Source organism: Eleutherodactylus coqui, chromosome 5 (assembly GCF_035609145.1).
Source record: "Eleutherodactylus coqui strain aEleCoq1 chromosome 5, aEleCoq1.hap1, whole genome shotgun sequence".
Classification (NCBI taxonomy): Eukaryota; Metazoa; Chordata; class Amphibia; order Anura; family Eleutherodactylidae; genus Eleutherodactylus; species Eleutherodactylus coqui.
The window spans coordinates 195,125,337-195,269,515 of NC_089841.1; the positions used below are offsets into that span (position 1 = coordinate 195,125,337).

Sequence of the window (144,179 nt, forward strand, 5' to 3'; positions counted from 1 at the left end):
CTTTTTTAATTGCCTAAAGTTTCAATAAAACCTGTAACAGTTTAACAGACAATAGTTGATAAAAGCAATTCAGTCTCTCAGGAATATCAGAAGCTGCTTTACACTGTACCATTTGGATCTGGGAATGTTTCTCAATTTTTGGTGACAACCCAGGAGGGAATGGGAATTTGCTCTCAAAAGTCCGCTACTTAAAAGTCCATGGATAATGGTTGTAAGTAATTGGTAAGCAGTAAAGGCAATGACAATCTTTCAAACGATTGAAAAATTGAAAGTTTCAGCGATCTTTTTGCATAAACTGTTAATGGATACTAATTCATTTTATCATCTTCAATTGCATGTAAATGAGCCTCCAGGAGCTGATTGCAGAGTCCAGAGTGTGATTTGTCACACACACAGCTGTATTCTTCTCCTCGGGGCTGCTGGCAGTAAACAATGTTATCTCCAGGCTCCTGTGGAGAACACAGCATGCGGGCTGTTGAGAGATACTTTATCTCTCTGCAGCTGAAGGATGGATTTTAAGTTCACGTAAAGTGCACGATGCCTGTGTTTACATGTAAAGATTATCGCTCATTTTCAGTTGTTTGAACAAATTTTGAGTGATAATCGTTGCATGTAAATGGGGCTTAAGGGCCCTCTTACACATAACGATTCTCATTTAGATTCTCTTGATTGATTATCATTCAGATTCTTCCAATCAGTGTAAATGCTGCCAGCGACGGAGCAGCGAACGATACACTGTTCTACAAAAGTGATGCAGATGAACCAAGCATGAACGAATTGGCGTGACCACCAACAATTGATCATGAAATTAATGTTGAACGTTTTTGAGGAGTGGCACAATCAGGGATCTGGAATTGCCCCCAAAAAATCAGAACTACAGTTTTGGCTTCCAGCTTGAAATAATGGAATCGCCTCACAAAAAATGTGAAAGTAACTTAATTTTGCTGCCGGCAGCAATACTTCGTGCAGGCCTATTCTGACGAATGTGATTTCACTTTTTGCAATGTCAGTCCTGTTATGGCAGCTTTGGGCATCACATACAATCACAATGCATGGCATTAAAAAACAATCTAAAGGTGGTGCTTTTCCAACCCAAACTAAAGAAACCTATAGAATCAAGGAAAACCTTCTCTTACACAGTACAAGAATCATGAGTAGCATATGTGTTGTGATTTTAAAGTTATCGCTATTTCTCTGGGACTGCAGCAGGGCTATACAATTCTTTTGTTATCTCTGTGAATGGGACAGTCGTGACAGATTAAATCATTACAAGAAGAAGGACTGGCCTCCTCGATCATCACTTACACAAGGCCAGAAGAATGTAGTGTATCAGCTGCTTGTCACTCCAGATAAAATCATCCTGCCACCCCTAAATATTAAACTCGGACTGATGACACAGTTTGTAACGGCTCTCGATAGGAACGCTGATGCATTTACCTATTTGTGTCCAAGGATCACCACAGAGAAATTCAAGGAGGGAATATTTATTGGTCCCCAGATCAGACAACTTAAGAAGAATGAGGAATTTGAGAGTCTGTTGAAGGACAGCGGAAGAGAAGCGTGGAAGGTTTGCAAAATTGGGCCAACTCGCTTGTCAGCGCCGAAAATTTTAATCAGCTTGTGGACGAACCTCTAACGGCATATGACAAAATCGTCTGCAGCATGTCCCTGAAGATGCATTTCCTCTATTCCCATTTAAGTGTCTTCCCCATTACTTGCGGTGCACCCAGTGATGAACATGGGGAGCGTTTTCATCCAGATATCGCTGTCATTGAGGAGCGGCGGGTGAGAGCGGGGAGGAACAAAGGGGGGGATTTCTCTCTCCCTCTCTCCCCCCTGCTCCCCGCCGCAACTCACCTGTCACCGGCGCCGGCCCCGAATCTTTAGAGACGAGCGGGGAGATACTCGGCTAAGGCACTACTCGCTCGAGTAATGTGCCTTAGCGAGTATACTCGCTCATCTCTACTAGCATGACATTTTTACTGTATCATGTACACTGTAAAAACAATCCCCAAAATGTTGCAGTTATGTTTTCCCTTCCATATTACTCCACTTAGAAATGTTTTAAAGTTTTCCAATACATTATATGGTACATGAAATAGTGCCATTAAAAAATACAACTCATCCCACAAAAAACAAGCCCTTAAATAGCTATTTTGATGGAAAAATAAAACGTATATTTATTAATTCATTTTTTTAAAGTGCAAGGGTGAATGCCCACAAACGGATTTCTACCGCGTTTCCCGCGGCGGAAATCTGTGCGTGAATTCCGCTGCTATCAGGTTCAATTCCGCAATCACCAGCAGGCACTCTTGCGCCATAAATCTGTGAGAATATCCCGCAACACTCGTGGGCATGAACCCTTAGGGCGCCCACCCACTGGCGATTTTTTTTCCTTTGCGTTTTGCGTTTTTTCTCAAGAGCAATTAGTTTTGAATGTACTCCTGTCCACTGGCATTTTTTTTTTTCAGTCCGTTGCAATTTTTAACATAGGAACTGTCAGTTGCATATGTGTCCTTATTTTTCTCTTAATGCACCCATGAATGTCAATGTAAATTAACGGAAAAAGCCGCGAAAATGCCGCGAAAAAGCCGCGAAACACGGCGCGAAAAATGCGCGGAAAGCGCGCCAAAAACGCACCGAAAACGCGCGATCGCGATTTTAACATTACAAGTCCCATAGACCCCCAGGAGAAAAAAAATGCTGCGAATTTCGCAGGGAATAAAAAAACGCCAGTGGGTGGGCGCCCTTAAGGTGAGGAAATACTATGTTTACTCTCTGATCATTGCCTTTGGTTTACACTGTTTATACTACATTTAAAGAGGTTGTGCAAAATAAGAAAAAATATAGCTGCTCTGTTCCAAAAACAGCAGCACTCCTGTCCGTGAGTTGTGTACCGTATTGGAATGAAGCTGCGCTGCAATACCAGAAACAACCCATTATATGAAAAATACACTACTAATTTAATGAAGGTGCCCATCCAGCACAGAAACATGTAACTGACCCTGAATAAGCAGAAATATTCCTCTTCATCTCTCTGGACCTCTCCTTCCTTCTGTATCAACAGCAGCAGCCAGGATCCCTGGTTGTTTAACCCTTAAAAGGAATCTGTCATCTACCAAAAGCACCATAAACTAACTTATTTTGCTATTCGGACAGAGACAGGCTGCTTGGTGCTGTATTATTTATACTCACCGACTTCCTTTGGTGCCCGACACTGAAGTCCACGTGCCAGCCAAAAATCCAACTCTTTTCATAGTTCCGTGCATACACTCTCCTACTGACTTGTTTATGGTGCTTGGTCCTCAAGGGGTTAATGCTTCTTATTTTTCCAAGTGATGCCCGATTACGAATGCAGCATGTTGCATTATTGGTGCTGAGTTTTTTCATTGGTATTAGGCCATGTATTAGCGCTAGGAAAAGGAGAAAACCTGGAAACTTTGTTAGTTGCCTTGTATAACCCACTTTTTACAACTGAACAACTTTTGCATAGAAACCAACTGCCTGAAGATGCCATCCTGGGCTGTCAGGCGAAGAGGATATGCAAATTGGATGTGTGAGCATTAGGTATAAAGGAGAGTATCACAAGGCATATCCCAATACAGAAACCATCAGAACGCCAGCAGGTGTAGAGTTGACAGACCTCCAACAGGGATGTCACCTGAGCAACCAATCAGTACATCATTTGCGAGTCCAAAGTTCAGATCTCAATCCCATCAAGCTCTTTGGGATGAACTAGAATGCTGTAGCCGTGCATGCCCAACACACCCATCATCCCACGCATTACTATCTTAAGGTCTCTTAGAGGAATGGAAGCAAATCCCTCCACACATCAAATTGGAATTTTATAGAAAGCATTCCTAGAAGGGTTACTGCACTCATTGAGGCCATCATTACAGAATGGGGGCAACAAAGGGGCATTATCGTTGTGTTTCCGCTGTGTTGTGTTGACGATTTACAACTCTTCATGGACTTCATTAAGTCCCACAATGACGAGATATTCCAGCATGAAAATGCACCATACCATCAGGCCTGAGTTGTCCAGAATTGGTTTGAGGAGCATTCCGGAGAGTTCCTACAAATGGTGAAGCCTGTACATTTGCCCAAAATAAGTCCAATTAAACATTTATGGGATATGATGGAGAGGTCCATTCACACTCGAGTCAGATCCTGCACTTACAGATACCATGGAGCTGTGGGTGACTATCCAGATGGCATGGCTCAACATCCCTCTAGATATCTTTTGTCTACTTGTGAGATCGATGCCACGTTAAATTGCTGCACTTTGCAGGGCTAGAGGGGGTTCTACATGATATAAGTTCCCTTGACTTTTGACACATCAGTGTACAAACGGTAGGTATATAATTTTTTCGAGAAGGGGGCACAACCAGAGGCGTAACTTGAAGCTCCCGGGCCCCGATGCAAAACTTGTAACAGGGCTCACAATTATAATGCTTTACTCATAGTACTGGGTTCCCTATATGGAGAAGAGAGGCCTTATGGGCCCCCAAGGCTCCTGGGCCCGGGTGCAACTGCATCCCCTGCATCCTCTATAGTTACGCCCCTGGGCACAACATATATCTTGGAGCTTGTGCCCTTGATCTTTTAAGATCCTAGCAACACCCCTGATCATAAGGGTCTGTAAAATAAATATACTGGGCAGGGAAGCAGCTGATAGTGGGCTATCTGATAACAGCTGCCACCAGTGACTAAGTGCAATAGAGCTCCAGAAAAGAAAGCATTGGGACTGTGTAAGTAATGATGAATTACATACTGCGCACAGTTTGCTTGTAGAACAGCTACAACACAGGCTTGGAATGAAGAGTGCCGGTACTTATGCAGTATTGTGTCACACACTGTGGCTTTGGTCTGAAGTGGGTGGGATGTTCTGGAAAGCGATTCATCAAAGGGAGGGCCTCCCCCATCCACACATACACGTGAGGGAGAAACTTCTGCAGGGGCACATAAAAGGTATGACACACAGGGCCATGTGCAGTGACACATACAGGGTACAAAGCATCCTTACCCGTATAAACTGCCTACTACATCTTGACATTCTGGTCTTAGCTTTGGTTGTAGCACCAGATAAACAAGGACTTTTCTATTGTTCTTAATTGAAATACAAATGAACAATATAGTTCATTGCTATTATTGGTGAAAAAAAATAATAAAAATTTCTGTGCCTGATGTAATTTTTGTTTTCATTTTTCCTCATTTCGGGAATTAGATTTTTGTGTCTCAAATTGCAGCAGTCATACAGACAGCTGCAATAAAGGGGTTTTCCCCATTAAAGAAATGTATCCTATATCCACAGGATAGAATGAGACCACCGCACCCTTCACTTCTATGGAGGGAGATTGACGTGTTCAGCTATCTTCCTCTATCCCATAGAAGTGAATGGAACGGTAGTGATGCATGAACATCGCCATTCCATTCATAAGGGGCATTTGTAGTGCGCCGTTCTTGGAGGTCCTGTGAAAAAGAAATAAATGTCTTAAGTCTGGATACCCTTTCCAGCAGTTATTTTCATACCACTCATTGTTAACATTAGCTACACATGGGTCAGTTTGCAGCGTCCAAGACCTAGTAGACAGCGGGGTAGAGTTTGGGCCTTATCACAGAGCCCTACCGTCTCCCACCCGGAGGGTAACCAGGGACATGCCCAAGGGCCGAGAACAGGCTATTAAATGGGTAACCCGAACTGTGGTTTACCTTAGTTTCTTGTCACATGTGACGCCACCGTTCCATCCTCTGCTGTGAATTCTAGACAATGTTATAAAGAGTCCATGCACACAGAGTTGATCTTTAACCCCTTCATGACATGGCCTATTTTGGGATTAAGGACGCAACAATTTTTGGCGGATTTTCTTCTCCATTTATCAAAAGTCATAACTTTTTTATTTTTCCGTTGACGTGGCCGTATGAGGGCTTGTTTTTTGCGTGGCGAACTGTAGTTTTTATCGGTGCCACTTTGGGGTACATAGACTATATTGTAAAACTTTTTTTTTTTTTTAATGATAGCAGGGAGAGAAAATGCATCAATTCTGCCGTAGATTTTTTTTTTTTTTTTTTTAACAGCGGTACTCATGCAGCATAAATGAGACATTCCATTTTTTTCTGCGGACCGGTACGGTTACAACGATACCAAAATTCTTACATTTTTTTTAGGTTTTCCCACTTTTCTGCAATAAAAACCCTTTTTCTGGGTAATCTTTTTTTTTTTTCTAAATTGCTGCATTCAAAGTCCTGTAACTTTTTTATTTTTTGATGTACGGCACTCTATGAGGGCTTATTTTTTGCGAAACGAGCTGTAGATTTTATTGGTACCATTTTGGGGTACATACGGCTTTTTTGATCACTTTTATTGCGTTTTTAGTGAGGCAAAATGCTAAAAATTAGCATTTTGCCTCAGTTTTTTAGCGTTTTTTTTAGCGTTTTTTTCCGTGCACAGTCAAAAGCATGTGCAACTTATTGTACACGTCGTTACGGACGCGACAATACCAAATATGTGGGATTTTATTTTTTTTTTACCTTTTTTTATGCTAATCTGAGAAAAAGCATTAAAAAATTGTTTTTTTAACTTTTTTTATATTTTTTTAAATTCTTTTTTTAATCTTTGTTTTTTTTACACTGTTTGTGTCCCTCTGAGGGACTTTAACCACTGCCCTGATGATCGCTGGTATAAGGCATGACAATCGCTTGTACAGCGATTATAGGCATAGGCAATACAGGACGCCAGTGTCTGGCGTCCTGTTGCCATGGTGACAGGCCGGGCTCTCGCGATGACATCGCGAGTTCCGGCCGGAGACGCAGAGGGAGCCGTGCTCCCTCTGTGAACTCTTTCCCTGCCGCGATCTACTTAGATCGCGGCAGGGAAGGGGTTAACAGCGGGGGGAGCATCTCCGATGTGCCCCCGCTGTTGCAGCAGGACGCTGGCTGTGAGTGACAGCCGGCTCCCACTGCGGGATAGCGCGGGATCTTATGTGATCCCGTGCTATCTCCAGGACGTAAGTTTACGCCCTGTTGCGGGAAGTACCAGGCTGCCGGGACGTAAACTTACGCCCTGCAGCGGGAAGGGGTTAAAGTCTAAACCGGGAACGGACGGTAAAGCTGTTTACTTGCAAAATAACTTGAGTAAATGTGGAGAACAGTCCATACAATTTACATCCCCCGGTCAAGGCAATGATGCAGGAGGACTTGTGGTGTGACAGGGAAGAATCACGGAAGGACAGAGGGATTACACAGGCCTAGTTATCTGTGATGCTCTAGTCCCGGCCACTCTTCTTCTTGCACTCTCCAAGTCTCTACCGGTACACACTCACGGAGTAGAACATTCACTCAGCGCTGCATGGTGGGGTCTTACAGACTTGCAGCTCCTCTCTTGTTCTTCAGTGACAGAACTTGGCTAGAAGGAACTCAAGACACACATATGCCATCAGCTCAGCTTCCTCCATCTTCCCTGCACACAGACTAAAGGTGTTTGTGTGCTGACAGACTCCTGACTTGGGTATAAAAAGCAGAAGGCTGATGCAAAGACCACACTCATGCACCTTGCAACCACATATATAAAACAAGGTCACATGACACACAAATGATACATTTCCAGACATAACCCATATAGTAACTCATTCAGTGCTGCGGCTATGCAATACACATCAAATTCACTCACATAGAAGACACTGACAATACACATAAGTGCAAAACATACATAGACCATTCAAAAACGTCCAGAATGTTCTGCACATCAACGTCTGTACACTATATCTATATGTGGGCTCACGTATTTTGGCCAAAATATCAGCTAATACCTCATACTTATCAGTATTTACTAGTAATTATTAGGAAATTAAAGTACTAGTGTTTCCGGTGGCGCAATGCACCACACAGCTCTGCTGCATGCTCATCACACAGCTGTGATACATAGGCATGTGACAGACACACACAGCTGTGCTACATGCCATGCGCCTTACAGACACAGCTCTGCTATATGGCATGTGCGTCACAGAAACAGCTCTGCTACATGATATGCACATCACAGAAACAGCTTTGGTACATGACATACACCTGACATACATGACATGCACATGTTACAAACTCAGCTCTACTACATGACATGCACGTCACAGACACAGCTTTGGTACATGAAATGCGCCTGACAGACATGACACGCGCATGGTACAAACACAGCTTTGCTACATTACATGCGCGTGACAGAAACAGCTGTGCCACAGTACATGAGCATGTTACAAACTCAGCTCTGCTACATGATGTGCATCACAGACACAGCTTTCGTACATGACATGCACCTGACAGACATGACATGCACATGGTACAAACACAGCTCTGCTACATTATATGAACGTGACAGACACAGCTGTGCCACAGTACATGCACTTGTTACAAACTCAGCTCTGCTACATGGCATGCGTGTCACGGATACAACTTTGGTACATGACATGTTCCTGACAGACATGACATGCGCATGGTAAAACACAGCTCTGCTACATTACGTGCGTGTTGAAGACACAACTGTGCCACAGTACATGCGCATGTTACAAACTCAGCTCTGCTACATGATATGTGCATCACAAACACAACTGTGCTACATGATATGCTCATGTTACAGACACAGTTCTGCCACATGACATGCGCATCACAAACACAGCTGTGCTACATGACATATATCCATGCTGACTATATACATTACATGCACAGCACATTAGACAAACAGCCACTCGCAGCTCTACTACATTTAAGCTGACTGCACACAGGACACACACAGCTCCTGGATACAGTGATGAGCCCCTGGTCATGTGATCCCTGACTCCACCCACACAGGTGATCATATGACAGTGATTGCATTATACGTCCTGTTATTGTGCTTCCAGACAGTAGTTAAGCTCCACCACCTGCCTGCTCCTCCATACTGTCAACTGATACTGCATATGTACCGACTTCTCACTTCCACTGACTACACCACCTGCCTGCTCCTCCATACTGCAAACTGATACTACCCATGTACTCACCTCTAGCTTCCACTGACTACGCTACCTGCATGCACCTCTTGTACTGAGAACTGATACTACCCATGTACTGACCTCTAGCTTCCACTGACTACGCTACCTGCCTGCTCTTCTTGTACTGCAAACTGATACTACCCATGTACTGACCTCTAGCTTCCACTGACTATGCTACCTGCCTTCTCCTCTTGTATTGCAAACCAATATTACCTGTGTACCGACTTCTGGCTTTCCCTGACTACACTACCGATCCGTGCTGGTTACGACAAGAGACTCTTACTCAGAACCAGATCATTACAGAATAATCACTCCCAAAATGGAGTCTGTTATGACCACCTTGAGGAAACATGTTACTGAGCTCCAAGAGTTTTGTGCCACCTACCAGGGAAAGGTTTCTGATCTAGAAAGGGAGATAGATGGTTTATAGAGGCAACTTCTGGAGTTGTGCATTTCAGGTTCTAATGTCTGCATGCCACTGCCAGCAAAGTTTGGTGGGAATCGTCAACAGTACAGAGGGTTCCTTAACCAGTGCCATATCTACTTCCAGATGCAACCTACTCCATTTACCAGTAACAGAAAAAGGGTATTGTTTATTATCAACTTTCTCACAGATGAGATGCTTGCATGGGCCTTGCCGTATATGGAAACAAAGAATAATCCCCTCGACAATCTCAATGCCTTCACTACTGCTATAGATCAAGTCTTTGATGACCCAAAATCGCTGTGCCACAGCAGAGGGTAGGTTACATAACCTACGACACGGGCAATGCTCCGTTGCCGAATATACTGTTCGCAAGAATTTTGCCGCTGGGTGACTGATATCACAAGGAATCTAGCCACCCAGAAGAGTCAATGCTGACAAGGATTATCTGAGCCAATGAAAGATGAGCTTGCCAGAGTAGAGACCCCTGACAATTTGGAGGACTTTATTCGGTTATGTATTCAAATTGATCAGAGACTTTTCTAAACGTAAAAAGGAGAAGCTGTGGGTATTTGGGAACCACTCTGCCTATTATTTCAGCCAACCAGCATTTAACACCCAACAAAAGAAGTCGTACCTGAACCTGATTGATGTCATCTGCACACTGCTTTCCCTAGCAGAGAAGGAAAGCTCCATATGGAGAATCTATGTCTCTATTGTGGGGACCGGGACATTATGCTATTAATTGCCCCAATAAGTTCTAAAAGACTGTTGCCTTTACCAGTGCTAAGACCATAGGCAAATCCCATCGATAACTGATAAAGATGAGGTATGTCCCCTATCTTTTCACTTTGTCATTCCCATACAAGTCCTAATTTGGGGAAACAACTACAATGTTCCACTATGTTAGCTTCTGGAGCTGGAGGGAACTTCATGGACTTTAAATACGCTCTTACCTGTTACCTTCGGGGCCTGTAACTCAAGAGACAATCAACCGTGGAATCATTATTGAACTTGACTACCATGAAACGATTAGTTTCCATCTCCCCCCCCACCCCCCCATTTCCAGTTATCCCAGGAATCTCTTGGTTTTCTACCCACAACCCTTCCATCAACTAGGGCTTAAAGACCATTACCTTCTCCTCTCAGTACTGCAAAGAAAGATACCAGATGTCACTATCCACCTTCGAACATACCCAAACCTTTGAGGACAGTCAGCAGAATTCTGATAAGTTGCCACCTCAGTATCAACAATTCAATGATGTCTGCAGCAAGAAAAAAATCTGACCAACTTTCCCCTCATTGATCATATGATTGTCTAATCGAATTGCTCCTTGGAACAACCATCCCTTTTGGGTTAATTTACTATCTTTCCGAACCAGAGTTTAAGGTGCTCAGAGAATACCTGGCCGAAAATCTAAGACAAGGCTTTATTTGACCTTCATCCCCAGCTGGGGCACCTCTGTTCTTTGTAGAAAAGAAAGACTCAACCTTGCAGCTATGCATTCATTATAAGGAACTAAATAAAATTACTGTCAAAAATCGCTACCCTCTCCCCGTAATCCCTAAATTGCTGGAAAGACTCAGTTCTACTAAGATTTTTACCAAACTAGACCTGAGAGGGGCCTATAACCTCATACAGATCCATCCAGGGGATGAGTGGAAGACCGCCTTTAGAATGAGATATGGACATTTTGAATACCTGCTTGTCTTTTAGCCTTTGCAATGCCCCTGGCACCTTTCAGCATTTTATTAATGATGTGTTTCGAGATTTTTTGGCTCAATTTGTTGTTGCTTACCTTGATGAAATTCTTATATTTTCTGACCGCTTGAAGGAACATAGCAGGAATGTCCAGCTAGTCTTGGAACGTCTCCAAAGAATCATCTTTATATCGAAATGGAAAAATGTGAGTTTGAACAAACTAGGATCCAATTCCTTGGATATATCATCTCTCCAGATGGTCTGAGTATGGACCTTAACAAAATTAGGTGTTTTGTTTTTAGCAACAGGTTAAAATCCAGTTTTAAGCACACTCCATTAAATGAAACACATGAGCAGATCGGCTTGACCAATTAATTATTTTCTGCTGTCAGTTTGCATGTGTTCTGCACATGATCAAACAAGGATGACAGTGTGAGCTATTCTCAAAGATTATACAAAGTAGAGTAAACAACATCCCAGGCACAGAGAAATACATAGTTCAGATGTGGGAAGCTTTAGAAGGTAAAATACAAAGTAATGTAGACTGACTAACAGCACTGTTAATGATGTGTGTGCGTGGCTTCTCTCCAGGATCAAGTACCAGAGATGTATATTCTGTTGCTGTTTCACTCTAGATTGGATTCTGTGTTTCTCCCAGATAGCATACTAAATATTACAAATCCAATCCTTATGGGCAAGATTTATTATACTGGTAGCTAAAAAGGTAAAGTCCCTGGGTGCAAGCACTGAGTCATGTCGCAACGTGACGTTTTCTGAACAGACTGTTTTTGTGGGGTGGTTTGCCATCTTTTTACCCATCTTTTTACTTATTTTACCGACTTCAGAGGGATGGAGGGCTGAGTCAACCTTGAGCTGGCTACTCGAATCACGCGGGGATTGAACCTCCAACCTTCAGGTCATGAGCAAGAGCTTTGGACTGCATTTCTGCTCTTTACACGAGCATGTAATGTGTGCTAGATTCAGCAACAGGACACAAACTGGCATAGGCTATAAACACCAGGTTACACATTAATAAATGATAATATCGGATGCATTATTCTATATCGAGGCATCCTCCAAAAAATGTATATCTAAGGGAGCCTGCACACGAGCGGAAATTCCGCGGCTGGATTTCCGCCGCTGGAAGCCTGCATAGCATTGCGTTAACAAACGCAATCCTATGGAGACGGCCACGGTTTGGCCGCGCGAGATCTCGCGCGGCAAACGAACTGCGACATGTTCTAGTTCTGTGCGGGGCTCGCACATAAACGTCACTCACCCGCCGCCGGCAAGCCGGCACATCAAACAGCCGGAGCTGCGGGCGTGGGTAACTACGCGCCGCTCTCTGCAGACGCTTGGGTCGGGTCCCGTGGCGAGAATCTAGTATACCTTGGGAGCTTGTGGGCAATGTATGCCACTGAATTGCATAAGTTGGAGGCATCTGTCAGAGATATATGTTGCAAAATCCTCCTGATGTATACCCTCTGTGCAAACAGTGTGGATAGGCCCTAAAGGTCCCTTTACATGGGACAACTGTCAGGCATATAAGCGTAAACAGTAAACAGGTAGTCACTCAAAGATTGATGGACTCCTATTTACACGGCTGACAGTTGCTTGGTTTTTAGATGAGCTAAAAGGCATATGACTCCTACAAATGAGCGATTTGACCTGTCGGCGGCTGCTTGTAATCGGGGATGAATGTTGCCCGAATTAGCTGTCTCCAGATTGCTGAGCTCTGTTATAGGCTGCAGTCCCTGCAATGTCTAAACCAGGTGTGACTGCAGCTGTAAACAGGGATCAGAGGACCCAGCTCATCAGGGGGAAGAGTAGAGAGGTGAGTATATCACCAGTTGTTATTTTAATGCAAGGGGAAGGAGTTGTCCAGAATTCGTACAACTGGGATAACCCCTTAAACCACTTCCTGCTATAGGACGAACAGTTATATCCTGCTTGGTTGGAGTATGTATAAAGAGAGATTGCGGAACGACCTCTCTTCATACAGCACGGGCATCGGCTGTTTATTACAGTTGACACCAGCCGGCAATAGCTGCAATCAGCCGCGCTATTAACCCTTTAAATGCCCTGAATGATATTCGGAGGTCCTGTACGGCTTCCCCGCGATGAGATCGCAGGGTGCCGTGCATGTATCATGGCAGCCGGCGCCATCTTAGCAGACTGCCTATCAAGCTATCACTATGGGGTGGCTTGATAGACTGCCTGCCTGATAGCAGTATGATATAATACCATAGCATTACATCATACTGCAGGAGCGATCAAAGCAACACAAGCTGTTGTGCCCTGTGGGGACTAAAAAAAAAATAAAAAGCAGAAAAATAAAGTTTTACTAAATATTAAATTTAAAAAAAGTAATAAAAGTTAAAAAAAATACTTTTGCTAGATTTGTAATAAAAGAATCTAAATAATAGAACAAAAATACATATTTGGTATCGCTATGTCCGTAAAAGTCCGATCTATCAAAGTAGCGCATTATTTACCCCGCACGGTGAACGCCATCTGAAAAGAAAAAAAATAGAGAACGCCAGAAATGCACCTTTTTGGTCGCACTCTATCCTAGAAAAAATGCAATAAAAAGCGATCAAAAAGTCATAGGTAATCAAAAGTGGTACCAACACAAACTGCAGGATGTTCCGCACAAAATGAGCCCTTGCACCACTATGTCAATGGAAAAATTAAAAAGTTATTATGCGCAAAAGATGGAGAGAGAAAATAATTTGAAAAAATTAAATGTCTGTGAAAAAACTAAAAGTAGTGCAGCAAAAACAAAACTACATAAGTTTGGTTTCGTAGTATTCGTACTGAGCCATAGAATAAAGTTATCATGTCATTTGTGTTGCAGTTTGTGCGCCAGAGAAACAAGACGCACTGAAAGATAGCGGTATGTCATTTTGTTTTTTCCATCTTACTCCACTTACAATTTTTTTAAAAGTTTTTCAGTACATTATATGGTGCATTAAATAGTACTATTGAAAAATACAACTCGTCCCGCAAAAAACAAGCCCCTGTACAGCGACGTCGATGGATAAATCAAGAAGTTACAATTTTTAAAAAGGGGAAGGAAAAAACGAAAAATGGAAAAAAAAAAGGGCCTTGTCATTAGGGGATTAAAATCCAAATCACCTTAACTTCTCACATGCAAAGACATGTCAGATGTTAGACCCGTCCTTCTTCATTGTATGGTTCATTTAATGCAATGAAGAAGGATGTCTCTAATGTCTGATGCATTTGCATGTGGGGAGTCAGTTGGCTTTGGTTTTCACATGTCTTCAGTAAAGACCTTTTCATTCAGTAATCATGGAGCTAGACAGCTGTCTTTCCTATGTGATGGCTGCCGGGCTATGCAGGACCCGGGCTCCAGAGCAGTAGAATTTGCGCAGAGGTGGTGAGCTGGTTATCTTTTTGCTTCTGAAATCCAGCATGCCTAGAGCCTTTTTTACACGGAACGATTATTGTGCAACAAATTAAGTTCAGTCTAAACACCGCCAATAACCGAATGATAAATCACTTCATTCAACGTTCATTTTAGGCTAGACTAAAAATCATCGTTGGCTTGTTCACTTATTCTTCAGTTTTCATATTGTTTTTTCAGTCGTTCTCACTCACGAATACAGTGAATGAGAACGACTGAGCAATTTCTCGTTTGAAGGAGCCAACGATGTATCTGCCTGTATTATCAGGCTGCCTGAGTGAACGATGTCAGAGTTCGCTCGCTCAAACGAGAAATTGGTTAAACGGATCCTAATCTGTCTATGGGGACTGTCACCCTGCTCTATAGCTATTAGATTGTTGGCCAATCCCACCATAAGCATCTGGTTTGCTCAACTTTCATTTAATGTCTACAGCCGGCTTAATTATATCTAGACGTACATACGAGTAGATGCAGATATAGTGGATGTCTCGTATAGTAGATGCGGGTGGATGGAGAATAATCAGATGGTTTTAACATTCACACTGATTTAAGCTTAATCAGCCACACTATAAATGTTAGTTCTAATAGATGAGGCAATGCTTTTTCCCCAAACTTTAGTCTCATTCCTAACTTTTAGTTTCATGCTCTGTGCCTCTTTCATGCTTCCTCACCAGATCCCCTCCTCTTTCACGCTTTCTGCCCCTCGCACCGCCTGTCGATTATTAACATCCTGAGCTACAAAAACCAGTTCCACAACTTTCGGTCTGGCATTGTTCATTCAAAGCCTGCGGATGATACAAGATAGAGGAGACAGTCAGGAGTCAGGCAGACAGGAAGGACAGCTGAGTGGATCTCCTTTATTATTCTAGTGTACTTGGATGTGTGGATAGTGAGCGAGTATTGGTCCCATAGATGAAACTATGTCTCAGGATGCTCTAGTTAGAATGCATGTATATATCTTTACGTTTCTAGTCTATCCTAATATCTAGGCCTCTCCATGCCTACTGCCATCATCAGCACCTTTTGCTTATCTTTAATGGTAAAACTATGTTCTTCAGTCTGCCTCCATGACTCTGTACAGCAAGATACTCACGTAGTGTCTCCCCCAAATGTTATTCCCCATACTACTCGAATAATTAGACGTAGTACAACCTGGACACCTCAGTTGCCACTCAGGGTGACCCCTTGGTATCTACCAGGAGAGAGCGCTCTACTCAAACCATCGCAGAACACACAACTACAGTCAGCCATGAGGGAAGTAATCAAGATCATCTCCAACATGTTATCAGGTGAGACTATAGTGTAAACTATTAATATACATTTGTTGCGGTAGCATCATTAAGGCTCATTTAGACGCATTACATCATACTGCAGGAGCGATCAAACCATCGCATGTTCTTGTTCCCTCTGGGAACTAAAACAAAAAGGAAAAATACGTTTAAAAAAGTTTTAAGACCCAAGCGGCTAGACACGCCTTAGACATGGCAGCGGCGGAGAGGTGAGTATATATATATTTTTTATTTTTTACACAAGCTAGGAATGATTTTTAGGAAAGGGATTATATTTAAAGACCTTCCCCAAAAATCACTGCGGGGTGCCGGCATCCAATTGCTTTCAATGCGTCCACCGACAGCAGCGGCAGCCCGATTGAAAGCAATGGCAGAACATCGCGATCCTCAGCCACAGCTGTCACATATGTGGCAGGGGATTTTTTTTTACTTCCAATGAGGAGTCCCCTTGTCACTGAACACAGTGACAGTGCTGTCACAGTGTTCAGCGACAAGGGGACTCCCGCGAGGAATATTGACACGCACCATGGACTTATGCGTGCACCACGCATGTCCTATGTTTTGCAGGTGCGTGCGTTTGCACACCTGTAAAACACGGACATGTGAACACACCATAGAGAACCAATGGTTCTAATAGACGCGTGGTTTTGCGCGGACATATGTACGCACATAAACACGTTCATCTGAATGAGCCCTTATATGGTCAATTAAATAGCATCATCAAAAAAAATACAAATCGTCCCACAAAAAACAAACCCTCAGACAGCGACAACGATGGGTAGATAAGAGTTATGATTTCTTAAAAGGGGGGAGGAAAAATGAAAATGGGAAAAAAAAGAGCCATGTCCTTAAGGGGTTAATGTTACTTAACTCCCTCCCCCCTCACTTCTCCGGCCGCTGTCATTGACTCCCATAGGAGTTTTATAGAAGTAAATGGGAGTTATGGAAATCGCATAGCATAGCAACCTACAATGTTTCTATGGCTCCCAGGCTCCAGAACCCCCATTCACTTCTATGGAAATTACGGAAACAGTGTAGCACAGCCCACTTCACTGTTTCCATGCTCCCAGCCACCCTGGCCATGGTATACAAAGGAGTATTTCCATCTCAGCCCATCAATACCCTTTTAAGGCAAATGTTTTGGAAGAATGAACTTTTCCTTATAAATACTAATTCAGGCCACTCGTTAGATTGGGGTATTATCTTCACGTTTGTGTTCAACCTAAGAAAATATAAACTGCGGAGCATAACTTGGGACATTTCTTCTTGCAGTACATAGATCTGAGGGGCCGCTACTTCTGAATCGTGATATGAATAAGTATTGTCACTTTGTCTGGGGAGACCCTTCCCTTCTTAATTATAGAAGGTAAGATTTAAAGTATCCTCTCTAGTTAAATAAACAGCGTTGCTGCCAGTTTTACTGCGGTAGTTAGGACACTGAGTCTTGCTGTCCTCCTTTCTTCAGGTGTGGGTCTCAAGACGCCTCCTACCATGGAGAACGCTGTCTAGATGTTGTGGTAAGTTGACTGTGGCTGTAATGTCCTTTTACAGGAGCTGACTATTATTATCAATACTTTAATTTAATATATCTCTCTTACAGATCCCAGATTCTCATCTCTATGGATATGAAGTGTGGCCAATGAATGGGACAGAACCTGATCATATAATACCAGATGGCACTGGTGTTCCTAGTACTGACTTCCTGTTATATGTCAGGGTAGCACAGACAGAGAAATGTGCATTACAGGTGAGTGATAAACACTAAATAAAACAGGTATAACAAGTATAAGCTGCAGAAAACAATTCATTGACATTTAAAGGGTATGTCTACATATGAAATGATTTAAAGAGGTCCTCCTCTGATCATAGTTTCATAGCTCTGCTGACTCTATTGCAGCTCTTCTTGTATTTGTACAACTCCCTGTTCCCCTGCACCGTCCTCCATTAGATTTAAAGGGGTTATCCAGGCAGCAGCCGGCGGGATACACCGGGGTCGATGGATTATGAGTGGCTGGTGCTTGTAATTACAAGTCCAACGCCCATTGATTTCAATAAGAGCTGTGTTTGCAATTATGAGCACGGGCTGTTACACAGGGGTCGGAGCAGTGCTTCTGCTCCGACCCCGATGTATCCCGGTGGTCTCTGCCTGAATAACCCGTTTAGCTCCCGACACTTTGAATCTGTCCATTAGGCAATCTCCACCACTCACTGTCAAAAAGTGACATCAGTGGGCAAAGCAAACCTGATGTATGTCACCCATTGAAGAAGAGCAGAGGACAGTGCTCACTTGACATATTCAAAGTGTACTGAGCCGAATCTAACGGGGGTTGGTGTGGGGGAACGGAGAAGGAGGTATGATAGAGTGTTTGGTCACTGCTGCAAAGCTATAGCTGTGCTTTTAGATGGCCACTAGAGATGAGCGAGCATACTCGCTAAGGCAAACTACTCGAGCGAGTATTGCCTTATTCGAGTACCTGCCCGCTCTTCTCTAAAGATTCGGCTGCCGGCAGGGGGCAGGGAGCGGCGGGGGAGAGCGGGGAGGAACGGAGGGGAGATCTTTCTATCACACTCTCCCCCCCCCCCCCCCCGCTCACCGCCGCAACTCACCTGTCACCTGCGTCGGCAGCCGAATCTTTAGAGACGAGCAGGCAGGTACTCGAATAAGGCACTACTCGCTCGAGTAGTTTGCCTTATCGAGTATGCTCGCTCATCTCTAATGGCCACCATGTGGGCAACTTTTTAGCTTAAAAATTATGTCTGAAAGGCCAAAATTCCCTGCGCTTCAACTGATCTTAACATACATTACCATGGAAACCTATGGGGATGTTGGTTGGGCTCACTTGTCAGAGTTTTCCCACATAATAGGCATCTGAAAATGCTGTTAATTGAATTAATAAAAATTGTTGTGAAAAATTAGATAACGGGATGGTGCTTGATGTGTAAATTGTATGAATGTAAATGTATACAGTTTCAATTCACATCACAGACCTCTGTATCATGACCTTAACAACAGTTTGGTGAGATATAATGACAAATATAGCTATAGAAGGGTCTTTATTCAAATTTTCAGTCCTGGGACCATGAATAATATATTTAGAAGATTTTTATTAAATGGATGTACTACTTATTCATCATCGTAATGTTACACCTAAATAGTGTTTGGGCTGATATGTTAGTGGTCCACTACATACAGGCCACTATGTAAACTAATGTCTCCTCCCTACTTCCCCAAACTGATCAGTAATACTCTTGTATGTCGCCCTCTAGAGTATATGTGGGTTCACTGCCTCCACTGGTGCTCTCCGTACTTCTTCTGTGTCATGTGTGCTGTAAATGCACTCTAGTTTTTGTAGTAATACATTTCTCTGTATGTTTGTTACCAGGGTCGTGTTTGGGGGGCTACTTATCAGACATCTTACTATGATGTATGAGATGTAAATACTTATGGATCACTTATAGCTCTATCTACTGTCTCATCACCTTGTTTCACCTTTTGAGCCCTCAGTTATTGCTTATGCATCCTACTGTCAGTTGGACCACCTGGGTCGCCCCATTGCTGGAGTTATTGTGTTCTGCCCAAATCGCCTTAGAGATGGAGTATACCAACATCAGCATCTCGTACAGGTATCTAAATATCTGCATTTCATAGTAAGTTTATCAAATTCATTATGAGGCGTTCACAGATCCCTTAGTGTATTGGATTTGCTTTGAATACGACGCATTGTGCAAAAATAACCAAAACTGCAGGCGCACCAGATTCTTGATGTTGTCCTGTAATATGTTGGTATATGCAAGGAGGCATCTTCCTGAGATGTAGTGCAACTTAGAGGTCAAAGACCATCTTTTGGTCAGGCACCTACTTGTTCTCCATCCTGTGCACAAGGACAGGAGATCCTGTCTATAGTTGATTGCTAATTGCAGGCAGCGACTTCCCTGCAGGTCTCTGGAAGAAAGCAATGTAACCTACACAGTAGTATGAATATACGATGATATTGTGTCTGTTCATCATAAAGCTTAAACCATACCTCACTTTTTATAATAAGGTCCCTTTCATGTCTGCAATTAGATTTTCCTTATTTGGGTCCACCCCAGTAACTGAACAAGGTGAAAACTGAAGTTCCAAAACTGACATATGCCGCTCTGGATGAAAACCATTCACTATAATTGGCTCTATCTGGCTTCCAGCATGCCAGGCTGCATTTTTCCAGACTAAGTAGTGCGGTATACTGCGCTTTTTGGTCGAGGTTTTTATGCTGAATCTGCGGCAGAGCCTCCGAATGGAGCCTCCAACACAGATGTGAACGTGGCCTAAGCTGACGTTTGTATGTACATGAGGAATAACACTATTTCTGGCTGTTATGACTTATCCTACATTTTTCACCTTTTTTACCCTCAGCAGGCTGTACATATAATTTTCAGTTCTCTCTGAGCTGCTGGGAGGAGACTGCTGCACCTAGAGAAAACAGCAGATTCTGATCTTTGTAACACACATGCACACACATACTAACACACATATAAATAAATGCATCATGCAGGATATTATACAGCAGGACTGAGTAGTGTTGATATGAATAAAATAAATCACTCACCATTAGCTAGAGCAATTATATCTGTGTGGCGCTCTACTTCTCTCCCTCCCACGCTCCGCTGTCCATAGACTTCTGTAGGCAGCATGAGACATTAACCCATTCCCACTTGCTGTCATCTGTCTTGCTGTCTGTTATTCGAAACTGGCTTCACTTGACAACAGGGAGGGAGACACTTAGTGGTAAGCACTTTAAAGGTATTTTTTTCAACACAAAAACATTAAGTAAATAATTTGCACTTTTGGTAATTATTACATTGGCTCTCATATTACTACACATTGTTTAAAAAATTAGTGACTGTTTTTGAACTACTGTACTTGTCATAATTCCAGGTATGTCTACACGAGATACTTCATGCCCTAGGATTCTCTAGCAGTCTTTTTGAACATTGGATAGACTGCAGCTTTGAAGGTGATTTCATAAAGTTATTTGGACATAATGCTCAAAATTTGTTACTAAAGTGTTTCTAAATCTATTTTCCTAAAAATTTGTGATTAAGACTACATTCGAACTGCCATATTCTGGCTGCAATACCCAGATCTCCGCTGCTCAATTGAACTGAATTTAGATCACCATAGAACACTGTGATGATCTAAGTTCAATTTACTTGGATTGAAGAATTTTGGATCCTATGACTGCTATGTGGATGATTAAAATCGGCATCACTCTGGCCATCTGAACACGGCCTATTAGCGCATACTGAGTTGCTGAATGGTATATCTTAAGGCAAATTGATTAAGGGCAGTAGCTAAATCATTTTAAATGGAATGTATTGTCAGGAAATTACACTTTGAACTCAAGTTTTTATGTTTAATATATATATATATTAAATTGGTGACATTTTCTACACTAGCCCATAAGGCTGATACTTTCTGTTCTGTAGAGAAAACTTTTCAGCAGTCATCTCATTATTATCACAGGCAGGATTACAATGAAAGGTAACACCTATATAATATAGATAACAAAGGATCAACCATTCACAATAAGTGATGGCCACAGCTCGCCGCCTCTCCCTCCTTACATAAGGACCTCTGCCCTGGTCACAGAATATGCTTCGAAGACTCTCCCATAGACGCCAATGAGCCCCCTCCTGTCTATTGTTTGCATGGTCCATGAGTATGTAGTAAAGCACATACCTAATGTGCTCAAGCAAGATGGACATAGTCATACAAAGAAAATTAAGAAAATCTACAACAAGAAAATAAAAACAGCTTAAAAGCTAATATTTCCTTTCTTGAGTTTTTTTTAGGGTTGGGTGAAGGAGAGCTGGGTGAGGATTGTCATCAAGATGTAATGTTAACCCTTTCCAATCCAATTTGTATCCTGTTTTTTCTAGGGGGATTACTCTTTTTCTGCTGTTATACAACAGCGCTATATGCTGGCTAAAGCCAGTACTGCATGAGGCTGGCAATATACAGTAAGAGAACACCGACAGGCGTCTTACAACATCAGAGCTGTACAGCCTTACATCATAATGTTTTTAGACGTCAGACAGTGGATTGGAAAGGGTTAATGGTATATCTGGTAATTGGTTGTATTTCTTTTCCTTTTTTCCAAAATAAAAAGGATCTGTATATAAGAAAAACTGATTATAAGAAAGTACTATGTTTCCCTATCGGGTTCTGATTACTTAAAAATATCTAGGCAATTCATTCCCCTTGAACGGGTTTTTAGGCAGCATGCTCCTAGGAAGCAGTGTGTCCAATTACTCTTGCAGCATGTAGCAGAAGATATGGTTTTCCTTTATCTTTTAATTAGATGGTTGTAAGAAACAAAATAAGGGAGATGACCTCCAGAACATACCGGAATTCTAGATCACAATAATAATAAAATATAATGAGTTACATCTATGTTCTTTCATCTCAATGGTAAAATATTGTGTTTGCCATCCTTTCATACCACTTAGAGCCGTTCAGGTTTACTTCCATATTCTATAGTTCAATGTTTAAAAATAACCATTTTTATTTGTGTCCCCAGGACATGTGTGTTCTTCGCGATCCCGTGTCACAAACACAGATGAAAGAGGTCAGCTGCGCATTTACACCCCAAAAGTTATGCAAAGAATGGGGGAGCACTTAGGAGTAGGTAGTATTGGAGCTCCTCTTGAAAACCAGGTAGCTATGTTCTCCAATAGTTTTACTCTACTATGGAATTTGTTGTGATTATACAAAATGATTTTGAAGACAGTTCTGGAGGAAAAGTCAGAGAATCAAAAGACTATGTACTGATTAAAGGGGTATTCTGGTAAGATTACAGGGCCACTTTGGTGATTTTTTTCCCCTTCATTTATAATGTAACTATCCCCCCAGTATAAATAAGTGAGCTAGTATTACCTTGGTTAGTTATAGTTATTACTTTCTATCCTGGCTTCCTTCTCCTCAGATGGTCATGTGATCTCAATTCTGACCAGCTAAGATTTACTTGGGGTTATGCTGTCTGAAACTAGTCAATTTCACAGTGTGTGTGATGCTATTACATAGAACACACCACAGAAACTGATTAGAGGGGGGTCACCGTTACTGGTGATGATCGCACAGCTCCTGTCACACAGTTATAATTGAGGAGATCATAGCTCATCCTCCTGACTTATAGTCTGTAGCTTATTTAGAAGACTATAGAAGGGAATGATAATTAAAACCCTTCCCCTAGCAGGCAGAAAAAATATAGCCTCTACCTAATGCTGTGCTGATGCATCATGGGATTGATTAAAACTGAAAGTAAAAAAAGCTCACCATCAAGATGATGCCTGTACTGCATGGAAGTGGCTGCAATACAGAGGAAACCTCCAGACTGTAATAGGCAATCAGATGAGGAGGAACGGTATAGTGGACAACTAGGTGATTGGTGAGGGTCCAACTGCAGGGATCCCCACTGATCCAGAGAGTGGGGGTCCAGTTAGCCACCAAATGATTGGAGACTAGGTCGCTCATGAGTGGTGCCTCTCAATTCATTTCAAGGACAGCGCCGGAAACTGCTCAGTTCAAGCACTTGGCAATCTCCAGTGCTGTCCTTGAAATGACTAGAGCAGAGGCACACATGTGCAACCCACACTCCATACATTCGGGAAACGACCGGACCTCCGCTCTTGGGATTAGTGGAGGTGCCAGTGGTTGGACTCCCATCGATCAACTAGTTATCCACTATCCCATGCATAAGGGATAAACTACAGGGAATCTTTCAGCTGGAACATGCTGTCTAAACTACCAGCATGATGTTATAGAGCAGGAGGAGCTGAGAAGATTGATGTATAGTTTAAAGCGGAAAGATTCAGTATAAGGGTGCATGCACAGAGGATCCAAAAATTGGATGGAAATAGCAGCCAATAACTTAATTGGGTGTAAGCAGATGGACTTGTTTTACTTGGACAAATAGTAAATTGCAGCATATCCTATTCTTGCGCGATTTTTGGAGGAGTATAGCACGTACCAAAGTGCGGTGTTCAGCACATTGGGCAGCACACAGATGGGGTGTCCAAGTGCTGTCCAATGCGAGTTGCGCCAAAGAATCTCAGGCACAACAGGCCGCGGCAGAGGATCGCTATTTCTCCGAAGTGATGCAAAGCGGTTTTGATATAACGATGCCTCACATCCACAGGAAAATCGCTTGTTGTGGAGCCTGATATCGGGCCGTGATTCACAGCCTGATATCGCACTCGCCCATGTGAAGTTAGCCCAACACAATTGCCATTAAGTGTATTTCTGTGTCAGACTATAATCTACATGCCAGACTAAGGCCATATTCAGATGGCCAAATGGGAGTTGTGCCCGAGATCCTCAAGTGCAACGTGCATCAGACAGCATATATTGCATGTCCGATTCTGGTCCGTCACACAGTGTCCGTGTGCTATTAGCCGCCTCTGAGAATTTTCAACTTTTTTGGGTGGGGGTCAATAACCATTTTATATCATCTGAGACTGATATGCCCATCACAGTTATGCTGAAACATTATTTTCACTTCTATATACCAAGGAAGCACCTTTTTAGATTCTTCTCTTGACTTTAATAGGAAAGTCCAACTTCATCCCACTGGGAAGCAAGAATCATGCAGGGATCCATCCTAACGGCATCACTTAGTCCTCCACATCTAACATCACTGGATCCAATTACTTTGGCCGCCTTTCAGGATATGGGCTGGTATGGGGTTAATACAAGTATCATCAATCATCTAGTGTGGGGAAAAGGTACGATAATTCTACACTTTACCTATTCCTTCCTAATAGTCTCAATGTTACTAATTTCACGCTATTGCTGCAATGTAGGGATTATTACAGCCAAGCACTCTAACCCCCCAGTTTCTTCTCAGGAGCCGGGGTTCACTTTGGTTTACCTTCCACATGTCAAGTAAGATTATCCGGTTTCTTCTGTAGAGATGAAGGGTGAGTGCTGCCATTCCTGATATATATGCTTGGAAATAATACCATTTCTATGCTGTATTTCTAATAGCCCCTTTCTCTACAGTGATATTGGCTGTCACCATCTTCATTTAGACAAAGGCAACTGCTCAACAGATGAATTCATGGATGGTTGCCACATTTATAAGCCGCTCCTTCATGGGGTATGTTGTAAAGTATACATTGATTCTTGTTAACATAATACACTGTTTCCACCTGGTTACAAAATGTAGATTTGTTTTTATAGGGGGAGTGTTGGCTAAAACAAGAAACCCCTGGATTGGATGAAGTATACCACCCCCAGAGTCGCTGCTTCTTCTCTAACCTTACAAAGGTAACAATTACATCCATTCTGCTACAGAAAGTTTTGGCTCACTTTTGCTAATCTGTTGTATATAATTAAATAGTTCTCAGTTGCTTGTTGGCAACCTGCTGAAACAATGACATTAATCAGTAATCGCACATGTTACCTCAGTATCCGTTTGGAGATATTGTGACGAGTAAATCGAGAAAATAACATGAATTCTAAGTGTTTTACCAAAAGTGAACCGGCCCTTTAAAGTAGTAAGCTAGGTGTGTAAAGTCAGGCAGTCAACACACATAAAAATACCAGTGTAACTTACCTTATAAAGTAATATAAATCACTTGTACAACTTAATTGTTCAAAGGCTTGCATGCAATGGCCACAATACAATCACTTAATTGCAACTTGAGACAATTTGTGTTAATATGATAATGTGATAACTAGCAAAAAATGCATATCACTTCATTGACCCAAAATGATCTTTTTGTACTGAAAAATCATCCAAAAGTGCTGGCCACTAGGGGTCTCACTTTTTAATAATTTGCTGCCCATTGCCTGTTGTCAAGTGAAGTCTGGCTCTAGTGACAGAGATAGTAAAATGGAAAACAGGCAGTCAAGTAGAAGGATAAGTCATGCTGCCTATATATGTCTATGGAGAGAAGAGGGGAGCAGAAGAAGAAAATTACTTGCACAGATGCTTCAACAGCTGAGTTCAGTAACTGTGAATCACATCTACACTGCTCAGTCCTGCTGTACACTGTCATACAGGCTGATGTTATTTCTCGGTGACTGCTATAGAGAGTTAGAAAGCAGAATCTGCTATTTTGTCAATGTACAGTCTATAGGAGCCATCAGAACAGCAATCTCCTCCCAGTGGCCAACTGAAAGTTACATATATAGCCTGAAGAAGACAAAAAACTGGTGAAAATGCAGGATACAAGTCAAATATCTGCCAGAAATAGTGTTATTTCTCACGTTCAGGCATGGCAGTTTATTTTGAAAAGTCATTTAAAAGTGCAAGAGAACTCTCAATACAAATCTTGTTAATGAGCAAAAATTCTGTGCATTCTCTGGACTGCTGGCAAGTAAAACTATTGAAATTGGATTACAATATAAAAACATTCCTTTCTATATGTACGTAATAGGAAATGAAGCGCGAAAAGGTTAAAGGACGCTGCTATCTGCATCGCTGCTTAGCCCCAAACAATTTCCAGATTAAAGTTCAAGGTTCAGAATGGACAGACTGCCCAGCTGGAGAATGGATAGAGGTAAGCGATGGATCATTCTGTCACGCACAGTGGCACGGAGGTTGTCCGGTTCCTTTCGGACAGTCCTCATTGGACTCTATGAAGCACATTTACTAATACTGTCGGAAGGTCAGACATTGCACACTAGATCAGACAATATTAAAATATAGCAGATTTATCACAGCTGGATGGCAAATCTGTAGAATTTTAAGACCTTTTAGTCTAAATTTATACCTTCTAATAATTGGATTAGTTTAGACCAAAAACTGTAGTGGAATTTAGGCCACTGAATCAGAAAAAAGTGTCCATAAGGCCCCATTCAGATGACAGTATTTGTAAGCCAAAACCAGGAGTGGATACAAACTATGGAGGAAGTGAAAACTTTCTGTTATACTTTCTCTCTGGGTATTATTGTATCTTGACGCCACCGGAAGCTAGGGGTTTGACAGGGCTTCCATGGTGTAACGCCCTTGGCACATCCCTAGTTCCCGATTGGCTGAATAGCTGCAGGTTCTGGAAGGTGCTTGGAAGGCCATGATTTCCCCGATTCTGGCTCATTTCACTGAGCCCTCCTTGGACGCTTGCCCTGGCCTTGGTGCCCTTGGTGCTGTCCTGGTGTGAGTAGTATGCTACTACTCCCCCACCCCACTTGCCTGTGTTCACCCATGCCCCGCTCTGTCACTCATGGGGTCCGCTGCCCTTCTGCCTGAGTCACTGCCGCCTTAGCCGACGGTGCTGCTCACGCTGGTTGCGGGCGCCTGGGCTGGCGGTGCGGCTCCCACTGTTTGCCGGCGGTGCTGCTCCCGCTCTTTGGATGGTCCTGCTGCCGTCTCCCAATGGCACTTGGAGGATTGTAGAGGGCGGCGTTGTCAGGCTCGCTGCTGTCCTCCGGCCCCTGTGGCGTTGCTGACCCCGCTATGTGCTTTAACACAGAGGGCGGGGTGCCACCTTCTGAGCCGCCGGCGGGGAAGGCCCTTGCATCTGCGTCTGCAGTGGGGGACGCTGTCTGCTATTAAAATCCATTGTACTGGAGGCTAACCTTACTGGCCTGCCAGGACCTGCAGCCCAGCCACCTCTCCAGCCAATCATATACAGGGGGCGTCAGCCCCCTGTCAATCTTGACTCCACCTGTACTTGTTGGTGACGTCAAGACACAATAATACCTTCTCTCTGTAGGTTCCAGTTATGGTTTTAGCTCACAAAGACTGAACAGAATATTGCTGTGTGAATGAGGCCTAAATGTCTGAAAACACATAGTAAATGTAGCGCAAGGCATGTAATTTGTGCCTGAAAACTGCTGTATCTTAAATAGTAAGTCTGCGGGTGTATGTGTGCCTCTTTCATGGAGGGTAACGCTTTTGAGGCTTAGGCTGTATTTACACAGGCGAGCGTCCCGCACAAGTTCCATCTGAGCAATGTAGCAATTAGAGATGAGCGAGCACCCAAATGCTGGAGTCCGCTTTATTCGAGTCGTGCTTTTCGTAGCATTTTTGTATGTGGGACGCCGGGTCTCTCTCACTCAGACGCGGCATGGTGAGTGCTGCGTAGCGGCAGGGAGGGGCCAAAACTGGGGCGGGGTCGAACACTGCCTGATGCTCGTTCGAGTAACGAGAACCATCGTTAGAAAGAAGCCTGTGCCAAAGCATCGGGAAAAGAAAAAAAATCCCAAAAAACGTGACGGGTCCTTTTTAAGCGCAGTTATCGGAAATATTTTACAGAAAAATACACTTCTAAAACTGTACAATTTTATTCAAACTTTTCTCAGCTATTATACAGTAGGATAACTGTTAGGCCTATTTCACACAAGCGTAAGCGTATTTGCACACATTTTTGCAGAATAGATGTTGCGTATTTGGGCGGGTCGGCGTATTTTACTTTACTTTTTGTGTGCATAGATAAAAAAAACAAAAAACACACACACACCGATGCCCTCATTAATTAATTTTAATGAGTTCAAGATGCACAGAAAAATAGTGTGTTGTATATTTTTTGCATGACCGACTTGCGCACACGAAAGACGTGCATGTGAGCGAACCGATTGAAATCAATGGGTTCTATTTTCTGCATATTGCAAATATGCTCATGTGAATATGACCTTATTCTAAAGATCTACCCCAAAACATCATTTGTGTAATTCCTTCTCTTGCAGGTAAAAGGCTTTGAAGGCCTTTTACTGTGTCCCGATGGAAGACTCTGTTTGGGGTTTGATCGGCCTCCTGTCCCTACCTCTGTTTCCACCGTGACCCCCTTCTTCAGCACATTTCCTCAAACAACAAGCCCAGGAATAAGAGTGCAGTTGTCAACGCTAGTGAACGTAAAATGGTCTACAGATAAGAAGAACCTTCTAGCAGAAGAAGTCCTAGGAGTCATCGCTCAACATGCTGGAGTCCAAAGGTGATGAGGGATGATATGGGGTATATCCTGGTAAAACTAGATGCCACCAGCTCTACCATACATTTGTGGTCATCCCACCACTTACATTCAATGCCACAAGCCCTACTGGCAAATGTACAAAGATGTTGTGCAATACCAGGAATTCATTGCTGGTATATTGCGGTTTATTAGTATCACTTCTTTGTCAGAGGAAACAACCTATAATTATATCCTTCAATTACAATGCCTTGTTCTTGGCAGATGCCTTCTACAGGCTTCCACGCAGTTGGACAAGGAGTTATCATTTGTTCTCATGGTTGGAGAACCTAATAATTGTCGTCCACATCCCACTGGATCTTCACCGCATTCAACCATTCTGAAGCTCATCGATCATCCCATTACATACGAGTCTCCTCACTTTTCCACCATCACTATAAGGTAAAGGTTAGGAGATTTGGAATAGGTTAGCTAAACTTTGGAATTTCCTAAAGGTAAAGGTTAGCTAAACTTTGGAATTTCCTATTTGTGTTCTGACCTATAAGCATGAAGCCTTTATAGGAATTCCATTTATAAAATAACTGGTCCATTGAATGGCGAAAATCAACGATAGTACCGGTGACAACCATTAGTGTTCTGTAGTTACCGCATCTCCTCCAAGTGGCTACATGTTGATTATATAACTTTATTGCTGTAAGGCTGGCACATGCTTGGCACAGGGCATAGTCTACAATCCTGTGCCTTAGACTTGTATGTGCGGCTCTCCAGCTCCAAAGAGGTTTATTATCCCGTCCCTAGTTGATGGCATCTGGCCACACTTCCCAAGCAAAGCACCATTACATGTGCCGTTCCAAGAGCTGGTGCCTGCAGACCGCCACTACTAGAGTCAGGGGGGCAGACCGCACCCGTTGTATGTTCTTCTGGAAAGTACAGTCAAGCCTCCTTGAAGATATATAGAAGAACAAGAAGTTATAATGTGGCCTAGATTAGGGAGTCACGGGTATTCTGTATGGTCTCCGCTGAAGTTCCCCTACCTCATAGTACCAGGATGGTCATGTCATCGACATTCATTGCCCATTTTCATCTCCACAGGTTCTTGTCCCTTGACTCTCATAACAAGAGTCTCAGTCAACTTGGACTCATTATTGGCAGCTTTGGGGTCCTGTGTTGTGCATTGCTGATTCTTGCTGTCTGCTGGTGTAAGCACAGGGCTAGGCTCCTGCAAGTAAGAGACACTAACCCTGCACAGCCCTGACATAAAGGAGCTGTGCAACGACTGACTAATCTACAAGTGGGATTTCACGCCTCACATATTTGTTGCGGACCTTCAGGTGTGGATTTTGCACTAAAATGCTACAATAAAGTACAGAACAACATCAGTTAAAGAAGCATGAACAAGCCCCATTACCGCACAGTGTAATAAAATCCACCATGGATTCTCGCTATGTTACAGACAGTCTCATCAGTTTCTACAGTGCCTTGGATTTTATCCATTCCGGTACAATAAGTGCGATCCATAGCGTGATGGGCACCAAAATCATCTACAAAATTCAATGGGGATTGTTTACTGGAGAAATGAGTCCTTGTGAAGTCCCTCGAAAGGGGATGAAGAACTGACTTGCCTACGGCTGAAGGAAGACTGATCATTTTCTGGTGTTTTTGTATAAACAAAAAAATTGCATGCGGATTTTGCTAATGCATTAAGGCATCTTTATTGTCGCATTGTCTCGTCGTGCATAGCTTTTCTGTTTGCCATTTTTCTCCTATAGAAGAGGTAGTAGAGATAAGCGAGCGCACTCGCTAAGGCAAACTACTCGAGCGAGTAGTGCCTTATGCGAGTACCTGCCCGCTCGTCTCTAAAGATTCTGGGGAAGAGCGGGGAGAAAAGGGGGGGGGGGGAGAGAGAGGGGGAGATCCAGATCCCCCCCCCCACAACTCACCGCTCACCCGCGCCGGCAGCTGAATCTTTAGAGACGAGTGGGCAGGTACTCAAATAAGGCACTACTCGCTCGAGTAGTTTGCCTTAGCGAGTACGCTCGCTCATCTCTAGTATAAAGAGATCTCCCATTGCCCTACAGCTCACATCTGGACGCAGCTTTCACAAAAAGTTGCCTGCTACAAAATAGTATTTAAAAAAAAAAAAGACTGAGCCTTATGGGACTGAACAAAGGATACAATTTCATCCTTTTTGGGTTAACAGAAAAGAATCAAAGCTCCTTCAGATGAGGATTTTACTAGAAAGAACCACAAAATGCCAAAGTGTTTATTATCTAAACCATTTCCACAGAACTGCTATAATATACTGTATAACCTCTCATCCGCTCAATGATTTTTCTTTCTAAAATGTTTTTCAAAATAAACATGTAATCAAAAAGAGTGATCCTCCCCTGTAGTGAAGGAGAATCTGGCAGCACTCTAGTTTTGGTCTCCCTACTTATAACCCCCCTCCTCTATTCTGGCTAGGCCTGGCCTGCAGTTCCTGCCACCTCCTTGTAAAACTGAGCCACAAAGTTAGGGTCCTGCTGCTCCAGTTGTCGTAAAAATTCATTTCTTTCATCCTCGTCCCAACTTTGGAACCACTGATCCCAAAGTCTCATCTGACATTGAAAGAGACTTGGTGGGGGTGCTGAGAGCTGCAGGGAGCCCAGTCCATCCAGGAGCAAACACAGTTTTCCAGGGACGGCTTTGCAGAGAAGATCTTGCAAAAAGCGGTTTCGTTGGTGATCTGTCCACTCGGAAAACCAGTGGAGGACAGATCGCATCTCTTGTGTCTGGACGTACGAGATAGGAATGGCCTCCTGTGTCATAACCTGAAAGACAAGGGCCCGTAGTCAATATAAAGCAAGAGTAACATACATAGAAAATGATATCATTAAGAGGCTTAGACGAGGCAACAAGAAGAGATGTGAAAACCATCTATGCAAAAATATGCAAGCCTGCCCCTGTGTGTCTACAGAACTACAATGGGAAAAATAGAAGATTAATACGTAGGTTCTTTTGCAGCGCCCAATAGCATAGCTATTCAGTACTTGGGCTGGGGTGGGGTGTGGGAGTCAGAATACTATTATATATAAAATCATATATAATAGTGCATGTGCATTATGGTAATGACCTCTGAATAGTCATCCGGAGTGTGCTGTACCATGAATAGTCATCCGGAGTGTGCTGTACCATGAATAGTCATCCGGAGTGTGCTGTACCATGAATAGTCATGGAGTCCAAGTTCTAATCACAACCAATGAGGCTCCACAGAGCACCCTATGTTATAAGAAGCCAAACTGATGTCGCTTGAGTTCCTCAATGTGCGCAATCAAGTGATACGTTCTGGTCTCAGCTTCATCTACGCATCGGGTGAAGGGCATTGTGCTGAGGAAGCCAAGGCAAATACAGTTCACTTCACTGCAAAGAACCTGAAAGACAGATTGTGGCTCGGCTTTTAATGATGCAGGACACTAAAAGATGGCGTTTATAAGAGCATTATAAAAATGACTAGACAATTACATTGTGAAGTCCCTCGTAGTGCTTAAAAAAAACTTTTTTTTTTTTTACTTGCTCACATTAAAAAATAAAACCATTTAATCCATTAAAAATAATGTTGCAAAAAGGTTTTTTAAAACAAAGATACAAAAAAATATAAAATATTATTTAAAGCACAATAAATGAACCAACAAAACGTAGCTGCTTTGTTTACCCCCAACGCAGAAATAAATAACAGCTAACCAATAAATAAGGTGTGCTCCGAGATGTCTGCTGCTACAAAACAGGACTGTGCTTGTAAAAAAAATAAATAAAAAAGAAAGGCGACAAACGGCTACATTGATGGAAAAATAGAAAAGTTCTATTAGAACTTTCAGAATGCAGCAACTTTTTCCATGAAGTGTGTAAAAGTAGTAAAACATAAAGTGCACTTATGTGATATTGCCGTATTCATACACACAGAATTTGGGTTTCACGTTATTTATGTCTTAGGCCGCCTGCAGACGGGCGGGTCGGATCCGGCAGTGAGAATTCTCGCCGCGGGACCCGACCCAAGCGCCTGCAGGGAGGAGCGCGTACTCACCCGCGCCCGGCGAGCCCCGCACAGAAATAGAGCATGCCGCGGTTTGTTTGCCGCGTGACATTTCGCGTGGCCAAACCGCGGCCGTCTGCATAGGAGTGCGTATTGTAATGCACTCTTATGCAGGCTTTAAGTGGCGGAAATCCCGCGGATAATTCCGCCACGGGATTTCCGCCCGTGTGCAGGCGGCCTTACAGTGAGAAATATAAATTTAAAAACTCTCAGAGGTCTACAGACTCCTTGTAAAACACATAATCCCTCCCCTGGAAGTTGTCGGAGCCAAAGGAAAGGTCTGTGTGTGATTGTAAGGTTCATATCAGAGCAAAAGGAGAACTAACTGTGGAGAACTGAGCCCCTTGTATGGAGGCTCTAGTACCCTGTTGTACCGCCTCTAGCTTGGATACAAGATGAGATACAGGTGGGCATGGAGGCTCTAGTACCCTGTTGTACCACCTCTAGCTTGGATACAAGATGTGATACGGGGGGCATGGAGGCTCTAGTACCCTGTTGTATCGCCTCTAGCTTGGATACAAGATGTGATACGGGGGGCATGGAGGCTCTAGTATCCTGTTGTACCGCCTCTAGCTTGGATACAAGATGTGATACAGACAGGCATGGAGGCTCTAGTACCCTGTTGTACTGCCTCTAGCTTGGATACAAGATGTGATACAGGTGGACATGGCGGCTCTAGTACCCTGTTGGGCCACTTCTAGCTTGGATACAAGATGTGATACGGGGGGGGGGGGTGCATGGCGGCTCTAGTACCCTATAGTACTGCCTCTAGCTTGGATACAAGATGTGATATGGGGTGGTGGTGGTGGTGGGGGGGTGCATGGAGGCATACACGTTCTGTATGGTATCCTGCAGCATATCGATCCACCTTTACTGTAACTGAGCCTCTAGATTGTACAAACTTGTAGGTGGTCGTAGTTCATGTTCCAGTTGGTCCCATATAGGTTCTATTGATGATAAATCTGGTGAGCAGGCAGCCACAGAAGTGTGACAATGTTGTAGAGACATTCCTGTGACCCCCTTGTGTGTGCGGCCAAGCATTATCCTGCTGGGAAATGCCTCTTGGAAGCCGCCATGAGAGGAACACATGTGGCTGCAGGATGTCCTGAATATTGTCCCTCATACCACTACTAGGGGTGACCAACTGTTGTATGCGATGGCCCCCCTCAGACCATCACACCAGCAGAGGCCAGTATGCTGCTGCACAGTAAAGGCAGGATTGAGGCGTTCGGTCTCCAGACACAAACATGGTTATCAGTGCCCAAACCAAACCTAGATACGTTGCTGAAGACAACCCAGTTCACCTCCATAGCAGTACAATTTCATCATTCACAACCCAACTGCAAACGGAGAGGATGGTGGGTGTCAAAGACAGTACAAGTAATGGGAGCCATGAGACCAAATGTCCTTCAGCATGGAAATGGCTGTGACAGACACAGCGGCCTGTAATGATGGTACTACCCGTCTCTGGATGGCAGACAATGAAACAGTTGGAGCTGCTGGTGCTCGTCTGATGATCAGACAATCCACTCTACTGATGGTCTGTTGGGGGCCCAGGTTGGGGGCAATTTGTAGATATGACCATCCAGCCTCTCACATTCCAATAATGCGTCCCGAGCCCGGTTGCCTTCTGTGCATATTCTCACACATCCACTGGTCCCAACACCTCCTAACAGTCTGGTCAGAACGGCTCGGTGGCGGCAATTAGTAGATACGACCATCCAGCCTCTCACATTCCAATCTCTATGATTGTGTCGTAGAGGCGTCTAGTGATCCATAAGCTCTACACAAGCGGAAGAAGAGGTCACTACACACAAGGAGCCTCCGAGAACCTTTTATAGGCCTGGGAGGACTTAAGGGAACTTGTAGAGTATTTTGTAACATTAGTAGATGAAATAACCTTTCCCGGCCATGCTGACATTTGTATGAGAGGCTGTTAGACTAAGGCCGCCTGCACACGGGCGGGTCGGACCCGGTGCCCCCAGCTTACCTCTCCACCGTCTTCTCCTCTGCCACTGATGGCAGAGGACGCCGCGCCGCCGCTATGGCGATGACGCAGCTGCTGCGACCATTCTACAATGATGATTGCAGAATGGCCACGGGACGGACGGCTTCCATTGAGTTCAATGGAAGCCATCTGTGCGTTGCCCGCAAAAAAAACCGCAGCATGCTGCGAATTCTCCCCCGAGAGCAGAAAATCGCAAACGATTTCTGCTTCTGGGCAGGAAATCACGTTTTCTCATAGCATGCTATGGGCTGGATTTGCTGCAGAATCCAGAGGCGGAAATCCCACTTCGGATTTCGCAATGCAAACCCGCCCGTGTGCAGGAGGCCTTACGTTTGCAGTGGGTTTTTTTCCTCCACTCAAAACGATGGACACCGTAGCATTATCCAAATTATAAGTCACTTGGGTCTGGTGTCAACTAGAGATGAGCGAGCACGCTCGGATAATGCAGTTACTCGAGCGAGCATCGCTCTTCTCGAGTAACTGCATTCTTGCATGAGCAGGCTCGGGGGTGGGGGGGGGGGGGGTGGAGGAGAGAGTGAGAAAGATCTTCCCCCCCCCCCATCTGCTCAGACAAGATTGCAGTTACTCTAGAAGAGTGATGCTCGCTCGAGTAACTGCATTATCCGAGCGTGTTCGCTCATCTTTAGTGTCCACCGCTAATGTGTGTTGTATGATGGATTGTGGTTTGGTCTTATAACGCAGAGGTGAACAGACGCTAAAGCGAGCGGAATAAAAATCAGGTAAGAAAACTGTCGCCCTTCAAACTTTACATAGTAGTAGATCCAAAGGTAACCCCTGGACACAGCCAAAAGTCACCGTGTAGCCCTGCAACCTTGAACTCAAGGTGAAGTGAATGGGGTCATAGTATGTCACAAATAAAGCCAATCTCATATTTTTCTGACCTATGATTGCAGCAAGCTTCCACTCACACTGCCGCCCCTTTAACTTCAACATGAACACGACAGTTATTTTTAGTGGCACCCCCCTACGGCCAAAAGTTGTCGCAGAACTAATAAAATGCAACCATTAGTTGCTGGTAAGATCTCACGTGTCAGTGTGCAGCGCAGAAATACAAACAGTACCCCGAAGTGACCACGAGATGTCGCTGTCGTACTATGAAAGGTCCGTAACGTCCCGACTTACCACGGCTATTACAGTAGATGGAGGCGGGGCCTATTAAGCCTGAGCGGTGTGACGTAACAGGAAGGGGGAGAAGCGGTTCTCCGACCAGAGCCGAGCTCGGAGGCGGAAGTGCCCGAGGCTGACGTCACGCAGCGGGATCGGCCGAAGTCGGTCGTATAGCGCCCCGCAGCCGGTGCTCCGTTTTCTAACTGGGTTGGCGCTGCACTAAGGCGCAGAAAATGGCAGAACTAGAGGATGTGACGCTAGACGGGAGGCCGCTGGACAGCCTTCGGGTCACCGACTTACGGGCGGCGCTTGAGGAACGGGGATTAGCTAAAAGCGGTCAAAAGAGCGCCCTTATGAAGCGGCTTAAAGGGGTGAGTGTGTCTGCGAGCTCTGCTTTCTACAGCGGTATAACGGCACATCCCGCGGAAGCGCGCACTCCCCACAACAATCTTCCTGCGCGTTCCCGACACCCCCCTCCTCTTCCTATTCGGGAGCGTTGTGCGCCTGCGCAGAGTCTAAGCTCCGTCTGGCGCAGACGTACATTGGGTGATGGCAAAGCGTGACGCATGCGCGTTAGCGCTGACGAGGCCGCCTTCCCGCCCTTTCCCACTTAGCGTCCTGTACGGGCGCGCGCCCACGGCCTGAGCCGTGTCCCGCCCCCTTGTGCGCGCTCCCGCCCAATTATGGGATCTAAAAACAAATCTGTAAACCCGGGCGGTGCGGGATGTTGTGTGGCGGCCTGCCGCGGCAGTGTGGGGGCGCTCTCTCCCGCCAGTACAGCGGGGTAATGGCTTCTGGCGGGAAGAGCGCAGCCTGGAAGTGACCTGTTAGTCGCCTGGTGACATATGGCGGTTATATGCCGGCCGGCTGTCACGTCTTGTATAGTCCTCAAGCACAAAGTAATAAAGGCAGATACACTGTAGTTCGTCTTCTCTGTCCGAGTAGTCCTCATGTAACCAGACAACAGCCTGTGGGTTGATGTTTGCTGTCCCAGTAGTTGTCCTACAAGTAGCCACCTGTTACCTCAGGATATGCCGCTCATGGCGGCTGCAGGGTACACTAGTGCTGTCATCAGGCGCTCCTGCAGGAGGTCCTAGTAGTCCTAATAGTCCTAATACAACCAGACAACAGCCTGTAGTTAGTGTTTGTTGTCCCAGTAGTTGTCCTACAAGTAGCAACCTGTTACCTCAGGATGTCCTGGTCATGGCGGCTGCAGGGTGCACTAGTGCTGCCCTCAGGTGCTCCTGCAGGAAGTCCCAGTAGTCCTCATACAACAGCCTGTAGTTAGTGTTTGCTGTCCCAGTAGTTGTCCTACAAGTAGCCACCTGTTACCTCAGGACGGTCCAGTAATGGCGGCTGCAGGGTGCACTAGTGCTGCCCTCAGGCTGTACTGCGGGAAGTCCCAGTAGTCCTCATACAACAGCCTGTAGTTGGTGTTTGCTGTCCCAGTAGTCGTCCTACAAGCAGTCACCTGTTACCTCAGGACGGACCAGTAATGGCGGCTGCAGGGTACACTAGTACTAGCGCTGCCCTCAGGCGCTCCTGCTGGAAGTGCCATTACTTTTGTTTACTCCGCATGCAGAGATTTGGCCTGTAGACAAGCTCCATGTTTTGCGCAGCGTTCCACGCGCCCGCAGTACGGCGTCATCCAGCGGTATAACTACTGCCAGACTCCACACACCGTCCGTGCAGAGGCCGCCGCCGCTCGCGCCATTCTGGTCCGTCTTCACAGTCCTAAATTGCCCATTCCACAGAAGAGATCCTGGAAAACCGTCTAGCAGGCGAGCGGCATCTGCACGCTGCCCGACGTATTCTCGTGGGCGGACCGCAGTGCGTTATCCTCGCAAAGCGCCTCACGCTGGCATAGCCTGGTTTGCAAGCGCAGTATCGTTCCCAGTTTTTCTGACCAATATCGCGCTTGCCCGTGTGAATGCGCCCCGGGGCGGGCTCACAGGCGTGATTTCATCGCGGTGAATGGTGTCCATGAAGGTGCGCTGATTTTTCAGTGCCCGATTCACGCTAGTGGTTTTATTGCGTATTATAAAGCACGCAGCATGCTCTATTTTACCGCGTATTACACGCTATATTGTTCTCTATGGGTGTGTAATAAACGCTGTACTAGGCAATGACGTTATATATGGGCGGTGTTTATACGCAATATCGCTAAGCAACAGAGCGGGAAATAAGAAAAAAAACCTTTTTAGACAGCGTGCGTGAGATACTGCCCTGCGCAGCGCTATGCCCGCTCGCTGCATTATACACGTACGCTTGTGAGCCGCCATGACGCAGATAGTCTGTACAGCCCGTTCGTAAGTGCGCCAGGAGTTGTGTTCGTGCCTCCAGCGCCGAGCTGACAGACAACCCTGGAGAAAATGGCGCAGCAAGCTCTATTTCTTCCTGCAAGATGCTAGACGGACGCCGTTGTAGTCGGTGGGGTGCATGCGGCGCCAGATCCGACGGCTCCGGTATTTGTGCAGTTCTGAAGCTGGAACTCCGCATGCAGATGTGAACGGCGCCGAGGCTCCTGGGCCGCACTCACACGGGCATTCAGCTAAACCCCGCCCCAAAACTGCGCCATTTTATCGTGTTTTCAGGCGTCGTTTTTGAACACAGTGCAGCGCCTGATAGAGCTTGTTAACGCACGCCATCATTGCGTTAAAAATGAAAACCCTGAAAAATAGCGCAGACTATGCTTGAAAACTGCGCCGTCACAAACGTCTTCCTCCAGCGCTGGTCTGCGAGGCCCCATTAAAAAATAAATGGCGGCGTTGTCCCACAATTAGCGCAGCACGTTAATGTGGGAGCGGCCTTATTGGACCAACAGCATGACTTCCATTTCTACGTGAAGCACGATGGAGCCTTCTGCTTCCTCCACGGTCGGTCCGGCTTCGGTTTGCCACATGCAGCACTGCAGCGATAGTGGCTGCGAGTGATCGCGCAATTCCACGGTCTCCATTTATATGCTATATTAATGGAGATCTCTCGCAGCGTAAATCCACGGCAAACGGAACATGCCGGAATTTATTTCCCGCAGCAGAATTCCGCATGTGAGCATTGGCCGGCAGAAAGGTATCGGGTGCAGTAGAACCGAATGGCTGCGGAATTCACGCATGGATTTCCGCCACAGGAAACGCGGTAGAAATCCGTCCGTGGGCGGTCACCCTAATCTGCAGTAGGTGGTCTTAATGTGTGGGATAGTAGTCAGCGCTGTTCTGTCTGACCACAATGCTGGCTATGAGTGGAAGCCTTCTGAAGCAGAGGCCGTTCACTAAGCTGCGTCTGGAGGCCATTTTTGGCCCTCCGTATGGAGCCTCGGACTGAAGCCATAAATGGGATTTTGAACACAATGTGTATGTAGCCTCATGTCCCCGGCAGACATGGATTTACCAGATCCGCGCCCATAGGGAACCATTGGGCAGGTAATTAAATACCTTTGGATGTCATTTTTCCCCGGCGTGTGGATCACACGTGCAGGAAAACAACCGCAGCATGCTCCATTTTTATGTGTTTTTTTTCCGCTGTCGCTGCGTCTGTACCGCGGACCTTGGGAAAGCAGGAGTTTAAAAAAAAAAAAAAAATAGCGGCGCGCCGCTAGCGTCCCAAGCGCATCCGGCCTGCATGGAGGAGAGCCCCGCAGCGTCCGGACAGATGAGTATAATGTATTTTCTAGGCTCTTGTCTGCGGGTCGGGTGGAATCCGCTGTAGGTCAGTAGAAAATAAGAAATGCGCTAGATGGTTTTTTTTTTTTTTCATGTTTATGATGTTTCTCACTTCTTTTGTATTTCTCGGAGAAGGGGGGGGGGGGGTGTATTTTTATTTTTTTTCCAAATGCAGCATGTTTTAGTGTTGTCTTTTCCATAGACTCCCCTAAGGCCTCATGTCCACGGGTGGATCGGATACCGCATGCGGGAACTTGCAGCGGAATCCGACCCTGCCCTTGGCAGAGGGCATCCTCTACTTACTGCCCGGGTCTTCATTTTCTCCTCTGCGGATGTGTGCGGGCGCGCCACAGAAGATCTGCAAAACAAATCCGCATGCTTTACTTAAGCTGCAGACGCCCATGTCTCCCTATGGGCGGCTGGAATAGCAGATCATCTGCATGGGTTATGCAATTTAAATCCGCCTGTTGACATGAGGCCTAAAGGGGACAGAAGGATAGGCCACAGTCTCCTCCCTCGCTGCCACGTTTCTGATGTGCTGGTCCCTTGCTGCTCAGCGACGCAGGGAACCGCTGAAGTGAGTGGTGATTGGCTGCAGCAGTGGCAGTTCCCGGTGTTGGTGATGTCATCGCTGGCTTGCTGCAGCCAAGAGTGCAGACCAGCGGGTGATTGGCATGGGTGGAATGGAAGACGTAGGGATCGGGTGAGGCCAGATTGACATTATCTTTTTTACAATGGGCCGAGCAGCTGTGAAATCAAATAATCTGCATCAAAAACCACAGCAGCCGTGCAAATTTTGTCTACCGTTGTGATGCGGAATTTGGTTGGGATTGCCCGTCGCAGACCATTTGCCCCGTTTTTTGCTAAATGGGAAAATCCCTTTAAGGATATGTTCACACGCTGTGGATTTCACCCCCTCTTTTGAAGGAGTGAACTCCGCAGCATGATGCAGGTTTAGAATCCGAGCCCGCCAGTTTACACTGCGGATTTTGTCTTCTTGTTGATGAGATTTCTTACAATCCCATCCATGGTGCTTGTAGGACTTAAGGAGGGGGAGGTCTTACGAAACGTCTTGGTGCGACGATACGCTTGTCTCCAGGATCAGCCGGGCTGTAATCCTCCACGGTTCACAAACTGCCCCGGGTGATTCTATCCATATGAGATCTGTGAGGACCGGGATCAGGAGCCAATCACTCCATGCACAGCGGGTACCAACTGTCTGACAGCCGCCATCAGCATTCACACTGATTGTGGCTGTTAACCCTCCAAATGCCAAAGTTAATTTTGACAGCGGCATTTATATGCCCCGATTGGCGTTTGGGGGTTCCTCTCCGCCCCCCCTCCCCAATTAGATTGTGGGGTGCCGTTCGGGTGCAATGGCAGCCTGCAGCCTCCCAACGCCCCAGGGCTTCCATGACTATTGCCTGTGGCACATCTTAATAGATTCCCGCCTGTCAGAACACTGTGTAATGCAATACTATGGTTTGAGCCATCAAATGATCGTAAGTTCAAGGCCTCTTTAATTTTTAATTATTAGAAAAAATAAAAGGTAATAATAATAAAAGTTAACAAAAAAAACTTTCCATATTTAGAATAAAAAAATTAAAAAAATCTAAGCAAAACCATATTTGGCATTGCTGTGTCTATAAGTTCGATCTATCCAAGTAACACCTTATTTATCCCGCCGCACCGTCTACGCAGTCAGAAAAAAATATGCTGACACTAGAATTGGCTAGGGTGACAAAAAAAAACTATAGAAACTATTGGACTTCCTCTAAAAAGTGAGCCCGCACACGACCGTCAGCAGAAAATAAAAAAAATATGGCGGCAGAAAAGAATTTTATTTCCAGAGAGATTTAATTTTTTAAAAGTAGCGCAGCAAAAAAAAGCACAAATTTGGTCTTGTAGTAATCGTGCAGAGAATAGTTATCAAACAGGCGTTGTACCAGAGTGGGATACAAAATGAAAGCTGCGCTGTGATTGGTTACTAAGGGTACATTTGCATGTAAGGGACGTACTGTGGACTTTCGACAACAGAGAATTCTGTAGTATTTCCCGCAAAAGACAGAGTCAAAATGTGCGCTCCCCCTCACCTCTATAGCGCCCCCCCCCCTCACTTCCAAACTCTTTGTGCTGTCAGCGCTTCCTTCAGGTGGCGGCCTATAATGAGCATGGCGCCGCTTGTCAGGTTATACCACTCTCGCATCACCTGACAAGCAGCGCTGCACTCGCTGGAGGCCGCCACCTGAAAGAGGCGCTGACAGCACGAAGAGTTTGCACTGCGGAAATGCAGCTGATTTCCTGTCTAGGCTGGGTTCACACAGGGCGGTTTTGCTGCGGTTTTTCCATTGCGGTTTTGCCGCAGAAAAACTGCTTCTGTGGTAAAACCGCTTCAAAGGTTAATTTTGGCTTGCGGATTTTCGTGCGGAAAAATCCGCACGCGGTTTTTTCCGCAGCGCTTTTTTACTTTTTGTCGCGTATTTGGTGCGGTTTTGGCTGCGTCCATAGAGGTCTATGGACAAAAAAGCGCCGTGGAAAAGACCAAAGAATGAACATGCTGCATCTTTTAAAACCGTGCCGCAGTTGCATTTCCGCACTGCGGCTGTGCGGAAAAAATCCGTCCTGTGAGAACAGCTTTTTGGCAAATCTCATTTGTGCTGCATTGCACTGCAAACGCAGCCGTTTTGCCGCAGTGCGGATATGCAGCGGCAAAACCGCCCTGTGTGAGCCCAGCCTAATTCCCCACCGATGGTGCGGATTTTGACTTTGTGTCTTTTGCGGATATGCTGCAAAAAATCCGGAGCATTTCCACAAGATGTGAACGTACCCCAAGACAGTTTTTCTCTGAGGCCGGGCTCACACAAACATATTGTTACTGCATATTCGGCGCACGGAATATACTGTACCAATCTCCCATAGGCCGCCATGTTGCTGTTAACACAAATTGCACGAAAAATGTGTGCAAGAAAAATCCAAGCATGTTGTGCCTTGGCGTGTATTACATGCATACATGTCAGGATGGTACATGACGATTGGCAGCACTCAGCATATACGCTTACCGCAGGCGTTTACAGCTGTGGGAACGGCGATGACCCGGCGTACTGCCGCATATGGCGGAGAAATTTTACTACACATGAGCGTGTATCTCACGCACGCTGTCATGGGCAGGCCGCTTGGATCTCTCGTTTATATTTCCCGTTATTGTGTATGGGCGACGGATATACACGCCCATAGTGAACAATGGGTGATATTGTGCGTATATACGTGGTAACATAGAACATGCTGTCTCCTTTTTTGTGCTCACATATTACATAATATTACCGCGTATCTTGGACCGTTTGTCTCCTGCGGCTTCTATCTTTTCCAATCCCATTCCAGGCGCAGACTGCAGACTTTCCTGATTGTTCGTGTCGCTGACATCGCTTCTGATTGAAGGGCCGGTCTGAGATCTGGTTATTTAAACAAAACAAAATAACGTTCCCCGCAGCCCTGAATGCGCCCGCGAGCGGCACGGATCCGTGTAGCAGGTGTTTCTTCATACTTACCTGTACCTGTGAAACTTGCAGCCAATGCTTGGGGGTTCGCGGGTCCCACCTGCCCTCCGGTTGACTGATGGGTCTCCCCTCATGTAAGGGGGAGCGTCTCAGCAGCTAATGCTATGGCAGCGCCACATGGACGGTCAATCTGTGCTTTATGGTGCAAAATAGTTCTCAGTTTAGACTTTTTTCTTTGCTTGCACCTTTTGTATAGTCTTGTTTTGAATGCCAAGTTTTACCATATAAAATCAAAAAGTTGAAAGATAAAAAATCTGTGCGGCGCTTATAAAGGGTCATCCCACTAAAAATGGGTATGATCAAGTATGATGAAGTCAGTGGAAGCCGTCCAGCCTGCCCGCAACTGACATTGTGCACAGGTCATGGATTCTGCGTCATCGCCTAGCAACGGCGTGGGAAAAATAAACATAAGCCGTTTGTGTCCAGCTGGCCTAGGGGTCCGGACAGGTTCCCATTTAGGTAAATGTGTTGTGTGTGAGCATGTATGAGGTGTGCAGTTGAGTCTACATATACGGGGCGTCCTCCGAGGGCAGGCGTGGGGCGATGTGTGCGGAGCCTCCAGCTAGTTACACTCATTATGCACAACACTAGGTTTACTCATTGGTGGCAGCTGAAAGATGTAACAAATGAATTAATGCAGTCAGTAAATAAAATGGAAATGTGTCTTTTGCCCCTGGATAGTAGATCTGTGGGCGCTCCGCATATGGAGGTCTTGGGGAAAGAATTAAGGTCCACTTTTAAGGAAAATCAATCATTTTTAAGGTGAAGGCTTCCCAACTCGCCCCCACATGTACCGTCTGACTTGTAAAGCGCTGCAGAGTATGTCGGCGCTATGTAAATAATGCTAATCATTGACTCGTCAGGCCTGAGGCCTCATGTCCACGGCACACAAGTCAAATCCGCATAACCCATTTGCGGACGGCCATGCATCTCTATGGGCGGCTTGATTTGCGGATCTCTCGTGCTGCAAATCACATTTGCTCGTGGACATTGGGCCTTAAGTGTGCAATGAAATTGTGTTTCGAGCGCTGTAATACGAGCAGGGAGCATTTCTGACATTGAATTGAAACTTTTTTTTTGCAGTCATGTTACTGGACTTTAATTGCTCTTGCTGCAGGTGCCGCGGACTGTGATTGTCAAGCAACCGCGTTTTCTTAGTTTTTTTGTTTTTTTCTTTTTTCATCTGCGGTCACCAATGCATTTCACAGCATTAGGCCTCATGTCCACGGGGAAAATCAGATCCGCTGCAGATTCTACATGTAGAATCTGCAGCGGGTCCCTCCTGCCCCGCGGACATGAGCGCTGAAAATAGCAATTTAAAAGCATTTACCTTTCCGTAGCGGACGGCGAAGATCAGCTGTTCCTCACGGCCGGATCTTCATTTTCGGCCGGCGGATGAATTCCTGACGCCGGCGGCACATCGCCGGCACGTCGTCGACGTGCCGCGCGCATGCGCCGGGCACATCCGCCGAGCCGAAGCAAGGGAGATGCAGCCGTGAGGAAGAGCAGAGCTTCGCGGCCCGCTGCGGGTGAGTAAATGCTTTAAATTCCTATTTTAGGTCTCCCGCGGATCCGGACGGCTTCCATAGGCTTCAATAGAAGCCCGCGGGAGCCGTCCCCGCGGGAGACCCGCATGAAAATGGAGCATGGTCCAGATTTTTTCATGCTCCATTTTTTTTAAATCACTTTTATTGACGATCCGCGGGTATTTATGTACCCGCGGGTGGTCAATGCATCCCTATGGGGTGCGGATCCGCGCGCGGGAGATCCGCTGCGGATTTTAAATGTCATTTTGCCCGTGGACATGAGCCCTTAACCTACAACACGGCGGGTTCTGTTTAAAAACACAAAGTGAACTCTGTTCTTTCCCCGAGCCCCCTGTATGATCCTTTTTCTAGGTTTAAAGTGCACTTTGATTTATTATAAAGGTACAGAATGCCCCCTACTGGCCAACAGGTTCCGTTACAGGAGGCTGTCCGTAAGTGCAAATGTCTGGACAAATGCTTGCATGGAGGGAGATTGCAGGTGGATCCCGCTCCTTACAACGTCGGGTGCCGGCTGATTCTTACAGCCTGCACCCAACGTTCAGGGGTCCCGTACGGTCTCCCACGATAAGATCACAGGACTGCTTGTGCATTGTGCCTATGGCATGGCTTGGTAGAATGCCTGTCCAATCACTGCACAGTACGATGTAATGCCATAGCATTACATCATGCTTACAGACAGGCTTGTTCGTATCTAGCGAAGTCGGTAATTCGAACGTCCGCAAGTAGGGGAGTATCTGCAGTGTCTTATCACATGTTGCATATTCTATAGAGGTATTTACATCTTTCAGTGGCATTGTGGGTTCTTTTGCTGGCAAAAGCTGCGGGTCTTCCCCGGCTTGTGAATACAAGCTATGTCTGCCTTTTACTGCTTTAATGTCATTGTGGGTAATGTATATACTCTCCACGGCCTAATGGCTCTAATTTAGAAGATTGTAGCAGCCAACTAGACATTGATATGTGCCTCACTGCCCTGCATGTGTGTCCCACAATTTGTGACTAACTATCCAAGCCCCTGAAACATTTTAGGAGGTTGGGCAATGCACTGAATTGGACACCTCCACCGTCCGTGTTAGCGGCCCTCTGGTCAGCATTGCAGGGAGCGGTCTGCGTCGCCCCCTATGGGCAGCTTATAGATGCCGCATTTTAGGCCAGTTTCACGCAAGCATATTATGGCTACAGATGTATGTCCCAGCCCGATGCGAAATGTTACCATCCTAGGAATACTTAAACCCCCCGGTTGGGCCAGCATACACGTCCGTATTATGGACACAGTAATGCGGCACTGATGGGCTCATGTGATCTGGCCTTAAGGTGCATGTAAACATGCTCAACGGTAATCTTGGTGAAGGGTGACCTCCCAGTCTCAGGACTCCATAATGAATCATTGCCATTGCAAACCATGTATACATTGTGCAGTTTTTGCCCTGAGACGACCTTCTCTTTAGAGGCTTGTATATCGCTCTATCAGCAACATCTGTTTCAGACGAGCCTATTCTAAGTGCATCCTTGCGCCCTTATTACAGACCATTGCCCTGGCCCAACCATGGGTCTGCTGGCCTGAGCCCGGTGTCATAGAGATGCAGGGTGATGCACATTTGGGTCAGTAGACCCACAGTTGGGTTGGGACATTTGTCTGGGATAGGGGTGCAAAAAATGTGCCCAGAACACAATCCTCTAAAACTGGTCTAAGCCGAGAAACCTACATATGGTTGACGGGGCAGTTTTTTGATGTGGTTTGTTAAAGGGGTTGTCCCGCGGCAGCAAGTGGGTCTATACACTTCTGTATGGCCATAATAATGCACTTTGTAATATACATTGTGCATTAATTATGAGCCATACAGAAGTTATAAAAAGTTTTATACTTACCTGCTCCGTTGCTGGCGTCCTCGTCTCCATGGTGCCGACTAATTTTCGCCCTCCGATGGCCAAATTAGCCGCGCTTGCGCAGTCCGGGTCTTCTGCTTTCTTCTATGGAGCCGCTCGTGCCAGAGAGCGGCTCCGTGTAGCTCGGCTCCGTGTAGCTCCGCCCCGTCACGTGCCGATTCCAGCCAATCAGGAGGCTGGAATCGGCAGTGGACCGCACAGAAGAGCTGCGGTCCACGAAGACAGAGGATCCCGGCGGCCATCTTCAGCGGTAAGTATTGAAGTCACCGGAGCGCGGGGATTAAGGTAAGCGCTCCGGTAAGCTTCCTTTACTTCCCTGCATCGGGGTTGTCTCGCGCCGAACGGGGGGGGGGTTGAAAAAAAAAAAAACCCGTTTCGGCGCGGGACATCTCCTTTAAGCTTAAGTCAGAAGTGTAACTTTTTCATTTATATTTCTTTTGATGCCACTTTTTCCTGCCATGGGTGAAGGGGCAGCACCTGCGGGCATGAGATGTCCTTATTGCCCATAGCAACCAACCAATTGGCTTTAATTTTACAAGGTTTCAGAACTTAAAGCTGAGCTCTGATTGGTTGCTGTGGGCAGTAAATATGGTTGTACTGTTAGGATAGTGTAAGCGCAGCGCAAATGGTGGGGATTTGCTGCAGCGGAAAGTCCTTGTCTATAGCAGCGGTGCAGATTTTGTTTTTTGTGGATCCGCAGTAGATTTCGCCCTTTCAATTGAAGGGGTTAAATCTGCTGCAGATCCGCATCAAAATCCTCCCCAGTGATGGTTTTGATGTAGATCTTGGCATGGGTTTTCTTCTGCGGAAATTCCACATAATTCCCGCTACATGTGAGCGTTCCCTGACCGTGTTTTGATAGGTGAGGCCCGCTGTCGTCCGTCAGGTTTCTCACCGCTGAGTATGGGTTACTCTCAGGATTCTATAAAATAATGTCTTTTACTTGGTGATTGGTTCATTCGTGGAGTATCGGCAGCAAACGTGTGACGGTCACACTGTACCCAACAAGGCAACCGTCCGATGACTAGCAAACAAAAGGAACTTGGTTGGAGGGACACTGGGGAGGGTGGCCGAAGAGGATTAGTAATGGGCATGCTTCACTGAAGGGCATTGTTAGGGAGTCGCTATGGGCCTGCTTTGGTTTAGGGCTAGACCTCGGGCACCCTGGTATTCACCCTTTACCCCTCCCACATGGAATCTAGTCTTAGCTGCAGGGAATGGGGGAGACGACCAACTGCAGAAGTGGTAGCGGCATGTGGAAACTAGTGATGTAGAAATTCAGGGAATAATTGAAGTCTCGCCTACAGCGCAATTTTCTTACAATTGGTTGTTCGCTACAGTGTTGCGCCGGGGTAATGTACACCTCTGCGGGCGTGCCTACTGTTTTGTAATGTATTCTTTTCCAATTTTTCAGGCTTTAATGTTGGAAAACCTGCAGAAACACTCAACTCCTCACACTGGTTTCCAGCCCAACTCGCAGGTATGTATGTAGTGCTGTCTTATTCTTTTCCACCCTGAGCCAATATTGGGTGTCTTTGCTGACACAAAAGATCAAGACAACCCATGTAAAAAAAATGATGGAGCAACTGCTGCAGGGAAAATATAGCATTACGTGGGGGTCATGAAGAGGAATGGCCAACCATGTGACGCTGGAACAGGTTGGCTCTGCTAGAGCGGCTTTCTGTTTTGGTTGGCGTAGAAAAGTTTAAAGGTGTATTCTCCTCATAGCAAATTGGCTGCCAGCTCAGGCAGCAGAAGTGACCCGGGTCGGGGTATGTGGCAGTTTCTTGGGATGGATGGGAGTTCCACCTCTGGGACTTGCACATAACAGACATTCATAGCAGATCCTGTGGATATACCATAAATGTCAGAGATGGGAATACTAAAGGTGTCTTTAGAGAATATATTGATGGCCTAATCCTAGTTGATTGGCTGGGGTTTGCTGATCGGGCACCGCATATACTCGGGACAGAACGGAAGCTGCTGCTCCAACCCCTGTGTGGCGCCCGAAGCTTTTAACTGCAGGTGCAGCTCTCATTAAAATCAGGTGGGAGGTGCACTTGCAATTACAAGCGTTGGCCACTACACGGGGGGTTGGAGTGGCAGCAAACCCCTTTTAAAGGGAGTCTGTCAGCTTGAACATGCTGTCCAGCAGCAGGCAGCTTGTTTATACAATCTGGAGGCGATGAGCAGATTGATATTTAGTCTTATGGGAAAAGATTCAGTCTAAGGCCGGGCTCACATTATCGTAATTGCATTGCGTATTCTGTACACAATGTACGTACGCATAATACACAGTGAATGGAGTCAAAGGAAGTACATTGATTTTCATTGACTCCATTCACACTTGTGTTTATTCATTGCATATAAAACACGTGTAAAAAAGAACACCTACTATTTTACTACGTATTACGCACAATGGAGCCCTATTCTGTATGGGTGCGTATGATAACGCTGAACATACGCAATTCCATTATGTATGTGCAGCGTTTTATAGATATGATGCTAGGAAACAATACAAGGAAAGTTTAAAAAAAAAAAAAAGCAGTGGCCAGTGCAGGACATCATGTGTGAGAAACACACTCATACGCGGGCATATACAATCACGGTGATCGCGGCTCCACACTGCGTTTTACCTTACGCTCGTGAGTCCGGTGATACTTATATTCATTTATATCTCTGCTTATTCTGAGCTGAACAGTCCATTAGGCGGTCCGATCAGTGATTGACAGCCTTCCCTGTATGTACAGTCATTCACAGATAGCTGTCAATCACTGATAGCCCCGCCCATTGGACTGTTCAGCTCAGAATGTGCAGAGATGTATAAACCTATATATCACTCTGCTCCGCTCCTCCTGCTCTATAACATCATGTCAGCAGTTCGGAAGGCATGTTCAAGCAGACAGGTTCTCTTTAACTTTATTATCACTGAAATAAGGTTTTTCTTAATTAAATTAAAGCCATAAGACAATTTTTTTTCATTCCCACTTAAAAAATAATAGCTGCGTTAATTTTTTTTGTTCAGGGTGACTTATATCTTTCAATGCTACAATTTATGTATCAGACAATGAATTGGAAAATTTCTATGATATGGGAGAGCGGCCGTAAGGGTTTTAATGGGTTACTCTCACAAAGAGCAAGTGTGTCAGGGGCCTTACTTTGCTTTTATGTGTCCGAGTTGCGCCCTAGAGGTTCGGGCCCAGCTTTGCTCTGATACCACTCGATCACTTATCTGTGTGCTGCCCAATTTACCAGCGGCCCACACGATCACTTGGCCTTCACATGTCCTAACTCTTGTCCGTGATGTGGACAGGAATAGGACATGCAATGCGTCATGGGCTATAATGGATGTGTGTGCTGTCCGTGATATAACTAGTGTGCTGCAGGCCGAATCTGGTAGTGATTTATACCTTTTAATGACTATCAGAAAGGAAGGATGTTACAGCAAGCTTTTGTATCTAGTTAAGATTCTTCATCAGACTTAATGCCTGTAACACATTGTGAATTAGATTTTTTACTAATCCCTTTAATTGTGGAGGCTGTAAGACAACCTGGATGTGGCCTAATGCTGCTTGTACAGTTTAGCGTAGGAATGTAAATATTGCTCTAGATGTCGGCCAGCAGACGGACCTCTCCTGGTGGCAGTATTTGGGCTTCTTCTGTTCCCTTCATTTAAAAAAAGTCATAAAAATTCCCAAAATTTAGGAGCGAGCAGCAAGGTACATTGGCAGCTTGGCTCTGTGCAGTCCTGCTCATCGCGGGGAGGCTGCAGGAGATTTCTCTCCTCGCTCTCCCCCACCCCTCTCCATTCACTAACACAGCAGCTGTTTACACTGAACGATCATCGTTCAGAATTTTGAGGTGCATAATGGAGAGGGGCGGGGGAGAGCGAGGAGAGAAATCTCCTGCAGCCGCCCTGCTGCGAGCCAACAATACTCTCTCCTCTGCAGCAGCACGGGAGCGAGTACATGCGGGAACAAGTGTCTGCCATCGTTTGCCCGACATTCGTCCCATGTAAATGGGCCTTTGGACTAATAATAGTCTGAAACCTGATCTGCAGAGAGAACTTTTCAGCTGTCATTTCAGTATCATCACAGGCAGGATTACAATGAGGGGTGACATCTGTATATAGATATGGTGCTCACCTCCTTTCCCTCCCAACGGTAATGACTATCAATGCGGTGAGGTCTCTGAACCTTCACCTCTCTTGGACATTTTCATTCAGTTTGTATTTGTTTTCAAGTGTTTGTTGTTTATTATTATAAGTAACATAGTTATCATGTGATCTATAAACCATCATACTGTTCAATTTGTACATTGTGCCCAAATGTAAGGCCTTTAGACCCACAGTATTGTCACAGTAAACAAATCCTGGTGTTGGGGTTTCTGAGGACTTTGTGTGAGTTCTGAGTCGTGTAGATATATTTTTAGTTGGACGATTTGTGGCACCTGTGGAGTAATTTGAGCTGCCCACACGTGAAGCAGGATGGGGGGTTTGCTTAGGGCTCTCTTCGAATGGCGCTAACCAGTGCTAATCGACAAGCATGTTGTTCAGCGCTCGCGGGTATTTATTTATACTGGACGCAGATCAATTCCTGGAGACATCCGATTATTTGTCCCTGTATATCTGACAGTTCACATAAGGAAATGTACCGCCGATCACTGAGCATTCTTATGCTTGCTAAGACTGAACTATCATGCTGCCACTTGTTCATAAGCTGATCGTCGGTCTCTTTACATGGCCGGATGGTAGGGGAAGGAAGAGGAATGTTCAAGCCCAATAATCGGCCTGTGTAAAAAGACCTCCGCTCCAGATTCCCTGGGGTCTGCTGGTTGGAAGCTGTCTCGTATCAAGGCTCCTCAGATCTGTCACTCATCTCTCGTTGGGTGTATTAGCTGGAGAGGCTTGAACAAAGCTGATACTCAACCAAAACTAAGCCTGTGAGTGACCAATAACGAAAACCTCCATTCTATGGATGCCGGGGTCCTTCTTTGATTCTAATTGTCTTGTACAGTGTATACAATGAAAACATAATACATACTGCAGAGTTTCATAATCTGTTTTCCTCCTTCATATGAGCACAAAATCTAAGTATATATTTTCCTGCAGATGGGAGAAGAAATGGGTCAAAACAGTTTCATAAAGCAGTACTTGGAGAAACAGCAGGAGCTGCTCAGGCAACGTCTCCAGAAAGAAGCAAGGGAGGCCCAAGAGTCAGAAGGTACACTTCTAGAATGGTCTTATTACTGACCTCCATGAAGAGAGGCGACCTTGTACACGGCTTCTAAATTGTGTGGCTCCATTAATTTTTTTTTTTTAATTCATTTTTTTATACCAAGAGTAAAATATGTAGGGCTGTTAATGCAGCTAAGTCATGAACTGTAGGGGACACTTAACCCTTTAAAGACCAGAGAATTTATTTTTTTAGTTTTTTTTTCATTTCTGTTTTTTCTTCCATGCCTTCCAAAAAGCATTACTCTTTTTTTTAAATATTTTTCGGCTTGTTTTTTTGCGCGACGAGTTGTATTTTTAATGGCACCATTTAATTCACCACATAATATATTGCAAAAAATAAGAGGGGTGGGGTGGGAGTGAAAAATACAATACATAGAATAAGCAAACAAACAAAGTGGCACAATCGCCAGTGTGCAACGTCCAGAGTAATTTAACCCCTTGTTGATCAGATGCATTTTTTTTCTCTGACTTTCTGCATCTCAGCAGCCATAACATTTTATTTTCCAATTGCTTGGCTGAATGAGGGCTAGGTTTATGTGGGAGAAATTGTTGGGGTTTTCCACTGCTGTTTTTGGGGTACATATAAAGCACTTTTTTAAATTTGGGATAACAATTTTGCTGCATCAATCCCTTAGAAAATAAGCGTATTTTTTTTTTTTTTTGCTTTTGTTGCATAGTTTGTAAGGCCTCCTGTCCATAGGCGTTTTTTTTTTTTTTTTCACTGAGTTTCCCGCAGTGATAATCCGGCTGCAGGAAACGCAGTGAACGCTTTCAATAGACTTACTATGGAAAGCGCAGCCCCGCTGTCCACAAGCGGAGAGTCCTAGCGATTCTCCGTTGTGAGCCTGTCTGTCAGATGGGCTCAGCGCGGAGATCTGCCACGGGATATCGCTACGTCTGTGGACAGGAGGCCTTAGGCTGAAATAAGACATGGGTTCATCCTCTTCAGCCCATTATTTGGTGATGTTGATCCACAAGAAGGCAAAAACAACCAACTAAAGCCAAAGGGGCACATTTACTTAGGCTGAGTGCCCACGGGCGGAAATTCCACGGCAGATCCAACCCGGCCGTCTGCAGGAGGTCTTGGATATTTTATACTCCAGTATAACTAAACTGTGCGCCAGCATTTCTGTGGCAAACATGTAAAGAGGTGCAAAATAAAATAGGACTTTAAACTATGTATTTTGTGAAACAGACTAACAAGCACCTAAAGAAAGTCAATAAACCAAATATATAATGTAGAAAAATAACTTCTTTCATTGACCCATTCTTAGAAAACTATAGACTGATGCATAGGCATAATGACAGCCAATGAGAGGGCATTTAATTTTACATGAATGTCACATATTTAAAATGCCAGGAAACAAAGGTACCCAATAAATCATCTTCTGGTAAGAAGGATATGTATATGTAAACATGAATTCATAATACCCCAAATCAAGAAAAGAGAAAGAAAATTAAGGGGGCTGGAAGGATATCAGCAGCAATGAATCAATGTAAAGTGCATACAGACCCCTGAAGCGTGTGAGTGCGGTGTCAAGGAGATCACAAAATTAATGTGCAGCCACGCCCTCTAATGACAGGCCCTGCCCATTATTTAAAAGGACGTAAAGGTCCAAAAAGTTGCAATTTTGCTGTGTGCACCAAAAATTGCGACTTCTGTAAGCCAAAAAAACTGGTGTACAAACAATCCATGTGACCCATTATTTCTTAAGAAAATAAAAATCCTAGAATCCAGATTTAACAATTGGAATAACTCCGTCAACAAACCTCCAGTAATCTACTGACCATAACTTGTAGCATTTGCACTAAAACAGTAACAAACACCAAGACCCCTTTTTAAACCCTAGATAGCACACCTTTTTAGTGTGAAATGATTACATATAGGGGTTATTTGCTCTGCTCACGGATGTAAGAGTAAGCCAGGAGTAAGAACATTCTATCCAGTTACAGAAAAAACACATAAAACTGATGGTTGCATTAAAAACTAATTAAGGGGTAACTTATGAATCCTAAGAGATCCGCTCTGTTTATCCTGGATCCTGAAAAAGTAGCCTAAGCAGCGCTGCCCGTTTCAATAGGGACTGCACAATTTCTTTGGATTATGTGCAAAAATATCTGTTTTTGCTTTTCAGAACCTTTTGCAGAGTCGGAGGATGAAAATTTGAACCCTGACATAGTGCCAGAACCTCCTAATATTATCTGTTCTGTTCTGAAAATGCCAGAAGTAGAATTTGGGAAACATACTCCTAGTATGTATATAACTGTAGTCATGTAAACATACTAACAGTATCTGTATGTAGCGCCCCAAAATAATGCCTACATTATTTTGTGTCTGCTTCTACGTAGATGAAAAGCTCTGTATTCCTACACCTTACAAAGGCTGATAACATTACTTGAGGGAACAGTATTAAGTTTATTGCAACCAGTCTGCCCTAAGAGGGGGGGGGGATTTGTATAGCGCTAACATATTCTGCAGCGCTTTCAGGTAATTTATTTATTACCCCCCCAGCAAGCTGGGTACTTATTTTACCGACCTCAGAAGGATGGAAAGCTGAGTTAACCTTGAACCATACGGGGATTGAACTCCGAACCTTCAGGTCGTGAGTGAGAGCTTAGGACTGCATACTTCGCCACACGAGGCCATAAAATCTGATTTAGTTCAGAAAGATGTACACCCTTCAATACAGTTTAGAAATATCCATCCACATACTTTTTTTTTTTAATGTTTAATATGATCTTATTAATCCAATTAACATTTGACACATTTTCAGACCAAATGCTGAGTAGTTTATTATAAATTATTTTTAGATGATCCCTGTAAACGGCTTTATCGGAGCTTGCATCATAGCTTGTCAAAGAAAGTATGATCTTTGCATCATTTTAATAAAATGACTTTAAGCTTGGAAACTAAATCTTAAATGCTTTGTTACAGAAAAAAGTCGCAGCGTTTTGGAGGACCCAGAAGAATCTGAAGAAGATTTGCCCAAGAAGCGGGAGAGGAGGTCATCTCGAGTTAAACAGGTGCTATACATTTTCCTCCTTCCTTCCACTACTTGCTTCTATTCTTAAACAGCATTAAAGGCAATTGCATTTATCTTTATTGGGCAGGCCAAAGTTACCAAGCCAAGTGTAATTGCACAACCAGTGCAAGAACAAGAACCACGCAGGTCATCCGCACGTGCACGTAAATCTGCTTCACGAGAAGACGTAGAAGAGGTGGGTGAAGAAGAGGAGGAAGAAATGGAAGAAGAAAAGGAGCTAGCCGTTGAGAAGGATGAGGAAGAAACTCCTAAAAGAAGAAGATCTTCACGAACATCTGTTACTCTTCAGCACAAAAAGTCACCAAAATTGAAGCGGTCACCTTCTCCACCCGAGTTATTAGAAACTGTTTCTAAATCGGCATCTCTTGAGGGAGAAGAGACTTTAGAAGAGCGTGTTCCTCCAATGCTGTCTCTTGAGCAGTTTTCTGAGAAACCAGTGTCTGAGAAAATGAGCTCTCCAAGGCTGCTCATCAAAGAGAGCCCAAAGAGTCATAGATCACCACAGAAATGGAGACGCCAGACGAGAGAACGGATTGAGACTGGTGCAGATGAAGCAGTACAGCAGGCACCAGTATCAACAAATATTATTCAACAGACTGCACCCAGTGAATGGGAGGCTGAAAAAATGGAGACTATGCCAGAGGATTCACAAACATGTGAAGACACTAAAACTGCCACCACAGTGCGAACAGGAGTTTCTACTGCAAAGGATGCAAAAGTTAGGTCACCTCTAGTTTTGATGAAGTCTCCTGTTCGGTCAAAAGAAGGGACAACATCTGTGTGTATGCAAAGTCTTCAAATAGTGGAGAAGTTATCATCAAGGGGTGTTCAGGCTATGTCCATATTAAAAAAGCAAGACCCCGAGCCTTGTTCTGATGTCAAAGAAAGCTCTCCTGAATTGGTAAAATCAGGTGTGAAGTCCAAATCTTTCCATGAGAAATCGGATGCAAGTTCATTGCTTGTTATTGGTCCAAATGAATCAGCAAAACCCAACATTTCACCGGCTTATTCTCCTAGCTTAACTAGGACAAGAAAGTTACGGGTGAGAACGCCAAGTGCACATCAAGACCAACCAGAAAATGTAATAACTAAAGAAGTATTGGATGTTCAGGAGAAAGGGAAAGCACCAGTTAAACTCTCTGAACCTCCCAATAATGAGCAAGAAAGTGATCTAAAAGTATCTGAGTGCAAACGCACCGAAGTAAAACCAGAGGAACAAGCTAAAATAGAGCCACCCGACTTGGTCAAAACACCTAAAACCGAAATGGCAGTTAACCTAGAAGAGATTGCTGACAAGCCACAGTTAGATGATACTTTAGCATCAGAGACAGAAGCAAAGGAAACCACCAGCACCAACCTCTTCCTTGATGACTCTGTAACAGAAAATCTATGTTCTGGCCCATCAGAAATGAAAGAGTCCTCCTTAGATATTACCACTCCACATACTGAGGAAATGTCTTTGATAAAGGAGGCCCCTGAAATGACTCAAGAAAACAAGGGACCATTGATTACAAAAGAAACTCTGCAAATAACAGAAAATAGCACACAAATACAAGACTCTGTAAATGTGACATTAGCAGAAGCCATTGTTCCTGAAACCACTCCAGACACACAACAGTCCTCTTGTGCCCTAGAGGAGACTCCCGTGAAGCTGCATACAGAACCACAAATAGTTGCTGAACCCGAGGCAGAACCAGTGAAAGAGGATTGTCCCATGATTGTGGATGAAACACCTGAAAACGCAGAAGATATTTCCATATCTCCAATGCCCTTATTACCAGCTAAACTGCAACCTATACCTATAGATGAAACTACACAGGGGGCTGTAAATGTAGAAGAAGCCCCTAAACTTTTGACAACTGAAGATTCGAGAATGGAAGCCAACCAAGAAGATACTGGACTGTTGACTGAAGCTGAAACAACTCCATCCTCTTCTGGTATTTCCGCATTATCATCATGTTCTACAGAATATTCTAATGCTGCATCTGAATCACTACAGCAATCAGATAATGTCTCTGTGGAACAAAGCCAAGAAGCAACAGTCACCAATATGATTTTACATGAATCCGAAGTATCACAGCAGGACAGTGCTGTGGGCCTAGAAGCCCCTGAAGATAGTGTGGTTGACAAGGATTCGCCAATTAATTCAGAAAGAGAAGAACTTACCAGCCCCATGACACTGGTTATGAAAGATAACGCTATGGATGAACCTGGAACAATGCCTGCAGCTGAAACACAGGACCTTACTGTAAAGGCTACTGAAGACCTTACTGTAAAGGCTACTGAAGACCTTACTGTAAAGGCTACTGAAGACCTTACTGTAAAGGCTACTGAAGACCTTACTGTAAAGGCTACTGAAGACCTTACTGTAAAGGCTACTGAAGACCTCAATCAGGAAGATTTTGAATCAAAACCATGTGTAGATGATAGTGTGGATGCTGAGGAAGTTGGGGTCCAACCTTCAGAGATTGCCAGTGATACTCCGCAATCTGATGTAAAAATAGTGGAGTTTGTTCCAGTTATTGTACAGGAAGAGCATGAATTGAGGAAAGAATTACCTTCTGAAGATCGTGAAGAAACATCGGTGGAAGAAAACTCAAAACAAGTTCTTTTTATTGGACCACCTGAACATGATGTGGAAGAACCTGAAATATCCCACTCACCCTCACTAACACAGACTGAGGGCGATAACAAATCTGTTATGCAATCTACAAAAGAAGATGAAGGTGAAAGCTCACAAACTAACGAGGGTGAGATACAAAATGTTCTGGCACCATCAGAGCTAAAGCAGCCAGAGGCAGGATGCCCTACCGATGTAACAATTATTTCAGAACCGATGTCCCCTGGGATGAAAAACTCTGAGAGTACTGAAGTTATTGATATATCGATAAAAACAGAACCACAAGGGAGAGCTGAACCAGAGAAACCAGATAGTCATGCATCACCTTTACATGATACTACAGAGGATTTACTGCCCAGTGAAGACCAGTCCCATGAAATAGAAGATACTCAAGAAGCACTAGAAGTTGTAAAGGAGGCCCCTATGGTAGAATTCCAGCGAAGTAGGACCTCCTCCTCTTCCTCCTCCACTTCTTCCTCCTCTTCCTCCTCATCATCATCATCTTCCTCATCTCGCTCATCACGTTCTTCAACGGAGAGGTCATCCCATTCTAGACGTAGTTCCCGTTCTAAGTCCTCCTCACCGGAAAGGCAGGACCGGAAGTCACAGTCCTCAAGGTCATCATCTCCTCACAGTGAAAAGGTGAGGTTGTGTTAATTTCACTTCAGTATGGAGAATGTATTATTCAGATTGATGATCCTATTGTAATTGGATAGTATAGTGAATCCAAACACTAACCAGTCTATATCCTTCGTTCGTCCGATTTTTCAAAAATCTGGCACAGCAGTGATCTACTTGGAAAACTGTCGAGTGCAGCACCCAGTGTGTGGGAAGCTTTGATATCCAGCTTAGATTCTGTTAGTTCCTAAGTAGGTACTGGCTCTCCTGCAAAAAGAGCGAGTAACCCGATTGAGCTGTGCCAAGAAATCTCACCTAGCCAACCAGTGCCCTAATCTGTACTGATAACGAACTATAACTGTGAAACCTTCATCTACAGTTGGGTGTCACTGGTTTTCCTTGTATCCCTAGTCATGTTTCAGGGCTCTTTAATGTGCCAGATATTGACGCAAAGGGTAGCCATCTATAGATAACAGTAGAGGGGCAGTTTTTTACCTTCTGGAGGAGAGCTAATTATAATTTGCTGTTAATATTCATACCATGGGTCAGGAACGCTATCTTTTCTCCTTTGGGAGAGCACTTAGAAGGTGAGTGAGTGAGGAGACTTATAAGGCCATTCATGCTCCCCTGGGTAATATGTAAATAAGAGAGATGGAACAATACCTCTGCTGCACCACCTATTGGAAGGCATCATTCCTGAAAGTCAATGTTAGACTCTTTATACAAGCCTTGTAACAATGATGATATTCACAGTCATTGTTACAAGGCTTGTATAAAGAGTCTAACATTGACTTGCAGGAATGCTGCCTTCCAATAAGTGGGGCTGCAGAGGTATTGTTCCATCTCCCTTATTAGCATAGTCATACCATCACGTGATATAAAACCTTTTACTTTCTTCTTTTTAAGGATCAGTTGTGTAGTGAAAGATCTGAGACAGAATACCCTCCAATCCGGTCTTCTGAAGTCTTGCCTTTGGAAACCCCACAGCCCCTGCCCAGCAGCTCTCCACTTCCTCCACAAACCACAATGCGGCTGCAAAGAAACTCTTTTAACCAAGAGCACAGTCCTTCCCATCCGGGCCAAGGAGAACGGCGTAGACAGCGGACAGCATTCGATGCAGAAGAGCAAGTGAGTGAGATACGCTACCACTCTGCTTACTTGTCCTTATTAATTGTAAGATTTTAATGAATTATTGGACTGCAGTAAATTATAATAATGACCCGCTATCTTTCTTTCTCTCTGCTTCCTCCTTTTTTGTTTCCATTATTGTCTCTTCTACCTATTTCTGCTCATATCCATTTTAATGCTTTACCTTTTGTTCCTATGTCTTTCCCCTTTTTCTTCTGTCAGGAACAGAGTAAGAGAATAAGATTAGAGCCACAGTCTGAGGATCAGGACCAAAAATGTCCTGTCCACGCGGAGCAGGAGGTGGAAGAGAAACCCAGCCCAGGAGACAACAATGTGTAAGTCTCAAAACTGATCAGCATAGAGGATCTGGGTGGTATCCACAGCATGATGCATATCTCACATTTGTCATATCAAGCTGGGAACACGTACACATAGCTTTGAGAGCCTGGTATGGCTGCTACATGTACTTCGGAAACCTTTGTCAATGCAATTCATAAAGCTGTACTTTCTGCCTAAGGCCAGCTTCACGCAGCAATAATGTGGCCGAGTTTTAGTGTCTTATTTCTGCTTCAACATCTGGACCCCGTGCAGTTTTACGGAATTCAAGCTTAGATCACCACAAGGCTCTATGGTGATCTAAGATCATTTCAGTAGAACTGTGGTTAGTCCAGATGTTGCAGCGATAGCATTGATGCTAAAATACCGTCATATGAAAACTAGCCTTAGGTAATATTGCTGTTAGAATACAGCTCTTAGATTGGATACAGCAGGAATTTCTATTGACTATAATTAAGTTTACATTAGACCAAAAATTGTACAAAACACACAAGAGAAGGGCAGAAAAGAGAAAAAGAACACTGGCTCTAATGTATAGCCTCTGAAAAGGGCATCTTCATTTATCCAGATGTTCCATCTTTGGTGAAAGGTACTTCTTTTTGTTTGATTCTCATTGTTTATCCAATACTTGTGTCTGAAGTATACGTTAATGTTTTATATATAACATATCCTAGAGGATTTTCAGTTTGCCAGTATCTGGCTACACACAGCATCTGAAACACAATATGCCACCCATCTTACTTTTAATTGTATTTGTACCATCTTCATATTTAAAGGGGTTTTCCAGGACTCCGATATTGATGACCTATGCTCGGATAGGTCACCAGTATCAGATGGGTGGATGTCTGCCAATCAGTTGATTAAATTGGCCGCAGCCTTGTCTTATGCCTGTGACGTCACGTTTATTATTCACATGGCCTAAGAACAGCTTCGTCCCTTTCAAGTGAATGGGATAGCTGTTTTACCAGGCCGGTTTCTATAAAATATACGGTGCTGTACTTGGTATGGAGTGAAGTGGCTGCGGCCACTTCAGACAGCTGAGGAAGGGGGCCAATCGGGAGACCCCAAACCTTCTATCCTTAGGATAGGTCATCAATATCTTGGACCTGGAAAACCCCTCTTAAGGACAGTGTCAGTCAAGCTATAGTCACATGTCCCTAATATGGACCTGTTACAGATAACATTGCAACCTTATGTCATTAGTATTTGCTGTCATTGGTGTTATTTTCTACTGGGCAAAAATGGATCCCTATGTGCCTGATAGCTAGTAATACCAATGACAGCAAAAACGGACAAAAGTTGTGCATGCTTTCTGAAACTCGGACAGGGGAAAATACGGTCATGGGGATGGATTTATAGTCTTACATTAGCTCTTTATTACGGTCCGCAGAACATGGACAAAATATGGAGTAAATATGAACTAAGAGAGAGTGCTATTTCGGAGATTGGTGTCATGGCATAACCTGCAATCTTTGATAACAGATCAAATATTTTGCACAAAAATGAGTTAACTTCCACCAAACATTGAATAAATCTACTGCACTGCGCAATCCACCACCCTCCAGGCTAGAGCTGCATGCAGAAGATATGCAGACTTTAGAGGACCGTATCACGCACACACTTGAATCTTTTCACTTCTTTCAATCTGACTGATGCGGGATGAATAATTAGGTGATCTTGCTGCACTGCCACATGCTGTCATGGTAAATAACTGTTGTACATTTATTTCCTCTATATACTCGTATGTATTTCAGTTAACCCTTACATTTCTTGTGATCACCTCACCATATATCATACTCATTATGCTTACATAGGTTTCCATTTTGGAAGTTTCACCCTCCTATTTTAGAGCTTTAGTTGTTCTACTTACACACTAGACTTTCTATCAAATTTACCTTTAAAGATCTCAAAGGATGTGAACCTTGAGTTAGAACAAACGTCTAGTGAGAGAATCCACTTCCTTGTCCAGGTCCTCTGTTTCCAATATGGGACCAACATTTCCAGATGTAAGACCCTAAAATCCAACAGCTTAATGGGCCTTTTACCCAAGACTAGAATCGTCCAGGCACCTGCTGGAATTTGTACTGTAATCGTCCTATGTAAACGCCTGCAGTAACTGAAGGACCTAGTCCTTGTAAACAGCAGTCTTTCACTTTTGAATGACTGTCTACTTACTGTAAATGGAGGCAGGGGTAGAGCGGGGGTCCCAGGCCATGACGCTTCCATTCCAGCAGCGCTGTGAGCGATGTCATACTCCTCTGTAGCAGCACAGGAGCGAGCATCACTGGGACGAGTGTCAGCATAGTAAAAGGTACATTATCCATAGGTGGGCTTTTTTGTGATTTTTCTACAGTCCCCTCTAGATCTGAACGTATCAAGTACAAATGGGTTCTTAATATTGGGAACAGGAAGATCTAGCAGTGAGAAGATCAGGATCTGTCTGGGGCCACTATCACACGGCAGGGTATTGGTTAACACTCAAAGCAGGAGTGGGTGCAGAACATGATAAAGGTGCAGATCTTTCCTTTATAGTTTTTCTTTGTGTCAGCGGCTTTCCTGGTTTTGCTTTACAAATACTGATGTGCATCACTTGCTGCGTGAATGAGGCCTTTCATTCTTTTTGTGGATGAAAAATGCCCATGGGAGTGATTGAAATCCAGATGCATCTTTGTTGCATCCGTTCATCAAGGTGGCTGTCTTATGTAGATCAGTTTCCTGCCTAGGAGACGGCCGATCAGTAATATTGATGGCCTACTGATGCAATTTCATCTGTAATATGTCCATATTGCACATCCGTATTACAGATGTTTACTAATATGCTGTCCAGGTTTCATTTTTGCAATTGCGCTCAACAATTTTGTAATTCATCTGACCAGCAATCTGGGATATAATAATTAGTTATTGGACATCACCTTAACTCCATTTAGAAAACAATGTGAAGTTAAAAACCCCTTTTCCCAGAATATGCATAAAAAATGAACACAATTGGTATCACTGCATCCGTAAAAGACCGATCCATTTAAATATTGCATTCTTTATTCCATATGGTTAATGCTATTGGAAAATACACAATGCCAGAATTGCTCACCTCATCACACCCCAAAAATTGAGCAAAAGCGATCAAAGTTGTCTGTGCCCCAAAGAGGTTCCAATAGAAACAACAGCTTACCTTACAAAAAAAAACAAGCCCTCACAGCAGCCCATCACTTGAAAAATGAAAACGTTATGGGGGCTAGGATAGGGCGACAGAAGGCTTTTAAAAATTTTAAATAGTACATCATGAAGGTAGCGATATTCTGTCGGACAGGTCGGTATTCTGTCAGTATCGCCGTGGACAGGTGGCCTTACGGCTCTGTCGGCAGAAAAATAAATTCTAGACCTTGAACTGCAGGGACAAAAAATGCAGTTGCACTATCTTTGGGAGAGGGGTGGGTCTTGTTTTCATGGTGGACACTCTGGAGCAAAAATGACAACTTTATTCTGTGGGTCAGTACAGTAACAACTAGATCTTTATTTTTATTTTTTTCCCCCCCGTACTCAAAGAACTTAAATCTTAAAAAAAACCCAAAACTAATCTGTTGCCATCTACGGACAGTCATAACATTTTTTTCTTTTCGGCGATTGGATTGTGTGGTACCATTTTGGAGTACATAAAACTTTTTGTTTGAAATTCAGACGTTATGCTTTTTAAAAATTTTTTTAATAGATTGGACTTTTACGGATGCAACAGTGCCAAATATGTTTGATATTTTATTGTAAATACTGGAAAAAGAGGTTTTTAAACTTTGTTTAAAGTTCTTTATTTTTTACAACAATAAACCTTTTTTTTTCCCCTCACATTTTTGTTTTTTTTAGTTCCCTAAGGGGGGTCTTGATCTTGCAATGATTTGATTGCTGATACCACATGTGTCAAACTCAAGACTCACGGGTCAAATCTGGCCCGCAACATCATTTTTATGTAGCTCACAACAGGGTCTGGACGTAGAAGGCCTGGCTTTCCTCTATCACTGGAGAAAACAGCCAGCGCCTGGCAGAGGGGGCAGCGGCAGCACAGGGAGCAGATGCTATCTTGGGTCCTAAGCTGCGGCGAGCACCTCCACACCGCTCTGCAACAGCTCACCGGTGGAAGCACCGTTCTGACAGCCCTACTCAAGCAACCTAGCCACCCTCCAAGGTTACATAGAGCTGCATAGCCATGTTGAGCAGTAGTTACTTTCAGGGCTCATTCATAAAGGTATTTGTATATTCACTGCATATTTACACTATCCAATTGACTTTAATGGGCTATCTTGGTCATAGGACATGCTGTAAAAAACGTATGTCTAAATACCCCAATGCAAATCAGTGGTGTTGTAGCTGTCCCTATTCCACACGTTAAAAATATGTTTGCAATATGAAGCACAACTACTCCCATGGGAATGAGCCCTCATACATGGCCCTTTAAAGGCAGCCATAATGCTGATTTGGCCCCTGGTGAAAATGAGTTTGATATCCCTGGCTTATACCATATACTGCAATACTGGTTTTTCAAGTGGCATTGTATTAAGATGTGCCGCAGGCAGTATATTATCTGATTACTGAGGACCCTAAGAGCATGGATGGGGGTACTTTTATGCTTGGCTTCCTTCCCTCTATCTAGTGCTGTCGGCCTTGTAACCATTAGCATCTATCCAATGAATATGTTAGAGATGATTTTTAACTGGAATCTGAGAAACTGGAGGTTTAGTAGAAGTAGAACATAAGGCACGGATGGAGAAAGAAGAGACGATTTACTCTGTACGCTTTAAATGTAAAGTCTGGTGCTGTAGAACTGGAAAGCCTAAGCACCAATATCTCACGCTAATCTTTCATTTAGCTGTATAATCAGGCCGGATCATTGAATATAGCGGAATGTTTGGGATCATAGAGAATATAGTATTAAAATAATTTACCTGCCGCATCAGCCGCATTCAGGAGGTGGAGTCAGGATGGCGCTGTCGGCAGCCTCAATCAGCCACGTTCAGGAGGTGGAGTCAGGATGGCGCTTTGTCGGCAGCCTCGGGCCACATGACTGAGCCTTCGGTACCTGTGCCATGTCTTTCTTGGGCGCTGATGATTGCCACCTTCCTGTAACTGCAGAAGTTCCCTGAGGTGTCAGCTGTTGGAAATCCCTCAGTGGGCCCTTCTTCATAACCCTGCTACATCTTCTGTGGTGTAATTGGCCAACAGGGAGGTGTTTTCCCTAGAGGGCCAGCAGCCATATTGGAAGTGTATTTTTCCTCGGGTCTGCCTCTACAGAAGTGCTGGTTATTTTAGTGTTTGGTGAAGCAGCGGACTCTTGTCAGTTAAGTACTTGTGGCCATTTATGCTGTTCTATACATTGATCTTTCTTCTTCTGCATTTAACCACTTCCCTTTCCCCCATCTAGGAACAGTCTAGGCTCCTTAGGTTCATTACCTCGGGGCATCCTTATTGGGGTGATTGCCTTGCTTCTAGGCAGGGTCTGCCACACCCAAGTTTAGTTAGGGATGGCTATCCCATTCCCATATTTACCAGTATTTGCCCTATCTGGTTTTCCTTGTGTTCTAGTGATATAATATGTCTGCATTGGACCTTTTTGGACATTTACTACGTCTTGGTTTGACATGTTGCTGGTATCCATGAGGGGCGCCATACGTGCGCCCTGCACAAATATAACTTTACCCCTGTACAGAATGAAAGAAGGAACATGGCTGTCAGATGCAGAATTGTTGTAGTAAATCCTGTTTGTCAGATTTAGGATCATTTTGCTTCAGTAGTCTCAGTAAAACTGTTGTATGTAACATGAATCCGTTGCCAGACAGACACTATAATGAAGGGATCAGTCCCTTCAACGGGCCAGCAGTTACGCTCATTTACACTAAGGCCACTTTCACACAGGCTTTGTTTTTATAAGTATTTTGCACCATTATTTATAAAGCATTTCTGAATTTTCAGATGACTTTTAGAATAAGCTGCCTTGTGTGTACATGAGAAATAACACTATGGCCATTGTATGACTTGCATGTTTTTTATTTTTTACCAGTTTTCTGCTCTGCAGGCTGAACATCTAATTTTCAGTTCCCTCTGAGCTGGTGAAAGGAAACTGATGTGCTGTATACACTGCACATGGAGAAAACTGATTCTTTTTCTTAGCGCTCTGTGGCACACACAGACAGCGGAATAGTATCAGGTTGTAGGACATTATGCAGCAGTATTAAGCAGTGTAGATGTGATTTTATAGTGGCTGAAACATGGTTAATAACTGACCATTAGCTCCAGCAGCATCCCTGTGCGCAGGACTCTTATTCTCTCCCTCTGCAGCAGCTCTTTCTTTTCCCCCTCCTCTCCATAGACTTTTCTAAGAGACAACACGCTCCCTCACTTCCTATCAGTCGTCTTGGTCCTGGAAACTTACTTCACTTGACAACAGGCAGTGGACAGCAAGTTGGAAGGAAGGTGGACCCCTACTGGTCAGCAATTTAGATGAATTTTTCAACACTAAAACAGCATTTTAGATAAAGAGGTTTGCACGTTTGTCACTTACAAATCACAGAAGAGGGATATATCAATAAAAAGGAAGAAAAATAAATCATAGAATGCGGCCATACTAAGGGCTCCTGCAAACTAGCAGGGGCGATATCGACTGTGATTCGCAACCTGATATCGCCCTTGCAATTCTGAAAACCCCTGGGTGGGAGACATTTTCACTCGCATCCCTGTGGGGGTTGCCTTCATGCCTGTCGCGGCCGCGGCAGGAGATCACAATATTCTCCCATTGTTTCCAATTGCTGATATCGCAAAAAAAAAAAAAAGATGCTGCATTTATTTTTTTTTCTCCCGCAGCATCGCAGGAGTGAAACCATTGAAAAGCATTGATTCATAGTAAAACGTTTTCACTCACGTGGTTCATAATCTCATGATTTTCTCCCCAGTGTGAAGGAGCCCTTAATATAGTGATACAAAATAGAAAGGCAAGTATAATCCCACATCCTTCAGCATGCAGACAGCCAAATTGTTATATGGACGGAGATTGCACAGGTGCAATATACTGCTGAATATACCTACCGTATATTGGGGGAGGGGCTTTCACATTGGATAGGCAAAGAAAAGATTTGCACTTTTGCTAGATACCACCTTGGCTGTCGTATAATCACAACCTGTTTTAAAAGACCCGGACTATTTAAAATCCGGAGTGGAGTGTAAACAAGGAAAAGTATAATGAAAAGATTTGCTCATGTTCAGCGCCTCGCCCCCTACCAGTTTGGCTTTCAAATCCTCCCCAAAATACTCCCGCGTGAACGTGACCTCAGGGTAGATTTGTCAGAGGTGCAAACTTTCTCAATTTTACATTCTGTTATCGCTCCTAGAAGTGCAGATCAGGCTGATGGCGAGAAGAAGACGGGTAGGGAGGAGTAGTGCAAGAAATACTCGTCAATTAACATCGCCTGTCATTTGTTTTATGTTTAGTTAAATGTTCTGTCTCATTCCAATGGTGCTTGTCCAGCGGTGGGGTATATAGGGTAGTAAGGGAAAAGTCCGTTTTTTAAAGTTGATGTGTCGAAGGAAGAAAATGGGGCGAGTGTAAGGATCTCAGCAACTTTGACAAGGGCCAAAATATGATTGCTAGCATCTCCAAAATGACAGATCTTATGGGGGGTTTTTGGTGTGCAGTATAAGTACCTACAAAAAGGGATCCACAGCAGGACAATTGGTGAACCAGCGCCAGGATCAGGGAGCGCCCAATGCTTATTGATGCCCATGGGGAATAAAGGCTAGCCTGTCTGATCCAATCCCACACAAGACCAACTGTAGAACAAATTTCTAGAAAAGCTAATGTTGTTTATGATAAAAGGGTGTCTGCTTACACAGTGCATTGTAACATGCTGCATAGTCCACAATATTAGTGGTTTAAGGTTATCGCTGTAAGTACTTTAGATTACAGCAGTACTTTACCCTTTCCCAAAGTGTAGATTGTGAAACTGCTACCGACCAGTGTAATGCCATCTGGGACAGTAGTCTTAAGATCTATAGGCCTGTCTTTATACAAACACTAAAAAAAGGATAATTTCACATATTTCTTCTTTAAAATTCTACAAAATTGTACTGTAACATATCTATGGTCATCCACTTCCTCCAAGTATATATGGCGGACTTATGACTACGGCAATCAGGTTGGAGGCTTTGATGTTATAAGATGAAACTCTGTACTTTTAAAGAGCCACTTCGGTGATTTTTTTTTTTTTTTTTTCATTCATTAAGTAGTCCTTAGTATTTAGAAGTCCTCTAGTATTACCTTAGTTAGTTACTCCTTTCTGTCTGAATCTTCCTGGAATCCTTCTCTTCAGGTGAGTCATGTGTTCTCATTGTGACCTCCTGGGAATTCAAAAAGGCAGTGTTTTTTTTTTTGTTTTGTTTTTTTTTATAGTCAGCCTAATTTCTGTATGATATTACATGGACTCTACCACACAAGCTCTTTAAAGGGGGGCAGAAACTCCTATCACACTTACTGATGATGCCATGCAGTTCTAATGGAGATGACAGTTCAGCCTGCTGACTGAATACTTATGGTATGGAACTTATGTAGGTGACTATACAGAGTAGTGATAACCACAGTGACCTCGCAGCAGGCAGAGATGGTACTGGGGTCTAACTGCTCATGTGATGATGTGCTGATGCATCATGGGATGGATGGCACAGAATAGTGTAAGAGAAAGCGGTGACAAATCTAAAGATCAAGATGGTGCCTGATAAGTATCAGACAGGAGGCTGCACTGTGTGGAAATGACTGTAATATACATAGGAGACCTCCAGAGTGTGACAGGCAATCGAGTCAAGGGGGCAGGGATGGGAAAAAAAATTAACCAGAGTGACCCTTTAATGTACTTGGCACCATTCATTGTAAAGGTAAGTGACTAAATATTGAGGAACTGTTGTTTTCAGTATACTATATAAGGCTTATGAATACAGTGGCCTCACAGAGATCCCCACTTATATTCAGCGCTGTCGCACCATTGTGCATTATGGTAAAACATGGGCGCAAGGATTGTTCTCTGGTGGCAAGAACACATTCTGCACACTTTATCCTTGCGCAATTTCAGCTGGACTTTCTGCTCTTCCCTGCTTGTCAACAAGGAAGACGCCATCATCCTGCAAAATAACCTCACGCTACAGCTGGGGGACCGCGGCTATACGATGTAGAGAAACGGTGTGGTTATGGCGTATTTCTAGAATAGTGACAACCAGTCACTGTTTCCCAATAATTGGTATAACTTCCATACAGTATATGGCGTATAGGGTGACTGTAAGCTCACGGTGAATTCCAAGAGGACTACCATACTGGCATCTCAGTTCTGGCGGTGATTACTAGAATTATTGTTTTATGTACTCTGTTTCTTGTAAACTACAAATTAGTTAGTGAAAAGGTTGTGCAGAGAAACCCTCCCTGTTTATTGTATCTTTAATACAGAAGTGTCTGATATGGGCCAACATTTCCCCCGTGGCTGCAGTTTTAAAGAAGCACTTCGTTTTTTTTCTTTCTGAGGCTACATTTACACAGGTGAGGGCGATATCGGGCCAAGAAACTGCCGATATCACGCTTGCCAACTTGCGTTCTTCAGTCAAAAATGCCTTGCATTGCTTCTGTGAAATTCAGATCCTCTTGTGCGTGTTTCATGTGTGAGAGGCGCGGAAGTAGAGTTTGATCGAACATACTCTGCTGAGCTTGATGCTCGTTCGAATATTAGCTTACTGGATGGTGCTCGCTACTCGAACAAGCATCAAGCCGTGTTCGACTCCACCCCAGTTTTTGACTCCTCCCTGCTGTGACGTGCCTGTTTTTGCCCCTCCCCGAGAGAGAGAGACTGACTCAGCACCCGGCGTCTCACATACAAATATGCTTGAGTCTCCCATTGTAGTCAATGAGGTTCGTTACTCAAGTAGAGCTCTCGAATTTTACGAAAAGCTCGACTTGAATAACGCGGACCCGAGCATTTGGGTGCTCGCTCATCTCTAATCAGAAGTGTTTGTCATTGATTTCAGTAGGAAACCTTGCATCTACATCACACGGCCTGCAAGGTCTTTAATGCCCCGCTGAAAACAATGGGCTATATGGCCTGAGGAACGTGAACAATTGGACATGCAGCGATTTCCCCCCTTACAGTTTTGCGCTCGTGTGTATGTAGCCTGATAGATCATCACACTATCAGGAAGAATCCAGTTCTGTAGCTCATCCTCTCCAAGATGTGTATTCTGCATTTTCCTTCTGGCCTCCAGCACTCCTGATCACCTTCTGTGTTCTGCAGTTAAGGGGGCAGATTTATGACAATCTGCCTTTTTAGCCCATAGTAACCAATCACAGAGCAGCATTCATTTTGTATTCTACTCTTCAAAGGAAAGCATTTAGGAGAGGAAACTGTCCCATGTCAGCGGCACCCTGATGTCTGGAGGTAGCACTATTTACACTTAGGCCTCCCTCACACAGGGCGTTTTATACAGCGTTTAACGCTGCCTTTTCAGCCCAGCGCTAAACGCTGTACAACACTCCCATTCATTTCAGCCCTGTGTCGCCCATTGAAATGAATGGGCAGCGGTTTTAGCACTGCTGAAAACGCAGCAACACTTGGTGCCGCGTTTTTGCCAGCGTTAACCGCTCGCTGATTTTCGGGGTGAGGGCTTGCAAATAGACGCCCTACCCCGAAAATCAGTCCCAGCTAGGTAGAGGGGAAAAAAAAAGCAATACTCACCTAGCCGCTGCAGTCCGGGTCGCGGCTGCTGGTCTCTGCCACTGATCCGGGCTTCCTCTGCAGTCACAAGTCTATTGCCGTAGGCCAGGTTTGAGAACCTCGCCTCCAGCAATAGAGTGCTGTGATTGGGCATCGAGCAAGCGCCGACAACCAATCACAGCACTCTATTGCTGGAGGCGAGGTTCTCAAACCTGGCCTACGGCAATAGACTTGTGAGTGCAGAGGAAGCCCGGATCAGCGGCCGCGACCCGGACTGCAGCAGCTAGGTGAGTATTGCTTTTTTTTCTTCTTTTCAGCATCCTTGACTGCGTTTTCAGCTGAAAACGCAGCCAAAACACTGGCATAAAGTATGCCAGCGCTGCTGAAACGGGGCGGAATCGGCAGTAAACGCAGCATTGAAAACGCTGTGTTTCTGCAAACGCCCTGTGTGAGGGAGGCCTAAGGCCACTCATGCGGTCAGAAAATGCTGTTTAAAATTGCGTCATTTTTACGGCGTTTTCTCGCAGCGTATTTGACTTGTGTTACAGCGGTTTCCTCCCTTACTGGCTGGGTTTACAGAAAAAAAAGTTTAACCTGCTGCCACGGCCAGATGGTACCTGAAAGTCAATAGGGGAATACTGAGCAATACCAACCTGGTTTTTCTTTTTCCCTTGTGTGTTTTTTCATTCAGTGCCCAATCCCATGAGGGTAAAGGGTTGGCAGCTGCAGTCTGTTCTCTCACCTGTACCAGCATCCCCGGCATCGACTAAAGCCCATGTTGTGTATATAGCCTGCGTGGCGCGGTCCTCGGACTCGGCTCTGAGACGTCAGCAGTGGAAAATGACATGACTCGCTCTCAATTTTTTTTGTGTCGCCCTATGGGGGAAAAAGTGAATCGAGGCATGGCTCCCCCTCCCCTGCAGAGAGCAACATGTTACGGCAACTAGCGGTCACCCTAGAGCCTTGGTCATGCACACGTCATTACGCATGCGCAGGACTGACTTGTTCCTATAGGAAACCCTCGGGTTGCGGTAATCTGTTGCTCTGATGCGCCCCCCGAGCCTGAAGGCTTATAGCGGTGATGACTCTTTCCATTACATCCTGAAGTACCAATGATTGCACCTTATTTCACTTGGGGTGAATGCACACAGGTGGATTTGAATTGCGTAATCCAGAGCGGGTGTCCGCCTCCCGATTCTGCAGCAGAAACCCCCCATGGCATGCTATGCAAAAGCGATTCTTCCTGCACACGAGCGGACACCAACTGCAGGTTCCACTTGTGGATGAAGAATCGCAGCATGCTCCATTGTCCTGTGGGATCCGCACGGAAGGCTTTCATCAAAGTCGGCTGACCCACAGCCATTTGGGAATGTCCATTCTAGAATGGCCGTGGGACCCGCATCATCGCCTAGCAATGGCCAAACCATCTCTAGTACCGATCTCAGAAGAAGGTACGAGGGCTGGAGGGTTGCCCCGGCTCCGGTGAGGGCCGGATTCCGCTGCCGTGTGCATGCGGCCTAAATGTCCCCCATCTCCATAAGGCCTCCTAGACATGGCCGGCACCTGGTCGGTATCTGTACGTCACAGCATGCCAGCTCCTCTCCGGTGGTTCGGCCTACAGATACTGATCAAAATATTGTCATGTGGCCTAAGGGCAATGGCTGCCTGTGCGTTGTCACTAGTGTCTGAGGAAGGGGCACCTGGTACACGGTGACATCTATGTAGATGGGAGCCACTGAGCTACTACACTGTCATAGGGCGCGGAGGCTGCTTCCACATCTGGGCTGGGGATTCCTCTTTCCAGGAGGGGAATCCCTGTGGCTGACTGGATCTGTCTCTGGAGGGGCCCGATGGCCTATAATGGGGTCCGCCTGCTTTTGGGTAGAAGCAAAAACACGGCAGGCAACCCTTTTTCTTCTAGTACTTTCTGTTGTATCTGTGAGGGAACCTCCGGTCGGGGGATCCGCCGCAGACATGAGCGCTCTGAGCCCCCTGCACCCAGCTCTGTGGGTACAATGCTGGCCGGGTAAGGGCACTGCCTGATGGCACCTAGTCCTACACTGGATGGCCACTTTATTAGACACCAGCCTTGTCATGATTGGCGGTTTCCATGGATACGTGTTGCCGGGGATCCAAGTTACAACGGGGAAACCAAGCAATCTGCGCTACTATCACCGAGAGTGCGGTCATCATTAAGACTCAAGGACAAGGATGTCCCTGCCAGCCTTGTGGGCATCTTGTGCCACAGTATTCAATGGCATTAAGGAAAACCAGCCAGCGGAAGGGAATGATGATGACGATGGCGACGATGATGGCGGCGGCTGAAGAAAAGGTTCAGAGATGGACGACAAGACTTTTACTGACGCACCGTCAAGCCCAATCCAACGCTGGAGCTGCGACGTGTCTGAACGCACAACACGGCGGTCCTTGGGGTGGATCGGCAGAGGACCATGGCTGCTACGAGGAACCAACAGGATGGAGTGCGAAACGGCGCAAGACATTTGATCATCGAGTAAGAGAGAAACACTGGGGGTGCGAAAGCGCAAGCGAGACGTCACCCCAGATTGTGGTTGCATCCTGGAGATGGAAGCATCAGGCTGCATGGACGGCTGACCCCTCCTGCCCGCAACAGGGACCTGTACTCCTGCAGAACCATCCACCGTGGCCGGCTGCCGCGTGCTCTACCGCCGTCTAATAAAGTGGCCGTTCGGGGTATAATGGGATGCAGGCAGCGTGTAACGTAAGCGGCCCCACCCCCTCCACAGCCGCCCCGCCCCCTCTCCTCCCCGCACACAGGACTGCTGGGTAATCAGCAAGATGGCCGCAGAGCATGTCTGAGTGTGGCTCCCCTGCCGGACACCGAGCACGCACAGGCACCGCCGAGGGGAGACCGGGCTCCTGCTCCGACCTCCCCGCACACGCCGTTTTCTCTCCCCTCTTTCTCCTTCCCGCCTCCCCCTCTCCTCATCCCCCCTCCGTACGACCTCCAGAGCCTCCTTTCCGCCCACCTCCCCCCCTCCCCCTTTCCTTTTCAGCCGGCTTCCAGGGAAATGTTATCAGAAAACAAAGACGGGTAAGGGGCTTCCGGACGGCCGGAGCGGCGGCGGGCGGGGAGCGCTGCCCTTTGTTGGCGCCGCCGCCGCCATGTGATGCGCTGCCGCAGTATGTGCGTGTGTCCTGCTGGGAGTGGCGGCACGTAGGTGCGCTCACAGGCCGGGGCTGGGGGGCGCCGAGGGGGGCTCCCTGCACAGGCCTCTTAAAGGAGCCGTGCCTGCAGCCCTTAGTAGGATGCTGCTGCTGCTCTTCCTGCCCCTGCAGTAACTACATCCATCTATTGCAGTGCACCAGAGAGAGAGGTGATGGACACCAGCGAGAGTCACCCCGAGGGTGAGGTCCAGGAGCCTGCGCCGCCCCAGGAGGAGAACTGCGAGAAGAAAGAGGTAAGAGGGGGCCCTGAGAATAAGGGGAGCACACCTAGGGGATCCCCCACCTCAGGCAGGGGCATTCTCCCTAGATATAGCTATGTAGTCCAGCATGCGTGGCCCGGGGGGTGAGCGCCATAACTATGTGGGAGAGGAGTTAGTAGTGGACAGCCCAAGTTGTACTCCGCGCAGTGGTGAACTTCCCACTTGTGCCTCACCGGGTGGGCGGGGGGTTCCCATGCAGGGGGCTCCGGGGGCGGGGGGAGATGGTGTTATAAGGTGCTCCCTGCTCTCTCCCACCTCCCTTATCCATCAGCGAAGCCTGTATAAGTGTGTGTGCCGTTCCTTCCTCCGTAAAGACACCTGTCCAATTGCCCCAGCGCTGCCACCAATACCCTGCCGGACCTCCAGCAGCACCCAGTCAGAGCCCAGCTATACCCAGGCAGCCCCGGGGTGCCGAACAGACGCTGAGCCTAAAGACAGGAGGGCTGGGTGAGGGGCTTCTACAGTCCAGCGCTTCCCCTGGAAATGTGACATTCAAAGTGGAGAATTGTCTCATCCAAGTGACTTGTACTCATCCAGGCGGAAAGACTTGTCCTTTATGGCACCTAGATGGGGACCCCTGTGAGATATTACGTGTGTGTGTGGGGTCCCCAATCACCGAGCTGCTGCAACATGAAAGACTCTTCTCCAAATCTGAAGGACTTCTTGTAAAGTGAATGAAAAGTTCTGTCTTCACAACCCGCATACAGTCGGGAGGCGATACTTCTTCTAACGCTAGTTCTTGTCGCCTGCCCATGCCGAGGGGTCACCAGCCGCACCAAAACACCCGCAAAGGCTTTCTGCACTAAGTTTTCTATACAAGTTGACTTTCACCAAAAAAAAGGGGGACATTGCAAAAACCCACTTGTGAGCTTCCCCTCAGGCCTTTGGAACCGTGATCAGACTATGTAATGACTGTTCTATATACATCCTGACTCCAATGGACACTTGTGACCCTGAGCAAAGCTGGCAAACAAGGTCACATCCCCCAACCTGCACCCGTTTGCAAACAGACCCCGGACTCCAGCCTGATAAGGGGTCCCTCTACGAGTCCATGCTCATTTTGTGAACTCTTGACCAAAACCAGACTTTTACCGCTGTGGATTTAAGGGGACAGGCCCCCTTCTCGCCCACCCTCCTCACCGTTCTCCTTCCCATCTCACCCTCCAAAAATACACGACCAAACCAATTCCAAAATAAGCGGAGGGGCACCGGCTGGCCACTCCTGAGCCACGTGGGAGAGACACACGGGGTACCAGGACACTTCATCACTCCTCTGATTAATCGTTGGTTTCTTTTTATCTATTTCAATTTCTCTCCTTAGTCTGTTGGGGGCTTTTATTTATTTTTATTCCTTTCTCCCTTTTATTATAAGGCCAAATTAAATTTAAGACTTTTTTTTTTTTTTTTCCTTTGACTTTGCTGATTTCGAAAGCTGGTACCCTGCAGTGCATCAGTTGGGATGGAGTTACTGAAGGCGCGTCTAATGCAGTTTAGTATTATGTACCATGATTCCAAATGGTTTTCACTTAGTGATCTGCCTTGTAATGAAGCCTCGTGTACAAACAAGCAGCCATACGTTTGTATCGGCCAGCAGCATAGGGAAAGGTGAGGTCACATGTAACAAGGGTTGTCCCACCAAACGAACGGTCCATTTACACAGGATGAGCTGTTGGGTAACCGATGTCCTGGTGATGCCGTGCAGGAGCGAGCGTTCTCACCCCACATTACCAGTAAGCAGACAGTCGTTCAAAGGTGAACAACTGCTGTTTACACTGAATGGCGCGGCCTTCAGTTTTCTGCATGCAGACACTAATAATAATCTTTATATAGCGCCAATATATTCTGCAGCGCTAAACGAATCTCATTCAGTCGCTGCATGCGTTTACACAGGGCATTTGGGGTTCAGATTCTCATAGGAGCCTGAACGATTATCGTCCCGTGTACAGGGGGTCCTAATGTATCTATTCAGCAGAGGTCAGGCTGCTAGGACCCCCTACTGATCAGGAGAATGAGGGTCCAGAGCAACCCTGAATGAATAGTGTGGTGGTCACGTGTTTGCACTGCCACTCCACTCATTTCTGGGGGACTTTTGGAGATAGCGGAGTGTAGCAAGTACTTGGATTCCCCATGGGATAATTCTGGAGCTGCTTTTCTTCGCGTGGATTTATGAAATGGGATATTTATGCCATGAAGTAATCCAACACGCTTGTCGCCAGCGCCTGACGGCTGCTCCAGCTACTGTCGCTTCCGTGGTTTCACAAAGCGGCGGTAGTCATTCAGAGAATGCAGGAGGAGCGGCTGGAGATCTTGTCCGGCCGCCCGCCTCCATTCACTGCAAATGGGCAGTCGCTCAGAGGATGGAGGAGGAGCGGCTGGAGATCTCTTCCGGCCGCCCGCCTCCATTCACTGCAAACGGGCAGTTGCTGAGAGGATGGAGGAGGAGCGTCTGGAGATCTCTTCCGGCCACCCGCCTCCATTCACTGCAAACGAGCAGTCGCTCAGAGGATGGAGGAGGAGCGGCTGGAGATCTCTTCCGGCCACCCGCCTCCATTCACTGCAAACGGGCAGTCGCTCAGAGGATGGAGGAGCAGCAGCTGGAGATCTCTTCCGGCCACCCGCCTCCATTCACTGCAAACGGGCAGTCGCTCAGAGGATGGAGGAGGAGCGGCTGGAGATCTCTACCGTCCACCCGCCTCCATTCACTGCAAACGGGCAGTTGCTGAGAGGATGGAGGAGGAGCGGCTGGCGATCTCTTCCGGCCGCCCGCCTCCGTTCACTGCAAACGGGCAGTTGCTCAGAGGGTAGAGAAGGAGCGGTTGGAGATCTCTACCGGCCACCTGCCTTCAGTCACTGAAAGCGGGTAGTTGCTCAGCGATTTGAATGTCTCTCGCTTACCTGTAGAAGCCGCTCAGTATTGTTCCATCTCGGTGAGCTGTAACGGAACGACCAGCAGCTGACTTGTCGCTCAGTGCCCTGTAATTCTGTAGTGGATTTTTCTGTGCCGTAAAATTAGTTCCTTCTGAATATTTCTAGGTGACAATGGGGCATCACCATTCCCCTCGTCCTGCGTAGTCTCATACGAGTGTTACTGGACGGTGTCTGTAGGGACAGACGCCTGACTGCTGACACCCAGCTGACAATCTAGTCCTACATTATCAGGAGGGACAGCAGCACAATGTGCAGTTAGAAGATAAGAGGCTCCAGAATTATTTCCTGGGAAATCCAAGTATTCCCGAAGATAAGAGGGGTGTATATATAATTGTACTTCAGTTACCTGGATGAAGTCATTTGGGGAAATATTGTAGGGTATGAAATCTGCCATTCTGGGGCCTTAGAGCAGGCTGTGTATACAATGTCAGTATGCATGCTGCTGTACAGAGACCGATCAGCTCTTCCCATTCATAGAGTGCAAAGGGCAAAACGTGGTGTCTATTGGCTGCTGGGAGTTGCCATCTTTTGCAGTTGCCCTCAGGAAGGGCGGTGATGGCGCTCACACGTAGCGGATGTAGTCCAACATGTTACTTAGCAGAGGATCCTCCAGCAGACATCCAAGGTCGGCGCTCATGTGTCAGCCACCGATCCGCAGTCTGAACTTGCATCTAAACGAGTTCAGTGCAGTGGCTGCAGAAATACGTAACCTGCTGCTACTTTCCATGGCACACGCAAGAATGCACACGGCAACTTTTCCATAGCATGTAAACAGGGTTGCAGAAATGCACCAGATGCAGATTTCATAGAGAAATCTGAGTCAAAATCCATGACACGTGTACGGGGCCGAGCTGTTCCTGGTTTCATCCCCATGCCCCGCCGCGACAGGTCCGCCTAATGAATCTGCTGTAGGTTTAAAAACGTGCCAGGTTTCGCCTACCATTGTTTTCTGCTAAGATGAAACGGCACTCGTTTATCAAGGATTTGCCAGGCCTACTCTTCCAAAACTATTAATATGTGGCGTAAGGTTTCCTAAATGTGGCATTTAACCTGAATACCATAATATTTAACCTGAATACCATAATATTTCACTGCACTTTTTTGCCAGGAGGTATGAATAAGGCCGCAGGAGGGAGACGGAAATGCGTCAGGATCCTGCAGTCATTGTGTGCCCCATTTTCGTTTTTGATCACATGGAATACAGTTCAAAAAGTTTATTCTTTGACTGCTGAACCGTCTCCTACTGTCATGTAATACACTTATGCCGGCACCAGCATAAACAGTCTAATAAGTTTTCCAATTGCTACCCCAACTTAACACATAACCGGCACTATGGAAGCTGGTAACCGCGCTCACTTCCTAACTCCTATTCCTTTCAGTGGCAATAGACTGTTCTGCAAACAGGCCTAAGGCTACCCTGTTCTAGGGTCCAGCGGGACCCCCACCTATCCATGTTCTATGACCTTGCCTATATTGGTAGGTCGTTTGACATGGAAGCGGGTAAAGAACAGGACTTTTTTTAGCATTACTTGGAGGTCCCTTCCTTTTGTGTATAGATCTGGTCCCAGTGAATCCTTTTAATTAGAAAACCTACCAGGCAAGAGGCTATAAGCTCTTGGGTTACATTCACATCCTGCAGATTTGTCGTGGAAAGTTCTGCAACTGAAGATCTATTTCGGCAACCTGAATGCGGTTGTTTGGCAAGTGCACGATTTCTGCACCTCCGTCCATATGAATGGGAGTTTCAGAACTTTCCGTGACAAATCTGCATGCGACCATATCCTACTTTGCTGGACACCTATAATTGAGTCACGGAAGGATCAAGCAAGTTGAATTTCGACGTCCGATCCTTTTGTTCGTCTGGCTGCAGTCTTCTCCACTGTCCCTATGTAAAATATGTGAATGCTCAGTTGAACCAGCGCTCCTGCTTGAGGTTGTTGAGGAAGATTGCTGTCGTGTGCCTTAAAGGGGTTTTCCGGACAAAAACTATTGATGACCTCCTTGGGCTAGGTCATAAATAATCGCCAAGGACCCACCACTCAGGATCCCCAACGATCAGCTTGTTGCTCAGCTCACTGTCAATGCAGAGGGCTGGATCTCGTCATAGGAGTCAGGACAGAAAGTGACATCGCTGAGCTTCATCTCCATTGAAATCAGTGGGAGCTGAAAACCTGTTGTCACACTTACGGCATGTCTGCCTAAGACACCGGGGTCAGACACAGAAGTGTAAAGGTATGTTCACACTGAGGAATTCATCACTGAGTTTCACATGAATTCCGCCTTTAAACCTGTGTCCTGATGCAGATCCGCTTGCAGAATTTGCCCTGTCAGTGTGCAAAATCCACATTGGAATTCCAAGTGGAGATTTTGCCCATTGATGGGGCAAACCCCGTCTGCGGTTCTGCGCCAAAAAAACGAATCAGAAGAATGTGTATTTTAGAGGCAGAATTCACACGAAAAAAATTCCACCGTGTGAACAAACCTTCATAGCCACTTCAGCTCCCCTTTATTCCAATGGCAGGCTGAGTGATCAGCTGATCGCCGGGAATTCTGACCGGCGGGTCCTTGCAATTTAAAGGGTTTGTACCAGAATAGCAAGTTATTCCCTATCCACAGGATAGGGGATAACTTGCTGATTAATGGGGGGCCTCACCGCTGAGACTTTTACTGATTTGAAGAATGATGGTCCCGTGTGCCACATCCTCCTCACTATGGGGTTACTGCACCCCCTTCAGTAAGGAGGAGACTGAATGGGGTGCTGGTTGCAGAAGCGTGCCAGCTCTACATTCACTTTCAATGGAACTGCCAAGTACCTAAGTGGCAACTCACTCTGGTATTTCAGTCACTTCCATTGAAATGAATGGAGCGCTGACCATGCATTCTCGGCCCGAGCTCCTTGCAGAGTGACATCGCTGTGGGGTGAGAAGTGACCCCCCCACAGTGACCGGAGAGTGGGACACAGGAGTCCTATTCTCCAGACTCACCGATGAGACCCCCACGATCAGTGGGGTATGGGGAATAACTTGATATTCTGGTATAACCCCTATTTAACTATTGGTGACCTATCCCAAGACCATGGCGCGTGACGTTTCACTAACTCCATCCCACCTTGTGTTCTGTAGTCTACTGTCTTTACAGAGTGTGGAGGGATTGTTTCCATTTATCTGCAAGTTTTTCTTTCTCTACTTTTATTTATTTTTTTCTACCCTTTTGCTTATGATTTTATTCTCTAATTGTTTGTTTTTAATTAACTAACAATTTATCTTTCTCCCTGGGGTGCCATATTGCCTCCATCCCCGTCTTCCTTTTTTTTTCTACCCTTTGTCCCTTTCCTTTAGAGTACACCGCCGAAAACCTTTAAGAGGAAGATCTCTGTTATATGTAAGTAGTCCTGTATTACTGCTTAGGTTTTTTCTTCTTTTATTTAGGGTATGTGGCTTTCACTATGGTCTTTGGTATAGACCTATGTAATAGAAAACATGCAAATAAGGATTTTTGCATGCTAATATGTAATACTTCTTAAAGGGGTATAGCAGATTTTCAAGTTAAGCCCTTTCCACAGGATAGGGTATGACTTGCTGATCAGTGGGGGTCTCACTGCTCAGATCCCCACCAGTCTTCTTATGTCCTCCTTACTGCGGGGTCACTGCACTCGCCGCAGTGAGGAGGAGACTGACGTGCTGGTTGTATAAGCGCACCAGAGCTCTATTCACTTTTAGTGGGACTCCTAAGATACGCGAGCGTCACCCACTAGGGTATTTCCATCAGCCCCATTGAAACGAATGAAGCTCTGACTGTATGTGCGGCTAGTTCTGCATTCAGAAAGACCTCACAGCGTTGGGACAAGTGACCCCCTCCATTGACGAGAACGGGATATGGGAGTCCCGTTCTCGAGATCGGTGAGACCCACGGATCAGCAGATTATCCCCTATCCTGTGGATAGGAGAGAACTTGAAATTCTGGTATAAACCCAATTACACATTAAAAGGGGTTATCGAAAAAATGTATTGACTGATATGTAGGGATTCTCTACTGGTGAGGGTAAATTGGGCCTATAAAGCAGAGTATAATGCAATGCTTGGTTTTATGAGTCACTGAGACATGGCACCAAGAATTCTAGAAAGCATAAGATAGAAAATCTCAAGAACGCGATTTAAAAAATGTGATCCTCTACTTTAGAAAGTATATAACGGAGACTTAGAAAATAATCGGCTCTACTTATGATTTTCACATCGTGTGTGGGTTCTTTTTTTTCCTCTTGTAAAAGCGGCTACAAAGTGTTCCAGTCAGCCTTCTCCAGCTTCTACTACAAACAGTGACAGCGAGGGAGCACACCCCGCACGGCGACGGCGATGGGGCGCCAGCACTGCTACCACACAGAAAAAGCCCTCAATCAGTATCTCTACAGATTCACTGAAGGTATGTCTATCCAAGGTGTATTATCATGCACATGTAGCATGTTATGTTTCTATGCTGTCATCGCATTGTACAGGGTTATTACAAATGATCTTCCCAATTTTGAAACTCTTTTATAAGTCACGTTTAATGACTCGGATACAGAAATTTGATATCAGCAGAAACTCAGTTTTGTTGTGCAACATAAACAACTGTTTTCCACATCAGAGGGGTCAATGTGGCCTCCTTTGTCACTCCACATACATTGAGCCTGTAATCAAGTCCCTGTCATACATGCTGTAGCGGATCACGATTGACTGATGCGATTGGCTTCTGTGATGCATCCTCACAGATCTTATATGGTGGGTGGTAAGGGGGGGGCATGTAGACTCTATCTTTAACACTCCCCGAGAGAAAAAAAAATCACAAGGTCTGGGGAACATGAAGGCCAAGAAGTTGTTCACTATGGTCACGACCTCCATGACCGATCCATCTGATACTCTATTGAGCTCACTTTTGACTTCACTGTGAAAATGGGGGTAACGTGTCCTGTTTAAAGGGAAAACCTGGGATTTCCTGTTCCAGCTGCGGCAGAAGCCATAACTTTAGCGTGTCTAGGTATGAAATCTTCGTGGCCGCAATGGAAAAAGGGGCTGTACACTTTCCTATAGGTTACAGAGTGTAAAGCATGTTCACTTTGGGGACGTTGCGCCTATGTTCCATGTAGACATGCGGGTTTTCCCTCCCCCAGATTCTGACACAATGTTTAGTGCCCGAAAGATGGGAGGCGGCTTCATCACTAAAGATTCCATGAAACCATTAGTTTGCATACTCTCACAGAACGTCTCCTCGCTTTGCCATCCGGTTGTAACCATTGCATTCGGTAGGCATAACATTGCAAACGTTTGAGCAGAGTCTTCCACGAAGTCGGCTGCAGGATGTCCAATTGTCTACTTGATCTAACTGGTTTCTGAGGACTTTGTGTGAAACTTGCACGAACACGCTGTACTGTTTCGACACTTACTGGCCCGATGGTTTTCGCTTACAGATGCAACCTTTCTCCTAAAAATTAGAGAACCACTTGTAAACTATGTGCTCCCTGGGTGGATCTTCACCAAACGCACTAATGACAGACTGCTAGACGTGAAAATCGAGGACACAAACCGCTCTAACATCGTCTTTGCAGCCGTTTTATCTCATGTCCCCCTAGTGACGAGTACTTCTGAATAAAACTTTTAAGCCTCATTCAGCAAAACTGTCTACCAGTAAGGGCCCATTTACACGGAAAGATGATTGCTCAAATGGCAGTATGAGTGACAGTTTTGAGCGATCACTTTGCATAAGCTCCTAAGTAGCTAATTAGCTATTTAAGAGTTTATTAGCGTGTAAATGAAAGCAGCCACTGTATGCAGAAAGACAGCGGGGGGCGCTGTCATCTGCATACAACTGCTTTGTTCTCAGAGCTATCGGCTGGTATCCCGCTAAGCTGATGGCTCTGAGAACAGCAGGAGGTCTGACAGCTGCTTTCTTCTCGGAGCTATCGCTGAGGGCTCTGGGTGGGATACCAGCTTAAAGAATAGTATCAGCGGTATCCCGCTGAGAATTCGGCGTTCGGCGAGTTGTAGCTTGCTAAAAGTTAGCGATGAACAAAAAGCGCACGATGGCGCGCGTTTAGACACAACGATTATCGCTCAAAAGATGGCTTTCGAGCGATAACCATTGTCTAAAGGTGCCTTAAGACTCTCCTTGTTGCCCAAAACAATCAGTCAGCGCAGTTTGAGAAATGGAAGTTGCACTGATTGGTTGCTATAGTCAACAAGGACGGTCCTGCTAAATGAAAATGTTTTAGTTTCCATTGATATCAAACTTAGGTCTCTGAGTGTCATTTAACATGAATTATGAGTGTGTCAAATCGGGAAGATCATTTATAATAACCCTGTAAATATACTAACGGCATAAGTATTGGTTTGTTCTGGTCTGGTTCCACTGAGGTCATGTTTGTAGTACTGCAGTAGCTCCAGATTTAGTTATGTACATCTGAATGGTAGGTGAATTAATATCTGGAATTCGGCTATAGGTTGGGAAAAATGAATTGGGATTGTGTGCTGCGCATTTACTGCTATACTTTAAAAAAAAAACTCACACTTTGATTATTCTCTCAGAGTTTAATCCCTGAGATTAAAGAAATCAAGCAGGAGGCAGTGGTGGATCTCCATGCTGAGGATGCCCGTATTTCGGAAGATGAAAGCGAACGCAATGGAGATGACAACTCCCATGACAAGGGGCTGAAAATATGCAGAACTGTCACACAGGTGACAATGCGTTTTCTTCAATGTTGTGTTTAAATTCTGGCTGTAATGTTTAAATCAATTTTAACTACTTTCACTATGCATCCAGGTTGTACCTGCTGAGGTTCATGAAAATGGGCAAGAAGAGGATGAGGTGACATATCAAAATCAGTCTGAGGAAGCAACTACTGCTGCACTGGAAGCGGCACCTATGGAGGTAGAACCTCCTCCTCCCAGCGAACAAGAGGTAAAGAAGCCACTACCGGAAAGCCCAGCTCCAGCGGAAGTCAGAGGTAAGGTCCTAGAAGTCTCTAGGAGGCTAATGACTCGAGTGCAGAGTTTCCTGTCTTTTAGGAAGAGGAAAAAAGTTTGACAATATTTCAGTTTTATTTTTCACTTTTCCTTTCCAGTCACGCTGGGAGATACTTTATTAAGGCGATCTATCAGTCAGCAAAAGACTGGCGTTTCTATCACAATTGACGACCCAGTGCGCACTGCATCTCAGCAGCCCTCACCTTCTCGACGGAAACCAACCTGGATTCTACATATATGTAATTTGGTAAGTTTGTAGTTAAACTAAAAACTCTGTCCAGTATGGGAACCAATATGGTAGCCTGTTTGGTTTTTTTCTTCTATTAACTCTTCTTTCACTTTAATTTACTGGTGTGTTCGTATTAGAACGTATTCGATGCTGTCAGCAATTTTAAATTGTTTTAAATGTGTAAATTATTTCATCTACAGGTCCGACCTTTCACTTTAGGACAACTTAAAGAACTGCTGTCTCGTACTGGTACTATTGTAGAAGAACATTTCTGGATAGACAAGATCAAATCTCATTGCTACGTCACGGTGAGGCTTGCATATATTTATATCATCTGTTTATGCCACTCAGTCACTATTGTATAAAATTTTTTTCTGCCTGTTTTTGGTGCTGTAGTTGGTCATATTAAAAAGCAGTGTTTGAGGCTTTATTATAAAATTGTCATTCAACTTTAGCACATTTATTCATTTTTTTTTGTCATGTTAAAGGCTACAATTGATTTCAATTAACATAATATGCCAAATTGGTGCATAAATCCTCATCTGTTGCATTGGGAGACCTAGCTAAAGACCGTGGCTATAGCTACTGCCACTAGGAGGCAGGAGCCAAGCAGAAAGTGTTAGCTCCTCCTTCTAGCTATAGCCCTCCTGCAGACACCAAGCTAATCTTTTTTTAGCTTAGTGTCTGTAGGAAGCAGAACTCTTCAATTTAGCAGTCTTCAGCTGCTATCCTGGATCTGGGAATACATGGCTGGCACTAGACTCTCCCTGTTTGCCCTGCCGAGGATAGCAAACAGACTGAAGTTAACCAGTGTGTTGCTGGCCAAACCCTCAGAAGGTAAGGAGGCATGGTCAGTGTCAGTTTGACCCTGATCAACCACCCTCATCAAGATGACATCTTGGTCAAGGCCCTGACTCGGTCAGACAATCTGAGGAGTCTGCACATCACCCTACAAACAATCTGTGCTCAGGTGGCAATTTTTAGTTAGGAAAAAAAAATAATTAAACAAAATAAATCTTTTGCAAAAACTAGGTATCACTGTAATCATACTAAGCCTTAGAACAAAGTTCGCATGTCAGTTGTACTGCACTGTAAAAACTATCATATTTTTAGCTTTTATTTGGCAGTCTTTTTTTTTTTTTTTTCTGATATGCGTTAGAAGGAGCTATGCACCTGATCTTTAGGGCTTATTTACACGAGCGTATATCGGCTGGTGTTTTCACAGCTGGCCGATATACGCTTCCATCTAGGCAGTTCTCCCCACCCCCTTTCTTTCCTCTCCCTCCCCCTTACCGACTCTCTGCGCCTCTCCTCCACTCCAGCATTTGCAATGGAAGGGGGCGGGGCTAAACTCCAATCTGCACCGCCCACTCCTGGCTATGGACAAGGGGCGGGAGCTTAGCTCCGCCCCGTCCCACCCACTCCCATTGCAAACCATTCAGCGAATAGGGGAGAGGCAGAGAGCCAGTGAGGGAAGAGGGAAACTGCTTAGATGGAAGCGTATATCGGCCGGCGTTTTCTTGGCAGGCCGATATACGCTCGTGAAAATAAGCCCTTAGATTGTAGTATTCTGCTGTTTGTATGTCTTGTTTCAAAATTTCTCTCTTGCTTCTGTAGTATTCTACAGTAGAAGAAGCTGTTTCTACGAGGAACTCCCTACATGGAGTAAGATGGCCGCAATCCAATCCTAAATTCTTATCTGCAGACTTTGCTGAACAAGATGAGGTAAAGCTTCTAGAATCATACATGTACATACTGAACTATTAAAGGGGTTTTCCAGGGAAATACAATTTGTAACCTATCCGCAAGATAAGTCATGAGTAGTTGATTCAGCCAATCTGCTGACCAGGCGCCTGCTGTCGGCGCAGCTGCACACGGGTGTGGACTGGAAGCTTCTGCTCCTACCCCAGTGTAATTTCTGACACTTTTAACCACAGGCGCAGATTTCAATGAAATTAGTGGGAGCTATACCTGTGATTACAAGCTGTGACCACTATGTGGGTTGGAGCAGCAGTTTTCACTTTGTACCCCTGTGCGTAGCGACATAAGTTGGTTAGCTGGGATCCTGAGTGGCTGCCCCCTAATCAACTATTGATGTCTTACCCTGAGGATAGCTCATCAATAGTATTTTTTTTTAGCCTGGGGAAACCCCTTTAAACGGGTTAGTCACCATGTTTTGGCTTGTCTTATCTTCCCTTTTTCTTTCTGTATACATCTTGTAATTTTAATGTATATTCCTTTTGTAGCTGGATTTCCACAGAGGTCTTCTTCCAGAAAGACCCCCAGAGCCGAAACCAGAAGAGCCCCCACACCAACATTCTCACTCTCACACACACGGCCCTCCATTACGAGGTGAACACCGGGAACATGAGCGGGGTGTGCGAGAACAGTGGGCAGAGAGGGAGCGCGAGATGGAGAGGCGGGAACGTACTCGATCAGAACGAGAATGGGATAGAGATAAAATTCGAGAAGGTCCCAGGTCGCGTTCCAGAGACCGACGTCGTAAAGAGCATGCCAAGTCTAAAGAGAAAAAGAATGAAAAGAAAGGTAGAGGCACCAGTGTTCTGCTTTATGTATTGAAGTGTGAGACAAACGCTGCAACTGTCCTCTTATATTTCAACTATTCGCTTATTGGCATTTTTTTATATTTTCTGTTTACAGAGAAAGTTCAAGAGGAACCTCCCGCTAAACTTTTAGACGACTTATTCCACAAAACCAAAGCTGCCCCTTGTATATATTGGCTGCCCCTTACAGATGATCAGGTAGGAATTGTTCAAATTTAAGAATGGCGGACTAGTTAATTTTGGGAAGATGCATAAACTTACCATAAACTCTTCTTGCAGATTGTAAAGAAAGTAGCAGATAGGGAGGAGCGAGCAAAGGAAAGAGAAAAGCGCCGAAAAGAACAGGAAGAGCAAGAAGAGGAAGAAAGGAAGGAGAGGGCAAAGGAAAGGGAGAAAGAGGCAGAGCGAAACAGAGAGCGAGCGCGTGAAGCCGAACGAGAAAAAAGGAGAGAGCACAGCAGGGAGCACCCTCGTGAGAGAGAACGGAGAGAGCCTAAAAGACACAGCAGAAGTCGCAGCAGGAGTACGCCAGTGAGAGATAGGGGAGGACGACGTTGACTTTAGTCTGACTCTTTTCATGACTGTCGACTCAGCTGCTATACCCCTAATCCAGGGCAGGTGGCGCTAAAGGTTTTTTAACTGTGCAGGTGTGTAAAGGAGCATAGCTCACCAGACCCCTTCACAAGAGAATTGTTTCTTTTTGAAAGAAACTCAGGCAAGGAGACTGCGTCCTTCTACAGGATCACTGATGCTTTCTCCATGTATTCAAACTCCCATCCTCAGAACCTTCCCTTCTCTCTCCTTCTGTTTCTTTTTTTTTTTTTTCCCCCAAATTCTTTCATTTGAACTCTGCATTCTGGATTGTCATTCAGATTGCCAGTTGCTCATCATTGGACTCTCCTGAAAAGTTTGTGCAATGAGGCTCCTCCCTGCGGTAACCTTCCACCTGTCAGAATGTCAGGCAGTTGGTTACTTTAGTCTCCTTTTTGCCACATGTGGCATCTTACCCAATTTATTATTTTTTTTAATTGTGTTCCTTTTATTTTTTATTATAAATGAAGTGGATTATCAGAAAATAAAATTCTGCATTAGTTTTATATCTCCGATGTCTTACCTGTCTGAGACACCACATGCAATGTATAATAGATGGTTTGTTGGGTTGTTTTTACCACTAATCATGTGTTCTAAACCTGAATGCAAACTTCTTTTTTTTGGTTTATTCTCTCCTCAATCGCCCAATATAAATGTACGTACTAATATGAGACAAAAATTGTAGTACCGGCTGCTCAGGAGTATGCTGGTGGCTGTTACTGTATTTGTTTTGTCATATTTTCAAATGTCGTTATACATATAAAGTATTCCCTTTTTTTTTTTGCTTTTCCCACTTTTGCGTTTTAGTGGCTTATGCACCAAGTAGCTGAGGTTTTGCCCATCGGTTTAAAGACTGCTCTAGCGTTCTCGACTTGTGTAAAAGAATAGTTTTTGGTTTTTTTCCTTTTTATGGAACGACAAGACCTTTATAGGAGCAAAAGAAAACTTTTTTGCTAAACCTGAATACCGTTTTAAACTAGAATCTGAAAGGTTACACACTTCAGACTTTCTATATTAGAGCATATATACTTGTACATAAGATAGAAAGTTTTTGGTGGCAGCAACATATAAGAAAATTTAGTGATACTGTCTAAGTTATTGATTTCTACCATATTGATTTTATATTGATGCACATTTGTTTTATATTGTAAATAACACTATCGGCATTGATTTGAGGTTGGTTAACATAAGGAATAGAGAGGGCACAGTTTTTCAGTTGCTTTCGATACAAACCATTCTAAAGAAGTCTTAGTTAATGTGCATATTGCAATGATTCCCTATTTCGTGCAAGGAGTCCTGGTCCAAGACATTTGTGACTTAATTGAGACATACAAGGGCCTTGGGTATGATGTGTAAAAGCCTGCTGGGAAAGATGAGAATGCAGAATTTTGTAAGTATAGCACAATACTACATTGGCATTTAAATACAATATCCCTACATGGACTAGATGAGATATGCAATCCTTGAGCGTTGGATTTTTGTACTGTTATACACTTGCCTAGAGTATACCATAAAAAGTAATGTAAATACGCAATAAATTCTATTACTTTCTTCCCACCGAATGTTGCATATTCTCTACAAGCACAGAAGCGGAAAACCGGTATTATAAAATACTGCATAATCTGAGCAGCTTGGAAGAATTCTTGGTGTTGGCAGTATAATCAGCTGCTGTTCCCTGGAACATCCTATAAAAGGCGATCACAATTTTGGCATTGCTGCTTTTTCTTCTATGTTGGAGATGGGCTCGCACCTTGGCGGTTGAGATATTCTACTGCCCATTTATTTACTTCAGCTGGGTACCTTAGTAGAGGTAATATGATCACATTAAAGTGATATTCCAAGAAACTGCTAGTATTGGCATGTTTTATTTCTTGTCCGTGAAATAGGAATAGCGCATGCCATGAGTTTATTTTTACACGGTATGGAAAAATAGTCTGTGTATTGCCTGATATCCTATAATCGGGCCGCATTTTGTCCATGGAATTACACAGCCCCAAAATATGCTAGTGGGCACCAGACCTGAAGGAGGGAAGTTGATAACTTTTCTAAAGTATGGCAGATCTGGTGAAAAGTTGGCGGTTCATTTTAACCAGATATAGTTTTTATTAAAGTGCTGTAGAAATTAATAATCTTATAGCTCCTTGTTTGAAGTCTGCCTTGGTGATGAAACAGGTAACAGATACAGCAAAACAATTAGATGCCAGCCGAAGTGAGCAGATGGCATTCCTTCTTCTTGAAAGTACTGTAGATTACAAGAACCCAAATGAGGTATCATCAAACATAACATTTATTAAATGTGCTGTGAAATTGCATCGGTATGTAATGGCGAGAAAACCTATAATTCATATCTAAAATGGCTCAATCCCTCAGGAGAAAATAGTCTTACCAGATCTGCAGGGCATGGAGTAAGGGCAGGTTTTATACCTGTGTGATGATGGTCTCAGGTAGCCGTGTCATGGAGCAGATTCTTGTGTTGGATACAGGGAAGGTGTCATCTGATACTAGTATGCCCTAAGTACAAAAACTTTTACTACTACAGAGTACCCTCCCTGACAAGGGTGACTGGTCTGATTCCTGTTTCTCAGTTTAGATGCACCCTGCAGTGACCTTGTTTAGTATATCTTTAAAGGTCCATTTACACGGGATGAATGTCGGGCAAACGATGCCTGACACTCGTCCCCGGTGTCTCCGTGCTCCTGCACGGGAGCTAGGAGAGCTGTCTCGCTCACGGAGTGGCCAGCAGGGGGGCGGGACAGTGCAGGAGATTTCGCTCCTCTTGCTACCCCGCCCCCCCTCCATTCACATAACACAGGTGCCGCTACATAACACTACTGAAGGGCTGCTGTTTAAACTGCAGGATGAGCGATGAGCTTTATCTCTGATCTTTTATGCAGCATGCACGATGAGCTGAACGGCCATCGTTTATGCTGCATAAAAGATCAGCGATGTAGTGAACGGCCACTGTTATGTGAATGGAGAGGGGCGGGGGAGGCATATTTTGTATTTCAGCCGCACTTCAGTAGCGGTGGGCGATTCCAGCGACCTCATTGGTTGTTGGGTACACACCCCTCTTTGGAGATGTGCACAAGTGGGCGGCCCGTTAAATAAGCAGCAGCAGGGCCGCAGGAGGGTCAGCAACTAACCCTAAGCCCTAACACCCCCCCCCCCCCCCCCCGCACTCCTGCACATCTCCAAAGGGGGGCGGGGGTACCCAACAACCAATGAGGTCGCTGGAATCGCTCACCACTACTGAAGTGCAGCTGAAATACAATATATGCATGGGGGAGCGAGAGGAGAGAAATCTCCTGCACTGCCCCACCCCCTGCTGGCCGCTCTGTGAACCAGCCTGCTCTGCTAGCTCCTGTGCAAGAGCACAAGAGTGAGGACGCACAGGGACGAGTGTCTGGCATCTTTTGCCCGACAGTCCTCCCGTGTAAAAAGACCTTTAGAGACGCCTCAGGAAACTAATATATCTAGGCTAAAAAAAACTACCGGAAACACATTCCCCAACCAGTTAATGGTACTCCAAAATTATATCCCTGAAGTGTTGGAAGGTGAACAGCTGAGCTCCAAACTGTCAGCAGCAAAGCTGAATAGTATGTGTTGTGTAGCGCTCTTAAAGCGGCCTCTGGTCCTGGGCAAGTGGAGATGGTCGCATTGCTTTTCTGACTACCTGATGCACATTGTGCGTTGGTATTACATCAGTAGTCTTAAACTACACAATGCTCTGTGTGACCAACACTGCTCGTGATCAAACACACAAAAGAAATACCACTTCTCACATGGCCCACGCACATTTATATCTACTGACCCCCATAACATAATACAAGAGATGGCAAATCCAAATATACATAATACAAGAGACACGGCACCATCACATTTCATAAATTACTGTTAGATAAGAAGCATGAACCAGGACTTCCAAAAAAAGAGTGCCACACAAACCCATAAGGGGGTTAAGGAAAACGTGTACAAAAGCAGCTGATAAATCAATTGAATAAGAAGGTTCTAATAGCATTAATATTGTGCACTAGTCATCGGAGCCATATTATAGTCATCAACTGTTGGAACAATACCCTACCCAGCCATTGGTAGGTTCTCTGGGATTGCTTGGTAGTTATTAATTTACTTTATTGGTCCAGTAGTTGGAGTATAATATGGCTATAATTGTGGTATACTATTTCAATGCTATGAGGACCACCTTATAATATTGGTTTATCGCCGCTCTTGTGCACATTCAGAACTTTAGCTCTTTTCATGCTGTCTTTTACTATCTAATAAAGTAATTTTATAAAGTTATGGTTCCATGTTCTGTGTTTTTCGTTGCATTAGGTATAGCTGGAGCAGCATGTAGTGTCCTAGACTACCAATACACTGCATAGCAGGTAGTCGGAGAAGCAATGCGGCTATCTCCAGTTTGTTCTGAACTGGAAGGTCGCTTTTAAGTTAAGGATTAGATGAGCGAGCGTACTCGCTAAGGCAAACTACTCGAGCGAGTAGTGCCTTATTCGAGTACCTGCCCGCTCGTCTCTAAAGATTCGGAGGGGAGATCTGTCTCACCCTACCCCCCCACCCCCGCTCACCGCCGCAACTCACCTCTCACGCACGCCGGCAGCCGAATCTTTAGAGACGAGCGGGCAGGTACTCGAATAAGGCACTGCTCACTCGAGTAGTTTGCCTTAGTGAGTATGCTCGCTCATCTCTATTAAGGATGTCATACGATCCAAATCCAACCATCAACCTGCCAGACTAAACAGCATGATTATTGTGCAAACTGCTCATTGGATCGAGGGGTTTGCGCAATAATTGTACAGTGTTAAACGTATGCAGTGAGATAACGGCAATAATTCACTGATCAGATCTTTCACGCAGGCCATAAAATCGCTGGTGTGCATCTGCCTCTGTAAACAGGCAGTTATTCCTCTATGATGGACTGCCTGTTTACTGTGAATGGAGACAGGTGGGTCTGAAAGCTCTCCAGCCCGCTCCGTCTCTATTAACTGAGCGATGGTTGCTCCTCTGAAAGCACAGGAGCGGTCAGCGTTGGGACGTTTTAGCACCTGAAAGTTCTGTGTAAAAGAGGCTTAAGGCTTTGTTTACTTGTGTATTAAAGGCTTCATTTAGAGCTTTCGGGACAAAAAGGCACAGCATGCCGTGCTATTTTATCTGTTACTTTGGCACTCTGGAAACCCTATAGTCACCGGGGATCGTCAGGTGTTCCTGTTTTGTACCGGATTCATTTTGTGTGGCTCACATGATTGTGTCCCGAAAAGTGGAAGCATAGTGCATGTGTGAACAAAATCTAAACTTAACGGGGTTGTCCAGGGTTAGAAAAAACATCGCTGCTTTTTTCCAAACACAGTGCCATCTTTGTGCATGGGTTGTGTGTGGTATCGCAGCTCGGTTTCCATGCACTACATTGGAGCTTAGCTGCAATACCACACACAACCCATGGACAGGAGTGGTGCTGTTTTTTAAAGAGTGCAACCCCTTTAAATTGGTAAATCAGGTAGTTTAAAAGAAAAAAAATGTTGAAAAAGTGGGCTTGCCCAAGATGGCTAATGATCAGTCTGTTCTGCCATGGCTACTTTCTGCTGATTGGATTGGACAGACTTGTCTGCCATCACAAATTCTGGCATATAATTTTAAAATGCTGAAATGGTCAACTTTCAGAGGCTTTTCATTTTGCATGGAGGCCTAGTTTTTAATGTGGACACCTTTCAGGGCTGCTAGTCAATAGGTCTGCCTTATTAAAGCTCCATAGGCCGCCCCCCTACAGATCAGAACTTGTCACCTCGATTTGTTTTTAAATGTCTTACTGGGTATTGGCATTTCCTTTTCTTTTAGACCAGGGCTACACAGACCTTGTTTTCTTTAAAAGGATAATGCAAACCTTAATGAGATTTCCAAGCAATTTCCGTAGTACTGTGTAGAGCATTAAAAGAAGCTACTTAGGTGAATAGATACGTCCTGCTGTTATCACACATCCGGGAGGTAGTGTTCAAGTCTGCCAAGGTGTCCTATTTAAATCCACTAGTTCTTGGGAAGGTGGTGCTGCTCCTAGCCTACAACTTGTTTTCAGTAAGGCTATTCTACCTCGAAAAGCACCATGGATGATCGTGAAGGTGATGCAGAAACCCAGCAAACCGTGAGTGGTCTTTCTGGGCAGATGTCTAGAATGTATCTGTTGATATAGCAATACATGAGTTTTTTTGTCATTTCAAGGTGACAAGTTCTGAGGTCCAGTCCTGATATCAAGAGGAAGGCTAGAAAATGCGCTCTATGTGCCCAAAAAACCTGAGGAAAGCTATTAAATAACTGCACTGCTAAGATGGTAAAAGAACAGGCTCCCATGCATTTCCTCTATTCCCTAACCAGGTACTTCCAGGCCAACTAAAAGTACTCCCTGTGTACTAGAACATCATCTAGTTCACATTTGGAGAATTCCTTTCAACGTTTGTCGGATGGGGACCTAGCAGACAGAGAGGGTCCTCTAATTATGGGCAAGACCTATTTTTCCTCAGCTGAGAACTCAAGGTGGTGAGACACCATGCGAGTGGAAGCGGTTCAAAGACTTAATGTGTTCTGGGGTCTAAGAGCCCATTGCAAAATGGTGTTTCCTGTGAATGAAGCATTGAAAGAGCTGATTATGGATGAGTGGGGTGAGGTAGAGAAAAGACTGGCTATCTCTTGGGAGTTTAAAGATGGTCTTTTTTTTTTTCTCCTCTGGAGGATGTCAAGATATTGGAGGAGAGCCCTAAAATCGATATTCAAGTGGCAAAGCTCATTAAGTAAAGCTTCCTGCCATTTGAAGACTTTTCACAACTTAGCCCATGGATAGGAAGGTTGATACCTTATTAAGCCCTTGTTGAGCAAGCCCGTTTGCGCCTTAATGACCAGGCCAAATTTTGGAAATCTGACGTGTCCCTTTAAGGGTGCATTCAGACGACCGATATACGGCGTCTCTCTGCAGGGGGAGGAGGCTGGAAGAGTCGGGAACAGTGCTCTGAGCTCCTGCCTCCTCTCCACCCACCTGCACTATTTTCAAGGAGGAGAGGTGGGACGGGGGCAGAGCTAATTCCCAAGACTTAGCCCTGCCCCCGTCCCGCCTCCTCTCATTGCAAATAGTGCAGAGGGGCGGAGAAGAGGCAGAGCGGAGGCGGGAGCTCAGAGCACTGCTCCTGGATCTTCCAGCCTCCTCCCCCTGCAGAGAGAGACGCTGTATATCGGCCGGCGTGAATACCCGGCCGATATACGGTCGTCTGAATGCACCCTAACAAAGATTAACTCTGTAAAGATTTTGCATATCCAAGTTATTCTGACATTGTTTTTTCACCACATATTGTACTTCATTTAGGTGGTAAAAATAGACTGATTAGAATGTGTATAGTTATTAAAAGCGCCAAAAATTAGAAAATTCTGAAAAAATTGTTTTTCACAATTTCAACTGCAATGTCTCAAATATGCGCAAACATACTGTACACATTTTTGATGACCTATATTTCCATCTGTTTATTTTGGACCCGCATTGGAAAAACTTTCATTTATGTTTTTTAGACTATTTTTTCCCTTACCATTCAAAAGATGTAAAAATTTAACAATTATTAATATTTTGAGGAACATTTTGTTTTTCTACACCAAGCCAATATTGCAAAGGCGTATATGTGTCAGAATGATAGATACACCCACAAATGACCCCATTTAAAAAAATACACATTTTAATGTATTCCCTGTGGGGTGTCATTATTTACCCCACAGTTTCTTTTCAGGAATTAACGCAATTAAATAAAATTTCATGTTTTTGCAAATATGTCATTTAAAAGACAGCTTTTTTTTTTCTATAGTGCACATGATAATGAGGATTTGCACCCAAAACGGATACCCCTGTTTGTCCTGTGTTGAGAAACATACTTATTATGGCTCTAATCTTGTATCTCTATGCACAATGGGGCCCAAACCGAAAGGAGCAGCCAGTGGCTTTCAGAACAGAAATTTTGCTTGAAAGTGTTTTAAGTCCCATAGCGGCCAAAACAATGGAGGACCCCATTTTAAAAACTATACCACTTAACGAATTCATCTAGGAGTTTATTGCATATTTTCCCAGTCTTCACGACAGCACCACCTGAGATGGCCTCCTCCTGGTTGCACAGGAACACACCGAGAGGTTAAAAGCCCCCCCCCCCCTTCCTCAGTGTTTTCCTAGGGCCGGGTGTGGAGCTCTCTGAGTCCCCTTGGCGCATGCCGGACGGAGCGGGGGCTGCGGCACGTGACCGACGCAATGATGTCATCACGTCGCTGGTTGCATGGAGGGGGCGGGGCTTGGCGTGGAGGCAACAAATTTAAAAACAGAACCAGGAATCTGAGAGAAAATCTACAAGGAACAGGTAAGCCATTGCTATAAGCTGGCTTGTATTGCTTCAGAGTGACTGCAGCACCTTTTGCTAGATGAGTGTTCCAGCACTGGACATCGCTGAGTCGTCAGCTACAGCAGGGGCCGTAAGTAGCCCATGCGGCAAAAGATCATGCAAAGATCCATTGTATTGTATCTGGTATATTGCATTCTTATCCGCAAAATTTTGTTTGTCTGCCAGGGGGATAAAAAAAGACGCCCCTCCCAGAACAAAACGTAAAAAATGTGCAGAGTGCGGAACAAGACTGCCAGCCACTTATGATAGGCCTCTATGCAAGGCATCCGTAGCCAGGCTTGTTAAAGAGAAATCAGGGGGTTTCCTAGAAGACGTCAGAAAGCTGGTTAAGGAGGGGTTTGCGGTCAGCCCTGACATCGCAAATAGTGCCTCCGGGGCATCCAGGGTCAAGTGCCAGAAAAGGTTGTATAGCCCGGAAAGATATTCAGACTCCGAAAGAAGCTCGGTCAGGACAGAGCTGGAAGAACCCGTGCCTGAAGAATCCTCGGATGAAGAAGATTACAAAAAATATCTATTTCATCAGGAGGAATTGGCAGAGCTCATTAAATCGGTGAGGGCCACCCTCAAAATGGAGGAACCCAGAGAGCGTACAATCCAGGATGAGATTTTCGGTGGATTAGGGGAAAGGTGCAGACACACTTTCCCGGTACACAGCAATATTTCCAAACTAATCCAAAAGGAATGGAAAAAACCCGATGTGGGATCCTTCTCCTCTAGGGGAGTTAAGAGATGATACCCATTTGAGGAGGAGGTGTGCGCAAGCTGGGAAGACCCTAGGAGTATGGCTGGAGCAACTGAAGCTCCATATATCTAACAAGACCCCAAGGGAGCAAATTATAAATTCTCTCCCGATTCTGAAAATTGCCACAAATTTTCTGGCAGACGCGTCAGCGGAGACGGTGAAGCTCTCAGCAAAGGCGACAGCCCTGTCCAATTCAGCCAGAAGAGTTCTATGGCTAATATCCTGGTCGGGCGGTCTAGCCTCAAAAAACAAGTTGGGCTCGCTATCATTCTACGGTCAATTCCGCTTCGTCTCAGACCTCGACAAAATTCTCGAGAAGGCATCTGACAGGAAGAGGGGGTTTCCGGAAGAGAAACAAGAAAAGGAAGACCTTTTTTCGGGCCCCAACACAACAGTCCGAGTCATATAGGGGCAAGGGCAAGACGGGCCGATGGAGTTACCCCCCTAAGGGGGATAGAGGGAAAAACTTCAACCCCCATCAGGGGGACCCAACCAAGCAGAAACCCTGACGCCATCCCAGTGGGGGCGAGGCTGGGAAACTTTGCGGATCGATGGGCCTCAATCTGCGAGGGCTCATGGATCCCAGAGGTCCTACAGCAGGGATACCAAATAGAACTGGTGTCCCTCGCCAAAAGAAAATTCATAACCACAAGGTGCTCAGCACAACAACTGCGTCTACTCCAACAGGGCGTCTGGGACTTGCTACATTTAAATGCAGTATCTTCGGTACCTCCGAACGAAGAAACCCGGGGTCACTACTCCAGACTCTTCCTGATCAGGAAATCATGCAGAAAGTCACACATGATAATCAACTTAAAATCCCTAAACACCTTTATCAGGTATCGGAGGTTCAGGATGGAGTCAATCTCCTCAACAGTGAAGCTGATACCAAAGGGAGCATATATGGTGTCTATAGACCTAAAGGATGCGTACTTTCATGTGCCGATCCACAAGGACTCTCAGAAGTACCTGAGATTCGCACCAGACATGGGCAGAAGAACAAGTCATCTTCAGTTCAGATGCCTTCCCTTTGGGATTTCCTCGGCCCCCCGAATTTTTACAAATATCATGGCAGAGGTAGCAGGCTACCTAAGATCAATCCTGATAGTACCTTATCTAGACGACATTCTGATCCTAGCTGGTTCCAGAGTACTCTTAGCGGAACACCTAGTGATGGTCCTCGACCTGCTCCAATTCCTGGGGTGGATAGTAAACTGGGAGAAATCCAGCTTAGATCCCAGCAAAGAAAAGGTATTCCAGGGCATAACGCTCGACTCGGAGACTCAATGCTCCTTTCTTCCCGAGACAAAAGTACAGAAAATCCTTCAGCTAGTCAAGACGTTTTTACGGTGGCAGTCATGTACAGTCCGGGAGGCCATGTCCTTCTTAGGGAGCCTGACATCTTGCATCCCAGGGGTAGCATGGGCCCAAGTGCATACCAGACCCCTGCAGATCGCATTTCTTTCAGCCTGGGACAGAAGGCAGTCCTCACTGGGAACAAAGATGCGCATCGGGAATTCAGTGAAAATATCTTTGCGCTGGTGGACGTCCCCAGTAAACCTGCGAAGGGGAGTCCACTGGATTCAGAACCCAACCATGTATATCACGACAGTCGCAAGTGCCTGGGGGTGGGGGGCGCACGTAGGAGATTAACTCCTACAAGGTCCCTGGCCGCAGGAAATAAGAAATCAGTCGTCGAACTACAGAGAACTCCAGGCAGTCTGGAAGGCCCTCCAACAGCTGGGGGATTCAGTAATCAATCAACACATAAAGATCCTGTCGGACAATACCATGGCGGTTGCCCACATTTGGCGCCAAGGGGGAACAAGGTCACCAGCCCTACAGGGCATCTCGCAAAAGATCTTCCACTGGGCAGAGGGCCGAGTCCTCTCAGTCTCGGCAACACATCTAAAAGGATCGCTGAACCTGAGGATGGATTTCCTCAGCAGAAAGCGTATAGACCCAGGAGAGTGGTCTCTATCTCAGGAGGCATTCAGGGTCCTGACGGGCAGGTGGCGACCCCCACAACTAGATCTGTTCGCAACCAAAGAGAACGCCAAGGTGAAAAACTTCTCCCTCAGACCAGGGGACCAGCCAAAAGCAGTAGACTCTCTGAATCAGAATTGGGGCAGAAAACTTGTTTATGCCTTTCCTCCAATAATGTTAATCCCAAGAGTATTGCAATGCTTCAGGTCCCAGAGATGCACGCTTATTCTAGTGGCCCCCTTCTGGCCGAGGAGGAGCTGTTTCACGCTTAAAAAACATTAAGCATCCAGGACCCAGTTATCTTCCCTGCTCAGGCGGATCTACTGATGCAGGGACCTCTGAGCTACCTGAACATAGGCAAGCTCCACCTAGCTGCATGGATCTTGAAGAATACACACTAAGGGGAAAAGGGTTCTCTGAAAAAGTAATCCAGACCTTAATGTCGTGTAGAAAAAGAACAACTAAAATTATCTACCAAAAAGTCTGGAGGAGGTTTACCTCATGGAGGCAGGAAAGAGAATCTCGGGGTTCTTCTCCGGACATCCCCTTAATCCTAGAGTTCTTGCAGGAGGGCCTGGATATGGGCCTCTCCCCACGTACCTTAAGAGTTCAAGTCGTGGCCCTTAGTGCCCTATTCGACTCCAAGTTATCAGAGATTAGGTGGATTAGCAGATTCCTGACAGCAGTACATAGGTTACGACCTAGGCCCACAAATATATTTCCGGACTGGAACCTAAATTGGGTCCTGAAAGCTATGTCAGCAGAACCCTTCGAACCAATCGAATTGCTTTCAAAAAAATTGCTCACGATCAAAACACTTCTATAAAGCTCAGAATATAGTGATCCCCTTGTTCTTTGATAAACCCAAGGATGAGGGGGGGGGGAAGTCCTAAATTGTCTGGACGTCAAGAGAGCGGTCCTGAGTTATATTAACACCACAAGTCACTGGAGACTAGATAACAATTTGTTCGTGCAGTTCTTTGGCTCAAATAAAGGGAACAAAGCAGCAAAGAGCTCCATAGCCAGATGGATTCGCCTGGCCATTGCAGAAGCCTAAAGAGCCCTAGGGAAAGAAGTCCCCTCTGTTCTTAAAGCCCACTCCACAAGGGCAGTAGCGTCTTCATGGGCCGAGAATAGTTCAGCGTCTGTTGAACAGATATGCAAGGCCGCAGTTTGGAAGAAACTGCACATTTTTGTTAAACATTATAGGATAAAGGTGCAGCTGGATGAGGACATGGCCTTTGGCTGCAAGGTCCTCTTGGCAGCAATCCCACCCTAGAAAATTTAGTTGGTACGTCCCAGCACCCGTATACCACCCCCCCCCCCAAAAAAAAAAAAAAAATTTAAAAAAAAATATATATATATAGAAGTACTAGGGAAACAATTTGTTTGAAATATAATTTCCATTAGAGAATGAAGAGGATAAAATACCAGTCCTGTAAAGATTTTTTAGTTTAAGCTCCTACCCCCAGCAATTAGTTAGAAGCCACTGAGGAAGGTGGGAGAAGGGGGAGCTTTTAACCTCTCAGTGTATTCCTGTCCAACCAGGAGGAGGCTATCTCAGGTGGTGCTATGGTGGAGACTCCTGAAAACCTGATTATCAGGTAGGTATAATCACCTTTTTGAGCCCACAGTTTTTGAATGAATCTAAGCAAAGCAGAAGGAAAAAAATACAATTTTAATTTTCTTGGCAATCATGTCCTTTTAAAAACAAGGCTTTTTTTTGTACAGCATACATATGAATGAAGACTTACTCCTTAAAATGGATACCAATGTTTATACCGTATTCAAAGACTTACCCATTGTGGCCCTAATATTATGTCTGTATGTACAACAGGGTCCAAATCGGAAGGAGCAGCTGATGGTTTTCAGAACAGACATTTTGCTTGAAGGTGTTTTAGGCTCCGTTGCCCACTTGCAGAGCCCTTGAGTGGCCAAAACAATGTAGAACCCCCCACAAATGACCCTATTTTGAAAACTAGACCCCCTTAACGCATTCATCTAGTGGGGGAAACTGTGTATTTTTACACCACAGTTTTTGAATGAATCTGAGCAAAGCAGAAGGAAAAAATTGTGATTTTTATTTTTTTGGGCAATTGTGTTATTTATAAAACATTTTTTCGTACAGCACACACATATGAATGAAGACTTTCACCCCAAAATGGATACCCCCGTTTGTCCTGTGTTCAGAAACATACCCATTGTGGCCTTAATAATCCAATAGTCCATATGCACAAGGGGAAGGAGCCTTAAACTTCAACTGTGTTTTAACTTTGACATAATTGCCATTATCAATTGGATAACGGCGATTACGTGACTGGGGACAACTCACCACGGCCCCGGCCAGTGTTCCAGGCTTTCAGCTACCTATAGTACCAAGAAGCAAGGAGACTCGGTACTACAGGTAGCCTAGAGCTGCGGTGAGTGGTCCCCAGTCAGTACCCAGGAGCAAGAAGACTCAAGAGCCGGGCCCTGCCCAGCTTCTACGCTTGCGTCCACCATTTTGCAGATGGGCGCATGCGTCGAAGTTGGGGAAAGGTCTGCGGATAAGGATCCCGTCAGGGGATATCGCTGGAGGCCTTAGGGTAAGTAAGTTCACCGCCCCTCATGGATCGGATCCATGACGGTAAGTTAAACCTTTTAACTTTTTTTTACTTTTTATGTGATCGCTGTTTTGCATTGGATAGCGGCGACCGTATGACCAGAGACCGCTTACTGCGCGGCCCCTTCCCTGTGAAATATCCAGGGTCATGGCTACGTTTGTTAGCCAAGAGCAGGGAGATTTTAAATTACTCTGCTAATCCGCAACTTTTGCACATGTGTCCGCCATTTAGGGAATGGGAGCGTGCGCAGAAGCCATGGTGAAGTCTGCAGATAAATCTGGGGGCCTTAAGTAAGTAATTTTATTTCCCCTTACAGATATGATCCGTGAGGGAAGATAAAACTTACATGTTTTAAAATTTTATTTTAACTTTACATGATCATTGTTATCCAGTGCTCAGAAGTGCGCGGCCCGGGAAATGTAAAATCTCTCTGGCTCCCAGCTAACGTGTAGCCCAGAGCAGAGAGATATCACTGGGAGCCGCTGTATGTGGTTCCCGGTGATATATCTCTGCTCTGTGCTACACATGTTAGCCGGGAGGCAGAGAGATTTTACATTTGAAAACCCAGATTTCAAACTAAGGAACAGAAAGGAAAAGGTAAATTGGGGAGATGGTCCTATCCTAAAGGAAGAAGAGTAGCAACTTCCTCCTCATTCCTAAACCAGAATCCAGACAATCACTCGGAGCCAGTGGGGGGAAGACTATCCTGATTCCAGAATTGCTGGAGACAGGTAATGAACAATCCTTGGGTGTTACAAACAATATCTTCGGGATACTAGATAGAATTTACAACTCTTCCTCCCAGAAAATTTCAAACAACTCCCCTTCGATAGCCACTGCTCCAGGAAATATTGGAGAATGGTGTCCAGGATCTATTGTCAATGGCTCAGTTATCCCAGTAGCCAGAGAGGAGTGAGGAAAGTGCTTCTATTCCCCATTTGTTATGGATTGTGGATCCACTGGAACAACCAACCAGGTTGAGACCTGTCCTGGAGTGGTTGGCAGCTGACTCCTCAAATAGAGGGACAGATCTCAGGAACGGGAGACTGGCCCTTGGCTGCAGGGTGAATGGCAGACCCCTACCTACCAGCAAGGCAATCGCCCCCGTAAGGGCGGCTCTGTGTTGGAACCTCAGGTCTGACTATCCATGATAGGAAAGCAATAATTGGAACTGGCAGCAGACAGAGGAGGACACAGATGCAGGACAGAGCAAGGGCAAACCATAACCAGGAATGGGAACTGACAGAAAACAAACATACAGACAAATCAGATATGCAAGAAGCCTCAAACAGAACAGAAGGCCTGAAACAGATCCAACACAGTGAGGCTGACAAGACACAGATCAGAGTGACTAAAGAAAGCAAAGTGTCAGAACCTAAGATGCACTAATTCTGGGGAAACCAGAAAGTGCATCAGCTCAGTTTAACCCCTTGAGTGACACGCCCGGAAATTTTCCGGGACGAGCTCCACTGCTCATAGCAACATAGCCCGGAAGATTTCCGTGCTATGTATCACTATGGGAGCTGCAGAGCACAATGCCACAAGCTGTGACAGTGTGCTCTGCCTGCACAGACCCACAGAGAACAAAGCAAGGGCTTTGAAAAACCAGCAGAAGATATTGCCGATATGTCGGCAACCTCCTGCTTTGTTTACAGGTTGCCATAGAGACCATCGGCTTGTCAGAAGCAAGCCAATGGTCTCTGTGGCAGAGAGAGCTTGGTGCTTGGCTGTGAGAGGACAGCTAGGTACCTGCTCTTACAGCAGAGATCAGAGAAAACCTCCGATCTCTGCTGTGTTAACCCTTTACATGCTGCAGTCTATGTGGAAGTCCCCTAAAGGGACAAAAAAAAAAAATTTAAAAAAAAAGGTCAAAAATTATTTAAAAAAATTATAAAAACACTTGTCTCCCTTTACTTTGTAAAAAATCAAAAATACAATCACATGTGGTATCCATGCGTCGTAATGACCCAGAGAAGGAAGTTAATACATTATTTAACCCCTTAATGACATGGCCCCTTTTTTTCTTTTTTCCCCATTTCTTTTTTTCCTCCCCCCTGTTTAAAAAAATCACAACTTGTCCCGCAAAAAACAAGCCCTCACATGGCCATGTCAATGGAAAAATGAAAAAGTTATGGCTCTTGAGACACAACTGCAAAATTAGTTGAAATTCAATGATTAGACCATTTTAAAAAACCTGCCCTGGTGGGCACGACAGGGTGGTAGGAAACCCGCCACTCAAGGGGTTAAATAGGGAAGAGATTGTCCATTAGTCCTACAGCTGATCTGAGAGACAGAGTACTGGTTAACCCTCTCAGGGCTGGATGAAAACATGCAGAGGATCCATATGCACAAAAATAGCAGAACGATGCTTGCGTCAGCCAGGAATCCAATGAGACACGAGTAGCCACCTTGCACCAGTATTCCTAGCGAGCAAATCGGGCTGTTGGGGGTTTATTGACGGTACACAGCACCGCTGTCGGCCACTCACCCCGTTAGTGGTGAATACCGGCAGGGTACGCGGCTCCCCTGCCAGTATTCACTAAGCAGTGCTACTAGCGGCACTGATCCCGGTGCACACTGTGACGCTAGTGTGCTGCCGGGATCCTCCTCCCCCCTTCCCCGACGTCTCCTACTACTTGGTTCCACGAGAGCAGGGGAGGTGGCCGGCAGCACACTAGCGTCACAGTGTGCACCGGGATCAGCGTTGCTAGCGGTGTGCCAGGCAGAGAAGCAGCGGCGCTGCCATGAGGTGGAGGGGATAAGTATATGGGTCTTGGGGGGGCAGTGTCACTGCTGGGGGCCACTGTGGGATGTGACTATTATACTGGGGGCTGCTGTGGGATGTCACTCTTACTACTGGGGGCCGCTTTGGGATGTCACTATTACTACTGGGGCCGCTGTTGGGTGTCACCATTACTACTGGGGCCACTGTGGGATGTCACCATTACTACTGGGGGCCACTGTAGGATGTCACCATTACTACTGGGGGCAGCTGTGGGATGTCACTATTACTACTGGGGGCCGCTATGGGATGTCACTATTTTTACTGGAGGCCGCTGTGGGATGTCACTATCACTACTGGGGGTCACGGGGGGGCGTGGCCTGTGACCAGCATGAGCAGTCGCACATAAGAGGTGCTCCCCAGGGGGAACAATAAAATCCTTTAAAATCCTGGCCTAACCGACTCCAGAACGACCCAACCAAGACCAGCGGGCTCCTAAACCCCCAGAGACGGTTTGGACCGCGACTGAAGACAGGTGCGGACCTCTGATCCCGGCAACAGAGCCGCAGGAGAGAAAGGAGGCCAACGCCCGCCATTTTTCCCGCGCTTCGCACACGGACTGCCTCCCCACCCTGCCCTGTTGCCCAGCTGCGGTGGAGCCCTGGTGAGCTATACTCCCCTACCCACCACCTAGCGGAGGACCCCCCTGGCGATCGGGACCGGCTCACCCACACCGAGGTCCCGCTGCGCTGCTTCCGGGCCGCGGGAGCCGACGCCGAGTGTGAACCAGGTAGGCGTGACCCCCCCTGCCGAAACTGCCGAGCCTGCACGTGAGGTGAAGGGCACCCCGCTCCCTGTGCACCCGCGCCGGAGCCGCTGCCGTGGGAGCCGCGGACCGGCTGCCGACTCTGACCCCCCTGGCATTACTCACCGGCGCCCGGCTTCGTGATCCGAGGCTCACCGCCCGCTCCTTGTCGGCGAACGCCCGCTCCCGGCCGGACCCGAGACGGGGCCGCGCGCTTCTCCTGCCCTGCTCTGGAGCACCGCCGCCGGGTTCCTGGCTCCTGAGGGGGCAGCGCAGGGCACCTCCGGACCGGCGTGACTGCCGTAGGACCCGCCGGGGGCTGCACTCGGCAGGACCCACCGCATGAGAACTTTGCTGCCGCTATATAGCGGAACACCTTGCGCCCCGGGGCGCACCGAACGCGGACCTGCGTGCTGGCCCGCTCCCGTTTTAGAGGGCCGACAAAGCCATTTTGTCAGCATCTACAGCGGACCCGGCTGCCCCTGACGAGTCTCTCGCGGCGACCCGCTCCATCTCCGGACCGCCTTGCTGCTGCCGGATCACACTGCACAAGACACTATCTCGGAAAAGACCATCCCTCGAAACCGGCCCTGCGGAGCCGGCGACGTTGAAACCGTAAGTCTTTCTGCGGGGGGCCAGGGGACAACACGCGGGACTGTACAAACCCCTCACAGTCGCAGACCCTGAATAGGGGGTATACGACACAACAAGACCACCCTGCCCCCCCCAAAAAATAACCAAGGGACCAACCACCCTACAGCTCTCCTGCAAACGGACTTTACTGCACCGGGACTACAAATAAAAGTCCCCGTAGCAAACAACGTCCTACCCCCGTCTTTGAGCCGCAGTGGCGGAGGCGGTCTGTTATTCCCCGCGCAACCCGCACACCGTTACAGCCCACAATAATACAAAGATATAAACTTCTGATCTCTACAAGCAAGCATTGAAACCGTCTATACTACAACAATAACCCGTCATACCAACCCAACGAATTCTAACATGAGCTCCGCCGCCGAAAAATTAAAAGACTTTTCTCGCTCTGAAACCCCTGAGCACACCCTGCGTGCAACACGACCCACAAAAGCGAAAGAGTCCGAAAGTGAAACGGGGCAAAACCCAGAACCCACTATGCGTCAGCTCCTAGACGCGATTAACGCCTGCAAATCTTCTCTCACCAACAAAATAGAGGAGATCAAATCCGACGTCTCCCTATTAAGACATGACCTACACAACATGCGCGACAGAATGCGGGAAATGGAGGACCGCATCTCTAACGCAGAAGACTCACTGCGTCCGTTAACCACAGCGGTCAAAAAAGCAACAAGAGCAATTGAATTCTGTCAATCAAAAACAGACGATTTGGAAAATCGCTCGCGCCGTAACAACCTGCGCATAATAGGCCTGCCCGAAAAATCAGAAGGCTCCCATCTAGAAACATTTGCAGAAACCTGGTTCAAAACGCTACTGGGAGAAGACACCTTTTCTACCCACTTCACAGTAGAAAGAGCCCACCGAGTCCCCGCAAAACCACCGCAGTCGGGAGCCCCCCCACGCCCCTTCCTAATAAGGATTCTAAATTGCAGGGATCGGGATGCAGCACTACGTCAGGCCAGACTAAAAGGCCCGTTAAAGCATAACAACACAACGGTCTCCATATTTCCCGATTTCTCGGCCGAGCTACAAAAACAAAGAGCCACCTTCACAGAGGCGAAAAAGAAACTTAAAGAAAGACAGATCCCCTACTCAATGGCATACCCTGCACGCCTACGAATAATGGCCCAGGGAAAGGTGGTCTTCCTCCAATCCCCTACGGAGGCCATGGAGTGGCTGGAGATGCACGCCGAAACTTCCAAGGGATGACCCCCCCCCCCCCACACACACACACACACACTCGCTAGAAAGACTCTAAGCCTTGTCGCGATCTGGACCCTCAACATCCCTTGATGCATAGACGATGCGCAGTATGACCGGGACACCTTTAAAGTTATTACTGGAGCCCAGCGGTCAATCTTAAACCTCTAAAGGCCGTCTAGAATCCCCCCCCCCAACAACACAACAACCGCTACTTCTAACCAGAGTGTAGCTAAATTGTTTTTTCATTCCGATCTTCCTTTTCCCTAATATTTCCCTGTTTTTTCCCCCTGTCTTCCCTCCTCTTCCTCCCCTCTCCACAACTTTTCTATTTTTGTTGAATTTTTGATATCTGCGGTATAAGTTTAGCAAGATGTCAATGATTATTGATTTGAATTGTTATGCTCTGCTCTCCACCAGAACCCTTCACAAACAGGCGCCCACACAACCCCTCTCCTTACTTCCACCAACACCCTCCCCCTCCCCCCGACCCCAAAATCACAGACATGGGAGCTAAAATCTATACCCACGCAAACAAAGATGTCTCTAAAATGTCTTAGCTGGAACGTCCGAGGACTCGGCACAGCACTCAAACGCAGGATAGTATTTTCATATATCAAACAACTGAGTCCACACGTCATTAGCCTGCAGGAGACTCATCTCATCAGAGAAAAGGCCGACACCCTTTCAAAACCATGGATCCAATGGGCCTCCCACTCCTTTCATACCTCTTCCTCTAGGGGCATCTCCGTCCTAATTCATTAGTCGGTGCGCTGGAACCCAATCGTCACCCGCAGAGACCCGGAAGGAAGGTTTATATTCATATACGGAGAAATAGACTCCAAACCATACATCATCCTATCTATATATAACCCACCTCATAATAATCTCCACCTCCTGCAAACTGCTATTGCGTTTGCACACCACTACCCATTGGCGGAGGTAATCTGCCTAGGTGACTTCAATATGACAATGGATCCTATGAAAGACAAATTTCACATACCCTCTAACCCCACCCCTACTTCAAACTCCCCCCTGAAACAACTAATTGAGAGTGTCGGATGGGTTGACCTCTGGCGACACCACCACCCCGAAAAACGAGAATACACCTGCCACTCACCGGGTCACAACGCACTGACAAGAATTGACTATATATTCAGCTCCATAGAATTGGCGATTTACCTCACAAACATAACACACTGCCCGAGAGGCATCTCAGACCACAGCCCCATTCTATTAACCCTAAAATTTCCCCAAATTAAAATAAGGCCCACCTGGAAGCTACACCCATTCTGGCTCAAACTTATCGGAACGGATGACCAGATGCCATTCCACATCTCCCTATTTTTGGATGCCCACCAAGATAACACTCACCCGGCCCTGAAATGGGACACCCTCAAGGCCTATATTAGAGGATTCCTCAAATCTGCCATTACACACATTAAAAAAACAACGTCCCAAGCCGATAAAGAGATAGAAAATCAGACCCTAGAAGCCGAGAAAACATACATATCAACCCCCACCGATTCCAATAAAGCAGCCTGGCTTAGTTTATCCCGACTCTATAAACAACAAATACACATCAAAGCCAAACGCCAATTATTCTTCGCCAAACAGCACTACTTTGAACTAGGAAACCAATCTAGCCACCTACTCGCCAACCTCATAAAACGAGAAAACCACATGAACACGATCCTTAAGATCAAAAATCAACATGGAACAGAGGTCACCGACGCCCCATCCATTACAAATAGCTTTAAAGATTTCTACGCTAACCTATACACTTCCTCCTCCCATAACACGACGACAGACATCCTGAATTATCTAAGCGACCTAAATTTCCCAACCCTCTCCGAAGAGCAGGTCGATCTCCTAGAGGCGCCCTTCACTCTGGAAGAGATCCAACTAATAATTCAAGAAATGGCCCTTAACAAATCACCAGGCCCCGATGGTCTCCCAATAGAGACATATCGCAAATACTTCGAACAACTAGGCCCGCAACTCCTCGAAGTACTAAACCAAGCGCAACTAGACAAAACACTTCCAACCTCATTTTACAAAGCCTCAATAGTAGTGATTCTAAAACCCGAAAAAGACCCTACAGACTGCAGCTCCTATTGACCGATATCACTGGTGAATGCAGATTACAAGATCCTAACCAAAATTCTGGCCACCAGACTGAATCAGGTGATCCTCTCCATCATACACCCTGATCAGACGGGCTTTATGCCAGGAAATTCCACAACTATAAATATCCGCAGAGTCCAGACAGCTATCCAACTAGGCACACAACACAACATGCCCTGGGCCCTGGTATCACTTGACATGGCAAAAGCTTTTGACTCGGTGGAATGGGCTTTTCTGGAAGCGTGCTTGATCCGCTTTGGATTCGGACCTAACTTCCAACAATGGGTCAAAACTATATATAACTCCCCAAGCGCAAACGTCATAGTCAATGGTATCCCATCGGCGGAATTCCAACTGACAAGAGGCACCCGACAAGGATGCCCTCTATCCCCGGCCTTGTTCGCCATAGCCATCGAGGCACTGGCAATTCGATTAAGAAACTCCCCCAGTGTGACAGGCATCAAATGGGCAGACCACGAAAGCAAACTAGGACTATACGCAGACGATACAATCCTATTCTTATCGAACCCATCAAACTCCTTCGCCCAAGCCATGACACACATAGACAGATTCTCCCATTTCTCCGGACTATATGTCACTACTGGGGGTCGCTGTGGGATGTCACCATTACTACTGGGGGCCGCTGTTGGATATCATTATTATAGTGGGCGCCGCTGTGGAATGTCATGATTATACTGGGAGGCGCTGTGGGATATCACTATTACTACTGGGGCTGCTGTGGGATGCCACTCTTACTACTAGGGGCCGCTGTGGGATGCCACTATTAGTAATAGTGTCCCCTATATCGTCCCCAGTAGTAATAGCATTATTAATGAAGCCACTGAAACCCTGCCCCACCCTGCCCTGCTGGGCCATGGAAAAATGGTTGTGTTTGAACCCGGTCCCTGGTGCAAAAAAGGTTGGGGACCACTGACCTAAAGGATGCGTATATCTCACATCCCAATAGACCCAAGATGCCAAAAGTACCTTAGATTTGCAGTCAGATTGGGTTTTGAAATCCTGCACTTTCAGTTTGTGTGCGTACCCTTCGGTTTTTCCACTGCTGGAGTATTTACTAAAGTGGTAGTGGAAATGGTAGCCCATCTAAGAGAAATGGTAATAAATATTATTCCTTATGTCAATGATTTTCTAGTGTTGGCCAGTACACGAGAAACTATGGGTATATACCTAAAGGAAATAATGACTCTTCCATTAACAAGGCTGGATTAACTTTCAAAAATCTAGCCTTGTCGCAATATTCTTGGGGGTCCTCCTGGACTCAGAATCTGGGTACTCCTTTCTTCCTTATAGTAAGGGAAAGTATATTATTATTCAGTCTATAACTGCATTCACAAGGGAAATAGACGAGGGAAACTGCCGTAAGAGAGGCGATGAAAATCCTGGGACAGATGATCTCTTGTATACAAATGTTCCCCTGGGTGCACTTTCATTGCAGGCCCTTACAGAATTCTATTCTGTCAGTATGGGAGAGAAATGCATCATCAGTAAATAAAAAATTCAGACTATCCCATCAGGTTAAAAGATCCCTTTCCTGGTAGCTGTCACCTGCTAATATTAGCAAAGGGATACAGTGGTTCTTCCCCCCCTTTGTATCAGTTATGACAGATGCAAGTCGGACAAACTAGGGCACTCAGGTCACGGAACAAGTATTCCAAGGCTCCTGGGGGTCAAATATCAGTTTCAAATCATCGAATTTCAGAAAATTATGAACAATTTGGGAAGCACTTCTTTAGGCAGAAGAGTTGCTTAGAGGAAAACATGTTAAGATTTGCTCCAGATAGTATAACGGCAGTGTCATTTATTTGCCATCAGGGTGGAACCGGACATCCACATTTGCAAAATCTTGCAGAAATAATCTGCTCCTGGGCAGAGACAACAGTAGTATCCATTTCAGCCATACACTTGAAGGGTTCACAGAACAGAATAGCAGACTATCGCAGCCAGCAGAAGCAAAACCAAAGAGAGTGGTCATTGAACCTGGAGGACTTCAATTCCATCACAAATCAATAGGGACAACACTAGGTAGACCTGTTCTCTACAAGACTAAATGCCAAGTGCTAGAAATTCTCCCTAAATTCAAAGGACAATCCATTAGGTTTGGATGCCCTCTGCTAACAGTGGAACATGAACCTAGCATATGCCTTTACTCCACTCACCTTCATATACTTCACATACTTATTGCTCCTTTGATAAAGTGACCATGTTTCCCGTTAAGGTCGCTATCGTTTCAGGACTCCATGCCTTTACCTCCCAGGCAGGACCTTCTAGTCCAGGGCCCAGTAAGCAAAGACTCTTAGATCAGGGTCTATACAAGGTATAGACCCTTTTTAAGAGTCGTAAAATGATCACTTCCTCTATATATTAGAGTGTAGGAAAAGTTCTGTACTTTGCGTGGTCCAGATCAGCCTGACCCGGATGAACTTAATTTACCCAAAATGTTAGACTTTCTCTAAGCAGGGTTGGACTGAGTTCTAGAACCATGAAAGTGCAGGTATCTGCCCTTAGGGTCTTCTATGATGTTCGTTTGGCAGAACATAGTTGAATTCAAAGACTCATTAAGGTCCCCTGTCCACGGCAGGAAAGGAGGGGAGAGCACTGACAGGTCTCCGAGATGAGCCTATCTAATAGATAGGCTCACTGCGGAGAATTGTGGCATGCCACGATTTTAATCCCGTGAGCAGAGAATCGCTATGATTCTCCGTTCGTGGATGCTGGCACTGTGCTTTCCATATTAATCCTATAAAAAGCTTTACAGAGCATGATCCACGAGCGATTTACAGCAAGCAGATCATCTTCTGTGGACGGGCAGCCTCGAGGAGCAAAGAGGTTCCGTCCTTTCATTAGGAAATCTGTTGCCTTCTGGGATTTAAACCTAGTACTGAAGGTCATATTTCTGATTATAGTGACAGATGAGCTAATGAGATCCAGGCCCTTTCTTGTAGGGAACCCTATCAATATTAGATGATAGGATAGTCCTTAGGTTGTTTCCATCATCCATATGGAACAAGAAATAATTCTACCTTTTGTCAAAACCTAGGGCTAACAAAGAGGAAGACTTCATAAATTAGACATGAGAAGGGCTGTGCCAGCCTGCCTTCAGGCCTCGGAGCCTTTCAGAAGGAATAATAACTTGTTTATTCAATTCCAGGGTCTAAATAAAGCTAAATTTGCCTCAAAGGACTCCATTGTCAGATGGATTAAAGTGGCAATCCAGGAGGCATATAGGGCCCAAGATGTATCCCCACCAGAAGGTCTTAATGTTCAATCGACAAGGGTCCTTTTCATTATCTTGGGCTGAATGAGCAAACAGATATGCAAGGCAGCCACTTGGACTAGCATCCATACCTTCACAAGACATTATCATTTAGATTTACATGCCAACAGAGAATGGTTTTCAGACAGACAGTCCAACAGACTGCAGTGATCCCCTTAAAAGTGTTGCATTATAATACACGCGGTGCAACGTGGTGTGGACTACCTCTGCTCATAAATGATGAAGTCTATATCCGTTGTAGTCGTTAGAAGTCATTGGGAGGGGGGTGCTTTTAATCTTTCCGTCTTTCTGTCCCTACAGTGGGCAACCTCCATGTGTGCTGTCATGATGGACTCGTGGAAACTAAGTTACGGTCAGACATAATTTGAATACTTTTATACATAAAGGAAAGTGTGCAAAGGTTTTTTTTACGTGTTTTTTTTAAACTCCAATTTTTATACATTTTTTTATGTCCCTGTAGGGAATTTGAACCATAAAAGCTATGATCGCTATGATAATGCATTATCGCTCACAGACTATGGCAGGCCCAGATACCAGTGTCAAGCATCCAATTACCATGGCAACCCATCAGCCCTCCACGATTACATCACGGAGTGCCGATGACATCACAGAGGGAGTACATGTGAACCCTTTACATGCCACAATGTACATTGATCAAGACATAGCCAGTGACTGCTTGCATCAGTCACATGTGCTGGTCAGCAGCAACCAGGATGTACAGAGTGGCTGTGAAGCAATTTTAGGTAGTGAGAAGGCCCCTTTTAAGGTCCTTTTATGTGACTCAGTTTGAGCCTTGTAACAAGCGCTAATCAATGACAATTCACACAGAAAGGGGTTGATGATTTTTGGTTCTGTGTGAAAGATGTGATCTCTGCTCGCAGCCTGTTTGATCAAATGAACGTTCCCCATGTACGTTCTCACTAGAGATGAGCGAACGTACTCGGTAAGGCCGATTTCGCAATCAAGCACCGCGATTTTCGAGTACTTCACTACTCGGGTGAAAAGATTTGGGGGTCGCCGGGGGGTGGGGTGTGGCGTGGTGGAGCGGGGGGTAGCAGCGCGGAACAGGGGGGAGCTCTCTCCCTCTCCCCCCCACTCCCCTCTGCAACTCCCCGCTCACCCACAGCGCCCCCGAGTACTTTTCACCCGAGTACTGAAGTACTCGATAATCGTGGTGCTCGATTGCGAAATCGGCCTTACCGAGTACGTTCACTCATCTCTAGTTCTCACCCAATCATCAGGTTTTATGAAGGGCTTTTCACTCAGTTTTAGAGACTTATTCCAGGTTGAACAGTATGGGGATCCATGTTCAGCAGAAGGGTTACTGTGGGCGGTTCACAATGGAAAGCATGCAGTAATTACGTTATAAAACCACAGTGGCCAAATCTGCGCCTAAATGGTGGGGATTTGGTTGCAGTTTTTGTAGCGGATCTGTTGCACGGTTTAACGGTTTGCATTTAAAGGGTTACCTTCCACTGCACACATCCACAGCATAAATAGTCATGCTGTCGATTTGGAATTCACAGCATTTAAAAAAAATTGTGTTGATTTATTGCGGAAAATTTTCCACAGCATGTGCAGCAGATTTTTACAAATTCCGCAGCATTTTCCGTCGCATGTAAAGACGGCCTAAGCGACCCTGCACACAGCCAGAATTTTCCACTCCATGTGTTGCAGTTAATTCTGCACCAACATCTGCAGCGCTTCATGCAGATTTTGGTGCGGAAAGAAAATAGCTTGAATCAGCCTGCAATACCAAATGAAAACCCACAGTTAACCCTGCGCATTTTGGTACAGAATTCTGCAGCAGCAATTTCTGGTGCGTCCCAGGGGAATTATTCTGCCTGTGTGAAAAGTCACCTAACAGTAGCAAGGCTGCATGTTGTGCTTGTAAGGCCGGATTCAGACAAGCACGCATGTCACTGCATTTTTGCACATCAGTCGTTGGGTATTTGTGCACAAAAATCATGCGCAAAGAAAATCCACAACCACGGTCCTGTACATTGAAATGGGTAATTAGCTGAATTAGTTTCCTATGTTCTATTTCCCTGCGCAAATGCACAAAAAAATAGAACATGCGTATTTTTTTGTGCAACGGAACTGCGCACTTAAAATACACACTTGTGAACGAACCCATTTAAATCAATGGGTTATGGGCTCTATTCACTGCGTATTACGCATGCAAATCCGGTCATTTGAATCGGCCTAATGTGGATGCTAAAATGTACCTGTTACATTTGAAAGCAGCTTAAGATTTAGAATTGCACTTCTGGTTGGGTATGTAATGCACATGGCCGTCATTGTAGGTCCCAGAACCAAGGAGGAGTCAAATTTGGACTTGTGTCAGTTATAAAATACTTGCAATTGTGTTCTGGATATAGCACTGAGACACAAACTTTCTTTAAAGTAAGTACTGCAGAATATTATGGGAGATCGCAGATTCAAGTTCCCTACAGGGGCATAAAAAACATTTTTTTGTTGAAAAATAAAAAACGACATTTGTTATTATTGCATCTGTAACAACCTGTACCATAAATGAACAAAAGTTACTTAAAAAATAAAGGCAAAGAAATGGCCAAAATGCTTTTTTTTTCATTTTGCCTCCCAGAAAACACAATAAGGGTGCCTCCACATGGGGGCTAAAACGCTACGTTTTTTTGCTTTGTGCGAGAGTGAGTAAAAAAGCTGATTAATGAAACCAATGTCTATCAATGGTTTCATTCACATCTGCGATGCGTTCTCTGTTGCGATGCTGCGGCACGTTCTATCTTTCAGCTTTTTTTGCCTTTTTTGCACTTATGTTTCCATATGAAGCGATCATTTGTTCGATTTGGGTGAAAAAATGTGCGACGATGCACTTTACAAAGCAGACACACATTTGCCCTATCGCTGCATTTTTCGCCTTCCCAAAAACACAAACGCCGGTGTGGAGGCACCCTAAGGGCGGCTTTACACAGGCGTATTCGCAGGACTGTGGCGAGGCTGAGAGTGGTGGGCCCGAGGCCAGGAGCACTGGCTGGCGAGGCTAAATGTGGCAGCACAGGAAGTGCAGAGCCTGCCCATCGGCCCCGGCATACAGGACAGCGGTGACCCTGGGAGCTGCGGCAGAGGCTGAGGAGCAGGGGGACAGTGCAGAGCTCACCACAACTGTGAGTGAGTGAGGGAGGGAGGGAGAGGAGGGAAGGAGGGAGGGTAGGGGATGCCATTATGGGATGTCACTATTTCTACTGGGGGCCGCTGTGGGATGTCGCTTTTACTATAGGGGGCCACTATGGGATGGGACTATTACTACTGGGGGCCACTATGGGATGGTACTATTACTACTGGGGGCCACTATGGGATGGTACTATTACTACTGGGGGCCACTGTGGGATGTCACTATTACTACTGGAGGCCGCTGTGGGATGTCACTATTACTACTGGGGGTCGCTATGGGATGGTACTATTACTACTGAGGGTCGCTGCGGGATGTCACTATTACTACTGGGGGTCGCTATGGGATGGTACTATTACTACTGGGGGTCGCTGCAGGATGTCACTATTACTACTGGAGGCCACTGTGGGATGTCACTATTACTACTGGGGGCTGCTGTGGGATGTCACTATTACTACTGGGGGCTGCTGTGGGATGTCACTATTACACTGGGGGGGCGCTGTGGGATGGCAGGGCTCTTTCAAAATAGACAGGGTGCAAATTTTGACAGCTTTTTGGATGCAGAAATGTTGCAGAATTTTCCACAGAAAGTTCAGCTGAGGACATTCTGCAGTATTTCTACATCCAAAAAGCAGTCAAAATCTGCACCCTGTGTATTTTAAAGCGGCCCTGTCCTTTTTAGAATGATGGTAAAATCATACGTCGTGATAAGCCCCGCCCCCTGACATGTTGGCACTTTGCGATAAATAAGTAGCTTTTGGGTTGCAGTTTGGGCACTCGGTCTCTAAAAGGTTCGCCATCACTGCTATATAATATACTTACATAAGGCTTGTTTCAAATGGCCAATTGACACCGGCGGAATATATTAGCATTTCATATACTGAATCTGAACTGTGCTGGAGCAAGATGTGCCAAATTTAATAAAAGGCGCACGTCTTGTAATATATTTGGTGCATGTTTGGCAGTCCATGTGTGTAAATTATGGTAAATCTGTTGGGTGGTATGAAGCCCCGCCCACTTATTTTTTTTTTGTTCAAAAAGCATTTTCAGAAGTTTGCAACTCTTTTTCCGTCAGGAAATTGGCGCAAAAATCCTTGATTAATTTGACCACAGTTCTAAAAAAATGCATCAGAATGAATCTATAGGAAACACAGGTATTCACTAGAATACACCAATAGGAGCCAGAGAGTGAATGCATTCTTCACACACCCCTCCCCGCTGTAATAAGGAGCATAATAGGAAATGTGAGCGTTCTACTAATTGTTCTTTGAGTGTTACTTCTGTCGTCCTACCTGAGGCCATGCGCAGCCTGTATCATCTCCACGCTGAAACTTTATACCGCAGCCTGAGCATAAAACAAATGCAATTATTGCTCCATTAATTGAGGTAAACAAGTGAACACTTAATGGATTACTTCACGTAGGCTGGGTTGTGTTGGAATCACGGTTTTACTGTGTTTCCTGGGAATTTCTACTGTGTTTTTGATGTGAGTGTTAATTACACATCATAAAGGTTGACTGAAAACCGCATGTTTCACCATGAAATGCTATGCCTAAGCGGTTTTCTGGCGATCGGCTGCTACAGGTGTAATGGAAATATTTTTATGGCTATTTTATAGTCATTAATCCTTGATTCTATATGTACCGTATATACCGGCGTATAAGGCGACGGGGCGTATAAGACGACCCCCCAACTGTCACCTTATACGCCGGTATACAGTGGTGAAAAAAAAATAAATTCATTACTCACCTCCCACGGCGTTCTGTCGCGCTCCGGCAGGATGTCGCTCGCTCCTCGTCCCCGGCGCAGCATAGCTTTCTGAATGCGGGGCTTGAAATCCCCGCTTCCAGAAAGCTAATACACACGCCGGCAGCCATGACATCATTGAATGGCTGTGATTGGCTAAAGCGCACGTGGCTTCAGCCAATCACACTATTCAATGACATCATTGAATGGGTGTGATTGCTAACACGTGCGCCTTCAGCCAATCACAGCCATTCAATGCTGTCATGGCTGCCGGCGTGTGTATTAGCTTTCTGGAAGCGGGGATTTCAAGCCCCGCATTCAGAAAGCTATGCTGCGGCGGGGACGAGGAGCGAGCGACATCCTGCCGGAGCGAGCGACATCCTGCCGGAGCGCGACAGAACGCCGTGGGAGGTGAGTAATAAATTTTTTTTTTTTACACTTTTTTTTTTTTGTATTACCGGCGCATAAGACGACCCCCGACTGCAGAGCAGATTTTTCGGGGTTCAAAAGTCGTCTTATACGCCGGTATATACATATCTGAACAGGCTTTAATCTATCAACTAGACCCCACATTTTAAGAACCTAACTCCAGACCTGTTCTACATGTTTTATTGTGGGTAACTAAGAGAATGGCTTTGATGCTTGTTGTAACCACATATGATACCAATCTGTCTGTCTGTATAGGAGCCTGCCATATACATATCTATTGTCTAGGAGGCAGATCTTGTCTGACTAGATCTTATCACTCTGTAGAACCTGGCCAATTCTAGAGTTTGGTAACATCTTTGTTTTATGACGATACAAAGCTTGGGTATGACTAAGCAAGTTTTAGTGTATAAAATAGGACAAAAATTGTAATAGATCAGAAGCATCTTGTACCTGTAAGGAGATGATCTCCTACAGTGTTGGTCCATGGAACCCGTCTGCCCGTCACTGTGGCTTCTCCAGTGAAAGATGAACTCCAGGCAGAAATGTTTAAGGAAGGCTCCTACTTATTAACGGATGCAGTTTGTATGTTGTAAGTATGTCTTGTAAGTCTTTTGTATTGTAAAGTGTGTTTATGTTTGATCACTTGCTGTAGGTATTTTACCTGTAGAGAATCATTGTAAACATTTACGCAATATCACCTAATTTTATGTAAATTTGTTTTATCATAATCATTTATTCATTTGTATTAATAAATTGTGTTGTATCAACCCACTTGTCCTTCTTTAAAGCCGTATCCGAACTTGTTGTTTGCCAGTTGGCAAAACAACAGGTGAATCACATTAAAACAATGGAGGAAATTTACTAGGACCGACATTTCTGGAAAACTGCTGAGGACAACGTAAAAACAAGAAAAGTCGCAAATTTTGCCACAAGTGAGGCTTGCTACAAAATTTGCAACTTTTCAATGACAGAATTGTGGTGTAGAAGCCATCATAAATTCCTGCTAATGTGCTTCATCTGCAGTAGCTGACCAATTGGAAATTAGACTTCAAAACAGCGGCATTTCATGGTAAAATGCATGTTTTTTCAGCAAAATATTTAAAGTGCAATTAATATTCATCTAACAATCGCTGTTAAAATGCCATAAAAACATGGTAAAACAGCGCCGCAAGTACCATGTGGAAACTCGAGACTTAGAACTCAAGATGAAATCAAAATAACATTTTTGAATGAATCATCTGAAGTGGTCCACCTTGTGTTCTCCAGCACTAGAACATTGATGACCTAGTCTTAGGTAGGTAAAGGTAAAGTCCCCTGATGCAAGCACTGAGTTGTGACTGACTCTTAGGGTGACATTTTCTTGGCAGACTGTTTTTGCAAGCTGGGTGCTCACTTTACAAACCTCGGGGGGATGGAAGGCAGACTCAACCTTGAGCTGGCTATCTGAACCAGGTGGGGATTGAACTAGCAACCTTCAGGTCATGAGTGAGAGCTTTGGACTGCTTTTCTGCCCTGTGCCACACGGGGCTCTATTTAGTCTTAGGATAGGCCATCAATGTTTGAGCGGTGGAGATCTTATCCATGGACCACCACCAATGATCCGACAAGGGGGCAATGGTGCTTGCTGGTAAATGTGCCTGAGTTGCAGTACCAAGGACAGACGTGATTGTTTCCAGCAAGAGAAACCAAATAATCTTGTAGATATGACACCTTTTAATGGCTAACAAAAATACATGATGTTATAACGAGCTTGCGAATCTCTTGGGTTCTTCTTCAGGCTAGATTGGAATAGATCCGAAGAGGCATGCATATTTATACACACTTATAATACACAAACTTATGACAAGTCACAAAAAAAACCCGCATGACCACGTCCATTGCCACCCATATCTTCTATCTTTGGTAGGTGCAGATTTTTGCCCGCACACGCGGTGCGGTTTTTTTTTTTGCATGGAAAACCGCGCGGATCTCCGCTTGTCTGACTGAGCCTTAATGTGGCAGTATCCTTACAGCAGGGCTGGATTCTCTGATTTATTGTTACAGTAGCTACATTCCCACTCAACTGGAATCTGAGGATGTCTTTGCCGAAGCTCCAAATCCCAAACTTTGCTCTCCATATTTTTCTTTAAGGCTATTCTCTTCAGGATTGCAAGCTGGAGGAAGATAGTAGAAATATATACTGTAAATAATTGTATTTCCTTAAAAATGTCTAATGCTCCTCCTCAGGCCTCTCAATCCTTCATGGTTTCTTCTCAGCTATCTATGAAAGATCCCTTTAACTTCAAAATTCTTATTTACTCACAGGGTTCCTAAATTCTATGAAGAAAGCCTGGCAAATCACCCTCTCAGCGATGATACCATAGCCTACAGAGCTAGTTATGGAGCTGTTATTTGGCACTATGGTGTTATTTACTGCTACTTACACACTGTACAGTATATTATTTTTGCAATTTATGGTGGTTCAGGCATTGTATAGCGCTTTATGATATGCTTATTTGTACCTTGCACCATACTGAGGGGGTATCAACAGAGGGTAACACAAAGGGCACTATCTAGTGCGGTGCTTCCAAAATGTCAGTCTTCACAACCCCCCAACAGGTCATGTTTTCAAGATTTCTATACAGTATTTCCCCGATAATAAGCCTTGCCCTGATTTTTGGCTTGAAATATAAGCCCTCCCCCAAAAATAAGCTCTACCTACACTACTTTAAAAAAAAAACTCACCTAGCCACCAACGTCCGGGTCCTCACGCTGCCTTCCGACACTGCGGCAGGTTGCCGTGTCAGCTTGACCGAGGATTCTTTTCTTTCTGGTAACAGGGTTTTGAATTACCCCGCCTCCAGCAAGCGAGTGCTGTGATTGGATCGAGTGCCAGCCAATCAGAGCCGACACTCGATATCTTGAAAACATGACCTATTGAGGGTGTTGCCAGGACAGCAGTTTTGGAAACATTGATCTTGTCAAAGGCCATTCTTAGGTCTAGGCAGGGGTCATAATTGTGTTGGCAGAAACTCCAATTCTACCTTACTCTTCTGCACTCAAGCTCATTGGCCTTTACCCATCCATCATTTCTTCCAATTTTCTTTTCTCTCAACCTCCTTTTGCTTCCCCCATTTCTTCCTGTGCCCCTCCATCTGTGCCCCTCTCATTAAGTGGTTCAACCTCACATCCCCAGAAGTCAAGAAGAAGTAAATAACATATAACTTGTGTGAGTATATACGTATTCTGTCTTTTACTACCCAACTCCCACTAGTCTCATAGTTATGTTTCTGGGAGCTGTGAAGGTCAGTCTGAAAGCATAATCATTTAGGTTTTTTAATGCCCAAGCTATACGACCGTATAAACATTCATCTTTGTTATGTTAGAAAAAACAGTGCCGTTCTGTATGCCATCCGCTTGGCCTTTTTTCTTTTTTATTTCAGTATCTCATCCACTTTGTTTGTCAGCAGAAAACCTAAAACGGGCCTGGTTCTTTTTTTTACTGCATTTCTTAGCAATGGAATCATTAAATCCGCGGCATCCCCAAGCTGTTATGCATTCCCCATGGACTTGAATGGGCAAGTCTCATCTAAAAATTGAATCAGAATAGGGCATGTTGCCTTTTTTATGTGATCCATGTAAAAAAAAAACTGATGTGCAATTTGGCACATTGACTACTATGGGTTTATGTGCTGCCTGAGTCTAGTTGTAGTCTCGGACATCCCATAGACCGAAAATAAGTTTGTGTGCCTTTGGCCTAAAGGGAATACATCTTCAGCAAGTGACCTTGAAAAGAAGTGCTATACACCTCTATGTAGCCGTCTACTGCTGCCAGGAGGAGCCAAAATACAGTGAAGATAGGTGAGGAGGTGAGCAATGCAGTCCCCTCATTCTAGAGATCAGCAGGGTTTTCAGGAGCTAGACCCTCACTAATCAATATTTTTGACATGTCAAAAGTTTTTGAAAAGTGCAGTTATTCCTTAACCCTTCATCCGCCAATGTTCCAAAATTGGAACAGCGGATTCACACAGTCGCTGCCTTGCTTTGGGTTCGGCAAGTAAAAGGTTAAGTAAACTTTCTGCATTAAACATTTAACAGTATATATAATATTCTGTTACTAGATATCTTGTTTTTCATTGAAATATTGCAGTTTTCACCCAGTCTGAGCCTCACAGGAGGCTGACATTTCCAGTTCAATAGAGATCACTTTTCAGCATCTTCTTATGTTCAGAGGTCAGGATTACAATGAAAGCTAACACCTCTATTAGAGTCTGTTCACATCTCATTTGAGCCTTCTGTCAGATGTATACATTGGGAGTAGGGATGAGCGAACGTGTCCGTTACGGACACATCCGCACCCGGACACCGGCTTTGCCGAACACTGCAGTGTTCGCGCGTAAGTGTCCGGGTGCCGCCGGGGGGCGGGGAGATGCGCGGCGGCGCGGGCGGCAGTAGCGGGGAACAGGGGGGAGCCCTCTCTCTCTCCCTCTCCCCCCCACTCCCCGCCGCACCCCCCCGCGCTGCCACGGCGGCCCCCGAACTTTTTCGCCCGAACACTGAAGTGTTCGCAAAGTTCGGTGTTCGGGCGAAAAAGGGGCGGAGCCGAACGTGTTCGCTCATCTCTAATTGGGAGCATTCGCTGATGTATACCTCTGATAGTTGGCTCCGAACTTCGCTCTTCTCATAGAGGTAACTCAAACTCTCTCCCATATAGTAAATGTATCAATTTAGTTAAAGGCAATGCATTAAAGTTTTTTTTTATTAAGTAGGTCAGGGTTGATTTAGATAAAAAAAACTTTACTCAGCGCTCAAATGAAAAAAGATGTTCCGATCCTTCCAAAGTTCAAATTCCAATGGAAAACCTTTTTCAAGCATAATACATATATATTACACAGCATAACAAATAAAAATTAATTTTCTGGTGCCTTAGATATTTAAGCTGATCTTTGCTATACCTGATACGCTGATTCCAAAAATGGTAGTAGTTTTTTTCTATCAGCTATAGTTTTAGAGATATGGCATGTTATTGTTTACATATAAACAAAATCATTACCTCAATTGATGCACACTTTTTTTCAGGTATGCATGCTGTATGCATATATCTCGAGAATGAAAGCTGATAGGAGAAAAGTAAATTCATATTTGAATTCTATGCATCAAATACGTTACAAATCATCTGTAAAATATTTGGCACCAAAGTATGTGTTGGGCTGTGTTATCATTTACAACTTTTATATTCTTGTATACACTTATATGTGTTCACTCAATGGCGTTCACCCTGACCGTCCGGCTTCACTTCCGGGTTCGGAGAGCCGTGCGGAGGTAGGGGGGAAGGACTGTGCGCCATTTTTTTAATATAAGGGTTGATTTAGAAGTATCTTTTATGGCCGAAAGTATGTATTCAGATGTTTTAGCCACACCTACTGCAAACCGATTGATAAAATCATACACAGTCATGTAATCTCCATAGACAAATATTAGTAGTAGTACAGGACGTGAGTAATGGGCCATTTACACAGGATGATTTGATCAAATGAAACGAATGAAATTGAGCGATAATCGGCCCGTGTAAATGCAAAAACATAATTTACTATTTGTTCACCTCCCGTTATTGATGACTTTCAGTCCGCATAATCGCTGGATTGTTGGCTTCTCGATATGTGTAAACGCTCCCTGCTCAGCGCTTCACATAGAAGGAAAAGCCAGCAATCCATCAGTGAACTCTGTGTAAACGCTCCGCATGAGCACTAATGACCTTAGCGGTGATATCAACACTCGTGCAGTCGTTTAGGCCCAATGTCCACGGGAGGGTATGATTTGTGGAACCAGCACAGGACACCTGCGCAGGAGATCCGCAAATCAAGCCACCCATAGGGATGTATGGGCGTCCGCAAGTCAATTTAAGCATGCAGATTTGTTTTGCGGACCTTTTGGTCCAGAAAACAAATCGCAGCATGCTCCATTTTTCTGTGGATACCGCAGGGATGGCTTCCATTGAAGACAATGGAAGTTGTCTGATCCATGGCACACACTGCAGAAGTGCTGCGGATCCCGTGGGAAAGCAGGAGATTTGAAAAAAAATAAACAGTACTGTGCATGACGGAAAGGCACGCAGTGAAGACCATGCATAGTACAGCAAAACCGGAAATGGAGGAATCCGCGCAAATGCTCCGGATCCCGCTGCCAGGGAAATACAGGTAAATAGGGCTCACCGTGGGCAGGGCTGGTTTACATGCAGGATTCCGACCGGAGATGAGGCCTTAGATGACTTTCATCCTGTCTAAATGGGACATAACTAGAGATGAGCGAGCATACTCGCTAAGGCAAACTACTCGAGCGAGTAGTGCGTTATTTTAGTACTTGCCCGCTCGTCTCTAAAGATTTGGGTGCTGGCAGGGGAGAGCAGTGAGTTGCGGGAGTGAGCAGGGAGGAGCGGGGGGGGGGGAGAGAGTGAGAGAGAGATCTCCCCCCCCCCCCCCCCCCCCCGTTCCTCCCCGCTCTTCCCCGCCGGCAGCCAAATCTTTAGAGACGAGCAAGCAGGTACTCGAATAAGGCACTACTCGCTCGAGTAGTTTGCCTTAGCGAGTATGCTCGCTCATCTCTAGACATAACATGGCAGTGTTGTCAATGAAAAGTGGAGCTCTAAAGGCCCTTTTAGATGGAATGACTGTTAGTATCGTTAGCTCTCAGTGGGGAGGCTGCAGGAATTTTCACTCCTCTTGCTTCCCCGCCCTTCTCCTTTGACTTAAAACAGCAGCAGTTCAGTACTCATTTACACTGAACGATCAGCTCATCGCCCATCATTTATGCTGCATAAACAATGGACGAGCGTTCAGTGTAAAAAGCAGCCGTTCAGTACTGAACGGACGCTATCTTAAGTCAATGGAGAGGGGAGGGGGATTGTAAGGAGAGAAATCTTCTGCAGGCGCCCTTTTCCCCTGCTGTACGCTCTGTGAACGAGCCATTACTACTCCCACACGGGAATGAGGACACACAGGGACGAGTGTCGGCCATCATTTGCTCGACATTCGTCCCATGTAAACCCACCTTAAATCAGTGCAGACACCACAGTAGGTAGGTATACAGCAAGCTTTTATTCTAGGCGGCAGAGACAATATAACACGTTTTTCAGGTGAAAGGAGTGTTTAGACAGAACGATTATGGTTCAAAAGAATCGTTCAAATCGAACTAAAATTACCGAATCGTTCAGTCCAAATGCGAACCAATGTCTGAACGAGGATCATGCGCTTCTCATTTATCGTTCAGTTTCTGCAGGACTAAAAATCATCGTTGGCTCATTCATTGGTGGTTCCGTTCATAGGAACGTGAAACACTGAACGAGAAGTGAATGATTCTAAACAATGAATCCGCCCATCTAACAAGATGCACGAGTGCAAACGAGAATCGTGACGTTCTTGTTCAGTATAAAAGGCGCATTAGCCTCTTTCTCAGGTAAGTAACATGCATTATAATTAGAGATGAGCGAGCATTGCCCTTAGCGAGTACCTGCCCGCTCTGAAGAAAAGATTCGGCTGCCGGTGCGGGGGAGCGGTGAGTTGCGGGAGGGAGCAGGAGGGAGCGGGGGGGAGAGAGGGAGAGAGAGATCTCCCCTCCGTTCCCCCCGCCGCTCCCTGCTCCCACCGGCACCCGAATCTTTTCTTCCGAGCGGGCAGGTACTCGCTAAGGGCAATGCTCACTCGAGTAGTTGCCCTTAGCGAGTATGCTTGCTCATCTCTAATTATAATGTCTCTACTGCCTGGAAGAAACATTTGCTTTGTACTTACCTACTGTGGTAAGTGCATGGAATCAGAGCCCTGGAATTATTTCCTTTGGTGCACATACCAAGTGTATGGCTTGATCAAGAGGCATCCACTTTGTGGAGGAGCCGGCAGCAATACCTAATAATGCGCTGTGTGTCTACAGGTGAGCGGATATTACTGCATGCAGTTCTCTGGTGCTCCGAGTGTTGAAGCGCTCCAAGCTGGGAGCATCATGAAATGTGTTTCCATAATAGACAAGCTGCACACAACCTATGATCACCATAGGCAATGGCAAACTTTGACTGCAGTGATGTAGAGCATCCTGCTACTGGACTATGAAGCAGTGCAAATGTGTTCTCTGGAGCGGTGCGTCACATTTCACCGCTAGTCTGATGGATGAATGTGATTTGGCTGATGTCAGGCGATTCGCTACCTGCTTGAAAACTCAATGCCTAGTGTAAATTTGGTGGAGGAAGGATAATGGCCTGCGGCTGTTTTTCAAAGTTTGGGCTACAGTACACAAAAAAGATTTTAGACAATTGAATGCTTTCAACTTTCTGGCAGTAGTTTAGGGGAGACCCCATAGTGCAGTCCATAAGGTCATAATCTGATAGGTCAGGAGCGTGAATGGCCTGCACAGAGCCCTGGCCTCAACCCCATTACACACCTTTGAGATGAATTATAACTAGCCAATTTCTCGTTCAACATCGGTGCCTGACCTCACAAATACTTGTTTTTGCTGAATAGACACAAATTTTTGCAGACAGACTCCAAAATCTTATGGAAGTCTTCCCAGAGGAGGCTGTTATAGGCACACGAGGAGACCCAACTCTGTATTAGGGTGCTTTCATACTTCTGCTAGCAGTTCTGCATCACAATCCACAGGTAATCATGTGGATTTTGGAGCTGATTTCTACAGAGTATAGTTCAAATTTATGCCAGCTCATAGTTGGCATTGATTTAACTTTTTGGCACAGGAGACAGTAAAAATGGCAGAAAATAATATTTAAAAAAAAAAAACTAAACAAAAAAAATGACAACATTGTTACAAGTGAAGTACGCCTAAGGCTGCCTGCAAATGAGTGTATTGAGCTTCATATTTGGTCTGCGTTTTGGGGACTGTAATAGGGAGCTAAGTTAAAGGGGTTGTCTCGCGGCAGCAAGTGGGGTTATACACTTCTGTATGGCCATATTAATGCACTTTGTAATATACATCATGCATTAAATATGAGCCATACAGAAGTTATACACTTACCCCCTCCGTTGCTAGCGTCCACGTCTCCATGGAGCCATCTAATTTCGGTGTCTTCTTGCTTCTTTAGACGCGCTTGCGCAGTCTGGTCTTCTGCTGTGTGCTCGCGCCGGAGAGCTGGTCTACGCGTCGTCATCGTAGCTCCGCCCGTCACGTGGTGCTGATCAGCCAATTAGGTGGCTGTAATCGGCAGTGGAACGCAAGACATCCACGGTGCACCATGGGAGAAGACCCGCAGTGCACCATGGGAGAAAACCGCGGTGCATCCCTGGGAAAGGACCGGCGGCCATCTTTGGAAGAAGTTTTATAAGTTGATGAAACGCTAGAATGGTGAGTAGAAACCTTCTTTAAAAGCAATTTACACGTGTACATTGTAATGTTTGATTTAGAAGGGGGACTGGGCAGAAAAAAAATGTCACTTTTGCCTCGGAACAACCCCTTTAAATCTATGTATCTATTTACATGGCCGATTTTTCACAGCTGTTTTTTAAAGAACACCGCATGACCTATTGGACATCCCAATCCTACATTTCCTATAAGATTATGTGCTACATCGATTATTCAGCTTTAGGGCTCCTTCACGCTGCTGCGGGCGATATCGGGCCGTGATTCACAGCCCGATATCGCCCTCACCATCCATGAAAGCCTCGTAGATACGAGGCTTTTCATGTGAAAACAGATTTACATCACTGGGGGGATGAAGGGAATCCCCACTACGGCTGTCATAACCGTGGCAGAGGATCGTGGAGTTCTCCCATTGGGTAATCTCACAGAAAGATAGGACATGCTGCGATGTGTTTCCCGCATAACATCGAATCACGGTGCCTTGCAGGAAAACATCGCTAATATGAATGAAGCCATTCAAAAGAATGGGGTCTAGATTTGTGCGTCTGGCAATGCACAAATCTCAGCACTTTTCTGGCCAGTGTGAAGACAGCCTCATTTAGCACTGATGAAGCAATGGGAAAATGTTTTAGAGCGGCTTCAGATGAGTGTGTATGCATGTGCACACGCAATGCACAGAGAATAGGACCAATTGTTTTTAATGCATTAATTCCCACTTTCACTTTTGCGTGCACATTTAACGTGGGCAAAAAAAAAAAATGCAGCATGTTCTATTTTGGTGTGCATTTGCCTACCGAAGGCACAATACAAGTCTATTAAGGTGCGCAAATACGCACTAGATCTCTGCGCAATTGTGCAACTGCGCTATTTCTCTAGTAAATTTGAAAACACTGATATACACCACCAATCTGAGGCATTGGTTTCTAATGCCTCAGTTCAGATGGGCAGTTTTTCGCTGTATTAAAGCGCCTGGCCTGCTAAGATGGCGCATACGGTGCACATTCCGATCGGGTGCTTTTACGCCGGCCAGAGAAGATAGTTCTGAAACTATCTTTTCTAGACAGAATACAGCCGCTGCCATAGACTCCTATGGGAGACAATGACAGCTGCAGGAGAAGGGAGAAGGGAGGGAATTTAGCAGCGTGTGTGCTAAACTCCCACCCCCGTCCCTCCTCCTGTCCACCCCTTGCCGGCTGTTTGCAATGGGAGGGGGCGGAGCTAGTTGCTAAGCTCCCGCCCTTTTGCATTTCTGGCAGGCGATAAGGGGCACGAGCTTAGCACACTAGCTCCCGCCCCCTCCCATTGCAAACAGCCGTCGAGGGGTTTAGAGAGGGGGAGGGAGTTTAGCGGAGCTAAACCGTCTCCCCCACCTGACGATATCCCGGGCTTGGCGTATTCTTGCCCCATTGGGCTGTCTGAACGGGCGCACAAATGGGAGAATTGTGTGCCCGTTCACGCGATTTTCAGTCACCCTGTGGCTATTACACAGCCGACCAAAAATAGTTCACGCTCATGTGAAAAGCCTAAAGTCTAGTTCATTTGTTCATGTTTCCAGCTGTGGTTTGTGTTTCATGAAGGGGCTATGCAGAAATGTCCCTGTGAAGGCGATACTTCCATAAGTTCAGAACATGAATATTCAGCCTTACTATGCAGATCCTAAAAACAACTATTTTTGAAATATTAAACTAGATTCCACAATATAATAAAAAAAATGTAGCTGGAAATAATGATTTATGGAGATGCAGTATTATGCCCAAACCAGAGGAGAGCCTCGTGGATGTTAACTTCAGATTTTACTTATTATGACATTTTCCTTCAAGTAACTTGGTTATGCAAATACGGTTCAGCTTCCAGGAGAGCAGTTCTTTGTATCTCACAGTGTGTTGGAATATTGTAAGGAGAGCATAATACAATATTATTGATATAATAGCAGATAGAGGTTACTTCCTAGTGGGTTAAATAGACAATGAAATTGGGTAATAGACTAATTTGGGTAAATGTGTGTGCTGCTATCCCCAAACTTCTAACCAATACTAAACCATTGCTACTTCTGGAAAAAGAATTAAAGAAAAGATGTGTAAGCAAACAGATACAATTATGCACCCAATTGAAACTAAATAACGATGTAATCAGTCACTAATCTGTGTTTTGCAGACCGTAATATGGAGCTAATGAAAATTTATGAATCTATTTACATGGGCATATAAAATATGCACATGTCTGAAAAATGCGGCATGCACTAGTTTCATCCATTTTAGAGCTTATTTACACAAGCGTATATCGGTCAGGTTTTCACGGCCGGCCGATATACGCTTCCATCTAAGCAGTTCCCCCCTTCCCCCCCCTCTCACCGGCTATCTGCCTCTCTCCTCCCCTCCGAGCGGTTTGCAATGGGAGTGGACAGGACAGAGCTCCGCCCTTGCCCGCATCCTTCCATTGCAAACGCCGGAATGGAGGAGAGAGGCAGAGAGCCGGTGAGGGGGAGGGAAGGGGGGAACTGCTTAGGTGGAAGTGTATATCGGCCGGCCGTGAAAACGCTCGTGTAAATAAGCCTTTACGGTTATAATATGCCCGTTGAAGTCTGTAGACAGCGATTAAAATGCAAATGCATCCATATTCGGTTTGTATTCAAATTCATATATTCATTGATTGGTGTTTTCTATTGGGAAAAAAATCTATTTTTTCCCAGTAGAAAATAATACCAATCAAAGCAAATACTGATGAAATTTCATCTGTGATATGTGGATTCGTGTTATGGAGATTTTACTCTATGCTCGTGTGAAAGAGGGTCAAGACTCACAATATGTATTCACAACAGACCAAGAAATGTCATCATTTCAATATACCAATATACCACATATTCAATCAGGCTGGCCCCCAATGCTCCCATAGACATGCACTATTGGCCCAGTGTGTGTGGCTATTTAGTAGGAGAGATGGGGACAGGACACTACCACTTATGGTAACCACTTGTATCTCAGCAGGTGATGAAATCCAACATACCCAATCCACAAGAGGTTTTACTCCTTGATTGATGATGAGGAGCTGCTGATTTCCAGCGGCAGTGTTGTAAGCAAATTCAGTTGCTTCCTTGGACTCTGAACATGAGAGTGAATGGGACCGGTTGCCTGCATTATGGACAATTTTGGGTTGTGGCCCCTGTAAAAGATAGAGAGTAAAACCCAAATTCAAAGTTGAAGAGTAGCATGTGAGAAGCAGGGACCTCCACACAAAATGGAAATCGATTTTCCGGAGCTCTCACGGGACCAGACCATTGTGTAGCACATCCATGCTTTCCCATTCAAGTATGCTACTGTTATTTCCAGTATTGAGATATAACATTGGGTCAGTCACATATTGAGTCATAATACTGATTGTCTAATCCCTATCACACACACCAGGGCCACTTTTCATAGGAAGCCTATTAACCTACTGGTAGAACATACCATGCAGATGTTGCCCTTGGTTGGATTCAAACCCAGAACCCCAGCACTGCAGGGCAATAGTACTAGCCACCATGCTAATTGTCCCTGGGAAAGATTAACAAATTCCTTTACAATCTACCACACATTAAGAAGGACAATATCTTCTTACTATGGAGATTTTTTGCACATATAGTTTGTATACCCCTTCCAAACAGTTCAGTTCAGTTATCATGCTTGGACGACGAGGGTCTGTGGCGCCGATCTAGAATCACCACGACTGAGAACTTTGTTCCATTCAGTGTAGATGTCGGAGGAGGTACCGTTGTCTATCTGTTGCACCCACGAGCGCCACGGACAACCAGGAGGCCTCCTCCATCCGGCAGGGGGTCGTCTTTCGATTTTCCTAGCAATTGCTGCTGTTAGAGCACTGTGGGCCGGGACAGCTTCTGACAAGCGTGCAACATGACCAAAAAGTGCAAGTCATCTCCTTGTTATTGTTTCTGTGATTGATTTAGGCCCCGTGCACGCCTGTATCTCGCTGTTTCTGATAAAGTCAAACCAACGGACACGGAGAATCTGGCGTTGGCATCGCATGTGAAAGGGCTCCAGGCGCTCAGTGGTTTGTGACAGCAAGGTCCAAGTCTCCGAGCCGTACAATAATATTGGTATTATGCAGGTCTGGTAAAATCTTAGTCCTGAGTGTTATGTTCTGCCTTCGCCAGTTTATCCAGGGACCTCAATGCCGAGGCTGCCATCGCTATTCTCCGCAGGATGTCTGGAAGCGCCCTCCCATCTGTGTGCTGAACGCTTCCGAGGTACACAAACTCACTGACAGCGTCGACCCTCTGACCGCTTACGTCTATGTCCAGAGGGATAGTGCTGGCTCCTAGATTCTGAAGCTTGCTTTTTGCCAGGAGATGGTAAGCCTAAGGCAGGACGCCTCAAAATCGAAATGTTCCAATGAGTGTCTTAGATGCGACGTCCAATAATGCAACATCGTCGGCAATAAGTTAATATGCAACTGAACGTGAACTCATTAGGCTCTTAATTTAATGGACGGAAGTACCAAAGACAGAGAGATGGTCTTTGTAACTGTTCTCCACTATGGCTAATAAATGTGCGTCGTGAATAGTAAACTCCCCTTTAACCCTTTCCAATCCAATTTCTATCCTGGTTTTCCTAGGGGGTTTACTCTTTTTCTGCCGTTATACAATGGTGCTATCTGCTGGCTAAAGCCAGTACTGCATGAGGTGACACGTTGGATAGGCTCCGACAGCAGAGAGGCTGGCAATATACAGTAAGAGAACCCCGACGGATGTCTACCAACATCGGAGCTGTACAGCCTTAAATCATAATGTCTTCAGAGGTCAGACAGTGGATTGGAAAGGGTTAACCCTGTAAGGACCATGGGACATATTTGACCCATAGTATTAAACTGTTTCAAATGTGATTGAATCAATTACGGTTCTCAAGGGTTTAAAGGGGGTTTTCGTGACTACACTATGGATGACCTATGTTTAGGATCGGGTCATCAATGGTTAATCAATGGTGGACCACCAGTTGGGACCCACACTGATTAGCTTTCCGAAGGTTCCATAGTGCTCTTGTGAGTGCTATGGCCTTTTCTCAGGCATGAGATGCCACATTCATTATTCATATGGCCTGAGAGCAGCTTAGTCCTATTGAAGTAAATGAGATTGGGCAGCTATACAACGTAGGGCGCTGAGTCTGGTATGGATTGAAACGGCTGCGGCACTCACTTCAGTTAGCTGAAGCAAGGGACCCCTGCTGTTCAACAATTGATGACCTAAGTCCTGGAAAACCTCTTTGATAACCCAGAATTTTGCAACAGGATATTTGAAAATGAGTTTTCTAAACCAGGCAACCTGTCTGTACCACCGAAGAGAAAGAGTGGATATTCAGTGTGTGAAATCAATATAGCAAAGTAAGTCTCTTACAAAGTGAACAGGCGATCTGTCATTCTTGAGGAGGACAATTGTGTTTTCTCGCCTGTCCGCTGGATTTAGAGAATCATATTCACTGTCTTCTTCAGAGAAAAGAATTGGACACAAGCTAACTACGAATGGAGCAAACAATCCAGACTCTTGCTGCGGCTTTTCCATGCTGTGTGCATGCTTAGAGCATATCCTAGAATGCTCTCTGAAGAAACCTAAATGAATAAGTAGTAAGGCCGTGTAATAAAACAAGACTAAGAAGACACCTTAGGGCTGGCTTCACATGGGTGTATATTGGCCGGGCTTTCATGCCAGGCCGATATACGCTGCCCCTCTGATGCATTGGTTTACAATGCATCAGTGCACATGGGCGTATTTCCGCGGCATAAAAACGCTCGGCTGGCCAACATAGCGCATTTTAGCCGGGTGCTTTTACGCCAGCAGCAGCTGCATAGGCTCCTATGGGAGCCTATGACAGCCGCTGGAGAAGGGAGGTGGGAGGCAGTTTAGTGGCATGACTACTAAACTCCCACCCCCTTCCCTGCTCCTCTCCACCCCTTGACGGCTGTTTGCAATGGGCAGAGAGGGAGCAGGATCTTAGCTCACTAGCTCCCGCCTCCTCCCCTTGCCGAGAGATGGGGAGGGAAGGGGGGACAGGGGGCATGGACGCTAAGGGAATTGCGGCATTGGCATATATGTGCTGGGTCAGGGCCGTCTGAACACCCGTGTGAATCCAGCCTAAAGGACAGTTTCTATTGGAAAATTAAATAAATAGTTGTCCTCAGTCTATTTGGTTGTGCTTGATTAATGTGGTGAGATACAGTAGATTTCATTTTATTATACCTGTAAGAGAAAAGGTCAGGCATGTTCATCTCTAAAGCAGACTATAAACAGAATACTTTGGTCCTGGTCTGATAAATGCTACATTATTTGTTGTTATTGAGATACTCTGCATATGTACAAAGATTTTCCAAGTCGGGAGGGGTACAGTTCCTCCATAGGGAGAGCACCTAGAAGGTGTCAGGAAACTTATGAGGCCATGCATGCTTCTCTGGGAAATATGCAAATTGGAAGGTGGAACAATACCTCCACGGAGCCTTATAATAGGTGGTGTTGGGGAGGCATTGCTCAAGTGTACCATTTGAATTTTTAAGATTTTCCAACAAATAAGAAGATTCCTTATAGGAAATTACAGTAGACAGTACAGCAGAAATATCACTTACACTGTCTTAGATGTTTTCTTCGTAATGCAATACTTAAACAGCACTATGATCATAGATTGTTACACTAATGAGCAAGAAAAATTAAAGGGGTTCTCCAAGTTATTTATTTTATATAGTTTTGGGAGCCACAGTCAGGTTTATAGAATGTCATCCGTGACATCCCCATCGGGGCATCTATTGGCTGCAGCAGTAATGCAGGTAAACAACCTACAGGACTGTTGCAGCTCTTGTCAACAGAATACGGGAGAACCAGGAGAGCACGGTGGAAGCAGAAATACTGCAGAATTTTCTGTACCCTTCCACTGCCACCAAGTCACTCAAAGAACCCCTTTAAGCACCAGTAATGTTTTATCATTGCAGCAACATACACGTAACAATAGGTGGTTAGAGCCCAATGCCAAGGGGCAATAGCCTTGCATTTGGGGTTTGATTGGACTATTCCCCTACAAGTGATGTAGCAGCAGTCATGGGGCATCGTATACCAAGATTTAGAGTTAGGAGCCCAGAATATGATCGAAATGTGCACTAAGAACTCGTTGTAGATACATCTAATGCATTCGTCTGGCCTGTATATGTTAGCATATGTTGCCTCAACTGTACTGAAAAGTTTAATTGACTACGCTTATCAGTAGAAGCATATTATCCTGCAATACACTCATATATATGGGTTGTACAAACCAAACATGGTGTGAACAGAGCCTTAGCCTTGTGGTAGACATCTGCATGCATCTCTGTAATAGATTCAGGTTACAATCTTGGACAAAACAGCGCAGTCTGTCCACTAAAATACTGTAGGGAATGAGAGAAACTCAACAGGCCCCATTATAATCAAAGGGGTCCATCGAACGCCATTCAAGTCCGTGATATGCTGAATTCAACGCTTCCATGAATTCCTTTGTTTGGCTCCTATGACAGAGTCGAACAATGGAAATTAAAGCCCACATTTTAACAGATCCTAATGTAGAAATTCAACCATTAAAATGTAACAATAGTCTGGCTGACAAGATCTCTGTTGTCCTGTCCTCCTTTTCCTCATTTTTTTTAGGTTGTTAGAATTGGAAAGTGCTCCTTCCTCCCAAACAATCTTGGGGCAATACTATTCTAGAAGGGAGGAGTGTGTACCTACACCAGCAGAGGGCCTAATTTTACTGGTTATCACTGGGCCCTTACTGCGCTATGGTGATGGGCAGTGGCGTAGGAAGGGGGGTGCAGCAAGTGCGGGCTGCCTCGGCTGCTTTCACTGAGAGGGTCACAGCTCAGCTGTGGTTCTTAGTCCATCACTGCTAGCGTCCTGGTCATGTGACCGAGGTCAACAAAGCTCCGGGCTGTGTGCGGTGCACACTTTCTGTCAAGGACCGCATGGGGCTGCTGCAGGCAGAGAAAGGAGAAGAAAGTGCAGAGAAGGAGGCGCCGAGAGTGGGAGAAAAGGAGCACCGAGGGTGTCTCACACTGTGGAGGTGGCAGCCAACCATTCATGGTGTATGTATGCTGTCGTGACGCGCTCTCTCTGGAAACCGAAGCCGTCGCTGAGCTGATAACACGCTGCTGACATCCCGCTCAGGAGACATGTCCTTAAGGTGACCAGATGTCCTGATTTAGGTGGGATAGTCCTACTTTGGGACCCTGTGTCCGGCCTTCCACCGGGCCCCCAGCAGGTCAGCAATTTGTCCCGCTTTTGGGACGTCTGGTCACCATAGTGATTACCAGCTGGGGTGCCATAGCTCTCGTGGGGAATCACTTTGCCGTGCCTCAGCGGATGCACACACTGACTGCAATGTGTGCATCCGGGATCTTCCTCCCCCCTCCCCTGACCTCTCCTCCTTAGTTCCACAAGTGGAGAAGGGAAGTTGCTGCTGCGGGTGCATACACACTTCCTCCCGCAGCAGCGCCACTCTGAAGACAAGGAAGAGGGTAAGTATATCGGTTTCGTGGGGGCTCTACTACTACTGTGGGGGTCACAGTTACTACTGGGGTCGATATAAGGGACACTATTAGTAATAGTTTCCCCTATATCAGCCCCAGTAGTAATAGTATTAGCACTGATGGCTACTGTGGGGGTCACTATTACTACTTAGGCAAACTGTGGGCGTCACTATTACTACTGAGGGCTACTGTGGGGACTCTATTACTACTGAGTGCACTGTGGAGAACACTATTACTACTGAGGGCTACTGTGGGGGCCACTATTACTACTGGGGCCACTGTTACTACTGGGGCTACTGTGGAGGACACTATTACTACTGGGACTACTGTGGAGAATACTATTACTACTGAGGGCTACTGGGGGGGGTCACTATTACTACTGGGGACACTGTGGGGGACACTTACTACTGGGGCTACTGAGGGGGTCACTATTACTACTGAGACCACTATGGGGGATACTATTACTACTGAGCGCTACTGGGAGGGCACTATTACTACTGGGGCCACTGTGGGGAGTGCTATTACTACTGAGGGCCACTGTGGGGGACACTATTACTATTGAGACCACTCTGGAGGACACTATTACTACTAAAGGGGCACTCTGCACGTGGCAACATAAATCAACCTTACTAATGGTATGTTTACACATAGCAGAAATGCTGCAGAATGTCTACAGTAGAAATTTCCACGGCAAATTCCACAACTTTTCTGCTTCCAAAAGAACAGTCGAAGTCCGTGCCATTGGTGCGAATTGTGACTGAAAATCAGCTGCGTACCCATAACTGATTTCATACTATGCGGTGCTCCTCCGTGGGCTTCCCTGGTCAGGTGCAGTGCCACTGGTCAGGTGATGCCACTACAGGCCGCTGGGAACCGGAAGCCGGAGAGCACTGACAGTGGGAAGCATACGGAGGAGGTGAGGGGGAGCACCGCATAGTATGAAATCAGTTGTGGGTATGCAGCTAATTTTCTGTCAAAATTCGCACCAATGGATTTTGACTGTTTTTGGAAGCAGAAATACTGCAGAATTTGCTCCATCTTTTTTGAAATGCTCCTGTACTTTTTATAACGAGAGAGGTAATATCATACGTTGTGATAAGCCCCACCCCTGACCACACCCCTCTGTCATGCTTTGACATTGGGAAAATCTGGTCACCTTATGTCCTCCCCACTGCCCGTCATAGGCTTCTACCACAGGGACGTCAGCAAGACTGTGGGAGGTGGAGGAGCACTACCGGGATCTGCTGCCTGTGGGCTCGGAAGCCTATGGGACCGTGTGGTGAGTGCTGGTAAGACCTCCATGTTACCTGCACACCTAGCGGGGAGGGGAGTTGTGGCGGCTGCTGGTGGGGTGTCACTGGGGGCTGGAACACTGGTGGAGTGATGTCACTGCATGCAGACCTGTTCCTGCTGGGACATAATGCACCTTGTAAATCTTCATTAACTCCTATAAAGAAAAAATTTCTGTAAATGTACTGACTGCCGCAATGAGCAGTTTCCCCAGATTAATTTGCATTGTGATGACTGCACACCTGCGATTGCCAGTGGCATAGAAAGGGGGGTGGGTCAGGTGCTATCACTGAGGGAGGTGGCAGCTCAGCTGTCTTCATAGAGCGCAACAACGAGGCGGCGCGGCGCTGCAGGGAGCGGCTGCAGCTGGAGGAGCCGCTGATGGCGTTGCGCGCTATGGAGCTGCTGCAGGAGAACCAGCGCCGTGTGCGCTCTACCCGAGGCCAAGTGTAACTGACTGGCCAGAGAAGAGCTTTGCCATACAGCCCGGGCTGCCACTGAAATCAATGGAGAAACAAAAAGCGGATCCATTTATTTCCATTGTAATTTTGTTTCTCTGAATCAAAAACAGAACAGCGCTAGAAAGCCGAAACGCAGCTGTGAAGGTTTACCTTCACCTGTAAAAACTGCGTTGCCAATAACTAGATCCTAAGTGCTTGTTCACACGAGCCTAAGTGCATTTCAGCCACGTAGATACAAAGTGTATTTACGTAACCGAAAGTCGCTTACGCCTGTGATTGTCACTTGTTGTTGTGTGTGTAACATGCAGGGAATACGCAGCATTCCTGTGTATTTCGCGCATATTTATGCATAACCATTCATTTCAGGTAACTTCCACAGTGTGTGATACGCACCAGGATTGGCCATGCCGCATATTTTTTCACGTGATCACTTGAAAAAAAATGCGCTCATATAAACAAACCTATTGAAATCCGTGGGCTCTATTCACTGTGTATTACGTGCGCAAAAACTGTGCATGTAATATGCGGCACAAATAGGCTCATGTAAACAAGCCTTGAAATTGTTGTAATTAGGATGGATGCAGTTTTTAGCCCCAACCACGTCGCGTCTCACCTATCGCACGAGGTAGATTTGTTGTGAATGTCTTCTTCGTGTGAATGGAGTTTCTAGAAATCCAAGCTTATCTGCAGAAATGGCGCCATTCACAGCTACCTGATAGATTTCTCAGTCACAGAAATTTCAGCAACAAATCTGCTGCATTTGCGCAAGACTTCAGGATTTGCTACAGTCATATCCAGTATGGGCAATCTCCTGTGGTGTAGTATGATTGTAGTCAGTCTAGAGTCTAGACAGTCATGTCTACCTCTCAGCTGTGAGACGTGAACTGTACAAGAACGCTTTCATTCACCGATGGCAAGCAGAGGTCATGAAAATCACCAGGAAATTCCAGGTTGGCTGGGAAACCGTAAACATGATACAAATAGTGCATTTTTCATTTGCGTTTTTTGGGTTAGTGTCTATTTTTTGTCTTTTTTTTTAATGTTTTTGCTTAGACTTCTCCGTGAATCATGGCATAAAAATGCATGCGAAACATAAGTAAACAAATAATCACCACCCAAAAAAACTCGTGAAACACAATTATGTTGGTTGAAAAAAATGTTGGTATTTTTTAAATCCATTTTTGGGGGAAAAAAGATCGCCCTTTCTTTTAATAATTACAAAATTGAAGGGGAACGGGGGTGACAAATTTCCGCAACCGGGTACCACCTTACCTTGCTATGCCACTGGTGATGGGCGCAGATATGGTTAGTCTAATATGAAGTCTTGTCTGAAAAAGCCTCAAGTACTCCAAGAGGTATATTGAATAACTAAAGGAATACATTGAAATCGATAGAGCCTAAAAGGGTTTCTGTTCCTTGCAGCTGCTTTTGCTGTGCTTTTGTCCTCTACTACTTCAATCTATTCATCCCTTAGAGGGCGATATTGAGGTAATAGCCATATATTACAGAACAGCTCACCCTTCGATTCCCTAGTATATTACTTGCAGCAGCTCCAAAGAATAAAGTACTAGTGATAATGAAAATGCTAATGTTCTATGCAGTTGTGATAACATGTTGCTGAGACATCCCTAGATGATTTCTTGAAGCAGACAGTTCCATCTTCCGGCCTCTATGTGTCACTGCTGAGATGAAAATCGCATTTAGGGTCTGCACTGACCTAGAAGAAACTTCCTCCTTTAACTGTACAATATTCTATGAGCACCATTGAGTAATCAACATGTATAACATCTCTAGAAGAATCCAGCTTTCTTCCAAGCAAGGGGTTGTGTGGAGTTCAGCGGTTCCACTCCTGTAAGCAGTTTTTTTTTTATTGAGCAGTAAAGTGTTAGCGTGTAGAAGAAACATTAATAATTGTATCTCAGAAAACGCTGATGAAATACAACCATCATGTGAAAAGGGGAAAAAGACCATCAGGATTGACCTCTTCAAATCCCACAGTTACTCAGCTATAATATGACAAATTGTATCAGCTAATGTACAAACCTTTTATTTCCTTGTCAGTGTTTGGTATAGGTTGGAAAGTATTGCATAATTTGTGGGTGCGACACAAAGTTTTTAAGGTGCCACGAAACACATAACTAAATGGGATCAGTGAAGGGTCCGTCCAAATGAATGGAATGAATTTTCATTTATGGTTCCGTTTTGGAAGCTCAATCACTCTCCTATCACATATAATGACAGCTGATCATGGGGGTCCCGAGGTTGGAATCTCTGTGGTCATTTTGTTGGAATCCCAACAGTCCATTTACATATGGAATAGTCGCATTTATCCACCATTCTTCAATAATTTGGAAGCTTCAAAGCAGAAGTCGAAGCAATAGAAGCCAAGCAGAAGTGTGAAGACCCACTGGTTAGATATTGTAAAATTCCAGGAGAGTTGCCAGCCTACATGGTGCTGTTTTTAAAGGGAAGCTGTAAAATTGAACATGCTGCCCAAACTGTAACATTTTATAGAGCAGGAGGAGCCGGGCAGATTGATATGTAGTTTTGTTGGGTAAGTTTCATTATAAGGGTGCATTCACGTGGGCGAGTGCGAGTCGCATTGCACAGGACAAGATAGACAATGAGCAGTCTTATCAGTGATTGGGAGGAACAAATTAGACAAGTGAAATGGTACCAATGGGTGATCCGATACTGATGAGGCATTGGGCCACACCTTTTCTGTTGGTATCTGTGGAGGAATGGGTCTTGACACAATGATGGTTAGGAGAGCATTATCATGCTGACAAGTTTCCTTTAATATTGGAATACTTTAATATTTAAACAATTATCCGTAGAAATATACTTAGCCAATCCAGTCCAGGTCATGTGGTATGGCCCTCTTGTTTTTGGTGATATCTTTGTAGAGGGCTGACTGGTTCATTTCAATAACTAAACCCCTGTGGAGCAAAAATAAGTTATACTGTTGAAAATTGTTTATACTTTTTGTCAAAGTTATATTCAGAAATCTTCAAGATTTCTACCACTTTGTGTGAATGTGACCAGCAAGTTGTTGTGTCTCTAAGTAGTACTGCAGCCATCAAGCCATTGTGAGTGGGAAAGAAAAAGTTTAGGCCCGCAGGAGAGCATACAATCAACCTCTTTAACCTCAAACTGGTCATATACAGAGGAATACTTATATGAAGTTCCAGTTACCAATTGACTGTCCTGCAAAGATCAATGTTCCATTTAAGTTGTGTCCGCATACCTTCTGAACTCATCCAGCTCAGACAGTCTACAATCCTTATGAAGGATGAACTCATCTGTGCTATTAGTACTGTGGGTGTCTGGTGAATGAAAGGGAGGATTTTCAGCTGTCCAAGTCCTCTTGTCGTCATTTGAATCAGTGGACAGGCAGAGAAGGAAGCAGCTGATGAAGAAGAACCTTGTTGACCAGCAGTAGGTGAGGAAGGGAGAGGACAATGGGCAATGGGGCCAGAAGGAATGGGAGAACAAGAGGGAAGCTCAATGAGTAAGCAAATGGGAATGAAGTGCAGATCAGGCACAGCTGGATAAGAAGGTAGATGAGAAAAGAAAAAAATGAACAGAAAGGAGGGATAGGAAACTTGGTTGTGCAGAGGGGTAAGTGAGGAACGCAGGACTGGAATCAGCAGCGTGTGGCATGAGCTACTTTGTATACACTGCTAAATGGCAGACACTTGTTATAGGGTTTGCCCCACCAACGTAGGTTTTCCCCTATCCACACGATAGAGGGTAACTTACTTAGAAAGTAGGAGTCTAACTGCTATAACCCCCACCGAACCCAAGCATAATCCTTCAGAGCATCCCAGTGTAAACTGAGTAAGGTGACACATGTACACTGCCAAACCATTCATTTCAAGACAACTTAGTTCAAGTGCTTAGCAATCTCCTACAGTCCCATTGAAACGAATGGAGCAGAAGTGTGCATGTGTGACATCCCATCTGTTCATTCAGAGACAGTCAATAGACGGTTCTTGGGATTGGTTTGGGACCCAGCTGTCTGACCCCATTGATAAGTAAGTTATCCCCTATTCCATGAATAAGGGATAACTAACTTTGGTAGGACAACCCTCTTGCTGGCTTTGTGCTGCTTTTGCGGCTGACACTACCATATGTCTAGTGTTGGAGAAAACCATGGCACTATATTAAGTAGCTCCAACTTTTAGCAGCATCTATATACAGCGCATATAAATGTTGGCACTGAGGAAAATTGCGCCGGTGCTGCAGCCCACTCTGCTGAGAGGGGCCAAAAGCTTATTTGGTTAATTTCTTTAATTTAATATGTAAATATTAAGGAGTGTAAAGGCCCATTTACACACAACTATTATCGCTCAAAATTCGTTCAAACGATGTCTTTTGAGCGATAATCGTTGAGTGTAAATACTACCATCGTTAGCTGTTCAACCTAACAATGATTTTTATTTCAGCATAAAAACCATCGTTTGGCTGGCCAGCTGATAGCAGGGAGCGCACACTGTGATTCTCCATGGAAGTGCTAATAACATTGTTTTCAGCCGCTGTCCCGCAGGAGAACAATGGAGCTGTATGCAGATAACAGGCCACCCCCTGTTATCTGCATACAGCGAAGGGAGCTTTATTTAAATGCAAATGAAGCTAATAAGCTACTAATGGGTATTAGTGCCCATTGGTAGTTTATGCAAAATGACCGCCAAAAACTGTCACTTAAGACTGTCTTTTCAGTAATCATCCTTGCATGTAAATGGGCCTTAAGAGTAAGAGAGTCCTGGACTCCCTGCTATTGAGTTGTTGGGGTTCTTGAGCTGGGGCTGATTTTTTACTTACATTCCAGCCCTGACACAGAGCCACATACGCGGGGTAGGGAGAAACACCGGGGAAAGCCACAGGGAAGCCAGGAAATGAAAGGACAAAAGACAGAATGACAACTAACCACAGACCCGATGTTGAAAGGACAATTCCTATTGCAAAAATCCTGTAATGTCCCTGTCCTGAAGAGAGTGTCGGTGACTTAGGAGTATGTATCTCCACTGCCTTCTCCTTACTGTTTAGCTACTGCTTGCTTTCCCCTTTCAGGCTTTTCTTCAGTCGTTCAGACACAGCTGCAGTAAGTAGTATGGTTAAAGGGATGAGTGACCAGGGTGCCCAGATACCTCATATAGCATTGGGGTGTCTTATTTCTGCTTTTTTTGCAGCTACCCCCTCACTTTCGTATGGTCCTTTAGTATATCATGCATCTCATTTTAGTAACATCTTTGTTCAGATGACCCACCTTTGATGGGACATTGTTCCAGAGCTCATCAAGCAGTGAGTTTATAGTCCAGTCAGCTTGTTGCCTCTTTTCTTGCCCGACGTGAAGAATGACAAAGACTACTGCAGGCACTAACATTGGAGGGCAAGCAAGCACCAGCATTGAACCTTTTAAAACACCGGCTCCAGCATCGATACTCCGGTGGTCCCTGCATGCCATAGTGGCACATGACTGATGGAACCTACCACTAGTCTCAGTAGTGATGCCAGTATGTTTGGGACGTGACTGCTTAGAGCAGTGATTTGGAAATCCTCCCTGCATTTGCTCCTGATATACATAAAATAACTGTGGTCCGAACAAGTTATTGGTCCTGACTCCTCTAATAGGGAATGTTATTGACATTCAACATGCCCCATCCTTCTTTCCCCAACATTGCCATCAGATAATATCAAGTTTGGCCAAGTTTTGTCTAATACCTATAGACACCTTGACAGTATCCTCTTTTCTCTGTGTCACTTATTCAGCATCAAAACTTATACAAATACCCCTAGAATAATGACAACAACTGAACAATTACATTGTGTGTGGCCAAGTGATGTGGAATTAGAGTTTTTCCTTTATGAATCCATTCGGCCTTAATTACTGAGACCCCTTTTCCTATGTGGTTAACTCTAAAACTCCCTGACCCCATGTTTGTCTCAGACGTTTACAGTTAAAAAGATTATATGATTACAACAACCCCATCTAAGATGGTGGATTCCCCAAAGTGTTTGCAAGGTGCTTTGCTTGCCTGCATGATCAGAATATGTCATCCCTGGATCTGCTTTGTCCTCCTTAAGAACACAGCACTATACTTGATGTGCCTTCAGGCTCTGGCTAATGGAAGATGTCCTGACCTGAAGATCCTTTCCATTTATAATAAGGCTGTCTAAAGTACAACCCCAATTCCAGAAAAGTTAGGACACCGTGTAAAATGTAAATAAATATGAACCCTTTGCAATCCAATTTTGGATAAAGGGGGCTCTCTCTTTCTGCCATTATACAATGGCACCATCTGCTGGCTAGAGCCAGTACTGCAGTATGTGACATGCTGGAGAGGCCCCTGACAACAGGCCAGCCAGTAATCTACAGTAAGAATACCCTGTCGGACGTCTTCCGACATCGAAGCTGTACAGCCTTCAATCAAAATGTCTTAAGACGTCAGACAGTGGATTGGAAAGGGTTAATAAAAAAGCGTGCAATGACTTGGAAATCTCATATAACCATATTTTAGTCACAATGAAATAATATCAGAAGGCGAAAGGGAGACATTTTTCCATTTAAGTTTCAAAAATTAACCCATTTAGAAACTGATGGCAGCAACACATCTCACAAACGTTGGGCCAGGGCCATGTCACAAATGTTGGGCCAGTGCCGTGTCTACCATTGTGTAGCATCCCGACTTCTTTTTACAACAGTCTGTAAAACGTCTATGAAGTGAAAAGTTTTGGGAGAGGAATGTCCCATTCTAGCTGCTCATCAGTTCTGGGTCGTCTTTGACGGATTTTTCCTTTCAGAATGCGCCAAATGTTTTCTATTGGTAAAAGGTCTGGCCTACAGGCGGCCGGTTCAGCACCCGGACTCTTCTTCTGTGAAACCATGCTGTTGTGATGGATGCAGTATGTAGTTTGGTATTGTCTTGCTGAAATATGCAAGGACTTCCCAGAAAGAGACGTTGTCTGGATGGGAGCAGATGTTGTTCTAAACCCTCTATATACTGCTCAGCATTGATAGTGCCTTTCAAGATGTGTAAACTGTCCATGCCCTAGGCACTAATGCAACCCCATACCATCAAAGATGCAGGCTTGGCTTTTGAACTGCGTGCTGATAACAAGCTGGATGGTCCCTTTTCTCTTAGGTCCCCAGGACATGGAGAAAAGAATTTCACATTTTTAATTATTTGACCCCAGAACAGTTTTCCATTTTGCCTCAATTCATTTTAAATGAGGTTTGGCCCAAAGAAGACGCCAGCATTTCTGTATTGTGTTGATATATGACTTCTTCTTTGCATGATACAGCTTTAACTTGCAGTTGTAGATTGCACAGTGCTTACAAACAGGGATTTTGGAAGTATTCCTGAGCTCAGGCATTTATTTGCATTACTGAATCATGCCTGTTTTTTATGCAGTGAGGCTTGAGAGCCCCGTAGATCTTGAGCATCCAATATTGACTGTCGGCCTTGTCACTTGTCCATATGAATTTTTCCAGATTCTCAGAAACTTTTAATGATATTATATAGTATAGATGGTGGGCTATTCAAAGTCGTCATAATTTTACGTTGAGGAACATTTTGCTGAAATTGGTCCACATT

General features: G+C 45.3%; 3 protein-coding genes across 5 annotated transcripts; 2 read left to right on the plus strand and 1 right to left on the minus strand.

Moving 5' to 3' along the window:
- The first annotated feature begins 15,390 nt into the window (after positions 1-15,390).
- On the plus strand, positions 15,391-30,502 carry CIROP (ciliated left-right organizer metallopeptidase). Its single transcript, XM_066603948.1, has 15 exons — positions 15,391-15,859; positions 17,132-17,225; positions 17,325-17,376; positions 17,460-17,606; positions 19,358-19,483; positions 20,778-20,856; positions 22,423-22,559; positions 24,451-24,625; positions 24,748-24,820; positions 24,903-24,999; positions 25,083-25,169; positions 26,285-26,407; positions 28,536-28,780; positions 29,021-29,197; positions 29,849-30,502. The coding sequence occupies exons 1-15, from the start codon at positions 15,568-15,570 to the stop codon at positions 30,009-30,011; spliced, it is 2,067 nt and encodes a 688-aa protein (XP_066460045.1). The 5' UTR covers positions 15,391-15,567; the 3' UTR covers positions 30,012-30,502.
- A 471-nt stretch (positions 30,503-30,973) lies between these two features.
- C5H14orf119 (chromosome 5 C14orf119 homolog) lies at positions 30,974-36,132 on the minus strand. The gene is made up of 2 exons (XM_066603953.1): positions 35,977-36,132; positions 30,974-31,566 (listed from the first exon to the last, which is right to left on the minus strand). The coding sequence occupies exon 2, from the start codon at positions 31,561-31,563 to the stop codon at positions 31,216-31,218; it is 348 nt and encodes a 115-aa protein (XP_066460050.1). The 5' UTR covers positions 31,564-31,566; positions 35,977-36,132; the 3' UTR covers positions 30,974-31,215.
- A 62-nt stretch (positions 36,133-36,194) lies between these two features.
- ACIN1 (apoptotic chromatin condensation inducer 1) lies at positions 36,195-87,588 on the plus strand. Of its 3 annotated transcripts, XM_066603950.1 has the most exons (19): positions 36,195-36,332; positions 48,020-48,085; positions 51,716-51,827; positions 53,977-54,093; positions 54,777-54,865; positions 54,953-58,147; positions 59,030-59,251; positions 59,474-59,586; positions 73,649-73,748; positions 80,042-80,084; positions 80,971-81,122; positions 83,261-83,410; positions 83,496-83,679; positions 83,797-83,945; positions 84,128-84,235; positions 85,545-85,652; positions 86,174-86,474; positions 86,589-86,689; positions 86,771-87,588. In XM_066603950.1, exons 1-19 carry the CDS (start codon positions 36,195-36,197, stop codon positions 87,047-87,049), a joined length of 5,727 nt encoding a protein of 1,908 aa, XP_066460047.1. In that variant the 3' UTR covers positions 87,050-87,588. The 3 variants fall into 3 exon arrangements, with proteins under 3 accessions (XP_066460047.1, XP_066460048.1, XP_066460049.1); XM_066603951.1 differs by lacking the exon at positions 53,977-54,093; XM_066603952.1 differs by lacking the exons at positions 36,195-36,332; positions 48,020-48,085; positions 51,716-51,827; ... (3 more) ...; positions 59,030-59,251; positions 59,474-59,586 and adding an exon at positions 73,108-73,381.
- Positions 87,589-144,179: the final 56,591 nt, after the last annotated feature.

Bases quoted from the DNA above. Each gene is read 5' to 3' on its own strand.
- ACIN1 (XM_066603950.1), top strand. From the start codon at position 36,195: ATGGCAGAACTAGAGGATGTGACGCTAGACGGGAGGCCGCTGGACAGC. The intron at 58,148-59,029 runs GTGAGGTTGTGT...CTTCTTTTTAAG, and splicing joins CATCTCCTCACAGTGAAAAG to GATCAGTTGTGTAGTGAAAG. The intron at 85,653-86,173 runs GTAAAGCTTCTA...TTCCTTTTGTAG, and splicing joins ACTTTGCTGAACAAGATGAG to CTGGATTTCCACAGAGGTCT.
- CIROP (XM_066603948.1), top strand. From the start codon at position 15,568: ATGCCTACTGCCATCATCAGCACCTTTTGCTTATCTTTAATGGTAAAA. The intron at 17,607-19,357 runs GTGAGTGATAAA...TCACCTTTTGAG, and splicing joins CAGAGAAATGTGCATTACAG to CCCTCAGTTATTGCTTATGC. The intron at 24,821-24,902 runs GTGAGTGCTGCC...CTTTCTCTACAG, and splicing joins TTCTTCTGTAGAGATGAAGG to TGATATTGGCTGTCACCATC.
- C5H14orf119 (XM_066603953.1), bottom strand. From the start codon at position 31,563: ATGACACAGGAGGCCATTCCTATCTCGTACGTCCAGACACAAGAGATG.